Here is a 144179-nt window from a genome sequence, read left to right on the forward strand (position 1 = left end):
TTAAACCTATTTTGCAAGGATGCTTGGTAAGCCATGTGCATTGTAAACTAAGCCCCAGATGTCAGTAAAGGGGCACAACAAATGTGATTCATGAATGAATAATGAAAATGGATATTGCAAATAATTAAATTATAATAATTTCAGAGGAAAATGGAAGTCATAAAATTTGCAGGTAAATTGGTGGACATAGAAAATAATTTATTGGCAAAGGAAATCCAGACGCAGAAATACCTTTTCTACATGTTCTGTCTTGTCTGTGGTCCTAACTCCAAATCCTCACAATATTGTCTCTCATCACTTCTGTTACATTGATCAACATGCCTCTTTTTGGGTCAGTGCCATTGTGTTTTATTATTATAGCTAATTTAAAACAATTCAAAATCTAAGAATGAGATGCATTTTGATCTAGAAGGTATCTCAATAATTCACCATGGTAATATTTTTCCTGTATATGAAAACTAAACTGAACAGGAAAAACAAAACGATTCAAATTGTTTTTAGCACTAGTGTAGCAATTATCAAATATGTAGACAGAGATAACTGACTCACACATTAAAGCTATATAACATCCTGGACCATTACTAAAATGCAAATTAAATCTGGTTTGAGTTTTCATGTAAACATACTCAAAATATTCAAGGTTAATATCTAATATGATCCATAAGTACTGGTTGGGTATACCCTACAAGGGATGCTCACACACCATTAGTGGTATAATCACAACAACATTCATTGTGAGGGATTCTCAGAAAGGTGAATTACAAAAAAAAAAAATCCAGCTATACAATTATTGATAACACACCCAAAGAACTTTACTTCTTAGTACAGACATACGTGAATATCAATATTCCCTCTGGTTGTATTCCTCACACCTGGAATTTGGAAACATAGATTGCTTAATGTAAAGAATGGATACTGAAACTGTGTCAGATTTACATATTATGATAATATATAGATATTATAACCCTGAAAGTTTTCAAAAAATTCATGGATCATGAAATACCAATCCTATGTGAGGTAACACATATAGGATTTTAGATTTTAAACTTTCAGTATTGGTTTTATTTGCAACAAAAATCACAAGTATGAAGTTGCCAGGAAGTATGCTTGTTATGATTGGAGCTTGACATCCATGCAAATATGCGTACAATTGAAGGATCAAATTTGGTTGGCAAGAAAATATAAAGGTGGGAATATGGCAAGTGCAACTAGCAATAAATTTCTTTAGAAAAGTCATATAGAAACCTACCACTGTAAAAGCTTGCATATATATAGATATTAAGAAGGAATCAGCATTATATTTAGGCGACAAGGTACACTAGACATCTTTTTTTCCAATTTTTATTACATATTGTCTTCATTTACATTTCAAATGCTATCCCAAAAGTCCCTTATCCCCACCCCCGCCCCGCTCTCCTACCCACTCATTCCCACTTCTTAGCCCTGGTGTTCCCTTGTACTGAGGCATATAGTTTGCAAGACCAAGGGGCCTCTCTTCGAAATGATGGCCGACTAGGCCATCTTCTGTTACATATGCAGGTAGAAACAAGAGCTCTGGGGGTACTCATTAGTTCATATTGTTTTTCCACCTATAGGATTGCAGATCCCTTTAGCTCCTTGGGTACTTTCTCTAGCTCCTCCATTGGGTGCCCTGTGTTCCATCCAAGAGCTGACTGTGAGCATCCACTTTTGTGTTTTCCAGGCACCGGAATAGCCTCACAAGAGACAGCAATATCAGAGTCCTTTCAGCAAAATCTTGCTGGCATATGCAATGGTGTCTGCGACTGGAGGCTGATTATGGGATGGATTCCTAGGTGTAGCAGTTCTCTAGATGGTCCATCCTTTCATCTCAGCTCCAAACTTTCTCTCTATAACTCCTTCCATGGGTGTTTTGTTCCCAATTCTAAGAAGGGGCAAAGTGTCCACACTTTGGTATTCATTCTTCTTGAGTTTCATGTGTTTTGCAAATTGTATCTTGGGTTTTCTGAATTTCTGGGCTAATATCCACTTATCTGTGAGTACATATCATGTGAGTTCTTTTGTGATTGGGTTACCTCACTCAGGATGATACCCTCCATTTCCATCCATTTGCCTAGGAATTTCATAAATTCATTCTTTCTAATAGCTGAGTAGTACTCCATTGTGTAAATGCACCACATTTTCTGCACCCATTCCTCCATTGAGGGACATCTGGGTTCTTTCCAGTTTCTGGCTATTATAAATAAGGCTGCTAATGAAGATAGTAGAGCATGTGTCCTTATTACCAGATCTCAGAAGATGGAAATATCTCCCATGCTCATAGATTGGCAGGATCAATATAGTAAAAATGGCTATCTTGTCAAAAGCAATCTACAGATTTAATGCAATGCCCATCAAAATTCCAACTCAATTCTTCAACGAATTAGAAAGGGAAATTTGCAAATTCATCTGGAATAACGAAAAAACCTAGGATAGCAAAAACTATTCTCAACAATATAAAAACCTCTGGTGGAATCACCATGCCTGACCTAAAACTGTACTACAGAGCATTTGTGATTAAAAAAAAAAAAAAGCTGCATGGTACTGGGATAGCAATAGACATGTAGACCAATGGAATAGAATAGAAGACCCAGAAATGAATCCACACACCTATGGTCACTTGATTTTTGGCAAGGGAGCTAAAACCATCCAGTGGAAAAAAGACAGAATTTTCAACAAATGGTGCTAACACAACTGGCAGTTATCATGTAGAAGAATGCGAATAGATCCATTCATATATACTTGTACTAAGGTCAAGTCTAAATGGATCAAGGAACTCCACCTAAAACCAGAGACACTGAAATTTATAAAAGAGAAAGTGGGGAAAAGCCTCGAAGATATGGGCACAGGGGAAATATTCCTGAATAGAACAGCAATGGCTTGTATTGTGAGATTGAGAATCGACAAATAGGACCTCATAAAATTGCAAAGCTTCTGTAAAGCAAAAGACACTGTCAATAAGACAAAAGGCCACCAACAGATTGGGAAAGGATTTTTACCACTCCTAAATCAGATAGGGGACTAATATCCTATATATATATATATATACGATAGATATATCTTAAGAAGGTGCACTCCAGAAAATCAAATAATCCAATTTTAAAATGGGGCTCAGAGCTAAAGAAAGAATTCTCACCTGAGGAATAACGAATTGCTGAGAAGCACCTGAAAAATTGTACAACATCCTCAATCATCAGGGAAATGCAAATCGAAACAACCCTGAGATTCTACCTCACACCAGTCAGAATGGCTAAGATCAAAAATTCAGGTGAAAGAAGATGCTGGGGAGGATGTAAAGAAAGAGCAACACTCCTCCTCCATTGTTGGTGGGATTGCAAGCTTGTACAACCACTCTGGAAATCAGTCTGGCAGTTCATCAGAAAATAAGGACACATGCACTAGACGTCTTATAAGACAAAATAAATTCTTTCATAAAAATAATGAATAATTCTTAATGTTGACCATGGCCTAAGTCCCTTACATCAGCTTTATCCCTCATAATTTGTTTTTATTGTAGTGGCAAGTACTGCACATGCTACCAGAGGATAAAATTAGTTATTAGTGGAACCTTAACAGGAACCATAGTAACTAGAAGAGTGTCCTGACACTATAACAGTGATACACTGTTATAGAAGTGGCACAAATACTAGGAGAGTAGTAATCAACATTATTTTACTATTATATTTGAAGCCCAGACTCTGAGTTGGAACAAGTATCTGATATTATCCAAAAGAGTAAGAAGCTAATCCAAAACAAATAGAGAGGCCATGTTCCTAAAGGGCAAAACTGCTGCTAAATAAATATAGAAGCAAATGAACTTAATAAATAAATGATAAATGACATGGGGAAAACTCCCAGGCAGTGTTTAAAAAGAACCAAATTAATACCTAAATCAGGAGTTCCACGAGCTTCTGCTTCTTCATGTTGCACACAATGACTCAATAGCTTTTTTCTTTCTTAATTAAAGTATCCTGTCTCTGTGTTACCTTACTCCATTTTTCCTTTATCCCATGATTGTGTCACTCATACTAAAGATTTTTCAAATTCCAGTAAATTTCTTCACTTTCTGGTGATGGACTCTGTATAAATTTAGCAGTGCATGGCTCTTTAATTTTCTTAATTTATTTCTGAACTAATTTCTTCAAACTTTCACTGATAGTCAAAATTAATCCAGAACTACCATGGTGTAGCTATTACATTGTTCCTAAAATAAGAGCATCTACTGGGCTGTTAGATTATTTTTCCAGAACCACTGTTTCTGCATACACCTGGGCCATTAGGGTTATGATGTGCTGTCCCCCTACGCCTCAGTTTTTGATTGTTTTAGAATCATTATGTCAAGGAACATCTACTTTCACAGAATTCACCAGAGCAGAAGAAGAATGAAATGGGAAAGTAAGATTTAATGGAATGATTATGCACACCAAGTACAACTGAAAAGCAGTCACATAGATGAAATCTATAGAACTGTTGGCCAGAACTCAAGCCATGATAAACGGGAAAAACATTTTTACAAACAAGCTGCCTAACACATTCTGAGATTTCACCATCCAAGCCTGATGAGGGTAGGTTCTTATTTTTGATGTCAAGCTCCCTGGAGAGCTGTGTCTCCTGCTTTACAGGGTCACAAATGCCATTCTAGCTCAAAGGAACTGGATCCTCTCTCCTTTAGAGGTAACTGCAATTATGTTAATATTTACAGTCATGAAGGTACACACATACTCACACAATTACAAATAACCTTCAATTCTTTACATAAAATTCATAAATATGTTGTAGGCATCTGTTTATTGAAAAATAAGTCATGCCTAAAATTTCTACTTAGCATTTGCATGAACAAAATTTCATGAAATGAAGCCTGTGAATTTAAATGAAAGCAAAAACGTGTTTATTAGAGTGTTGGGGGAAAAGAATGGTAAGGAAAAGGCAGGAAAAAATATGTATTACATAATAATCGCAAACTATAAAAATTACTTTTTAAATGAAAACAATTTTCAATACATGGAAGGTTTTAAAATTTGTGGTGTGAGCCATATCAACCCTTCTCACTCAGCAGCTACAGCATTTCACTCAGTATCTCAGCCATGTTCTTAATTACTATATGTATTATAGAATTATACTCATATCTGTTTCAGCCAAAATGATGTTATTCTTATTTTATTACATCAAAAAATATTTTCAGGCAATACTTACAAAATATCAATTCCTAAAGAGTTCATAAGCAATTTAGAAGACATGATATAAATAATTCCTTTAATTTTGCTTTGTGAAGTCCATGGGCTTTATGTACCAGTTGATAAGGTTGCTGGTGTATACAGGCTTTATTCCTGACCACAGGATGTTAGATAATAAACAGTTGCTTCTTCCCAACCAAATCCTGATTACCTTCTTTACAGCAGTACTTGCTTCTCTGTATCTACCCTTGTAGAAGAAGGAATTCAACGTGATTTTTATTGTTAGTGAATTATTTTATGTATTTATATTTCAAATTTTGATCCTACCCCAAGTCCCCTACTCCCCAAGTTTTTCAACCCAAACTGTCTCCCATTTTTCTCTCAGAAGGTCTTCCCCACATACCCTACTTTCACATCCACAACATGCAAACACCACAAGCAGACATCACCCTTCCATGGAGTCTCAAGTCACAGTATATTTAGGCACATCTGGTCCCACTTAGCTCAGTCAAGGCAGTCCTCTGACACGTTAAATACTAATTGCCATGAACCAGTAGATGTATGCATTTGGTTGGTGGCTTCTTCTCTGGGTGTTCCCAGGATTTCAGGTGATTTGACACTGTAGGCCTTCCTATCAGATCATGGTGTCATCCCCTTCAGCTTCTTCAATCCTTCCCCAACCTCTTCCATAAGGGTCCCCCATCTCAGTTCAGTGGTTGGTAGAAAGTGTCTGCATATGCCTCAATCAGCTGAAGGTAGACCCTCTCAGAGGACAGCTCTGCTAACCTCCTATCTGCAAGTACAAGATAACATCAGTAATAGTATCAGGGACACTATTTGATGCCTGCCCATGAGACTGACCCAAGTTCCACTGGTTACTGGATGGCTTTCCTTCACTCTTGCCTCCTACTACACCTGATCTTGACCACTTTTCCATTCCCACTTCCCTATTAAACAAATAGAAATAAATTCCTACGTCTAGCACTGAAGAGTTTTTTGAGCATTTAATTGTTCATGCTGCAATTGCAAACAACCTGATGAAGTGCCTCCATTATATACTTAAGTAATCATAAAAACACCTTAAACTGTAGTTCAAAGGATCATGGTATCCAAAAGATATCCCTGAACACATGCGCGTGCGCGCACACACACACACACACTTACAGATAAAATATAATAAACAATTAATTCTAGATTCTTGTCATAAAACAAATAAAAAATGTATGATTGATAAAGTGCAGGAAAATAAGACAAATAGCTACTACAGTTTCTACTTAGCACATTGCCTTTTAGAACAGGTACATAATAGGTATTCACTTCTCACATGGCATTAATGCATTCATAATGATAATGGAGTTGACTCTTAAATTCAACAGGCATGTTCTTTTTTTCCAGTTATTTTTCTAATTTATTGGCTAAATGGATCAGAATATATTTTTAATTTTTTAATTACATATTTCCTTCATTTACATTTCAAATGCTATCCCAAAAGTCCCCTATACCTTCCCCCCATGCTGCTCCCCTACCCACTCACTCCTAATTCATGGCCCTGGCATTCCCCATGTACTGGGGCATATAAAGTTTGCTAGCCCATGGGCCTCACTTCCCAATGATGGCCGACTAGGCCATCTTCTGCTACATATGCAGCTAGTGATATGAGCTCTGGGGGTACTGCTTAGTTCATATTTTTGTTCCACCTATAGGTTTGCAGACCTCTTCAGCTCCTTGGGTACTTTCTCTAGTTCCTCCATTGGGGGCCCTGAGTTCCATCCTATAGATGACTGTGAGCAACCACTTCTGTATTTGCCAGGAACTGGTATAGCCTCACAGAAGATAGCTATACCAGGGTCCTTTCAGCAAAATCTGAAAGGCATATGCAATAGTGTCTGTGTTTGTTGACTGATTATGGGATGGACCCCCGGGTGGGGCAGTCTTTGGATGGTCCATCCCTTCATCTTAGCTCCAACCTTTGTCTCTGCAACTCCTTCCATGGGTATTTTATTACCTATTCTAGGGAGAAATGAAGTATCCATGTGTTGGTCTTCCTTCCTGATTTTCTTGTGTTTTGCAAATTGTATCTTGGGCATTCTAGGTTTCTGGGCTAATATCCATTTATCACTGAGTACATATCAAGAGACTTCTTTTGTGATTGGGTTACCTCACTCAGGATGATATCCTCCAGATACATCCATTTGCCCAAGAATTTCATAAATTCATTGTTTTTAATAGCTGAGTAGTACTCCATTGTGTAAATGTACCACATTTTCTGTATCCCTTCTTCTGTTGAGGGACACCTAGGTTCTTTTCAGCTTCTGGATATTATAAGTAGGGCTGCTATGAACATAGTGGAGCATGTGTCCCTATTACCAGTTGGAACAACTTCTGGGTATATGCCCAGGAGAGGTATTGCTGAATCTTATGGTAGTACCATGTTCAGTTTTCTGAGGAAACACCAGACTGATTTTGAGAGTGGTTGTACAAGCTTGCAATCCCACTAGCAATGAAGAAGTGTTCCTCATTCTCCACATCCTTGCCCATATCTGCTGTCACCTGAATTTTTGATCCTAGCCATTCTGACTGGTGTGAGGTGGAATCTCAGGGTAGTTTTTGATTTGCATTTCCCTGATGATTAAGGGGAATGATGTTGACCGTTTTTTCAAGTGCTTCTCAGCCCTTCTGTATTCGTCAGTTGAGAATTCTTTGTTTACCACTGTACCCCATTTTAATGGGGTTATTTGAATTTCTAGAGTTCAGCTTCTTGAGCTCTTTGTATATATTGGATAGTAGTCCCTATCAGATTTAGGATTCATAAAAATTCTTTCCCAATCTGTTGGTGGCCATTTTGTCTTATTGACAGTATCTTTTGTTTTGCAATTTTTGAGGTCCCATTTTTCAATACTTGATCTTACAGCACAGGACATTGCTGTTCTGTTTAGGAACAGGTATGTTCTTATGGCACAGTCAGAATGAAAGTAAATGTGAAGAGAAAACATTGCAGTCAGTTATGTGCCCATATAAACAAAATTTCCATTACTATGTTCCCTGTGTTCACACCTTGTATTTCAGGTGCAGAAGTCACAATAATGTACCATACTTTGTTGAAGAAAATCATTGCTTATACTCCCTTTAGTCTTTATGTTATCCGGCATTATTTATTTATTTATTTATTTATTTATTTATTTATTTATTTATTTGATATTTTCTTTATATACATTTCAAACGCTGTCCCTATATACTCCCTCTGCCCTGCTCCCCTACCCACCCACTCCTGCTTCTTGGCCCTGGAATTCCCCTGTATTGAGGCATATAAAGTTTGCAATACCAAGGGGACATCTTCCTAGTAATGGCCGACTAGGCCATCTTCTGCAACATATGCAGCTAGAGATATGAGCTCTGGGGGTACTGGATAGTTCATATTGTTCCACCTATTAGGTTGCAGACCCCTGCAGCTCCTTGGGTCCTTTCTCTGGCTTCTCCATTGGGGGACCTGTGATCCAGCTTATAGATGTCTGTGAGCATACACTTCTCTATTTGCCAGGTACTGGCATAGCCTCATATGAGACAGCTATAACAGGGTCCCATCAGCAAAATCTTTATGGCATTGTGCAAAAGTGTGTGGATTTGGTGGCTGATTATGGGATGGATCCCCGGGTGGGGTAGTCTCTGGATAGTCCATCATTTTGTCTTAGCTCCAAACTTTGTCTCTGTAACTCCTTTCATGGGTATTTTGTTGCCTATTCTAAGTAGGAATAAAGTATCCACACTTTGGTCTTCCCTCTTCTTGATTTTCTTGTGTTTCCCAAATTGTATCTTCGGTGTTCTGTGTTTCTGGGCTAATATCCACTTATCAGTGAGTGCATATCTAATTACTTCTTTGGTGATTGGGTTAGCTCACTAAGGATGATATCCTCCAGATACATCCATTTGTCCAAGAATTTCATAAATCCATTGTTTTTAATTGCTGAGCAGTACTCCATTGTGTAAATGTACCACGTTTTCTGTATCCATTCTTCTGTTTTGGGACATCTGGGTTCTTTCCAGGTTCTGATATTATAAATAAAGCTGATATGAACATAGTAGAGCATGTGTTCTTATTGCCAGTTGGAACTTATTCTGGATATATGGCCAGGAGTGTTTTGCTTGAGCTAGCAGTAGAATTATGTCTAATTTTCTGAGGAACCTTCAGACTGTCTTCCAGCGTGGTTGTACAAGCTTGCAATCCCAACAACAATGGAGGAGTGTTCCTCTTTCTCCACATCCTCGCCAGCATCTGCTGTCACCTGAATTTTTGATCTTAGCCATTCTGACTGGTGTGAGGTGGAATCTCAGGGTTGTTTTGATTTGCATTTCTCTTATGATTAAGGATGTTGAACATTTTTTTCAGGTGCTTCTAAGCCATTCGGAATTCCTCAGTTGAGAATTCCTTGTTTAGCTCTGAACCCCATTTTAATGGGTTTATTTGAATTTTTGGAGTCCAGCTTCTTGAGCTCTTTGTATATATTGTATATTAGTCCCCTATCAGATTTAGGATTGGTAAAATCCTTTTCCAATCTATTGGTGGCCTTTCTGTCTTATTGATAGTGTCTTTTGCCTTACAGAAACTTTGCAAATTTATGAGGTGCCATTTGCCAATTCTTGATCCCACAATGCAAGCAACTGCTGGTCTCTTTAGGAATTTTTCCCCTGTGCCCATATCTTTAAGGCTTTTCGCTACTTTAATTTTTTAATTGAATTAAATTAAATTTAATAAAATTGAATTTAATTTTTTAATTTTCCCTACTAAGGATGATATCCTCCATTTGACTGAGGCCATTTGACTAAGAATTTCATAAATCCATTGTTTTTAATTGCTGAGTAGTACTCCATTGTGTAAATTAATTTAACTGTCTCTGGTTTTATGTGGAGGTCTTTGATCCACTTAGACTTGAGCTTTGTACAAGGGGATAAGAATGGATAAATTCACATTCTTCTACGTGAAAACCACCAGTTGTACCAGCACCATTTGTTGAAAATGCTGTCTTTTTTCCACTGGATGGTTTTAGCTCCCTTGTCAAAGATAAAGTGACCATAGCAGTGTGGATTCATTTCTGGGACTTCAATTCTATTCCGTTCATCTACCTGTCTGTCACTGTACCAGTTCCTTGCTGTTTTTATCACAATTGCTCTGTAGTACAGCTTGAGGTCAGGCATGGTGATTCCACCAGAGGTTCTTATACTGTTGACAATAGTTTTTGCTATCCTTGGTTTTTTTATTATTCCAGATGAATTTGCAAATTTCCCTTTCCTTGAAGAATTGAGTTGGAATTTTGATGGGCATTGCATTGAATCTGTAGATTGCTTTCGGCATGATAGCCATTTTTACTATATTAATCCTGCCCATCCATGAGCATGGGAGATCTTTCCATCTTCTGAGATCTTCTTCCATTTCTTTCTTCAGAGACTTGAAGTTCTTATCATACAGATCTTTCACTTCCTTAGTTAGAGTCACACCAAGGTATTTCATATTATTTGTGACTATTATGAAGAGTGTTGTTTCCCTAATTTCTTTCTCAGTCAGTTTATCCATTGATTTATTTGAGTTAATTTTATATCCAGCTACTGCACTGAAGCAGTTTATCAGGTTTAAGAGTGCTCTGATGGAATTTTTTTGGGTCACTTATATATACTATCATATCATCTGCAAATAGTGATATTTTGAGTTCTTCCTTTCCAATTTGTATCCCCATGATCTCCTTTGCTGTCGAATTGCTCTGGCTAGAACTTCAAGTACGATATTGAATAGGTAGGAAGAAAGTGGGCATCCTTGTCTAGTCCCTGATTTTAGTGGGATTGCTTCGAGTTTCTCTCCATTTAGTTTGATGTTGACTACTGGTTGCCTGTATATGGCTTTTATTGTGTTTAGGTATGGAACTTTAATTCCTGATATTTCCATGACTTTTATCATGAAGGGGTGTTGGATTTTGTCAAATGCTTTCTCAGCATCTAAGGAGATGATGATATGGTTTTCTGTCTTTGAGTTTGTTTATATAGTGGAGTATGTTGATGGATTTCAGTATATTAAACCATCACAGCATCCCTGGGATGAAGCCTACTTGGTCATGAGGGATCATAGTATTGATGTGTTCTTGGATTCGGTTTGTGAGGATTTTATTATTTTTGCATCAATATTCATAAGGGAAATTGGTCTAAAGTTTCTTTCTTTGTTGGATCTTTGTGTGGTTTAGGTATCAGAGTAATTATGGCTTCGTAGAATGAATTGGGTAGAGTACTTTCTGTTTCTATTTTGTGGAATAGTTTGAAAAGATTTGGAATTAGGTCTTCTTTGAAGGATTGATAGAACTCTGCACTAAACCGATCTGGTCCTGGGCTTTCCTTTTTTTGGGGGGAGGGGTTTGGGAGACTATTGATGACTGCTGCTATTTCTTTGGGGGAAATGGGACTGTTTAGATAATTAATCTGATCCTAATTTAACTCTGGCACCTGGTATCTGTCTAGGAAGTTGTCCATTTCATCCAGGTTTTCTGGTTTTGTTGAGTATAGCCTTTTGTAGTAGGATCTGATGATGTTTTGAATTTCCTCAGGTTCTGTTGTTATGTCTCCTTTTTCATTTTTTATTTTGTTAATTAGGATACTGTCCCTGTGCCCTCCAGTTAGTCTGTCTAAGGGTGTATCTATCTTGTTGATTTTCTCAAAGAACCAGCTCCTCATTTGGTTGATTCTTTGAATAGTTGTTTTTGTTTCCATTTGGTTGATTTCATCCCTGAGTTTGATTATTTCCTGCTGTCTTCTCCTCTTGGTTGGATTTTATTCCTTTAGTTCTAAAGCTCCTAAGTGTGCTGTCAGTCTTCTAGTGTATGCTCTCTCTAGTTTCTTTTTGGAGGCACTCAGGTCTATGAGGTTTCCTCTTAGGACTACCTTCATTGTGTCCCATAAGTTTGGGTCTGCTGTGGCTTCATTTGCATTAAACTCTAAAAAGTCTTTAATTTCTTTCTTTATTTCATCCTTGGCCAAGGAATCATTGAGTTGTTCAGTTTCCACGTGAATGTTCACTTTCTATTATTTATATTTTTATTGAAGATCAGTCCGTGGTGATCAGATAGGATGCATGGGATAATTTCAATATTTTTGTATCTGTTGAGGCCTGTTTTGTGACCAATTATATGGTCAATTTTGGAGGAGGTACCATGTAGCACTGAATAGAAGGTATATCCTTTTGTTTTAGTATGAAATATTCTGTAGATATCAATTAAATCCATTTGTTTCATAACTTCTGTTTGTGTCCATGGGTCTCTGTTTAGTTTCTGTTTCTAGGATCTGTCCATTGGTGAGAGTGGTGTGTTGAAGTCTCCCACTATTATTGTGTGAGTTGCAATGTGTGCTTTGAGCTTTACTAAAGTGTCTTTAATGAATGTGGCTGCCCTTGCATTTGGAGCATATATATTCAGAATTGAGAGTTTATCTTGGTAGATTTTACCTTTGATGAGTATGAAGTGTCCCTTCTTGTCTTTTTAAATAACTGTGTTGGAAGTCAATTTTATTCGATATAAGAATGTCTACTCCAGCTTTTTTTCTTCGGACCATTTACTTGAAAATTGTTTTCCAGCCTTTCACTCTGAGGTAGTGTCTCTCTTTTTCCCTGAGGTGGTTTTCCTGTAAGCAACAAAATGTTGGGTCCTGTTTGTGTAGCCAGTCTATTACTTAATGTCTTTTAATTGGGGAATTGAGTCCATTGATATTAAGAGAAATTAAAGAAAAGTAATTGTTGCTTCCTCTTATTTTTGTTGTTAAAGTTGGGATTCTGTTCTTCAGGCTGTCTTCTTTTCGGTTTGTTGAAGGATTGCTGTGAGGAGCCGCCCTTGCAATCGCCATTACAAGATGGTGCTGACATCCAGTGTTCTAACTGGTAAACAAGTAGTCTGCACATGTGCTGGTGTGTTTTTCCATTCCTTGTGCCCTGCCTGTCCCGTGGCGTCATCTGAGCTGATGGTGAGCAGCCAATCAGGGCGATGCATGTCTCCAACCGCTCTTCATGGTCTATTTAAGGACCAGGTTTCCTGTGCTCTGAGTCTCCTCCCCAGAAGCTGATCATCTGTCTCTCGAGATGCATTGAAGATTTACTGCAGAAGGATCTGAGTGTCCTGTGTGTGTTCTTGCTGGTGAGACTCTAATAACAGGACATCTGGTGCTGAAACCCAGGAATGCCTTAACATTGCCGGCATTTAGGAGACCCCCCAGAGACAGGGCGGATTCAGAACTCAGGGGAAGGTAAGTTCGGAGAGGTATGTCTGACCATGAGCCTGTTGTCCCTTTTGACTTTGGTCTCAATCTAGAAGCTCCATGGGACGGGTGGGTAGAAGCTTTGGTTTTTGTAACCCTTGTGCTTTTCTTCTTTCTCCTGGTGTCTTATTGTGTTCATCATGGTTGGTGTTAACTTTGAGGTGCGGTCAGTCTGACGTAGATAAGCGGCAGCACCGTCAAGCTCTGTCAGTCTCTCGTACATAAGGGAGCAGAGCGTGGCATTTTGCTTCCACTTCTGCTTCAGCGTGCCTTAAGTCGGAAGGCGTAGATCAGCCGCAGGCACAATGGGATCATTGCAGTCAGTTGTAAATGCACTGCAAGTTGTTCTTAAGCAGCGAGACCTCAAGATTGCCACACATACTCTACAAAATTTTGTCAAAGAGATTGATCGTGTTGCCCCATGGTATGCTTGTTCGGGTTCCCTGACCATAGCCTCATGGAATAAACTGGGAAGAGACCTAGATAAAAATTTGAGGAAGGAGACTTGCGCCTAGGTACTAAGGCAATTTGGAAGTTAATACAGAATTGCTTAGAAGATGAGACCTGCCGACCTGTGGTGGTTGAGGGACAAGAGACTTTAGAAGAGGTTCAGGACAGCATGTCAGAAACCGAACGAAGCGAGAGATTACGAGCTCGTAAAAAGAAAGTCATGTCTAAGAAAAAAGGCCCTCCCCGGAAGTTAGAAAAGGGGGGAGTTAAAAAGGGGAAGGTGAAAATGCACCCCCTACAGGTAAACTTAATAAAATTTACCCCACCCAAGATTTAGAAGCCCTAGAGCTTGATAGCTCAGATCCTGATGATTTAGACCCTAGTGAAGAGGCAGAATTAGAAGAAGAAGCAGCAAAATATGAAGAGGAAAGGTATGGCCTTGATCAAGGGGTTCAGCAAAAAAATAATAAAAGGGGTGGCATACAGCCGTCACCCAAGCCCTCAGCGCCTCCACCATATGAATCAAGATATGGTGCTAATTCCTTTCTGCCTCAGGAGGAATTAAAAAAGTTTCAGATGGCTTTTCCAGTCTTCGATGCTGGAGACGGGACAGGACGCATACATGCCCCTGTAGAATACCAACAAATTAAGGAACTTGCCGAATCTGTCCGTAATTATGGAGTGTCTTAGTCAGGGTTTCTATTCCTGCACAAACTTCATGACCAAGAAGCAAGTTGGGGAGGAAAGGGTTTATTCGGCTTACACTTCCATACTGCTGTTTATCACCAAAGGAAGTCAGGACTGGAACTCAAGCAGGTCAGAAAGCAGGAGCTGATGCAGAGGTCATGGAGGGATGTTCTTTACTGGCTTGCCTCCCCTGGCTTGTTCAGCCTGCTCTCTAATAAAACTAAGACTACCAGCCCAGAGATGGTCCCACCCACAAGGGGCCTTTCCCCCTTGATCACCAATTGAGAAAATGCCTTACAGTTGGATCTCATGGAGGCATTTCCCCAACTGAAGCTCCTTTCTCTGTGATAACTCCAGCTGTATCAAGTTGACACAAAACTAGCCAGTAAAATTGACCCCTTGTCAATTTGACACACAAACACATCACTAGTAAGCCTCAACCCTTACATTCTTATTCATCCCCAAGGTCTAAATAACTTTAAATGTCCCACAGTCTTTACATATTCTTAAATTTTCAATCTCTTTTAAAATCCAAAGTCTTTTTACAATTAAAAGTCTCTTAACTGTGGGCTCCACTAAAAGAGTTTCTTCCTTCAAGAGGAAAAATATCAGGGTACAGTCACAATCAAAAGCAAAACTCAATCTCCAACCATCCAATGTCTGGGATCCAACTCACTATATTCTGGGCTCCTCCAAGGGCTTGGGTCACTTCTCCAGCCATGCCCTTTGTAGCACACATGTCGTCCTCTAGGCTCCAGATGCCTGTACTCCACTGCTGCTGCTCTTGGTGGTCATCTCATGGTACTGGCATCTCCAAAACACTGCATGACTCCTTCAGTCCTGGGATGTCAATTGCAACTCAGGCTGCACCTTCACCAATGGCCTCTCACAGTGCTAAGTCTCAGCTGCACTTTATGACCCCTTCATGCCTTCAAAACCAGTACCACCTTGGGTGACCCTTACACATTACCAAGTCCCACTGCAGCAGGAGTACAACCTTGGCTATCTCTGGAACACAGCCTCTTTGTGCTTTCAGAAAACACTTCCCAGAAGATGTCACCTCAACGATGCTGGTCTCTTCTTAATCACCACTAATTTCTTAGCTCCAGCTAACCAGCATCAATAGTTCCAGTAATGCAAAGTTTTTGCTTTAGTAGTTCTGGTATCTTGTTTATAACAGCTGATTCTTCAGCCCCAGCTAACCAGAACTACAGAATCTTCAAACTCCAAAATATCAATGGCCCTGAAAAGAGTCTTTAATTTTCCTTCTGAAATTTCACAAGCCAGACCTCCATCTTCTGCACTGTTCTCAACATTATCTTCTAAGCTCCTACACAACAACTGACAGAGCTCTTAACAACGAATGGATCTTCAAGCCCAAAGTTCCAAAGTCCTTCCACAGTCCTCCCCAAAACATGGTCAGGTTGTCACAGGAATACCCCACTCTGCTGGTAACAATCTGTCGTAGTCAGGGTTTCTATTCCTGCACAAACTTCATGACCAAGAAGCAAGTTGGGGAGGAAAGGGTTTATTCTGCTTACACTTCCATACTGCTGTTTATCACCAAAGGAAGTCAGGACTTGAACTCAAGCAGGTCAGAAAGCAGGAGCTGATGCAGAGGTCATGGAGGGATGTTCTTTACTGGCTTGCCTCACCTGGCTTGCTCAGCCTACTCTCTTATAGAACCCAAGACTACCAGCCCAGGGATGGTCCTACCCACAAGGGGCCTTTCCCCCTTGATCACCAATTGAGAAAATGCCTTACGGTTGGATCTCATGGAGGCATTTCCCCAACTGAAGCTCCTTTCTCTGTGATAACTCCAGCTGTATCAAGTTGACACAAAACTAGCCAGTACATGGAGTCAATGCCAACTTCACCTTAGTACAGGTCGAGAGATTTGCCAATACAGCAATGACTCCAGCAGACTGGCAAATGAAAGTTAAGGCCACTCTACCTAATATGGGACAATATATGGAGTGGAAAGCCGCGTGGTATGATGCTGTCCAGAATCAGGCAAGAATTAATGCTGTGGCAGAAGATGATAATCAGAGGCTATGGACTTTTGAATTGCTAACAGGCCAAGGACAGTTTGCTGCCAATCAGACTAACTATCATTGGGGAGCATATGCTCAGATATCAGCGGCTGCCATTAAGGCTTGGAAAGCTCTTACAAGAAAGGAAAAGCTGGAGGCCACCTTACAAAGATTATCCAGGGCCCCCAGGAGCCGTTCTTAGATTTTGTAGCGAGAATGACTGAGGCCACAGGGAGGGTTTTTGGAGACCCTGAACAGGCCATGCCGTTAATTGAACAGCTTGTATATGAGCAGGCCACACAGGAATGCAGGACTGCAATCTCGCCAAGAAAAAACAAGGGATTGCAAGATTGGCTTAGGGTATGTAGAGAACTGGGAGGCCCACTTACCAATGCAGGGCTGGCAGCAGCCATATTACAATCACAAAAGCGCCCTTCTACCAGCAAACAAAGAGCTTGCTTTAACTGTGGAAAAATAGGCTACCTAAAGAAAGACTGCCCCCTCCCAGAGCGGGCCCGAGTGGCTACTTTTTGATCTCGTTGTGGAAAGGGTTATCACAAAGCTAGTGAGTGCCGCTCTGTTCACGATGTAAAGGGGAGGCTTTTGCCCCCAATCAATGAATCTGACAACCGCCTACCAAAAAACGGGGTTGTGGGCCCCAGATCCCAGGGCCCTCACAAATATGGGAATCGATTTGTCAAAACCCAGAGCAACTTAGAGGAAATGAACCCCGAGGAGTCGCAGGAGTGGACCTGTGTGCCACCACCTACTTCCTACTCATGCCCCAAATGAATGTCCAGCCTATCCCAGTTGAGGCCCCGGAACACTTACCTTCAGGAACGCCCTGATAATAGGGCGGGGATCGCTGACTATGCAAGGACTTATAGTTTATCCTGGAATAGTAGATCATCACCATTTACAAGAAATCCAGGTCCTTTGTTCCTGCCCTCAAGGAATTTTCTCCATTACATCGGGAGATAGAATTGCACAAATGATCCTGTTGCCCACAGGGAGAGAGGAAAGAACACAAACACATGGACGCAATCGTATGGGCTCTTCTGGCCAAGACGCAGCATACCTAATTATGCCACTAAACAATAGACCCACGCTGCATTTAACAATCAATGGTAAGGGTTTTCAGGGAATTATGGATACAGCGGCCGATAAGAGCATCATCTCCTCACATTGGTGGCCCCGGGCCTGGCCAGTAGATAAATCTTCCCACTCACTACAGGGCCTAGGGTATCAATCATGTTCTACAATCAGTTCTACACAATTGGAGTGGCAGACTACAGAGGGGCAGAGGGGACTATTTACCCCTTATGTCCTTCCATTGCCAGTCAATCTTTGGGGGAGAGATGTTCTTTCAGAAATGGGCCTGACCTTAACAAATGAGTATTCTAAACAAGCTGTTAAAATCATGAGTAAAATGGGTTACAAGAAAGGAAAGAGATTAGGGAAAGGAGAGCAGGGTAGACTTGAACCTATCCCTCAAGAAGGTAATAATGGGAGACAAGGCCTGGGTTTTTTCTAGGGGTCGTTGGGGGCTCTATGTCCATACCATGGCTTACAGAGGAAGTTGTATTGGTTCCTCAATGGCCTCTCTCCTCTGAAAAATTAGAAGCAGCCACAAAACTGGTCTCTGAACAGCTACACTTGGGTCATTTAGAGCCCTCTATCTCACCCTGAAATATACCTATTTTCGTAATTAAGAAAAAATCTGGCAAATGACACTTATTACACGATCTTAGAGCAATTAATGCACAAATGCGCCTGTTTGGGTCAGTTCAGCAAGGGCTTCCATTGCTTTCTGCCCTACCCAAAAATTGGGAAATTATAATTATAGATATTAATGATTGTTTTTTCTCTATACCTTTATGCCCTCAAGATAGGCAAGGATTTGCATTTACCATCCCAGCCATTAATCATTTAGAGCCTGATCAAAAATACCAATGGAAGGTCTTACCTCAGGGGATGGCAAACAGCCCACCATGTGTCAACTGTATGTGCAATTGGCACTTAAGTCACTTAGAAATCATTTTCCATCATTACTTGTGATACTTTACATGGATGACATTTTGATTTGCCATAAAAATTTACAGTTATTGCAAGATGCATACCCTATATTAATAAAAACATTAGGGCAATGGGGATTGCAGGTGGCCACCGAAAAGGTGCAAGTTGCTCGAATAGGAGCATTCCTAGGGTCGCTCATTTATCCTGACAAAATTGTTCCTCAAAAATTAGAGATCCACAGAGATCATTTACATACCTTGAATGACTTTCAAAAATTATTGGGAGATATAAATTGGCTGAGACCATTTTTAAAGATTTCCTCAGCTGAGTTAAAACCTTTATTTGATATTCTGGAAGGGGATTCTCATATCTCCTCCCCTAGGACTCTTACTTCTGCTGCTAATCAGGCCTTGCAAAAGGTAGAGAATGCCTTGCAAAAGGCTCAATTACAGCACATTGATGAGTCACAGCCTTTTGATTTGTGTGTCTTTAAGACAGCCCAGTTGTGTGGCAAAATGGACCCTTGTTATGGGTTCATCCAAATGCATCTCCTGCTAAAATAATAGATTGGTATCCTAATGCAATTGCGCAGCTTGTGCTTCGAGGGATAAAAGCAGCTATTACCCATTTTGGACGAGACCCTAATTTCTTAATTGTGCCTTATACTGCTGCACAAGTTCAAACCTTGGCAGCTACATCTAATGATTGGGCAGTATTAGTCACCTCCTTTTCAGGGCAGATTGATAATCATTATCCAAAACATCCAATCTTACAGTTTGCCCTGAATCGGGCTATAGTGTTCCCACAAGTAACAACTAAGGACCCACTTAAAGATGGGATTATAGTATATACTGATGGATCAAAAACTGGTATAGGTGCTTATGTGGTTGATAACAAGGTGGTATCAAAACAATATAATCAAACCTCACCTCAAATTGTAGAATGTCTAGTGGTACTGGAGGTTCTTAAAACCTTTCCAGGGCTGCTTAACATTGTATCAGATTCTGCCTATGTAGTTAATGTAGTTAACCTTCTTGAGACAGCTGGAATAATAAAACCTTCCAGCAGGGTTGTCAATATTTTCCAACAAATACAATCTGTATTATTAAATAGAAGATTCCCTGTTTATATTACTCATGTCAGAGCACATTTGGGTCTTTGGGAAATGATTTGGCGGATAAAACCACTAAGGTTGTGGCTGTTGCTCTGTCCTCCCAGACAGAAGCTGCAAAAGAATTTCATAAGTGCTTTCATGTGACGGCTGAGACTTTACGTCGCCGCTTCTCATTAACTAGAAAAGAGGCTAGAGAAATTGTTACTCAATGCCAAAATTGCTGTGAATTCTTACCTGCCCCACATGTGGGGATAAACCCACATGGCATAAGACCATTACAGGTCTGGCAAATGGATGTTACTCATATCTCTTCCTTCGGAAGACTTCAGTATTTACATGTTTCTATTGATACCTGCTCTGGTATCATATTTGCTACACCACTTACAGGAGAGGAGGCCTCACATGTAATTCAACATTGCCTCGAGGCATGGAGTGCTTGGGGACAACCTAAACTCCTTAAGACAGACAATGGACCAGCCTATACTTCTCAAAAATTTCAACAGCTTTGCCATCAGATGAATGTGACTCATCTGACCGGTCTTCCATACAACCCTCAAGGACAGGGAATTGTAGAACGTGCCCATCACACTCTCAAGTCCTATTTAATTAAACAAAAGGGGGGAGTCGAGAAGGCTCTACCCTCAGTACCAAGAGTAGCTATTTCCATGGCACTCTTCAATCTTAATTTTTAAAATCTTGATTCCCAAGGCCATACTGTGGCTGAACGTCACTGTTCAGAACCTGATAGGCACAAGGAAATGGCAAAGTGGAAAGATGTCTTGACAGGAAAATGGAGAGGCCCGGATCCTATTTTAATAAGACCCAGGGGAGCTATATGTGTTTTTCCACAGGAGGAGGATAATCCCTTTTGGATTCCGGAGTGCCTCACTTGAAGGATCCAGCTCTAGGACAATGAGTCACAAGAACAAGATCCCAAGACACCGATGGATCATACTCCTCATGCTGGGGATTCTGGTTCCTAGTATATCGGGAGAGTTAAGATGGGGAATTATGTCAATTTTCCCCCTTCCTATGCCAGTTATGCATAACGCACAAATATTTCCACGCTTTTTACTACAGATAAAGAGCTGGGACTTCCCTATTTGCTATGCCCCGGTCAAGTCAACTGGACAAGCCGAGAGGCTTAAAAGTCACTCATGAGGCAAAAGAGTTTCAAAGAAGCTCTCCTCCTGGAGTCTAGCGTTCCCTACCCATACAGTAATTTTTCATTCCCGTGTTCCATTCCCGCATTAGTCTAGTGTATGGATCCACGTGCTCTCTTTCAGTATTTTCCTATTATAAGTGATTTTTTAAAATTGAATTCTGACATGGCTTAAGCTTTCCACCAGTGTTCCAACAGTCCTAGAAATGTCCTTGAGCAAGATCATGGGCTTAGAATTCAGCAATATTGTAAAAGCTAAGTCACTCCCTTACACAGGAATTTACCATCACTAAGGAAGAAGGAAGTTTCAGACCAAAGGAGAAACCAGAATAGATACTATAGCAGAGTCACACCCATACACACGTACTTACAATGGCCTAAGGGGAAGGTGGACTATACAAGAGACTAAAATAGGAACTATGGCAAGGGCACAAAGCCCTTGACCCTGGCTTCTAAGATTAATGAATCTTATGTGGAGCTCCTTTTGATCCCAGCTGTTATCAATGAATTCTATCCCAGGTGGTTCCCGTTAGACCTTTTGTGTTTGCATTCCTCTGTTTTATGTAAGATTCCGGTTAACTCAATTGTACCTTGCGAATATGTCACCCAACTTCCTTATTGTCCTCTGCATAAAAACTCTGATGCTCAAGTTGCAAAATTACACTCAGATTCCACACAAACTCTCCTGTGTGTGTCTGTTTGTCGCTCATCGACACTTTGCCCACCCACGTCGAGAGACCCCGTTCCACGCAGACACAGGGACCCAGAGGGTCTGTGGCACCTATTTACCCTTAGATTAACAGATTCAGGCTTTACAAGAAAATAGAACCTTCTTCCTACAGGGAAGCCTGTGCTTTGTGCTGATTTCTTCATTACAAGATAAGAGTCAATGCATATCCTTGTATCCAGTCAGCAGCCTGGTTAAAGAAGGCCTCTTGGGACAAAATGACTGAGATAAAGTCTGATGCCATAGTTATAAGAGGATGGTGGCCCACCTGAAAATCTGGAATTAAGCTGCCTCCACAACCAAGAATGGCACCCTTTTGCAAGGAAGGGTCCATGGAAGATTTAATGCTGCCTTGGACAGGCTGCCAAGCTAAAAAATATACTTGGGCAGTAGAGAAATAGTTTTCCTTTTCCCCATATATTAGTGTAGAGTTTAATGATACTTTTGCTGGATATGATTTTACTACTATGGACCCCTTCCGAGCTAATACTAACCCTTTTTATCAGTGGTTGCTTTGTGGGGTTAATGGAAGCTGTACTGATCTCTCCCCCATGGCAATGATTGGAGGAGGATCTAGTGAGAAAGGAGAAATGACCTTTGAATGGAAAGGTACCTTACGGACCAGCCGGTATGAAAAACAGAGCTCAAATAATTTTAAATGGATTACCTCCAATGTTAAATATAAAAAACATAAAGAGGTAAATTATACCGCCACCCCAGTGTGTGTATGGCCCCCATTTTTGTGGGTGGTAAGTAACAAAAGCTTAATTCAGAATTAGTTATAGATAGATTGCTCACAAGAAAAATGTTTTTATGCCCTATGCTGGGATGCTAATAAATATCCTTTTGCTTTGGTTACCCGCATGCCTAGATTTGTCCCTGTTCCTGTAGGTGCCCCTAATAGCTTGAGTTTGTTTCGAGAGAAAAGAGATTTTGGTATTTCTGCTATCATAGTTGGATTGGTGGCCACAGCAGTGGTTGCAGCCTCTGTCATGGCCTCGGCACTCGCTCTATCTACTACTGTTCAAACAACACAAACTATTAACGAGCTTTCTATGACGGTCACAACGGCCTTAGATAAACAAGCCACATCCAACTCGCAGATAAAGGGAGGATTGATGCTGATAAATCAGCGCATCAACCTAGTCCAAGAGCAGGTGGATATTCTTTGGCAGTTGGCTCAATTGGGTTGTGAATACAAGATGCCTGGCCTTTGTGTTACTTCTGTTCAGTTTGAAAATTTTACAAGAGCAGCAAATTTGTCAAAAACTTTGTCCTGTTATATGTTATAGAATTAGACCATGGAATTTGAACAAATGCTTCGAGAGTTGAGAGTTGCTATCCTACAAGTGAATTCTACGCATCTCGACCTTTTGCTGACGAAGGGCTTCTCCACCTGGATTTCCTCTGCATTTTCCTACTTTAAGGAGTGGGTGGGGGTAGGCTTGTTTGCTGTGATCCTATGTGGCAGAGCATTGCTTTTGCTCTGGATGGTCTGTAAATTTAAAGCCCAAACAAAAAAGGACAAGATGGTGATAACCCAAGCACTTGCAGCATTAGAACATGGTGCCTCCCCTGATATATGGCTATCTATGCTTAAACAATAGGTCACTGGCTGCTCAGCTCTTGCACCCCACAAAGCTAGTCTCATTGCATGGGATAGAGTGAGTGTGCTTCAGCAGCTCGGGAGAGTTGCACGGCTAAGCACTGCAGTAGAAAGGCTCTGCGGCATAAGAAAAGCCTATTCTAGGGAGACATGTCCTCTTATATGAAGGTTGAGTGTCCAAGTGTCCTTCCCCCAGGAAAAACGACATGGGACCAGACCAAGACCCCTCCGGGTGACGAGCCTGGGAAGAGGTTTTGTGTAAGGCCCCTAATTTTGCACACTGGGGATTTGACCTCTATCTCCACTCTCCAGAAATATGGGTGGCCTATTGCTCTTAAATAAAAGAAAAGGGGGAGATGTGAGGAGCCTCCCTTGCAATCGCCATTACAAGATGGCGCTGACATCCAGTGTTCTAACTGGTAAACAAGTAGTCTGCGCATGTGCTGGGGTATTTTTCCAATCCTTGTGCCCTGCCTGTCCCATGGTGTCATCTGGGCTGATGGTGAGCAGCAAATCAGGGCAATGCACGTCTCCAACCGCACTTCATGGTCTATTTAAGGACCGGGTTTCCTGTGCTCTGGGTCTCCTCCCCAGAAGCTGATCATCTGTCTCTCAAGATGCATTAAAGCTTTACTGCAGAAGGATTCAAGTGTCCTGTGTGTGTTCTTGCTGGCTAGACTCCAATAACGGGACAGATTGCTTTCTTGCTTTTTCTAGGGTGTAGTTTATAAACTTGTGTTGAGGTTTCCCCTTTATATCCTTTGAAGGGCTGGATTTTTACAAAGATATTGTGTGAATTTGGTTTTATCATGGAATACTTTGGTTTCTCCATCTATGGCAATTGAGAGTTTTGTTGGGTATAGTAGCCTGGCCTGGCATTTGTGTTCTCTTAGGGTATGCATAACATCTGTCCAAGATCTTCTAGCTTTCATAGTCTCTGGTGAGAAGTCTGGTGTAATTCTAATAGGCCTTCCTTTATATATTACTTGACCTCTTTCCCTTGCTGCTTTTAATATTCTATATTTAGTGCATTTGTTGTTCCGATTATTATGTGTTGGAGGAATTTCTTTTCTGGTCCAGTCTATTTGGAGTTCTGTAGGATTCTTGTATGTTCATGGGCATCTCTATCTTTAGATTTGGGAAGTTTTCTTCTCTAATTTTATTGAAAATATTTGCTGGCCCTTTAACTTGAGAATATTCATTCTCACCTACTCCTATTATCCATAGGTTTTGTCTTCTCATTGTGTCCTGGATTTCCTGGATGTTTTGAGTTAGGATCTTTTTGCATTTTACATTTTCTTTGATTGTTCTGCCCATGTTCTCTATGGAATATTCTGCAGCTAAGATTCTCTCTTCCATCTGATGTATTCTGTTGCTGATGCTTGCATCTGTGTTTCCAGATTTCTTTCCTAGGGATTCTAACTCCAGTGTTGTCTCACTTTGGGTTTTCTTTATTGTGTCTACTTCCCTTTCTAGATCTAGTATTGTTTTGTTCATTTCCATTACCTGTTTGGATGTGTTTTTCTGTTTTTCTTTAAGGACTTCTACCTGTTTGGTTGTATTTTCCTGTTTTTCTTTAAGGACTTGTAACTCTTTAGCAGTGTTTTCTTGTATTTCTTTAAGTGAGTTATTAAAGTCTTTCTTGATGTCTTCTACCATCATCATGAGATATGCTTTTAAATCCAGGTCTAGATTTTTGGGTGTGCTGAGGTGGGAGTGCTAGGTTCTGATGATGGTGAATGGCCTAGGTTTCTGTTAGTAAGATTCTTATGTTTACCTTTCGACATCTGGTAATCCATGGAGTTAGTTGTTATAGTTGTCTCTGGTTAGAGCTTGTTCCTCTCATGATTCTGATAGCCTCTATCAGCAGACCTGGGAGACTAGCCCTCTCCTGAGTTTCAGTGGTTAGAGCAGGCAAGCTCTCCTCTTGCAGGGAAGGTGCACAGATATCTGGCAGAAGATGAAGGCCTAAAACAGGACTTGTCCCAGAATCTGTGTAGCTTCTGTAGTCCACACTCTCACCTGAGCAGACTAGTCTCGGTGGGATCTGGGAACCAAGATGGCTCCACCAGGTGCTCTGGCAAGGCCCTTCCAGGCAGGGTGGACACCTCTCCTCTGGCAGGGAAGGTGCCCGTATGTCTGGAGCCCAAAAAGCTGTCTGCCTCAGAAGCTCTGTGGCTTCCTCCTGTCCCAGAAGCTGTTAGCTTCTGTAGTCCACACTTTCACCTCCACAGACTAGTCTCAGAGGGATCTGGGAACCAAGATGGCTCCCCCAGATGCTTTGGCAAAGGAGTCCCGGGCAGGGAAGACACCTCTTCTCTGGCAGGGAAGGTTCCCGGATGACTGGAGCCCAAAACGGGTCTGCCTCAGAAGTTCTGTGGCTTCTGCCTGTCCCAGAAGCTGTTAACTTCTGTAGTCCACACTCTCAACTGTGCAGACTAGTCTTGGCAGGATCTGGGAACCAAGATGGTTCTAATAAAGTTTTTCTTCATGTCCTCTATCAGCATCAAGAGATATGAATTTAAATCTGAGTCTTGCATTTCGGGTGTGTTGGAGTATCCAGGACTGCTGAGGTGGGAGTGCTAGGTTCTGATGATGATGAGTTGTCTTGGTTTCTGTTAGGAAGATTCTTATGTTTACCTTTTGCCATCTGGTAATCTCTGGAGTTAGTTGTTATAGTTGTCTCTGGTTGGACTTGTTCTTCCTGTGATTCTGTTAACCTCTGTGGGCAGACATGGGAGTGTAGCTCTCTCCTGAGTTTCTGTGATCAGAGTACTCTCTGCAGGAAAGCTTCCTCTTGCAGGGAAGGTGCACAGGTATCTGCCGTTCGGACCTGCCTCCTGGCTGAAGATGAAGGCCCAAACCTGGGCCTGTGCCAGAAGCTGTGTCACTTCTGCCTGTCCCAGAAGCTGTGTAGCTTCTGTAGTCCTCACTCTCACCTGCACAGACTAGTCATTGAGGGAACCTGGATCCAAGATGTGTCCCCCAGGTGCTCTGCAGCAGAGCCCTCCCGGGCAGGGCAGACACCTATCCTCTGGCAAAAAAGGTGCCCAGATGTCTGGAGCTGGAAACAGGGCTTGTCCCAGAAGCTGTATAGCTTCTGTAGTCCACACTATCACCTGTGCAGACTAGTCACTGAGGGATCTGGGAACCCAAGATGGCTCCCCCAGGTGCTCCACAGCAGAGCCCTCCTGGGTGGGGTTATTGAGCTTTCATGGCAATCAAATTAACAAGAAAATGTAGACATGTCTAAACTACAGCACAATGTATTTCACGGTACTAAAATTGTTTTATTGCTAGAAAATAATACTTTCTCTTGTTTTATCTGTAGAGTAATTCCATGAAATGCACATAGAGATCCTCCGCACATATGTCATTTGGAGAAATTGGAGGTTGGGGACAGAATTTCTCTAATATGCTCATGTCAAAAATGGGGAGAAGTGATAAGGAGGACAATGAAGATATATCAATTCAGCGATCCAACATGGATAAAAATAGAGAAAACTAGCCAAGAAGATCAAACTTAAGATCAAATTAGTATGATTTCTACAGTGAAATTAAGTTATGCATTTGAAGTGATAAGTTCACCTTCACATCAGGCTAGATAAAAATGAGACCCAAAAGGTCAGGAGCAGTGAACTGACCAATTATTTCTTTATAGACATGCATGTATCAAAGACAGAATGGTCTCAGAATCCTGAGACACATAGGAAAGTAAAAGTATTAATTTTTATGGACTCTGGTGTCCCTTTAATTAAACCATCAATTCGTGGTAATGTGTTTTTGCTTCTCTGTTCCTGTATTTCCAATGATGATTATCTTTGATGACATATCTGGACATTATCTTGAAGGACTCTCTCAAAAAAATCTGTCTTTTTACACCCCTGTGGCCAAAACCAGAGAAGCAGAAAGCAGCCCTGGGGTTTTTCAGTCTTGGACTAAATAATTGTGATTCTGATTAGAAAAGAAAATATGTCCTATTAAGCAGTAATCTGTTTATCACTGAGTGTGGTGACTCAGGTGGAAAGCCTGAAGGATCAAGTGCCATAGAACTCTCAAGAGGTGGATGAAAGGATCCCTGCAAATGTCTCTAGATGATTAGAGTGACATATTCAGTCAGAATGTCAACAACAATGCAAATATACAAGCACAGTAACTCAAAATATATATGTTACACACCATGGGTTTTACCACCACATGACTTAGATCTTAATGGAAATATCACTTAATATGCTGCTCTCTTGGCTTCTTATCGTTTGGTTTTTACAGATGCCAACTTTCACCTGGATCATTGCAACTGATCTCTGCCCAACTGACACAAAATGCCTAATACACTCTGATGGAACTGTTGTCATTGGTGCATTTTTTCCTATTTTACATAATTCACTTGTACGTTCAACAACAGATTGGAAATACTTTCCTATGGACTCAGATAATTATTTTGGGTAAGTGCTTTGTATTAACGAATATTACATATTCTTGTCTCCTGATTTTAATATGTATTCTAACATTTTCCCAAGTATTTCTCATCATGAGGCTCGACATATTCCATACCAAGTTCTCTAATTTTTTTCCTTAGTGCCTTTTTCTGTCCTCTCAAGTGAGAAGAAAAATGTGTCATTGAATAGTTTTATGTTTAATATTTGATTGCTGCAGTTCGTTCTCCTTTCCCCATGCTGCCTGTCATTCCTCAGACTCAGAGCATATACCATGCCAGTTCCGTATTAGAAAGGGTATTGGCAGTAGTCTGACACACAGTTCAGAGAATTGGGGAATGCCAGTAGTGATTGTGTTGGAGCAGATAATGTCTTTGAAGTCTTTGACTTTAGAAGCCCTGCAAAGCTTCTAGAGTGATCTGTGTTGCTTGTGTCAGCTAATTCTGATTTCAGTTCAATAATGACAGAATAAGAAATTTACATATTTACACTGTTATTTTGTATCATTAACATTTTGTATAGTATTGAAACCTAATATTTTCACATCATTTGATTTCAGATTAAAACATATTTAAACCATATGTTTCCTTTATACATCACTTGACCTTGAGGATTTATTCATAAAATAAAATTCATTGAGATTATGTGCACTGATAACTCTTCCGTAGTTTTTAGTCTGCAGGAACAGCAGATCTAGATAGACAGTTTATTTCAATTTCCTTGGTGAACTCAGAGATAACCATGTGCAATACTTTTTCAAAGAAATATAGGGTATTTTGTATCATGCTGAAATTCCTATCACTGTAGTATACACATAAATTAAAGAACTGAAATGGAAAACCAAAGCATGTATTCAACCCTGAACTCAACATGGGGGAATAAACATGGGCAATGTGTGTCCAGCTTGTGGTTAGTTGCATTGAAAATTGCTGAAAGACTAAGTAGATTCTTAGGAATGATACATTGCTACTCTTTGCTAAAAATTTGGTATGGTGATAATGTGTTAGTTAGGTCAAGACAGTGCAGAAGAGATATAATTCAGAAATGAAACATTTTTAGGTAAAGAAAACATCTTTGTATATTTTGTCATAAGATTTAATAGTGACCAGAGTAATTGAAAAGTTCACAGCTCAGGGAAATATTTCATATGCATATTTCAAGGATACATTTTTTTTTTTGGTTTTGCTAGAAATAACACTGTATTTGATTTCTCTTTTCTTTTCTTGTGCAGTATCTCAATGCCAGGCACCACTTTGCACTATGCCCCATGTCTCTTCAGACAGTATAGAGATAGCAATCTGACTGCAAAAACACATGTGAAATAAACAGATGTAAGTGCCAAGCTCATCAAAAACAAACAGTCTCAAACAGCTTGTCAGATTATTTAACATGATATAAAATAAGGAAATAGAATTTTCAGATTTTTTTATTTACCAAGTATGATAAATACAGTTATTTGCCTTATTTAACTTATTTTAACAATATTTAGTTTTATACAATTAGGGTATATGTACAGAGATACATTAATATCTACTAATCTTCGTTCAAACCAGGGACTAAACCTATATAATACAGTGAAGGAGTTCATAGCCGTTTGACATGACTATTTCTGACAGTGGTCAGTGCATTTTCTGCACACTATGAGTCATTGTGCACAAGCACAAGCATAATGATTCCAATGAACAGAAATGATGATGTGCTTTAGCGTGGCTAGAAATATATACATCAACATTGCTGTTTCAATTTACCTGTGTGTAATTGAATTTATTTTCTGATTTTTTTATAAATTCATTTTGCAATAATTTAATGCAAGAAGTGGTTATTGTTCTTATTTTATGTGTTTTTTAATTATTTGGAAGCATAATCAACAGTAAGACAAGCATTGGAACTTCAAGCTAAAGTGTTTTACACATAAAACAAAGTCTAAATATTTGATTTATTTTATATAGTGGTATTTTAAAACTGTAACTTTTTTCAGTGAAATATTGCTTGTTATGTTACCAGTTTCATGAATATTGGGTAAATATTAAACCACCAAAATATCCTAATTACAAAAGTATATTGGTTTTGGTTTAAGATCATGTAAATTCACAAAATAACATTCCAATAGGACAGTGGAAGTGAATATACATGCTAATAAACAAAAAAGCAAGTTCTTTATATAAATATGACATTAATATTTGATACATTGTGAACATCCTTGTACCCTCCCTTTAGTCCTCCTTCTTACTTGCTTTGACAAAATCTATACTTCACAACTCATGTCCACATATAAGTGGGAACATGAAATGTTCATCTTTCTGGGCCAGGGAAACCATACTAGGGACAAGTTTTTCTAGTTCCAAATTCTGTTCTGTCATTTTTTAATCATTTTATTTGATTACATTTTCAGACGATCTCCCCCTTCTTGGTTACTGCTCTACCAACACCCCATTCCATCCCCAATCATCCCCTCAACTTTGAGTCTATGAGGGTGCTCATCTAGCCATTCACCCATGCCCACCTCACACCTCTAGCATCACCCTATGCTGCAACATGAAGCCTCCCTCCCTTCTCACTGATATAAGATAAGATGATCTTCTGCTTCATATGTATATGTATATTTGACTCCCTCCGTGTACACCCTTTGGTTGGTGGTTTAGCCCTTAGAAGAGCGTGGCTGACCAGTTAGTTGATATTGTTCTTATTATTGGATGGCAATCCCCCTTTGCTTACTTCAGTCCATTCCTTATCTCTTCCACTGAGGACCCATGACTAAGTCCGACAGTTGGGTATAAGCATCTGTATCTGTATTGGTCAGGTGCTGGTAGAACCTCCCAGGAAACAGCCATATCTGGCTCCTGTCACCAAGTACTTCTTGGCATCAGTAATACTGTGGAAAGTTGGTGGCTGCAGATGAGACGGATCCCTAGGTGAGGTTGTCTCTGAATGGCCTATCCTTCAGTCTTATTTTCAATTTTTCCCCTGCCTTTCCTTTGCACAGGAACATTTTTAGGTTTAAATTTTGAAATGGATAAGTGGCACCATCTCTCAATGGGGTGTTGTGCATCTCTCCGGGAGGTTTGTCTCTACAAACACTTTGTATCTCCCTTTGTTGAGTATTTTGGCTAAAGTAATCATTATTAGCTCCTGAGAACCTCTCAGTACCCTAGAATCTGGGACTTTCTAGTGACTACCTCAATTCTGCATCCCTGTTGGCTATATGTTTCTATGCAATTTCCTGATCCTCTGTACTTCTGTGTTGTACCTGTTCCTGCCCCCTTTTCTCTCTCCCACCTCTCTCCCTCGGTGGTCCCTCTCTCAGTCTACCTCATGTGATTATTGTGTTCCCACTTCTATGCAGGATTGAAGCACCTGCACTCTCCTCTTCCTACTTCTTAAGTTGCATATAGTTTGTGGGGTATATGATGGGTATTCTGAGTTTTCAGGCTAAAATCCAATTACCAGTGTATACATATTATAGATATTCTTTTCTTCCTGGATTACTTCACACAGGATATCCATTTGCCTGAGAATTCCATGAAGTCTTTGTTTCTAATAACTGGATAGTAATCTGTTTGTGTAAATGTACCAAAATTTCTGTATCCATTCTTTGGTTGGGGTACATCTGGGTTGTATCAAGCTTCTGAATATAATAAATAAGATGCTATAATCATAGTGAAGCAGATATTACTGCAAACGCCTGTGCTGAACACAACTGGAATATCTAGAAAAAAAAGGGGGATGATTTTCTACACAGATACCAACTACCAAAGTTAAATTAGCATCAGATAAACCATTTAAACAGTACCATAATTATAAAGAAAAAGAAGCAGCCATTAAATGTCTCCCAGAAACACACACACACACACACACACACAACCACCACCAACAACAACAAAGACAGGACCAATTTGGTTTATTGCAGAATTCTATCAGACCTTCAAAGAACACCTAATCCAATACTTCTAAAACAATTTCATAAAATAGAAATTGAAGGAATATTGCCCAATGTGTGCTATGAAGCCACAATACACTGATACCTAAATCACAACAAGACCCAATACAGTAAGAAAATTTCAAACCAATTTATGATGTTAATATCAATGTAAAAATACTCAACAAAATCTCACAATTTGAATCAAAGAAGACATCAATACCATCATCCCCCATGACTGAGTGGGCTTCATCCCAGTGATGCAGGGATGGTTCAATATAAGGAAATCCGTCAACTTAATTATGTAAACAAACTCAAAGGGGAAAAATCACAAGACCACCCCATTATATGCTACAAAAGCCTTTGTCAAAATACAACACCCCTTCATGTTAAAAGTATTGGAGGGATCAGGAATTCAATGTCTAGGTATAAATATAATAAGGGCAATATACAGAAAACCAGTAGCCAATATCAAAGTAAATGGAGAGAACCTTGAAACAATCCCACTAAATCAGGGACAAGACAAGTCTGCCCAGTCTCCCCATGTCTATTCAATATACTACTCAGAGTTCTAGCCAGGACAACTAGGCAACAAAAGATAATCAAAGGGATACGAATTGGAAAGAAGGAAGTCATGGTATCACTATTTACACATGATATGATAGTACACATAAGCATCCCCAAAAATCCACAAGATGGCCCTTGTAGCAAATAAACATTTTCAACAAAGAAGCTGGATATAATATTAAGTCACATCAGTAGCCTCCCTCTACTCAAAGGATAAATGGGCTGAAAAAGAAATGATGGAGAAGACACCCTTCACAACAGTCACAAATAATATAAACTGTCTTGACGTGACTCTGACCAAGCAAGTGAAAGATCTGTATGACACGAAATTCAAATCTCTGAAGAAAGAAATCAAAGAAGACCACAGAAGATGGAAAGATCTCCCATGCTCATGGATTGGTAGGATTAATAAGTAAAAATGGGCATCTTACCCAAGGAAATTTACAAATTCAACACCCATCTAAATTCCAATTCAATTTTTCACACACATAGAAAGAGTAATTTTCAAATTCATCTGGATTAAAATAGACAAAAAATAAACAACAACAAAAGAGCACAACAAAAATTCATTCTCAGCAATAGAAGAACATCTGGGTGGAATCATCATCCTGGACTTAAAGCTGTACAACGGAGGAATAGGGATAAAAAGTGCATGTTATTGATACAGACAGGCAGGTAGATCAAAGGAAAAAAAAGTGAAGACCCAGAATTGAGCCCATGCACCTATGGTCATTTGATCTTTGACGAAGAAGCCAAAATCATTCAGCAGGGAAAAAAAAAAGAATTTTCAAAAAATGGTGGTTGTTCAACTGGTGGCTGGCATGTAGAAGAATGCAAGTTGATCCATCCTTATCAACTTGTACAAAGCTCAAATCCAAGTGGATCAAGGGCCTCCACAAAACACCAGGTATGTTAAATCACATACAAGAGAAATTAAGAAAGTACCTTGAACACACTGACACAGAGAAAAATTTCATGAACAGTACACCAAAGGCTAATGCTTCAAGATCAAAAATTGACAAATTGAACCTTACCAAATGGAAAAGGTTCTGTAAGGCAAAGGATAATATCAATAGGACAAACGGCAACCCACAGATTGTGAAAAGACCTTTCTCAACCCTACATCATATAGAAGACTGATATTCAAAATATTTAATAAAAAATTGTTTAAAAAAGAATACAACAAGTTAGACTCCAGATAACCAAATAACACTATTTAAAATGGGGTTCAGAGATAAACAAAGGCTACTCAATTGAGGAATATCAAATGGATGTTCAACATCCTTAGTCATCAGGGAAATGCAAATCAAACAAATTTGAGATCTACCTCACACCAATCAGAATGGCTAAGATCAACTACTCAGGGTAGAGCAGATGCTGGCTAGGATTTGGAGAAAGAGGAACACTCCTCCATTGCTGAGGGACTGCCAGCTGGTAAAACCACTTTGGAAATCAGTCTGATGGTTCCTTGGAAAAATGGAAATAATTCTACCTGACAACCCATCTATAACACTACTGGGCCTATACACAAATGTTGTTCATTTATGTCATTTTTAAAGATCTGGGTAAAAAAAAATTAAAAAAATAAAAAGTTGAGTAATACAGCTCAGTGTAAATTTTTCACATTTTAATTCATTTATATTGAGGAGTATATAGATTGCTTCTGGGTTCTGGCTGTTATGCATTAAGTTGCAAAGAACATAGGTGAGCTAATGTCATTGTGGTAAGATTGTCAATACTTTTGATATATGTTCAGGAGTGTTATGACTGCTTGTTGAGGCCTTTATAATCAAAGTGACTATAAAAGTTTGCCATGAATGGAGGAAGGTACCCTTTTCTTCAGGTCCTCAACAACATCAACTGTCACTTGTTTTTGATCTTAGCGATGCAGACATGAGTGATATGAAGTCACAGAATTGCTTTGCTTTGCATTTCTCTGTTGATAGTTGAAAATTTCTTTAAAAGTTTCTCAGACATCTGATATTCTCCTGTTGAGAATTCTATGTTTAGATCTGTACAGCATTTTAACTAAAATACTTGGTTTGTTAATGTCTAGTTTCTCTAGTGTTTGGTAAGTTTTAACACACATTTTTTGATATAATTAGTGGCTTTAGTTAAAAGTGTTATATTCCTAAATTTTTCTTCAACCTGTTAATTGTTGCAATATAAGATGTTTAGTGACACATACATACATGTGTGTGTGTGTGTGTGTGTGTGTGTGTGTGTGTGTGTGTGTGTGTATTAGTTTTTTTTTAATCCTGCAACTTTGGAGCATGAGTTTCATGATAGAATTTTTGGTTACGTGTCTATATCATCATGACATCTGCAATTAGTGATATTTTGATTGCTTCCTTTTCAATTTGTAATCCCTTAAAATCCTCTACTGTATTACTGTTTTATCTCCAACTGTACATTAATTGTTGAATTAATCTAGATATAGTGTACAGCTTTATCTTGTTCCTGATTTTTGAGGAATTGCTTTCTTGGATACAAGCTTAGTGTAAACTGCCTTTATTATATGTATATCCTTTGTATCTCTGATCTGTACAAGAGTTTTATCATGAAAAGGTGCTCAATTTTGTCAAATGACCTTTGAGCATCTAATGTCATGATCCTGTACCTTGATTTAGATTTTTCATTATGTGGATTGCCTTGAGAGATTTTTGTATATTGAACAATGGCTGTATCTCATAGACTATACGTGGTTGATCATAGTGCATCCACTATTTTTAGTGTTCCTACAATTCCTTTTCAGGTACATATTGAGTATTTATGCATCTATGGTCAGGAGGGAAATTTGTCTATAATTGATATTTTTATTCTTTGTGGTTTTAGTCATTAAAGTGTCACTGGCATTTTAAATGAATTGTGTAATGTTTCTTCTGGATATGTTTCAAGGAGGATTAGCATTAGTTCTTCCTAAAGAGTCTGGTTGAATCCTGCTCTAAACCACCTGGCCTTCAGTTTTTGTGTTTGTTTTAGTGGGGTGATTTTAATGACTTCTTCAATTTCCTTCAAGTCTATAGGACAATTTATGTTGCTTATCTAATTTTGATTTAACTCGGATAAGTAGTATTTATGAGGGAAATTGTCCCTTTCTTTTACCACTGGGTGGAATATGAATCTTTAAAGTAAAAACATGATTATATGGATCTCTTTGGTAAATGTTGTTTGCCTCTTTTTGTTTCTGACATTGGTGATTTGGGTATTTTCTTTGTGTCTTTTAGGCAGTGTGAATAAATGTTTTCCTATCATATGGTTTTTCTTAGAGAATCAACTCTTGTTTAATGTATTCTTTGTTTTGTTCTTTTTGTTTCTGTTTTAATAAATTAAGCAATGAGTTTGAGTATTTCCTGCCATTCAGTCCTTGTGCATTTGTTTGCGTCTTTTCCCTAGAGCATACAAATGTGCTGTTAAGTTAAATGGAGGAGATCTCTGCAGTATTTTTGATGCAAATAGTGTTTAAAGCTTCCTCTTAGCAAAATTTTATTGAGTACTATAAATTTGAGTGTGATGTACATTCATTTTCACTCATTTGTACAAAGTATTTAATTTCTTACTTTATTTATGCATTGATTTGTTACTCATTCATTAGAGAGTTGTTCATTTTCCATAAGTTTGTAAGCTGTATGTTGTTCCTGGCATTGTTGATATCCTACTATATTTAGTATTTGTCTGATCATATATACTGATTTATTTCAATTTTTTTATGTATTTAGACATGCTTTGAGAAAAAGTCTGTAGTAATTTTCTAAGAGTGTTCTATCAAGTGCACAGAAGAAATTATTTTCCTTTGTGTTTGTGTGAAATACATTTAGTTTTCTGTTATATACATTCGGTTCATATTGCCTGAAACCTCTATGATTTCTATGGTTAGTTTTTGTCAGGAATGAACAGACCATTGGTGAGAGTGGGATATTGAAGTATCAGTCTACAAGTGTGTGAGGGATGGTGCGTAATTTAACCTTTACTAATGTTGCTTTTCAAGTCTTGGTACCCTTGAATTTAAGGTATAGTTTTTAAGAAATGAAATATAATATTGGTAGATTTTCTTTGATAAGAATGAAGTCCACTTCCCCATCTTTTTATGTTAGTTTTGACTCTATTTTGTTAGACATTAACATGTCTACTTAGCTACCTTCTTGGATAATTGTTTGAAAATTGCTTCTAGGCCTTTACTCTGAGATATTGTCTATCCTTGATGTTGAGGAGTGTTTGTGTTATGCAGCAAAGTAGACATCTTGTTTTTTTTTTCAGCATTTGGGTTGGTGGTTATTTGACAAGGAATTGAGTACAATAATAATGAGAGATATCAATAATTAATGATTGTTAACTCTTGTAATTTTGTTGTAGGTATTGATGGTGGTGGTGGTGATGGGTGCGTTTTTGCTTTCCTCCTTTTATTATGCTGGTATGAGATTACTTAATGCCTGAAGTTTCAGGAGTACATCTGACTTCTTTGGGTTAGAGATTTTCTACTTGTACATTTTTGTTCTTTGTGTTTCTCATGGAGTATCTTGTTTCTTCTTCCATGGTGATTAGAAGTTTTGCTGGGTATAATACTCTTCATGGATATCTGTGGTCTCTTAGAATATACTTAAACCAGGCCAGGCCCATTTGAGTTTTAAAGTCTCTGTTGAGAACTCTCATACAATTGTGTTAGGCATGACTTTATATATATTACTTGACATTTTTTCCTTGCAGTTTTAATCTTTTTGTAGTTTTTGTTTCCTTTGCTTTTTTTATTTAGTGTTTTGATTGGTATATAGCAGGAAGGTTTCCTTTCCTTGTCTTTTTCTATTCTGTAAGCTACTTGAATGTTTGTAAGCATCACTTTCTTTAGGTTAGAAAATTTTTATTTTAAGAATTTGATAAAATATATCCTGAAGTTTTGACTTGGGCATTTTAAACTCCTATTATTTCTGTCGGTTTAATATTTGGTCTTTTTATATTGTCCCAGATTTCCTGGGTGTTTTTTGTCTGGATTTTTTTTTTATATTTAACATCTTCTTTGAAGGATTTTATTTTATCTATGTTGTCTTCTACGAATAAGATTCTTTCTTCTGTCTCTTGTATTCTGTTTGCCAATGGTAGTATCTGTAATTCCTGTTCACTTAGATTATCCATTACAAGAATTCCCTCATTTTATACACTCTTTGTTGCTTTTATGTTGATTTTCTGGATTAAATAGACTCATTCATTTCCTTATGTATTTCTATCTCCTTTAATTTCTTGACATATTTTTTTACTGGGTTTATAAATTCCCTTCCATTTTAGTTTTTTTCTTTTTCAAATTCTTTAAGGGACTTAATCATTTTCTCTTTATGAACCTCTGTCATCTTCACAAAGTTGTTGTAAAGGTCATTTGCTGTGACTCGTTTGTCTTGGGATATTTAGGGTTTATAAATACATATAAATACATATAAATACATATAAATACATATAAAGAGATTGAAGGGAACTAGTGCTGTCATGGTGCTTGGACTATTACTCACTGTGTCTATACTGATACCTAGACATCTGGATTTGTACCAATTATACATATAGGTACGAACTTCTGGGTTTGTCTTCCTTGGACTTTCTATTTCTTTTTATTTTTCTTCCTTGGTTTCTCGATCATCTTTGGTCTTCTGGACAGAGTGTCATGTGCCTAACTTAAATCACTGCTATTGTCTCTGTTCTAGTTGGCTGTTGTACTTCTGATGGCCTCAATGACTTCTGATTCATGCAAGCAGGACAGTTGGTATCTTATCTGGTTTAAAGTAAGATGGCCAACCACCCGAATTGATAGAAGGTTTCTGTCAGAAATGTGGACCATGACATGGTGACAACTAAAGCAACGGTGATGGGGGATTTACTGTCTTTGGATGGGCAGGGTGGAAAAGCTATCTTACCTGGGGTTCAGGAAACTAGTCTGACATCTAGTTGGGTAGAAGTTTTCTTCCAGAAGTATGGGCTTCAATATGGAGATAAAGAGAGAAGGGAAGATTGGGGTTAAATTGTTTTCCTCCTTTCCTTTTAGAAAAAGACAAATTTAAATCTAATATACATAAAATATAAAGAAAATATATATATATTCTGATTAATTTACAACAATGCATATAAGCCTTATCTTTCTGTAAAAAGTAATGTAATTGACCGCAAATTTTCAAGGAATGTGTTGTCATGAAGAAAACACTAAAAAACAGAAAGTATATGTTTACCTTACCCTTTTTTTAATCTTAATTGATCTATCCATTTGGATACCTATACTGATCTATATTTCAAATAATCTAGTAAATTATAAAATATTCACGTTTTTGTCTGAAAAATCATATTCTTCATATGCTCCATTACCTGTTTTCACTCAATATTAAAATTTCACAAAGAACGAAGTATGCATTTTCTTAAAAAGTTAAGCAAATTACAAATAAACTTAAAGTTTTGATATTTTTACTTATTTAGATGATGATGAATGATAATCCAGCAGAATATAAGGTTTGCAATGATGAAAATATGACATTTAACAATTATTTTCTTTTTAAAGAAATCTTTCCTTTCTTTTATAATTGTATATATGTATGACATATGACTTTTTCCTAAGCAGGAATTTATATATAATTTCAAGGTCTGACTGGTTTATTTTCCCTATCCATATAGTGCTCTGTATTTGAGATTTGCATTCTTCACTTTTATTTCTGACAAATCATAAATAATAATTTCATAATCTACAATGTCCTTTAAATTTTTGATCCGTAGATATTGTAATTCTCTCAATTTTTTCTTTTTTACTTAACCAATTTATTATTATTTTTATATGCAAAATGGTGACTCCATTCCCGCCCCCACCTTGCAGATATTTTCACCACATGTGCCCTCCTCTTTGCCTATGAGAGAGTGTCCCCCTGGTATCTTCCCTCCATGGGGCAACAAGACATTGTAGGATTAGGTACATCTTCTACCATGAGGGTAGACTGGGCAGTCCTCTGCTACTCATGTGCTGTATGAACAGAGCAACTCATATATGCTCTTCTGTTTGTGGGTATGACTCTGGAAGTTATGAGGGTTCCAGGTTAGTTGAAATTATTGGTCTTCCTAATAGATGGCCTTCTCATCCATTCCTTCAGTCCTTCCCATAACACTTCACTAAGGTTTCACAAATTTATTCAAGTCCTTAGTTATGAGTATCTGCATCTGTCTGATTCAATTCCTGGATCAGAGTCTCTGAAAAAATGGTCATACTGGGCTTTTTTCTTCAAGCACAACATAGCATCACTATTAGGGCCAGGGATTGTTGCCTATCAATGGGATGGACATTAAGTTGGGCAAGTCATTGGTTGTCCTTTACTTCAGTCTCTGTTCCAATATTATCCTGAAAATTATTTTGAGTCACAACTCTACAGTCTAGGTTGTTACCTTCCAGAGTCTCATGGTCCCCTATCTAGAAACAAGAAGTTATGAGTATTTTAGACTGCTGTATTTAAATTACAGTTACATGGATTCTGTTAAACCAGAAACAGTTGCTATGTCCACATCATTTCCTTGGATATTGCCAGAGAAATGGACATATTACTTCTTTTGTAGGTCCACCTGTCATAAACATATTTAGCTCTTGGTATTGGTTTTAATGATCTATAGTACTATCAGCTCTACAGGAGATTCACTCTCCTCTACACTATTACCAGTACATGCCAACTGATCCATTGAAATTTATCATTCTATCTCTGGAAAAATGATTGCTCTTTGTGTTTAAGTAATGCAATTGGCCTGTGAATAATGAAATTGAGCAATTATTCTCAACATATTTTGACCAGTGGAGTTTTCCTTTTATTACAGAACTGTCTTTTTGTTTCTGTCATACTCACAAAAAGTCGATTGAAAAAACTCAACTGAGAAAGAGCCTACTCTGGATGGTACCAATTCTTGGTATATGGTCTGGGACTATGCAACCTGTACAAACCATGGAAAGCAAGCTAGAATGCATAATTATGTGTGCTATCTGCATCACTTCCTGCCTCCATGTTATTCCTTTGAGTACTTGATTATATGTTCCTCAGACATTAAGGGAAACCTATCAAAGGTCTTCTCAGGGAACCAGCTCAGAATGATAGACCATGACACTGGTCGGGTGGGGTTCCTTAATGCCCCTGTCCCACTGGTCCTAGTTACTTCCCATTTTGGGGCAGATGTTGTGTTCAATGCACCTCTGATCCAATGATCCTGGGAGTGTTAGAGCACCTTGGAGTGGATTTTCCACTGCGTGTTGTGGGACTGGCTAAGGAGTTGGCACCCAAGGTCTGTGCTAGGCACTGCCCCAGACTGGATGCAAACTTAATAATTTCTAAGAATATTTGAGACTTTACAGTGGATTTATTCTACACTTTCATTTCCATTGTGGTATGATCTTTGTATATCCAGGGATGCTGAGATCCCAAAATACAGCACATACTGGTTTGGAATTACAGATATGCCTGCTTCTTCTTTATGATAATATTGTAGCAATGTAGTGGGACGCTTATATATGCGGGTGGTATAAACAATGACATAGACACATTTTTAATATTTTAAAGCTTAGGTATTTTCTTCATTTACATTTCAAGTCTCCCATACCCTCCCGCCTCACTCTCCTAACACCCACTCCCACTTCTTGGCCCTGGTGTTCCCCTGGGCTGAGGCATATAAAGTTTGCACGACCAATAGACCTCTCTTTCCACTAATTGCCACCTAGGCCATCTTCTGTACATATGCAGCTAGAAACAAGAGCTCCGGGAGGTACTGGTTAGTACATATTGTTGTTCCACCTATAGGTTTGCAGATCCCTTTAGCTCCTTGGGTACTTTCTCTAGCTCCTCCGTTGGGGGCCATGTGATCCATCCAATAGCTAATTGTGAGCATCAACTTCTGTGTTTGCTAGGTCCTAGCATAGTCTCACAAGAGACACCTATATCAGGGTCCTTTCAGCAAAATCTTGCTAGTGTATGCAATGGTGTCTGCGTTTGGAGGCTGATTATGGGATGGATCCCCGGATATGGAAGTATCTAGATGGTCCATCCTTTAATCTCACCTCCAAACATTCTCTCTGTAACTCCTTCCATGGGTGTTTTGCTCCCAATTCTAAGAAGGGGCAAAGTGTCCACACTTTGGTCTTTGTTCTTCTTGAGTTTCATGTGTTTCACAAATTGTATCTTATATCTTGGGTATTCTAAGTATCTGGGCTAATATCCACTTATAAGTGAGTACATATCATGTGAGTTCTTTTGTGATTGGGTTACCTCACTCAGGATGATGCCCTCCAGGTCCATCCATTTGCCTAGGAATTTCATATATTCATTCTTTTTAATAGCTGAGTAGTACTCCACTGTGTACCCCATTTTCTGTATCCATTCCTCTGTTGAGGGGCATCTGGGTTCTTTCCAGCTTCTGGCTATTATAAATAAGGCTGCTATGAACATAGTAGAGCATGTGTCCTTCTTGCCGGTTGGAACCTCTTCTGGATATATGCCCAGGAGAGGTATTGCAGGATCCTCCAGCCATACTATGTCCAATTTTCTGAGGAACCACCAAACTGATTTCCAGAGTGGTTGTACAAGCTTGCAATCCCACCAACAATGGAGGAGTGTTCCTCTTCCTCCATATCCTCGTCAGCATCTGCTGTCACCTGAAATTTTTATCTTAACCATTCTGACTGGTGTGAGATGGAATCTCAGGGTTCTTTTGATTTGCATTTCCCTCATTATTAAGGATGGTGAACATTTTTTCAAGTGCTCTTCAGCCATTCGGTATTCCTCAGGTGAGAATTCTTTGTTTAGCTCTGAGCCCCATTTTTTAATGGGATTATTTGATTTTCTGGAGTCGACCTTCTTGAGTTCTTTATATGTATTGAATATTAGTAACCTATCTGATTTAGGATTGGTAAAGATCCTTTCCCAATCTGTTGGTGGCCTTTTTGTAATATTGACAGTTTCCTTTGCCTTACAGAAGCTTTACAATTTTATGAGGTCCCACTTGTCAATTCTCGATCTTACAGCATAAGCCATTGCTGTTCTATTGGGGAATTTTCCCCTGTGCCCTATCTTCCAGGCTTTTCCCTACTTTCTCCTCTATAAGTTTCACTGTCTCTGGTTTTATGTGGAGTTCCTTGATCCACGTAGATTTGACCTTAGTACAAGGAGATAGGAATGGGTCAATTCGCATTCTTCTACATGTTAACCACCAGTTGTGCTAGCACCGCTTGTTGAAAATGCTGTCTTTTGTCCACTGGAAATAAATAATAATCTCATTCTGGGATTCTGGGATCCTGAGGTCCTTGGTGTCAGAGCTCCTGATAGTGGAGCTTCTTCTGCATGTTGTGGGACTGGCTGTGGAGATGAGAACCAAGGTCTGCTCAGGGCACCAGCTCAGACTGATAAGAGCCCTTGAAACGGATTGGGTGCGGTTCCTTAGTGGCCAGGTTCTGCTTTTCCCAGTTACTTCCCATGTTAGGACAGATGTTATGTTCTATGCACCTCTGATCAAATGATCCTGGGTGTGTTAGAGCACCTGAGAGTGGACCTTCCACTGTGTGTGGAGACTGGTTAAAGAGTTGACACCCAAGGTCTGCACTAGGCACTGCCCCAGAGTGGATGAAACTTAACAATTTCTAAGGATATTTGAGACTTTACAGTGGATTTATTCTACTCTTTCGTTTTCTTTGTGGTAGGATCATTTTATATTCAGTGCTGTCGAGATCCCAAAATATAGTACAAACTGCTTTGGAATTTACAGATATGCCTGCTTCTGCTTCTTTATGATAATATTGTAGAAATGTAGTGGGACGCTTGTATGTGCTGGTGGTATAAACAACGACATAGACACTTTTTCATATTTTAAAGCTTAGAAGTTTTAGATGAGCAGATTACCAGAGAGATTTCAACCTCACTAATTCCAAACGTGGCACTATGTCCTGGATAGAGACAGCTCTACTACTCTCCTCATCTTCACATCCAAACAATAATGTTGGTGTCCTGCTAGAAAATCTCTCCCCTTTGCTTTCTGCTTGAAGAATCCCCATCTCTCCTGGAAGTTTTGCTATCCCACTTTCTGCTTAGCTATTAGTGGTCAGATATATATTACATCCAAGAGACAAATGAGGAAGGATGTATGTTCACAAAATATTAGACGAGTGATGGGCTATAGAAATAGCAATTCCATGAACTGACAACTAAGATAGAACTTTGCTCTCAACAAGTTTGGCAGTCAACAAATAATATAGTGAAAAAATGTCACACAAAGTACCCCTACACAGAGACTTGCCATCATTCCTATACTCCTCAGTGTTTTATTAAGAACTCTTTTTTGGGATAATACACCATGCCAGAAAGCATAATAAGCGTGAGTGGTTCTTATAACCCAACAGCTATGTACCCACCTGAGATGGTAGGCATCTCCCTATACCCTACTTGATTCCTTAAGTGACACATGTGCCATATTTCCACACTGAGAAGGTCGTATGCACCTATTTTCCAAGATGTACAAACAATAAACAGCTTATACAAAATCAAAATCTTGCCACGGGTAGATTAAAATCACTGAGTAAGTTCTTTCACAATAATCTACCACAGGAATCTGGTGTCTTTGTGAAGAATCAGTGATTCTGCATAATCTTCAATGCTGGAAGAGAAGAATGGATAACTTTGAAGAAATATACTTGAATTTATGGTTGATTTATGTTATATTTCCACATCTGCAAACCAGAGAAAGCAAGGTCTCTTGGGTCTATAATTAACAAGGTCCCCCTTTCAGGATCATATTGGCTGTAATTGTCATAGCATACCATTTTAATAGAAAAAATTCATTCGCTGACATAAAAGTGCATGTTCTAAGCAAACACAACCATTCAAAGTATAGAACTAGTGCACTAAAGTTGTATTTATAATTATTATGAGTTCCCCATGTGAATGCTGTGATACTTCTCTGCAGGATGAGTGAACAAAACTACCAACTTGTTTTGGCCATGTTATTCGCCATCAATGAGATCAACTTGAACTCCCATATTTTACCAAACACCTCTCTTGGACTTGAGATTTATAATCTGCCAGCTATTGGAAGAAACATTTTTAGGACTGTATTCTCTTGGCTCACGGGTTTGAGTAGATTGATCCCTAATTATACATGTAGAAAAGAAAGCAAATCAGCTGCTACACTTACGGGAGTATCATGGAAAACATCTGAAACAATTTGGACCATATTGGATCTTTACAAATTTCCTCAGGTGAGTGCAAGTGATGTGAGTGATGGGTAGTCAGGTTGCTTTTCTCTGAATTGAGCTGTTTGCAAAATAAAAGGTAAAGATTTTGATTAATTAAGTTAAATTATCATCTACAAGGACAAAGACACATTGTTTTCGTTTTTATTTTTGTTTTTACTTTTAAATATTGTGCACTGGTTGGTTTTGTATCAACTTGACCCAGGCTGGAGTTATCACAGAAAAAGTAGCTTCAGTTTAGAAATTGCCTCCATGAGATCCTGCTGCAATGCATTTTCTCAATTAGTGATCAAGAGGGGAGGGCCCATTGTGGGTGGTGCCATCCCTGGGCTGGTAGTCTTGGGTTCAGCTTCCAAATGCTGACACCATTGCATACACTAGCAAGATTTTGCTGAAAGGACCCAGATATAGCCGTCTCTTGTGAGACTATGCCTGGGCCTAGCAAACACAGAAGTGGATGCTCACAGTCAGCTATTAGATGGATCACAGGGCCTCCAATGGAGGAGCTAGAGAAAGTACCCAAGGAGCTAAAAGGATCTGCAACCCTATAAATGGAACAACATTATGAACTAACCGGAACCCCGGAGTTCTTGACTCTAGTGGCATATGTATCAAAAGATGGCCTAGTCGGCCATCACTGGAAAGAGAGGCCCATTGGACTTGCAAACTGTATATGCCCCAGTACAGGGGAATGCCAGGGCCAAAAAGTGGGAGTGGATGGGTAGGGGAGTGGGGGTGGGAGGATATGGGGGACTTTTAAGATAGCATTGGGAATGTAAATGAGGAAAATACCTAATAAAATATATTAAGAAAAAAAAAAAAAAGAAAGCAACCTGAGAAAGCCAGGGGAATCAAGCCAGTAAAGTCCCTCCATGGCCTTTGCATCAGATCCTGATTCCTGACCTGCTTGAGTTCCAGTACTGACTTCCTTTGGTGATCAACAGCAATGTGGAAAGTTTAATGATTTCATTTTGTCTTTTATGACTAAGACATTTTGAATGGCAATTCTTGTTCTCCATTTTAACATTTTGTATTTCTTTCAGCTTACTTTTGGGCCTTTTGATCCTGTTCAGATTGGTAGAAACCAGTTTCAATCTCTCTACCAGGTGGCCCCCAAAGACACAGCTCTGTTGTCTGGTATTGCCTCTTTGATGCTTCATTTCAACTGGAACTGGGTGGGACTCCTCATCCCAGATGACCACAGAGGTGCTCAGTTTCTATCAGACTTTAGAAAGGAACTAGACAAAACTAAAATCTGCATAGCTTTTGTGCAAACAGTATTATATCTGGGGGAAACCCTACTTCGTTTGATATCACAAAATCATATGCACTTTCTAGAATCATCGACAGCAGATGTGATTATAATTTATGGACCTATTTCTATTCTATTAACTTTAATAGAAAGTACACATAGAAAGTCCAACATGAAAAAAGTTTGGGTTATGAATACAAAATGGTTTTGCCCAAATTTGGAACTATATAATATGTTAGAATTATCCCATGGGGCTCTCATTTTTTCACATCATTATGAGGAGATTGCTGGTTTCAAAAAGTTTATGCAAGAAGCCACCCCCCATAAGTATCCAGAAGATATTTTTCTTAATTTATTGTGGTACTGGTATTTCAAATGCTCATTTTTGCATTCTGAATGTAAAATATTTGGAAACTGCCTGCAGAATGCCTCTTTGGAATTGTTGCCAGGGAGTAGTTTTACAATGACCATGACTGAAGAGAGTTACAATGTGTATAATGCTGTGTATGCAGTGGCCCACAGTCTGCATGAGGAGACACTCAGTCAAATACAATTTCAACCACAGGCAAATATTGATAGGACTCTGTTATTTCCCTGGCAGGTAATGTGAATTCCTTGTATTTTAAACTCCCCAATATGACATCAGATGCTTTAAAAGCTCTCAAACTAGTTATGCTAAGATTACTTTTTCCATTCAATAATCTACAAGTGGTAGCATATATTTCAGTGCCTAGATATCACTGTACTTATATGTCCATAAACATGATGAGTGCACCTGTGGAAGATTGCATTTCACAGAATAATTCTTATTTTGGGAGAGGAAAATATGGATATTTCTCTTTGCAATTTCTCAGAAGTAAAACCCCCGTTTTTAATGATGTACCTAGCCCTTAAGAGGTTTGATGTCTCAAGGTGGGTAATATGCAGAGAAGGCTCCACCATCTCAGAGAAGAAGGTAATGGGCAACAGGGATATGGGTTGTCTGAGGGATAGCCTGGAATGAAGAGCTGTAATCAGGATGGAATTGAATAACTAAACTTAAAATAATATGGATAATAGAAAAATAATTATCTATGTCCACCTTATCGAGGGGATTTAGGAAGTAAAATGATAATTGTCAGACGAAAGGTGATTAGAGGGTAAAGAAAATGAAAATATTGATTAGAGAATACATTACTATAGATAAACAAGGTTAATTTGTTTTTCTTCATTCTGACCCATAGTTAATAGTAGTGGGTATTCACAGTTGTCAACTTTACTGCATCTGGAATTATCTAAAACCCAAAAAGCCTGCCTGTAGGGTCTACTAGAGGTGCCCTGGTACAGTTGGCTTGAGATGTATGTGTCATGAGGTTTTGTCATCTTCAGATCCCAGAGAATTTGTGTGCTTTTTTATTCTTACGAACCATAAACACTATCTATGGTAATTAAACATACAGGTCAACTGTGCCCCTCTGGATTCCATAGAAGTTATCAAAATATGTAGACCTAGGCTAAAAATTCATGTTAGACAACCTGTCTAACTTGCAAACTGCTATTATATTCTACATTGTTAAGTTTATTAAAGTCTGATTTTATTTTAACTAAACAGTCTGGATACAAAACAAAACAATGAAAATCAAGTATTCATGTTGACTTTACACAAAATGTGTCCAATATTCCTGGATGCCATTAGAATTTTTATGTGCTGTCAATCACTCCTGATTATCCACCAAACTCAAATTGCCTCATCTTAAATATTGAGGCTATGAAAATTTCAGAAAATATAAGGACATAGCTAGTTTTCAGAGAAGTTGAGAATTGTTTACTATATAGTCCTTGATCATTTTCAGTATTATGTCAGAACATAAAACAATTAAAAAATAATGGAGCAAAGTAGACTCCATTCCCATTATTGTACAGATTCTTAGAATTATACCTTTTCCATTAGATTATCTGATAGAAATGATGAACTTAAAATCTTTTTTTTATTAAAAAAAAAGTTGAAACTTGTTTTCTGCCTAATCCATGATTTTTTGGCACTGCTTGACAAATTATATTCTATACAAAATGAAATTTACAAAAAATAATATTTATATTCTCCTAAGCTTTCCTTTGTTCAACCCTATATGTAATTAATTAAAACAGCATTAACATGATATATTACATACACAATACATTTACAGTCAGGACATAACTTCTTATTTGTAATTCAATTATGACTATATAACTGCAATATTATGACAGGATTTCATATATGTTTTAGCTTCACCCTTTTCTGAAGAAGATTCAAGTGAGAAATTCTGTTGGGGACTACGTGGTTCTGGACTGGAAAAGGAAGGCAGATCCAGAGTATGATATTACCAACATTTGGAATTTCCCAACAGGTCTTTCACTATTAGTTAAAGTGGGTACATTTGTTCCCAGTGCTCCCAAAGGGGAACAATTGTCAATGACTGAATATATGATTAATTGGCCCATAGGATTTACAGAGGTGGGTGTGTTTCTAACAAAAGTAAACATTATATCTTTCTGGATCTAATGACTGTTGCTTGGTATTATTGACCGCATCAATACACTAAAAACTATCAATCTTAAGATTTTTACTGATAATGTATTCTGGTGGATGTGTTTTAAATATTTTCCAATTTTCTATTCATCTTATCATTTTAAAAAAGGATACCAATTAGTCCTTTCTGAGGACATTATAATAAATGAGATATCAGGATATTTATATTGACTTCCTGAGTCATCAGTAAATTTATTTTCAAAATAACATAAATTGCAATAACCTGGCAAGAGGAATCTAAGTAGGAATAATATTTCCAACCCCCTTTCATCAAGCAAAACCTGTCAAGTAGTGTACTTTAAAAGGGTTTACACATGAGGGATCATTATGAGAGTGGATTTCTTTCCCTAATTTATGAAAAAAAAACAGAAAAAGATATTAGTGAAACAACACTCTTTAGAATAGCCAACAAGTCTTTCACTATTAGTGAAATTGGGTACATCTGCTCACAGTGCTGAGGAACAATAGTCTATATCTGAATATAGGACTAATTGGCCCAGAGGTGGGTAGGTCTCTCTTGTAAGTAAATATTATGTTTCTGAAACTAATGACCCTTGACTGCTATTATGGACCACATCAATCCCCAAGCAAATCAAAGGATATGAATGAAAATAACCTCAAGTCCCTGAATAAAGAAACTGAAGATTTCAGAAGATAGAAAGATCTTCCTTTCTAATAAATAAGTTGGATTAACCTAGTGACAATAAACTATATTTTTGATTGTTATCAAATTTCCACATACTTAACAAAGCAATATACAAATACAATGCAATTCCTATCAAAAGTTCCACACAATCATCTACAGACTTTGAAAGGGCAATTATCAAATTCATATGGAAGAACAACAAGCCAGGATGCAAAAATGAACCTTACCAATAAAATAATCTCTGGAGGAATTACCATCCTTGGTCTCAAGTTGAACTACAGAGCAATGGTATAAAAACTGCATGATACTGGTATAGAAACAAGGTAGTTAATCAGTGGAATGAAATCCATTCCCAGAAGTACACTTATAGACACTTGACTTTTGAAAAAATGTTTAAAAAAACATACAATGAAAAAAGAAAGCATCTTCAACAAATGATTCTGGTCCAACTGGATATCTGCTTTGCAGAACAATGCAAATAGATCCATATTCATCACTCGTCAAAACACCCAAGTCGAAGTGGGTCAAAGACCTCACCATGATACCAGATACACTGAATATAATTGAAGATAAATTGGTGAATAGCCTTGAACCCATTGATGCAGAAGACAATATCCTGGGTGGATCATGGAACAATTAATATGTGGGACCTCGTGAGCCTGGAAAGCTTCCATTAAGGCTAGAACAGTATCAAAAGGACAAACATGGGAGCTGGTAATCAGAAAAAGGTCTTCACTAACCCTACATCCAACAGTGGACTAATATTCCAAATAATAAGGTACTCTAGAAGTTAGATTCTAAAACTTAAAAAGTGAATAAACCAATTAATAATGTGATAAAAATCTACACAGAGAATTTTCAAAGGAGGAGTCTCAAATGTATTAGAAGTGATTAAAGATATGTTCAACAATCTTAGTGATCAGGGAAATGTAAATAAAAATGACCCTGAGAATCAGTCTCACACAAACAAAATTGCCAAGATAAAAACTGGAGAGATAGCTTCTGATAATGAGGACATAGAGACATGGGAACACTAGTCCATTGCTGTTGAGATTGCAAACTTGTGCAAGGACATAGAAAAGCAATCTGGTAGTTGCTCAGAAACCTGGAAATAGTACTACATGAAGATACAGATGTACTGCTCCACCATATTAGGACATGTGCTCCACTATGTTTATAGTGGCCTGATTCATTATAGCCAGAACTAAAAACAACCAGATGTCCCTCAACCAAAAAAAGGATAAAGAAAATGTGATTCATTCACTCAATGTTATAATACGCAGCTATAAAATATGCAGCTATAAAAAGACATTAAAATTTCCAAGAACTTGGATGGAACTAGGAAATGTCATCCTCAATGAGGTAATCCAGACAAAGTAGAGAGACCAAATCGAAATATTCATAAGAGCTAGATGGAGGGAGGTAACTTTCTGTGATAGATAACATGGTAGAGAATAGTGTTATCAGTATCTGGTCTTAGAAGAGTCAGAAAAGATGTTTGGATAGTCAGAGGAATGAAAGGTGACCTTTACCTGCCAGGAGTTCAGGAGTTGGGGAAATGTGAAGGAAGGGTCAGAGACATGGCATTAGGAAGACCAACAGTACTTAGGGGATGTGATGATAACTAAGACCAATAGCACTGCAGTTATGAAACGTGAAGAGGACACCTCCAATAGCCAAGCATTTCCAGTAGAGGAGGGATCAGAACAACAACATAGCCACCAAATTTTTGACCCAAAAATAGTCCTAGCTACAAGAAATAGGGAGATGTTGCAGAGACTGAGAGAATCGCCAACCAATAACTGACCCAACTTTAGAAGCACTGCAGGGGCAAGTATCAATCCCTGGCACAAATAATACCTTTTATGCTTGCAAAAAAAGAACCTAGCATAACTGTCCTTCCAGAGGAAGGAACTAACTGAAACAAATGAAGAGACTCACAGCCTAACACTGGAAAGAGTTACAGGACAATTATGGAAATATTGGAGCCCAGAAATGTTTAAGAACTACACAGGAAGACCAAGAGTGATATATACACGACACTTGGGGAGTCTCACAAATTCAGTCACAAATCAAAGAGTGTACGTGGGTTGGACTTAACCTCACCCACCCCCAATATGTGTAGGATATGTGCAGCTCAATATCCATGTGAGTTCCCCAAAAGCTGTAGTGGTGGCGGTTCTTAAGCTGATAACTCTCTGGAGAATTCATTCCACAAATGAGCTGCCTTCTTTGGCCAGAGTGGAAGAGGATGAGTCTAATCCTGGTGACACTTTGTTTGCTAGGATGGCAGGATATACAGTGGTTACACACCCTTCCAGCAGAAAAGGGAAGGGGGAACACTTTGGGGGTAACCCAGGAGGGGCAGCATTTGACACATGAATGGAATAAAATATTAATTAATGGAAAATTAACTAACAACACAAATGGCCTATAAAACATTTGGGTGGTGGCAGGTGGTCCTAATTTGTTTAAGAATCTAAGGTGAGAAAGACACTACTAGCATGACAGTAAACAGAAATAGTGTGTGTTCTCCATTTCCACTTTCTCAAATTTTCTGCTTCAACTCCAGTACTTATTTCAACTGATGATAAACCTTTCTGTCCACAATTTGCCATGGTCATGCTGTTTTATCACAATAAGACACTTATCTTAGACAGTCACATTCGGCTTTCAGGTGGCCTTTGATTTCAAGCCTTTCACAAATAAAGAACAAAGTGAGTATTTCCCTTTTATACTTAACTATATTGTTGGAAATATGTAGGCAACAAAATTAATATGAGGATAAAAAATTTATTTGTGACATCACAGTTTGAGGGTGAAGTTCCCGAAGGCAGAGGATTATGACAGTGCTGATTTTAGAACACTGGTAAGATTTCATTAAATCATGAAAAGGAACGTGAAGGTCATTGCTAACCAAAGGTCATTTCCACTTTCATTCAATGGCCAATGAAGTAAAATAGCAAAAACCAACATATTTAGATATTAATTTTAATTAATATATTTTCTGTATTATAAAATACATACTTTACTTGTGCACTAATTAAGAGCTAAGTGTTTTGTATCTTGTATTTAATATTTTTCAGATTCCTCACTCTGTATGCAGTGAGAGCTGCAATCCTGGATTCAGGAAAGTTGTCCTGGAGAGCAAGCCTACCTGTTGCTTTGACTGCACTCCTTGCCCAGACAATGAGATTTCCAATGAAACAGGTGAAGGACAAGTTTCTCAGAGAATTTTCCATTCTTTCTACAGTGCTCTAACAAAACTAAGTAAAGGAAAAAAATTAGACAAGGGAACCACATGGCCATTACTTTACTTCAGTTTAACAACTGAATCTTTTACCTGTATGTTCTATTAAAATAACACATAGGAATGATTCACCTTTTTAAGTCATTGTAAGCATTGCGGTATCAAGAATTCACTTCTTCACATCAGAGACAAATGTGCAAATTCACCATAGAATTTAATCAATAATATTCTGAGTATTAAGTCTTTGGAATCTTGGCCAGGTAGTGGTGGCGCACGCCTTTATTCCCAGCACTTGGGAGACAGAGGCAGGCATATTTCTGATTTCGAGGCCAGCCTGGTCTACAGAGTGAGTTCCAGGACATCCAGAGTGATACAGAGAAACCCTGTCTCAAAAAAAAAACGAAAAACAAAAAACAAAAAAATAATTAACCAAAACAAAACAAAAAACAAAAAAGTAATCTTGAAAGCATACTTTACTGACACTTCCATTACATTTAAATGTGAATAATTTAGCTTTGCTATAGTAGTTCCATAATTGTCTTATTTCATACAGTGGACCAGAAAGCTTTTTCATTGTCCCAGTTGCAATTTCTGTGTTCGATCTGTTTTATGGCATTAGAAAGTTTCTAAATTAATTTAATTACAACATTTTATTGCCAGGTTTCCTTCAACCCAGTTAATACATCTGAAACAATAGGTTAGACAAAGAAATTAAGTTATCGTGAAGAGGGTGAAAGACAGACAGTCAGAGATGTAAGGGATGCAATTAAAACACTGAATACATATTTTGTATAGAATTTTATAAATTTATTCATATTTTTTAAAAAATGTAATTATTTTATATATTTAATATTTCCATATCTACTTAAGAAGTTGAAACTATAGTTATGTACCATTTGAAAATATTATTGTAACTGGGGATGTCCTCAAAATTTATAATATGTTGTGTTACTCATTAACTCATTAACACCCAAATATCAATAGTGTATGTATGTTCTCATTAGAACTACTGAAAACAAATATAAATGGTAGAAAGGTCATGTGACATCCTTTAAAATGAGAACTTGACACATGACCACGTTTTGATGCACTGGTAGATGGGTGCAGGTAATGTTGCTGGAGTGAATATGCCAAGATCTACTGAAAGCTGCATACACCTGAAGTGAAGAATAATTAGTTCCAGAAAATTTGGGGGAAATTTTAAACTATGTCAAAATAAGAACAACAAGCATGAGCCAGTCACAAGGTATCTGCAATCAGCAAGTGTAGAATAAGCATTGTGCCACTCCAGGTTGAATAGTAACATAAGTAGAAGGGACTTGCGGTTAAAAACATTGAACTGCTAAAGAAATCTATTTTTTGGTTCTTTCAGGATTTTTCGTGAAATAAATTCTATTTCCTATATGTACATTGTATTAAACATATCTCATTTCTGACAGGGGCATGATAATTTTGTTTTTATTATTTATTCTACATCCCAATCCATGCCTCACCTCCTGTTCTCATCCTCAGAAAGTCCCTCTCCTATCCACTTTCTCATTCTCCAATCAGAGGCAGGAGCCCTCACCATTGGCTGACTTCTAACCTGGCATATTATTTGTCTCCATCACAAGTCAAGTCCTCTTCTACTGAGGCCAGAAAAGGCAGCCAAGTTAGAAAAACATCTGACAGAAAATCAAGAACTATATAGATAGCTATATTTTCATTTCTTTGCTGCTAATCTGCTCCATATGTAGGGAGTGGCAGGTTTTGTCTGAGAGTGTCTGCATCTGTTTCAGTCATCAGGAGAGACTATCATTAATAATTTCAGGGATTGGTATTTTCCAATGGGATGAAACTGAAGTGGGACCATTGTCTCTATTGGTTCTATTGGGAATATTGGTTCTCCCTACCCTCAGTCTCTACCTCAACCTTTATTTCTGCATCTCTTGTAGAAAGGATGAATTTAGAGTGAAAATTTGTGTGTGTGAGTTGGTTTCCCTATTTCTTCAAATGGGGATTCCTGGCTACAGGAAGTACACTTTTCAGGTTCCAAAGAACCACTATTATGACTCTGAGCTAAGGTCACCCCCTTTGATTGCTGGGGGTCCCATATCCCAGATCTTTAACATATTCTCATAATACTTGCCATCCTATACCTCACACTTAGGATTTCTAGTCTCTCTCCTGACATTCTATCCTTCTCCTGTGTTTCTCTGAACACTTACCGGGAACACTCCAAGTCACCTCCTTGTCCATTCTGCCACCCAGATTCCTCATTCCATCTGCTTCCTATAACTATTATATTCTACCTTCTAAGTGAGAATCAAGTATCCTCACTTGGGTGCTACTTTTAGTTCAGCTTTGGGTCTTTAGTGTGTGTTGTGTGTATCCTGTACTCATGGTTAATATCCACATATAGGTGTAAACATACCATGATAATCCTTTGGGGTTACCAATCTCTGGATGAGAGTCTCAAGTTCCATCAATTTCCCTACAAAATTCATGATGTCCTTGTTTTTAATGGCTGAATAGTACTCCATTCTGTAGGCATACCAATTATGCATTATCTATCCATTCTTCAGTTAAGGGATATCTAGGTTGTTTCCAGTTTCTGGTTATTAGGAAGAAAACTGATATGAACATAGTTGAGCCAGTGTCACTGTGGAATAATGTGCCAACTTTGGATTTATGACCAGAAATAATAGAGCTGGGTCTTGAGGCAGAAATGTTGTCACTTTTCTGATAATCCAGCAAATTGATTTCCAGAGTGTTCTTGCCTAACAGAAGGTTTTTAGTTTCATTAGTTACCATTTATGAATTCTTTATCTTAGAGCCTGATCCTGCTCTTCTGTACAGGAAGTTTTCTCTAGTACCAATGCATTGCAGGCTATTCCTCAGTTTCCTTCTACTAGATTTATTTTATTTGTCTTTATGTTAAGATCTTTAGTCCACTTCACTGGAAGTTTTCTATAGGAAGACAGATATAAAAATATTTTCATTCCTCTACTTGCAGACATCTCATTAAATCAGCACTAATTGTTTAAGATGCTTTCTTTTTCCCATTCTATGGTTTTGTGTCTGTAGGTATGTGGCAATATTTGAAGACTGATGCCATGGATCAACCTGTTTATCCCTAGACTATTGCCATGCAAATTTTGTTACTATTACTTGATAATATACCTTGAGTTATGGGATATGTATACCTCCAAGAGTTTAATTATAGTTTAGGCTTGTTATAGCAATGTTGGGTTATTTGCTTGTTTGTATCTTTTTCTGTTTTTTTTTTTTTCATATGAAGTTAAGAATTGCTATCTCAAGGTATGTAATGAATGGTATTGGAATTTTTGTGGGATTCACACTAAATATGTAGATTGATTTTGGTAAGATAGCCATGTATATTATGTTAACCTTACCATTTCAAGAGCATTGGATATCTTTCCATATTCTGATATCTTCCTTAATTTTTTACTACAATGATTTCAACGTCTTGTTATATAGGTGTTTAAATTGCATGGTTAGAGTTACATGAAGACATATGTATTATTTTTAAATATTGTAAAGTGTTTTATTTCCTTTATTTATTTCTCAGTTAATTTATCATTCATATAAAGGAGGACTATGTTTTTTTTTTTATTTTTAGTTTATTTTGATCTAGCCACTTTGCTGAAGGTGTTCTCTGGTAGAATTTTTAGGGTTATTTGTATTTATTATATCATCTGTGAATAGCAATCCTTTGACTTCTTTCGTTCCAATTTGCATCGACTTGATTTCTTTTAGTTCTCTGATAGCTCAAGCCAGAGCTTCAACCTGTATTGAATAGATTAACAAGAATGAGTAGCCTTGCCTTGTCCCTGATTTTAGTGGAATTGCCTAAGTTTCTTTTCATGTAATCTGATGTTGGCTGTTGGTTTGCTGTATGTTGGTTTTATAGCATTGAGATATATGCCTTGTATCACTGATTGCTCCAAGACTTTTAAAAAGAATTGGTGTCAAATTTTGTTAAAGTTATTTTTCTGCATCTAATGGGATGACCATGAGATTTTTTTCATTTTATTTTTATAGTGAATTACACAAATGGATTTTCATGTATTGAACCATGCATGTATCCCTAATATGAGGCTTATTAATTTATTACTTAAGATTCTTTTGATGTGTACTGGTATTCAGTTTGTGAGGTACTTATTCATTTATCTATCTATCTAACTATCTATCTACCTATTTATTTATTTATTTATTTATTTATATATTTAATATGTGTGTGTGTTCATTTCTTCATCAGTATTCATAAGGGAAATAGAACTAAAATTCTCTTCTTTGTTGAGTATTTGTGTAATTTGGGTATCAGTATGATGGAAGACACATAGAACAAATTCCACAATGTTCCTCTGCTTCTATGGGGTGGAGTAATTTGTGGAATATTCCTATTAGCTCTTCTTTGAAAGTCTGGTAGAATTCTACAATAAAACCAACTGACTCTGGGCATCTTTGGTCAAGAGATATTTCATGACTGCATCTCTTTTCTCAGGGTTTTAGGGCTATTTATATAGGTTTCCTGATCTTAAATTAACCTTTGTAAGTGTGATACTAGTTTAGAAAACCATCCTCTTTATTAAGTTTTTCCAGTTTTGTAGACTACGGACTGTGAAGAAAGACCTAGTGCTTTATTTGTACTTTTTTTCTCTCTGTTTTCTCTCTCTTTTCTTTTTAGATTTTATTTATTTTGATAACATCTCCACATACTTTAGTTAGTTTGGCAAGGTTGTATCTATCTTGTTGATTTTCTCTAAGAGCTAATTCTTGGCTACATTGCTCCATTTTTTTCCTAAAAGTTTGATTTCAGAGTATTGAAATCAGATTATTTTATGCCCTCAACATCTCTTAACTGTGTTTTCTTCTTTTTTTCTAGACCTTTTAAATGTACAATTTAATTGTTCATATGAAAATTTTCAAATGAATTTCTTTATGGACATACTCAATGTAATGGACTTTCCTCTTAGAACAATTTTTCGGTTTCCCAAGAATTTGCATATGCTGTGCCTATATTTTTTTTTAATTTTAAAAATTTATTTCTTTCTTTCTTCCCTGAACCAGACATCATTGAGTAGAGGCTTGTTCAATTTCTTTGAGTTTGTCTACTTTCTGGTGTTTCTGTTGTTGAAGACCAGCTTTCCTACATAGTTGCCTCATAGAGGAAATGGTGTTATTTCAATTTTCTTGTATCTGTGAAGGACTCTAAATTTTGGAGGAAGAACTGAGTGATGAGAAAATGGTATAGTCTTTTGTGTTTGTGTGGAATATTATCTACATGACTTTTAGGTCCATTTGATTCATACTCTCTGCCAGTTTTCTTATTTCTCTATTTACTTTTTGACTAAATACCATGTTAGTTGGTGAGACTGGGGTATAGCATCAACCACTTTTAATATGTGGAGTTTGATGTGTGTTTCCAACTTTAGGAATGATTCTTTTACAAACATGGGTGCCCTTGAATTAGGAGCACACATGTTGAGAATTGAGATATCATTTTACTGGATTTTTTTAATGAGTATATAGTATCCTTTCCCATTTGCTTTGTTTAAATATAGTTGAAACTCTATTTTAATACATATAAGAATAGTTATTATAACTTGCTTCTAGGGTCCGGTGGCCCAGAAAAACTATTATAGCATTTAATCTGAGGTAATAGCTATCTGCATTGCTGACCTGTGTTTCTTTTTTGCAGCAAAAGGTTGATTCCTGTGTTTGCATTTGTTCTGTTTGCCTGTTTCTTTTTTATTGGAAAGTTGAGTCCATTGCTGGTGAGAGACATTAACAGCCAGTTATTGTTTACCCCTGTTATTTTGATGCTTGTAGTATTAGTGTGTATGTGTTATTGTGTATATTTAACTTTATTTTTCTGGTATGGAAGTATTTATTTCCTGCGTTTTCTTGAAAGTAGTTATCCAATTTCTGTTGGAGTTCTCCTTCAATTAGTTTTTTGTTTGTTTGTTTGTTTGTTTGTTTGTTTGTAGGAATGGATTTGTGGATAGAAGAGTGTTTAAATTCATGGTTTTCTTGAAATATTGTTGTTTTCTCCATCTATATTTATTGAGAATTTTTCTGGGTGTAGTACCTTAGATTGCCATGTTAGTTTATGTAGGTTTTAATGTATTTGTCAAGGGCGTTCAGTTTTTAAAGTCTCTATCAAAAAGGCAAAATTCTAGCAGTTTCTGCATTCGTATATTACTTGGTCTTTTTCCTTTGCTGCTTTTAATATTCTTTTTTGTTGTTGTTGTTCTCTAAATTCCATATTTTGGTTATTTTGTTGAGACAAGACTTTCTTTTCTGTTCCAATATACTTTGTGTTCTGCAAGCATATTAGATATTTATAGGAATTTCTCTCTTTAATGTGTGAATATGTTCTACTATGATTTTGTTGAAATATTGCTCATCCTTGGAGCTGAGACTCTTTAACTTCTATTCCTATCATTCCTTGGTTTGGTGTTTTCATTGTAACCCAAATTTTCTGGATATTTTATTTCAGGGATATCTTAGAATAAATATTTTCAGCTACTGATATATTAATTTCTTTTATTGTTTGCCTGAGATTCTCTCCTCCATCCTTTCCATGTTGGTGATTCATGCATCTGTTGTTCTGATTCTCTTCCCTAGTATTCCATCTCCAGTTATGCCTCACTTTGTATTTTTTATTGCTCCTATTTCCACTATCATGTCTTGAACACATTTATTTATTCCCCTGGTTAATTGTAGATTCTTTAAGGGATTTATTTGTTTCCTCTTTAAAGGCCTATATTTATTTTCCCATATTTCTTTAAGCAATATATTACCCTTAGTTGAATCTAACATCTTTGTAAGATTGAATTTCAGGGCATTGTGGTTTGGTTGTGTTAGGTTATGCAGGACTTGAAGTTGTAGGATAGGGGTGTTCTATGGTCCTTGACTTATGTTGTTTCCTATCATTCTTTCGTTTTGTGTTTTAATTGTACCTTTTTGGTTCTGTATCAATGGGACTGATGAAGGTAGGCAGACAGGTGGTAGGAGAATGGAAGTGTGGTCTGGAAAGCAGGATAATTATATTTTCTCACCTATTAATTCCCATTATTTCACTATAAACATATTATACATAAGTTATTCCTCTGGAACATATAGAGATAAAACATAAAAACTACCTACCTGACTGTTCATTTGATTATAGTTCCTCTATGCAGATTGAAGACATAGTCATTTCATTTATGAATTTAATGTAATTGTAGAAGGAACACATCAAATGTCACCTCAAAATTCTTCTACTATTGTAGACGAAGGATTAGACATTTCAGTGATATGTACATTTGGTTTGATAGAGTAGAATGAAGAATTTATCTACATATATCACTAACTCAGATTGTATTGATTTAAAAATACAGTGTTGAATATTCAAAAGTTAAAAACATTACTTAGAAAATATAAGGAAATATACAAAAACTATATTTCAACACAAAACATAAGTTTTAAACAAAGTAAAATGTTTTGTGTTACAAATCAGGCACCATTAATGAATGGATATTGTTTATATGAAACGTATTATAAGCTAACATAACATAGTAGCAAAAATGATCTAAAATCAGACAAGCATACATTTATATGAATGTGATATTAGCAGAAATAAAGACATTGAGAAAATGTTAACTATTGTGACAGGAGAGTTTTAAAAAGCATGAGAAAGAACACAAATAGAGAGTAGAGGGGAAAAGGATTTAAATGTATATTCTTTCGATATGATTTAGGAAAAAAATAAATAAAATCATTCTTGAAATGAAACATTTAAAAAATGTGGAAAGTGATACATGTCAGGAAATAAGTCATATGTTTTTCTTCCACTAAGTTTGATTCACAGAGGTTTAGTTTTTAAAATCTGTTCTGGAGGAACAAAGAAGGCATAAATTTTATTATTATGTAGGTATTTGATTGAAAAACTTTCACTAAGTTTATCAAAAAGTCTCTCAATATATAAAGGAGTTTACATCCCCCATACTAACCTGAATATCATCAAAGAACACAGAAAATGATTAGAGAGTTAAGTCCCAATAACTTTTCTCTAACATCCACATATTAACAATAACATCTCTGAGATTTGCTTGTTAACAAAAAATGAGAGGGGTGAAAAGGACAAGAAATATTTTGAACAATTATTCAGTGGTATCCAAACAAGATCACATGAAAAGAAAATATTTCATACATTTAAGACTACCATGATTTTATACAATGCATTCAATGACCACTATTTCTTGAAAATTGAATTCACAAAATCAATTGGAAATTAAGAAATATTTTGTTTGTGAATTGGTGTAAATTATTTTCTGCAGTATAATTTTGTGTTCTCAAAATCTAAATGTAAGTTTTAACTATATTACAAAATATAAATAAAAGGTTAAGAAAAGAAAAAATATCCTACATATCCAACCATTTGCCAAAGAATTTCATAAATTCGTTGTTTTTAATTACTGAGTAGTATTCCATTGTTTAAATGTACCACATTTTCTGTATCCATTCTTCTGTTGAGGGACGTCTGGGTTCTTTCCAGCTTCTAGTTTTATAAGGAAGGCTGCTATGAACATAGTGGAGCATGTGCCCTTATTACAAGCTGGAACATCTTCTGGGTATATGCCCAGGAGAGGTATTGCAGGACCTTCCGGTAGTACTATGTCCAATTTTCTGAGGAACATCAGACTGATTTCCAGAGTGGTTGTACCAGATTGCAATCCCACCAATGGAGGACTGTTCTTCTTTCTCCACATCCTTGCCAACATCTGCTGTCATATGAATTTTTTATCTTAGCCATTCTGACTGGTGTGAGGGGGAATCTCAGGGTTATTTTAATTTACATTTTCCCAATGATTAAGGATGTTGAACATTTTTTCAGGTGCTTCTCAGCCATTCGGTATTCCTTGGTTGAGAATAATTTGTTTAGTTCTGCAACCCATTTTTTAATAGGGCTATTTGATTTTTTGGAGTTCATCTTCTTGAGTTCTTTACATGTATTAGATATTAGTCCCCTATCTGATTTAGGAATGATAAAGATCATTTCCCAATATTTTGTTGGCCTTTTTGTCTTATTGACAGTGTCTTTTCCCTTACAAAAGCTTTGCAGTGTTATAAGGCCCATTTGTTGATTCTCAATCTTACACCACAAGCCATTGCTGTTGTGTTCAGGAATTTTTCCCCTGTGCCCATATCTTTGAGATATTTCCCCACTTTCTTCTCTATAAGTTTCAGGCTCTCTAGTTTTATGTAGAGATCCTTAATCCACGTAGACTTGAGCTTTGTACAAAGAGGTAAGAATGGATAATTTCCCTTTCTTCTACATGATAACGGCCAGTTGTGCCAGCACCATTTGTGTGAATTCTGTTTTTTTTTCCACTTGTTTTAGATCCCTTGTCAAAGATGAAGTGACCATAGGTTTGTAGGTTCATTTCTGGGTCTTCAATTCTATTCTATGGACCAACCTGTCTTTCACTGTACCAGTATCATGCAGTTTTTATCACAATTGCTCTGAAGTACAGCTTGAGGTCAGGCATGGTGATTCCACCAAAGGTTCTTTTATTGCTGAGAAGAGTTTTTGCTATTCTCGGTTTTTGTTTGTTGTTGTTGTTGTTATGAATTTGTAAATTTCCTTTTCTAAGTCAGTGAAGAATTGAGTTGGAATTTTGATGGGGATTGCATTGAGTCTGTAGATTGCTTTTGGCAAGATAGCCATTTTTACTATATTGATCTGGAAAATCCATGAGCATAGGAGATCTTTCTATCTTCTTTTGTTTTTTTAATGGAGAATTCTCCCAGTCTTTTTTTTTTTAATTTTTTATTGGGTATTTTCTTTCTTTATATTTCCAGTGCTATCTCAAAAGTCCCCCATACACTCCCCTCCCCACTCCTTTACCCACCCACTCCCAATTCTGCGCCCTGGCTTTCCCCTGTACTGAGACATATAAAGTTTGCAAGACCAATGGCTCTCTATTTCCACTGATGGCCAACTAGGTCATCTTCTGATACATATGCAGCTAGAGACAAGAGCTCCAGGGGGTACTAGTTAGTTCATATTGTTTTTCCACCTATAGGGTTGAAGATCCCTTTAGCTCCTTGGGTACTTTCTCTAGCTCCTCCATTGGGGGCCCTGTGATCCATCCAATACCTGACTGTGAGCATCCACTTCTGTGTTTGCTAGGCCCCTGCATAGTCTCACAAGAGACAGCTATATCAGGGTCCTTTCAGCAAAATCTTGCTAGTGTATGCAATGGTGTCTGTGTTTGGAGGCTGATGGGATGAATCCCCGGATGTGGCAGTGTCTAGATGGTCTGTCCTTTTGTCTTAGCTCCAAACTTTGTCTCTGTAACTCCTTCCATGGGTGTTTTGTACCCAATTCTAAGAAGGGGCAAAGTGTCCATATTTTGTTGTTTGTTCTTCTTGAGTTTCATGAGTTTCACAAATTGTATCTTGTATCTTGGGTATTCTAAGTATCTGGGTTAATATTCACTTATCAGTGAGTACATATCATTTGAGTTCTTTTGTGATTGGGTTACCTAACTCAGGATGATCCCCTCCAGGTCCATCCATTTGCCTAAGAATTTCATAAATTCATTTTTTAATAGCTGAGTAGTACTCCATTGTGTAAATGTATCAGATTTTCTGTATCCATTCCTCTGTTGAGGGGCATCTGGGTTCTTTCCAGCTTCTGGCTATTATAAATAAGGCTGCTATGAACATAGTGGAGCATGTCTCCTTCCTACCAGTTGGAACATCTTCTGAATATATGGCCAGGAGAGGTATTGTGGGATGCTCCAGTAGTACTATGTCCAATTTTCTGAGGGACCACCAGACTGATTTCCACAGTGTTTGTACAAGCTTGCAATCCCACCAACAATGGAAGAGTGTTCCTCTTTCTCCACATCCTTGCCAGCATCTGCTCTCACCTGAATATTTGACCTTAGCCATTCTGACTGGTGTTAGGTGTAATCTCAGGATTGTTTTGATTTGCATTTCCCTGATGATTAAGGATGCTGAACTTTTTTTCAGGTGCTTCTCAGCCATTCGGTATTCCTCAGGTGAGAATTCTTTGGTTAGCTCTGAGCCCCATTTTTAATGGGGTTATTTGAATTTTTGAAGTCCACCTTCTTGAGTTCTTTATATTGGATATTAGTGCCCTATCTGATTTAGTATAGGTAAGGATCCTTTCCCAATCTGTTGGTGGCCTTTTTTTCTTATTGACGGTATTTTTTGCCTTACAGAAGCTTTGCAATTTTATGAGGTCCCATTTGTGGATTCTCGATCTTACAGCCCAAGCCATTGCTGTTCTATTCAGGAATTTTTTCCCCTGTGCCCATATCTTCAAGGCTTTTCCCCACTTTCTGCTCTATAAGTTTCACTGTCTCTGGTTTTATGTGGATTTCCTTGATCCACTTAGATTTGACCTCAGTACAATGAGATAGGAATGGATCAATTCGCATTCTTCTACATGTTAACCTCCAGTTGTGCCAGCACCATTCCTTGAAAATGCTGTCTTTTTTCCACTGGATGGTTTTAGCTCCCTTGTCAAAGATCAAGTGACCATAGGTGTGTGGGTTCATTTCTGGGTCTTCAATTCTATTCCATTGGTCTATTTCTCTGTCGCTATACCAGTACCATGCAGTTTTTATCACAATTGCACTGTAGTACACCTTGAGGTCAGGCCTGGTGATTCCACCAAAGGTTTTTTTATTGTTGAGAAGAGTTTTTGCTATTCTCAGGTGTTTTGGGGTTTTTTGTTGTTGTTGTTGTTGTTGTTGTTGTTATTTCAGATAAATTTGTAATTGCCCTTTCTAACTCAGTGAAGAATTGAGTTGGAATTTTGAATGGGATTGCATTGAGTCTGTAGATTGCTTTTGGCATGATAGCCATTTTTACTATATTGATCCTGGCAATCCATGAGCATGGGAGATCTTTCTATCTTCTGAGATCTTCTTCAATTTCTTTCTTCAGAGACTTGAAGTTCATATCATACAGATCTTTCACTTCCTTAGTTAGAGTCACACCAAGGTATTTTTGTTATTTGTGACTATTGTGAAGGGTGTTCTTTCCCTGATTTCTTTCTCATCCTCTTTATACTTTGTGTAGAGAAATCCCACTGAGGTAACCCAATCACAAAAGAACACACATGCTATGCACTCATTGATAAGCAGATATTAGACCAGAAACTTATATTACCCAAGATACAATTTGCAAAACACATGAAACTCAAGAAGGAAGAAGACCAAAGTGTAGATACTTCATTCCTTCTTATAATGGGAAACAAAATACCCATGGAAGAAGTTGCAGAGACAAATATGGGAGCTCAGACAGAAGGAAAGACCATCCAGAGAATGCCCCACCCGGGAATCCATCCCATAATCAGCCACCAAACCCAGACACTATTGCCTTTGCCACAAAGATTTTGCTGACAGGACACTGATATAACTATCTTTTGTGAGGCTATGCCAGTGCCTCACAAAAGAAAACCAGTCTGACAAATACAGAAATGTGTGCTCATAGTCATCTATTGGATGGAACACAGGGCCCTTAATGAAGGAATTAGAGAATGTACCCAAGGAGCTGAAGGTGTCTGCAACCCTGTAGGAGGAACAACAATATGAACCAACCAGTAACCCCCAGAGTTCAGTCTCTAGTTGGATATGTAACAGAGGATGGCCTAGTTTGCCAACAATGTGAGGAGAGGCCCTTGGTCTTGCTAATATCATATGCCCCAGAACAGGGGTATGCCAGGGACAGAAATTGGGATTCGGTGGTTTAGAGAGCAGGGCAGGGGGAGGATATAGGGGACTTAGCGAATAGCATTTGAAAGGTAAATGAAGAAAATATCTAATAAAAATAGAAGATAAAAAATAAGGACAGTTCAACATACAGTAAAATAAATGGACTCTAGTAATATGGTTTCCTGCATATTTTCATTGTCTGTTTGGCACAATCAATATTTATGGAATAAAAGAAAAACAGTATTAAAAATATTTTCAAGGGCTGGATTGTAGGCAAGCCTCTTGCACACATTCTGTTTAGTGATTGCTGTGGGCTGGACAGCCTCACTGCACTGTTGTGATTTTTGAGGTGGTTACCATGGGCTACTTAACAAATCAGGTTGAGTAATATGGTAGAGGCAGGGCAGGCTAAACCACATCCCTATGTATTCATAGTAAGTTCTTACCTCCTTATCATATCTTCAGTTCCGTCATTGTTTGCTCAGTGATATATTCGTAATGGGTAATGTGAAAAACACCCATATCTCCAGAACGGGGATTTACTCATGGGTATTTTGGAAAGGAGTATAAACCTTAACTTGTAGGGTTATTCACTTTAGAATACATGATTCTCATTACCAAAAGTGACAATGGAACATGGTTGTCATGACAATACAATGAGGTTGAAATATAAAACATATTAGGGTAAAGGGAAAACTTGACCATGGATTTATAACCAACTTCATTTCTACCAGGTTTGGATCACTGTGTGCACTGTCCAGAAACTCATTATGCGAATGAAGAGAAGAGACACTGCCTGAAGAAAAGAGTAACTTTTTTGTCCTATAATGATCCCCTGGGAAAGGGAATCACACTTCTTTCCATTGGATTCTCAACACTCACAGCTCTTGTTATTTGGGTATTTGTAGACCACAGAGGCACTCCAATTATAAAGGCCAATAATAGATCTCTCAGTTACGTACTGCTCATCACTCTCACCCTCTGTTTCCTCTGTCCATTGCTCTTCATTGGCCTTCCAAATACAGCAACATGTATAATGCAACAGTACATGTTTGGACTTCTGTTCACCATGGCCCTATCCACTGTGTTAGCCAAAACCATCACTGTAGTTATGGCCTTCAAGATTACTGCTCCAGGAAGAAAGATAAGATGGTTGCTGACATCACAGGTCCCTAAATTTGCCATTCCAGTTTGCACCCTGATACAAGTACTTCTGTCTAGTATATGGCTGGGAACATCTCCTCCATTTATTGACAAGGATTATCACTCTGAACATGGACACATCATCATTCTTTGCAACAAAGGCTCATATATTTACTTCTACTGCACTCTGGCCTACCTGGGAGTCATGGCCTTTGGGAGTTACCTCTTGGCTTTCTTATCCAGGAGATTGCCCGACAGATTTAATGAATCTAAGTCCCTAGCTTTCAGCATGCTTGTGTTCTGCAGTGTATGGGTCATGTTCCTCCCTGTCTACCACAGCACCTCTGGGAAGGTCATGGTGGCTATGGAAATGTTCTCTATCTTGGCTTCCAGTGCAAGCATTCTTATCATAGTCTTTGCTCCTAAGTGCTACATCGTTTTGTTTAGGCCAGAGTTGAACACACTTACTCACAACAGGGATAAAAGACACCACAGGAGCAAAACTTTACTTAAAACATAGTTCACATGATTCATCAACTAAATTGAATTTTTCAAGATCTTAACCAGTTTGACTGTCAAATGTAAAGTTATGGCATGTTGTTCTTATGATAGCTTTGTGGATATAAATTCTCACCAAATATTCTATCTGTAGCTTGATTCCCTAGAATGCCATGATGAAATAAGTAAAAGTTTCACACAGTATGACTGCCATGTTAAAATTCATACCACAATATTCCTCATAACATTTTATATTTTCAAATCTTTTTATTTTTTAATCTTTTTTTCAGTACAGATTTTATCCCCCTCATAGTCCATTCTCTGTCTTTTCCACATTCCACACCTCTTACCCTGTCTCCATGGGGATGTCTCCATTCCAGAATCCTCCACCCCAACAAACCCACACACTCCCTGGATCCTCCTGTTCTTTGAGGGTTAGGTGTATCTTCAGAGTCCAGCACCAAGAGTCTTCTGCTGTATATGTATTGACTGTCTCATATTAGCTAGTGTATGCTGCCTGCTTTGTAGCCCAGTGTCTGTGATTTCTGCAGTCCAGCTTAGTTGAGATTACTGGTTCTCCAACAGGGACACCCTCCTCCTCAATTTCTTCCAGCTTTTCTCTAATTCAACCACAGAGGTCAGGAGCTTGTTTTACTATGTTAATTCTGAAAATGCATGACCCTGGGTATCTCTCCATTCTCTGAGATCTTCTTTGATTTCTATCTTAAGAGACCTCAAGTTATCTTCCTACAGATTTTCACTTGTTTGGTTACAGTTACCCCAAGATCTTTTATAGTATTTGTGGCTATTGTGATGGGAGTTGTTTCCCTAATTTCCTTCTCAGCTTGTTTATTATTTCTATAAAGGAAGGCTACTGACTTATTTCTGTTAATTTTATATCCAGCGACTTTGCAGAAGTTATTTATCAGCTGAAGATGTTGTCTGGTAGAACTTTTAGGAATACTTATGTACACTATCATATTATCTTCAAATAGTGATTCTTTTGCTTTTTCTTTGCCAATTTCTATCCCATTGTTTTCTTTTGGTTGTCTTATTGTTCTAGGTAGAACTTTGAATAATATATTGAATAGGTATGGGGAGAGTGGTCATCCTGGTCTTGTCTCTGATTTTAGTGGGATTGCTTCAACTATCTCACCACTTAATTTGATATTTGCTGTTGGTTGACAGCAAATTTCTTTTATTAACTTTAAGTATGGGCCTTGAATTCCTGATCTCTTCAATACATTTAACATTAATGGGTATTGTATTTTATTAAATACATTTTCATGTGATTTTTTTACTTTAAGTTTGTTTATATAGTGGGTCACATAAATGGATTTTCATATATTAAACCAACCTTGAACAATATGATGAAGCCTTCTTGATACTGTTTAATAATGGTTTTGAGGTGTCCGTGTATTCAGTTTTCCTAGAATTTTATTGAGAATTTTTCCATTGATATTAAAAAGAAAAATTGATATGAAGCTATTTAGTTTGACGTGTTTTGTTGTTGTTGTTGTTGTTGCTGCTGCTGTTGTTGTGTTCTTCTTTGGTTTAGTTATCAGAATAATTTTGTCTTCATAGAATGAATTGTGTAGTGTTTCTTCTGTTTCTGATTTATGGAATAAATTGAAGAATTAAGTTTCTTTGAACGTCTGGTAGAATTCTGCACTAAAGTCCTGGGTTGTTTGGTTGTTTGTTTAATCTTGCGATGGGTGGGAGGTGGGGGGTTTTAATGACATCTATTTCATTAGGGAATATATGTTTGTTTAGATAGTTTACCTGCTCTTGATTTAACTTTCATTTGTGTTATCTGTCTACCAAATCACCCATTTAATCTAGATTTTCCACTTTTGTTGAGTATATGCTTTTGTAATGGTACCTGATGATTTTTTTTAATTCCCTCAATTTCTGTACTCATGTATTTCTTTTCATTTCTGATTTGCTAATTTGGATAATATCCCTGAGTCTTTTAGATTGGATAGGTGTTTACCTGTCATGTTGATTTTCTCAAAGAACTAGCTTCTGGTTTTGTTGAATCATTGTATAGTTCACTTTGTTTTTATTTTGTTGATTTCTGCTCTGATTTGTTCTGTTTCCATTTAAGAGAGCTTTCTGTTGTTTTGTTGTTTTTGAAATCTAGCCTTAATCTGTGATGTTCTGATAGGATGCATGGGATTATTTCAATCATCTTGTCTTTGTTGAGGTTTGTTATGTAACCCCTTATATGGTCAATTTTGGAAAAGGTAGCATGAGATGCTGAGACGATAGTATGTTCTTTTGTTTCAGGGTAAAATGTTTTGTAGATATCTGTTAAATCCATTTGTTCATAACCTCTACTATTTTCACTGTGTCTCTATTTATTTTCCGTTTCAATAACCAGTCAATTGGTGACAGTAGGGTGTTGATTTCTCCCACTGTTATTGTCTGGTGTTCAATGTGTGTTTGGAAATTAAATAAATTTTATTTTATGGGTATTTATGCCATTCAATTTAGGGCATAGCTGTTCAGAATTGAGACTTTCTCTTGGCAGATTTTTTTTTTCTATGATGAATGTCAAGTGTCTGCCCCCATATTGCTTGATAATTTTGATAATCAATACTCGTCTTCTGTGGACATTGAACTTCAGTGTGTACCTTTCATTTATAAGTTGTCAAAGAAGATCTCATCAAAGAATTTCCCCAGATAAGCTTTGTACATATGTGGCTTGTTACACTTGACAACAAAAGACACCCATTTTACAGGTAGATGTCAAATTTTCTATTGGATGGATAATTTCTACGGTAAAGAAAGCTTCACTTGCCATAAAACTGCAAAGAGGATTGACCTATTGTGAGAAGAATTTCTTTGAATAGATCTAAAAGTTTATATTAAGGTGTACAGCATATGTGCAATGAATTGATCCTCAAGTTTCTAATAAAAAGAAATACAATGTCCAAGAATTAATGTATACTCTTCAGTTGCCTTAGGTAGAGTTTCATGTGTATCACTTCACCATATCATACAGGCTACAACAATCAATGCCCTGTTTATAGAAATGAGTGGCTGAGACTGCATTAGTTAGGGAAGCAGAAACAGGCCTGAGTAGGGCCACAGGCCTCACCCGGCCGGATCAGCGCCAGGGTAGCGGGAGCGCAGGGTTGCCTGACACCCGCCAGCTACCCACGACCCCCGCCGCAGGATTTTGGGACTGCTGGTGAGTGGAACACAGCTTCTGCTCCAATCCAATTGCGCGGGACCTGAGACTGCATTAGTTAGGGAAGCAGAAACCGGCCTGAGTAGGGCCACAGGCCTCACCCGGCCGGATCAGCGCCAGGGTAGCGGGAGCGCAGGGTTGCCTGACACCCGCCAGCTACCCACGACCCCCGCCGCAGGATTTTGGGACTGCTGGTGAGTGGAACACAGCTTCTGCTCCAGTCCAATCACGCGGGACCTGAGACTGCTCTGGTTGGGGAGAGAGAAATCCGGCCTACATAGGGCCACAACCCTCTTCCGGTCAGAAAAGCACCTGGGCAGCTGGGGCGCAGGGTCTGCTGACACTCGCCAGCTACCCACAACACCCGCCACAGGATCTTAAGACTTCTGGTGAGTGGAGCACAGCTTCTGCTCCAATCCAATTGCGCGGGACCTGAGACTGCATTAGTTAGGGAAGCAGAAACCGGCCTGAGTAGGACCACAGGCCTCATCCGGCTGGATCAGCGCCAGGGTAGCGGGAGCACAGGGTTGCCTGACACCCGCCAGCTACCCACGACCCCCGCCGCAGGATTTTGGGACTGCTGGTGAGTGGAACACAGCTTCTGCTCCAATCCAATTGAGCGGGACCTGAGACTGCATTAGTTAGGGAAGCAGTAACCGGCCTGAGTAGGGCTACAGGCCTCACCCGGCCGGATCAGCGCCAGGGTAGCGGGAGCGCAGGGTTGCCTGACACCCGCCAGCTACCCACGACCCCCGCCGCAGGATTTTGGGACTGCTGGTGAGTGGAACACAGCTTCTGCTCCAATCCAATTGCGCGGGACCTGAGACTGCATTAGTTAGGGAAGCAGAAACAGGCCTGAGTAGGGCCACAGGCCTCACCCGGCCGGATCAGCGCCAGGGTAGCGGGAGCGCAGGGTTGCCTGACACCCGCCAGCTACCCACGACCCCCGCCGCAGGATTTTGGGACTGCTGGTGAGTGGAACACAGCTTCTGCTCCAATCCAATTGCGCGGGACCTGAGACTGCATTAGTTAGGGAAGCAGAAACCGGCCTGAGTAGGGCCACAGGCCTCACCCGGCCGGATCAGCGCCAGGGTAGCGGGAGCGCAGGGTTGCCTGACACCCGCCAGCTACCCACGACCCCCGCCGCAGGATTTTGGGACTGCTGGTGAGTGGAACACAGCTTCTGCTCCAGTCCAATCACGCGGGACCTGAGACTGCTCTGGTTGGGGAGAGAGAAATCCGGCCTACATAGGGCCACAACCCTCTTCCGGTCAGAAAAGCACCTGTGCAGCTGGGGCGCAGGGTCAGCTGACACTCACCAGCTACCCACAACACCCACCACAGGATCTTAAGACTTCTGGAGAGTGGAACACAGCTTCTGCTCCAATCCAATTGCACGCGGGACCAGAGACTGCATTAGTTAGGGAAGCAGAAAAACGGCCTGAGTAGGACCACAGGCCTCTTCCGGCTGGACCAGCACCGGGGTACCGTCAGCTACCCACGACCCCCGCCGCAGGATTTAGAGACTGCTGGTGAGTGGAACACAGCTTCTGCTCCAATCTTTAAATAGTGACAACGATAACAACTAACCCCAGAGATTACCAGATGGCGAAAGGTAAACGTAATAATCTTACTAACAGGAACCAAGACCACTCACCATCATCAGAACCCAGCACCCCCACTTCGCCCAGTCCAGGGCACCCCAACACACCGGAAAAGCTAGACACGGATTTAAAAGCATATCTCCTGATGATGATAGAGGACTTCAAGAAGGACTTTAATAACACACTTAAAGAAATGCAGGAGAACACTGATAAAAAGGCAGAAGACAATAAAGAGGAAGCACAAAAATCCCTTAAAGAATTGCAGGAGAACACTGCTAAAGAGTTACAAATCCTTAAAGAAAAACATGATAACATAATCAAACAGGTAGAAGTCCTTACAGAAAAACAGGAAAACACATCCAAACAGATGATGGAAATGAACAAAACCATACTAGACCTAAAAAGGGAAGTAGACACAATAAAGAAAACCCAAAATGAGGCAACACTGGAGATAGAAACCCTAGGAAAGAAATCTGGAACCATAGATACGAGCATCAGCAACAGAATACAAGAGATGGAAGAGAGAATCTCAGGTGCAGAAGATTCCATAGAGAACATCGGCACAACAATCAAGGAAAATGTAAAATGCAAAAAGATCCTAACTCAAAACATCCAAGAAATACAGGACATAATGAGAAGACCAAACCTACGGATAATAGGAGTGGATGAGAATGAAGATTTTCAACTCAAAGGACCAGCAAACATCTTCAACAAAATTATAGAAGAAAACTTCCCAAATCTAAAGAAAGAGATGCCCATGAACATACAAGAAGCCTACAGAACTCCAAATAGACTGGACCAGAAAAGAAATACCTCCCGACACATAATAATCAGAGCAACAAATGCTCTAAATAAAGATAGAATACTAAAAGCAGTAAGAGAAAAAGGCCAAGTAACATATAAAGGCAAGCCTATCAGAATTACACCAGACTTTTCACCAGAGACTATGAAAGCCAGAAGATCCTGGACGGATGTTATACAGACACTAAAAGAACACAAATTCCAGCCCAGGCTACTATACCCAGCCAAACTCTCAATTAACATAGATGGAGAAACCAAAGTATTCCACGACAAAACCAAATTCACACATTATCTCTCCACGAATCCAGCCCTTCAAAGGATAATAACAGAAAAAAACCAATACAAGGACAGGAACCACGCCCTAGAAACAACAAGAAGGTAATCCAACAACAAACCTAAAAGAAGACAGCCACAAGAACAAAATGCCAACTTTAACATCAAAAATAACAGGAAACAACAATTACTTTTCCTTAATATCTCTTAATATCAATGGACTCAACTCCCCGATAAAAAGACATAGACTAACAAACTGGCTACACAAACAAGACCCAACATTTTGCTGCTTACAGGAAACTCATCTCAGAGAAAAGGATAGACACTACCTCAGAATGAAAGGCTGGAAAACAATTTTCCAAGCAAATGGCATGAAGAAACAAGCTGGAGTAGCCATTCTAATATCTGATAAGATTGACTTCCAACCCAAAGTCATTAAAAAAGACAGGGAGGGACACTTCATACTCATCAAAGGTAAAATCCTCCAAGAGGAACTATCAATCCTGAATATCTATGCTCCAAATACAAAGGCAGCCACATTCATTAAAGAAACTTTAGTAAAGCTCAAAGCACACATTGCACCTCATACAATAATAGTGGGAGACTTCAACACACCACTTTCACCAATGGACAGATCATGGAAACAGAAACTAAACAGGGACACAGTGAAACTAACAGAAATTATGAATCAAATGGATCTGGCAGATATCTACAGAACATTCTATCCTAAAACAAAAGGATATACCTTCTTCTCAGCACCTCATGGTACCTTGACCAAAATTGACCACATAATTGGTCACAAAACAGGCCTCAACAGATATAAAAATATTGAAATTGTCCCATGCATCCTATCAGATCACCATGGACTAAGGCTGATCTTCAATAACAAAATAAATAATAGAAAGCCAACCTTCACGTGGAAACTGAACAACACTCTTCTCAATGATACCTTGGTCAAGGAAGGAATAAAGAAAGAAATTAAGGACTTTTTAGAGTTCAATGAAAATGAAGCCACAACATACCCAAACTTATGGGACGCAATGAAAGCATTTTTAAGAGGAAAACTCATAGCTCTGAGTGCCTCCAAAAGGAAACTAGAGAGAGCACACATTAGCAGCTTGACAACACACCTAAAAGCACTAGAACAAAAGGAAGCAAATTCACCCAAGAGGAGTAGACGGCAGGAAATAATCAAACTCAGGGGTGAAATCAACCAAGTGGAAACAAGAAAAACTATTCAAAGAATCAACCAATCAAGGAGCTGGTTCTTTGAGAAAATCAACAAGATAGATAAACCCTTAGCCAGACTCACTAGAGGGCACAGGGAAAGCATCCTAATTAACAAAATCAGAAATGAAAAAGGAGACATAACAACAGATCCTGAAGACATCCAAAACACCATCAGATCCTTCTACCAAAGGCTATACTCAACAAAACTGGAGAACCTGGATGAAATGGACAAGTTCCTAGACAGATACCAGGTACCAAAGCTGAATCAAGATCAGGTTAATGATCTAAACAGCCCTATATCCCCCAAAGAAATAGAAGCAGTCATTAATAGTCTCCCAACTAAAAAAAGCCCAGGACCAGATGGGTTTAGTGCAGAGTTCTATCAGACCTTCAAAGAAGATCTAATCCCAGTTCTTCACAAACTATTCCACAAAATAGAAACAGAGGGTACTCTACCCAACTCATTCTATGAAGCCACAATTACTCTGATACCTAAACCACAAAAAGACCCAACAAAGATAGAAAACTTCAGACCAATATCCCTTATGAATATTGATGCAAAAATCCTCAATAAAGTTCTTGCTAACCGAATCCAAGAACACATCAAAACAATCATCCATCCTGACCAAGTAGGTTTCATCCCAGGGATGCAGGGATGGTTCAATATACGGAAATCCATCAACGTAATCCAGTATATAAACAAACTCAAAGACAAAAACCACATGGTCATCTCGTTAGATGCGGAAAAAGCATTTGACAAGATCCAACACCCATTCATGATAAAAGTCTTGGAAAGATCAGGAATTCAAGGCCCATACCTAAACATGATAAAAGCAATCTACAGCAAACCAGTAGCCAACATCAAAGTAAATGGTCAGAAGCTTGAAGCAATCCCTCTAAAATCAGGGACTAGACAAGGCTGTCCACTTTCTCCATACCTATTCAACATTGTACTTGAAGTCCTAGCCAGAGCAATTCGACAACAAAAGGAGATCAAAGGGATACAAATTGGAAAAGATGAAGTCAAAATATCACTTTTTGCAGATGATATGATAGTATATATAAGTGACCCTAAAAATTCCACCAGAGAACTCCTAAGCCTGATAAACAGCTTCGGTGAAGTAGCTGGATATAAAATTAACTCAAACAAATCAATGGCCTTTCTCTACACAAAGAATAAACAGGCTGAGAAAGAAATTAGGGAAACAACACCCTTCTCAATAGTCACAAATAATATAAAATATCTTGGCGTGACTCTAACTAAGGAAGTGAAAGATCTGTATAATAAAAACTTCAAGTCTCTGAAGAAAGAAATTCTAGAAGATCTCAGAAGATGGAAAGATCTCCCATGCTCATGGATTGGCAGGATCAACATTGTAAAAATGGCTATCTTGCCAAAAGCAATCTACAGATTCAATGCAATCCCCATCAAAATTCCAAATCAATTCTTCAACGAATTAGAAAGTGCAATCTGCAAATTCATCTGGAATAACAAAAAACCTAGGATAGCAAAAACTCTCCTCAAGGATAAAAGAACCTCTGGTGGAATCACCATGCCGGACCTAAAGCTCTACTACAGAGCAATTGTGATAAAAACTGCATGGTACTGGTATAGTGACAGACAAATAGACCAATGGAATAGAATTGAAGACCCAGAAATGAATCCACACACCTATGGTCACTTGATCTTCGACAAGGGAGCTAAAAACATCCAGTGGAAGAAAGACAGCATTTTCAACAAATGGTGCTGGCACAACTGGTTGTTAACATGTAGAAGAATGCGAATCGATCCATTCCTATCTCCTTGTACTAAGGTCAAGTCTAAGTGGATCAAGGAACTTCACATAAAACCAGAGACACTGAAACTTATAGAGGAGAAAGTGGGGAAAAGCCTTGAAGATATGGGCACAGGGGAAAAATTCCTGAATCGAACAGTAATGGCTTGTGCTGTAAGATCGAGAATTGACAAGTGGGACCTCATGAAACTACAAAGCTTCTGCAAGGCTAAAGACACCATCAATAAGACAAAAAAACCACCAACAGATTGGGAAAGGATCTTCACCTATCCTAAATCAGATAAGGGACTAATATCCAATATATATAAAGAACTCAAGAAGGTGGACTCCAGAAAGTCAAATAACCCCATTAAAAAATGGGGCTCAGAACTGAACAAAGAATTCTCACCTGAGGAATACCGAATGGCAGAGAAGCACCTGAAAAAATGTTCAACATCCTTAATCATCAGGGAAATGCAAATCAAAACAACCCTGAGATTCCACCTCACACCAGTCAGAATGGCTAAGATCAAAAATTCAGGTGACAGCAGATGCTGGCGAGGATGTGGAGAAAGTGGAACACTCCTCCATTGTTGGTGGGATTGCAAGCTTGTACAACCACTCTGGAAATCAGTCTGGCGGTTCCTCAGAAAATTGGACATAGTACTACCGGAGGATCCAGCAATACCTCTCCTGGGCATATATCCAGAAGATGTCCCAACCGGTAAAAAGGACACATGCTCCACTATGTTCATAGCAGCCCTATTTATAATAGCCAGAAGCTGGAAAGAACCCAGATGTCCCTCAACAGAGGAATGGATACAGAAATTATGGTACATTTACACAATGGAGTACTACTCAGCTATTAAAAAGAATGAATTTATGAAATTCCTAGCCAAATGGATGGACCTGGAGGGCATCATCTTGAGTGAGGTAACACAATCACAAAAGATCTCACACAATATGTATTCATTGATAAGTGGATATTAGCCCAAAACTTAGGATACCCAAGATATAAGATACAATTTGATAAACGCATGAAACTCAAGAAGAGTGAAGACCAAAGTGTGGACATTGTGCACCTTCTTAGAATTGGGAACAAAACACCCAGGGAAGGAGTTACAGAGACAAAGTTCGTAGCTGTGATGAAAGGATGGACCATTTAGAGACTGCTGTATCCAGGGATCCGTCCCATAATCAGCTTCTAAACGCTGACACCATCGCATACACTAGTAAGATCTTGCTGAAAGGACCCAAATATAGCTGTCTCTTGTGAGACGATGCCGGGGCCTAGCAAACACAGGAGTGGATGTTCACAGTCAGCTATTGGATGTATCACAGGGCTCCCAATGGAGAAGCTAGAGAAAGTACCCAAGGAGCTAAAGGGATCTGCAACCCTATTGTTGGAACAACATGATGTACTAACCAGAACCCTGGAGCTCTTGTCTCTAGCTGCATATGTATGGAAAGATGGCCTAGTCGGCCATCAATGGAAAGAGAGGCCCATTGGACTTGCAAACTTTATATGCCCCAATATAGGGGAATGCCAGGGCCAAAAGAATGGGAATGAGTGGGTAGGGAAGTGGGGGGCGCTATGGGGGACTTTTGGGATAGTATTGGAAATGTAATTGAGGAAAATATGTAATAAAAAAAAAAAAGAAATGAGTGACATTTACTTATATTCCAATATCATATTGTTATTGGTCAGTTAAAAGCTATTCTTCAGGCGGGGAGGGGTGTAGCAAGCCTATAGTTCCAGAACTTGGGAGGCAGAGGCAGGTGGATTTCTGAGTTTGAGTCCAGCCTGGTCTACAAATTACATTCCAGTACAGCAAAGGTACACAGAGAAAACTTTTCTTGAAAAAAAAAAAAAGCTATTCTTTAACATGATACTCCACTAGAGATTATTATTTATAGAACTGGCATTGAATAACTGAGAAAACTATCCCATTGTCACCAAATGGACCATAGTTAATCAGAACACTATATGTTGGCCAGTCAGTAGTGGCATAAGCCTTTAATACCAGCACTTGGGAAGCAGAGGCAAGAGGATTTCTGAGTTCGAGGCCATCCTGGTCTACAGAGTGAGTACCAGGACAGCCAGAGATAGACAGAGAAACCCTGTATCAAAAATCCAAAAAACAAAACAAAAAAAAAGAATACTATATGTGCACTAGACAAAATAGTGTCTAAATCAATACACATATGTGATCTAGGGTAATCTCTTTGTTAAACTGTGGATTGTAATTGTTCTCTCATGTGCTTAAGCTCTCACTTTTAGGAGTTCTGGCAAAAAGGACTTCACTTATCAAATAAAGACAATAGTGGATCACTGAGGTGAAGACATTTCTAAGAGTTACTTATTCCAGAAGGAACACAGTGAAGATTGTTACATTACCAATCCTTGCCTAATCAAGTATCATACATTTGCATATAATAGGATTTTTGCTTTAGTGGGCAAAAATTCTAACTCAATGACAGGCCATGCAATGACTAACCACATTCTACCACTAGGAGGGTTCCATAAATCCATGATAAGTGATAGAAATGGTTAGAATTCCAGTTTGTGTATTGTATGAACTGCAGATCAATGAGTAAAGACTCTTGCAATCAAGTGTACATACATTATGCTAATCTCAAAAACCACAATGTAAAAAGAATGAACCAAATCCTAACACATTTACCATTATCTGTATATGTGCCTTGTCCTTCCCTCCTTAACTTAACACTCAGTACACAGGCCAAAGGATGATTTTGTATCTATTTGTTGCTGTCTGGTTCTCATGAACAAAGGTGAGTTGTAGCCACCAAAAATTCCTAGATGCCATGAAAGCAAGAGGATCCATTGACACAACAGGGATAGCATTAGCTGAAATACCTATTAAAGGGGAGAAAGCACCTTTAGAGTCCATATCCAGAGGTTAGGCATGACCTCCAGTTAAGGGAGGGCACCACCCACCCATCTCAAAAAATTTAACCCAGAGTTGCTCCTCTCTAAAGGTAATGCATGCACAAAGAGAAGAGGAGAGGCTGAAGGAAAGTCCATCAAAGTACAGACCACCTATAGATCCATCCCATATGCAGCCACCAAACTCAGACACTATTGCTGATGCCAAGAAGCACTTGCTGACAGAATCCTGTCCCCTGAGAGGCTCTTCAAGAGACTGATCAATACAGATACAGATGCACACAGCCAAATATCAGACTGAGGATGGGGAGTCCAAAGGAGAAGTTAGGGCAAGGACTCTAGGAGCTGAATGGATTTGCATCCCCAAAGAAAGAACAACAATCCCAAACAACCAGACCTGCCAAAACTCTCAGGGATTAAACCACCAACCAAAGAATATACATAGAGTCACCCATGGCAGCAGGTGCATATGTAGCAGAGAATGTCTTTACCTAGCACTATTGGGGGGGGAGGGCCTTGGTCCTGTGAAAGCTCTATGCCACAACATAGCTGAATACTAGATAGGTGAATCAGCAGTGGGTAGATAGGTGGGGAGCTCCCTCATAGAGGCAGGGGGAGAGGGGTGAAGTTTGGCATTGGTGGAAGGGAAACTGGGAAAGAGGAATATATTTGAAGTATAAATAAATAAATCATAAAATATTTTAAAATGTTTATATATCTGAGAATAGGTAGATATTTGTTGTTATCTGGGTCTTATGAACAAAGTTCAAGATCATATTTCCTTTTTTTTTCTGGGCAATGAGAGGTGAAGGAACAGCAGGAGTCAATGCAGCAGAGAGAAGGTTCACTGAGTGGGTAAGGACACTCAACACTGACACATAAAACATTCAACTTGAAAATGTTTTAGACTAGACAACAGAACTTAATATGGTTGGCTCTACTGGCCTTCAATTATCAAATATTTGTATATGTCAGTGTCATTATGCTGATTTCTTGCTCTACATGATGAGTTTTACAACTAACTTTTTCTTCCAACAATGTTTACCTGATAGTTGGTACAAAATGTTGTCTAGTGAGAACACGAACATCCCTGACACCCATTCTATTACTAAAACTGTGCTGATTCCTGGCTCCTGAAACTCTGTGACTCATACCTTATCTAATTTTCAATTATTTTTATTGGATATTTTATTTATTTACATTTCAAATATTATCCCCTTTTCCAGTTCCCTCTCCAGAAGCCTCCTTTTGCATCGCCCTCCCCTGCTTCTATGAGGGTGATCCCCCCACTCATCCCCCCACTCTCACCTGACTAGCCTGGCGTTCCTCTACAATGCGGCATTGAGCCTTCAGAGGACCAAGGACCTCTCTTATCACTGATGCAAGATAAGGCCATCCTCTGCTACATATGAAGCTGGTACCTTGGGTCCCTCAATGATTACTAGGTGGTTGGTGGTTTAGAAGCTGGGATCGATGGCATGTCTGGCAGTTTGGTATTATTGTTCCTCCTTTGGGATTGGAAACCCCTTCAGTTCCTTCAGTCCTTTCCTTAACTACTCTTTGGGGTCCCCGTATGCAGTCCAATGTTTGGATACGTGCATCCAAATTTGAATTTGTCTGGCTCTGGAAGAGCTCTCAGGAGACAGCTATAACAGGTTCCTGTCACCAAGCATTTCTTGGTGTCAGCAATAAGGTCTGGGTTTGGTGTTTGTATATGAGATAGATTCCCAAGTGGGTATTCTCCGGATGGCCTTCTCTCCAGTATCTGCTCCACAATTTGTGCATGTATTTGCTTTAGACAGGAGAAAATCTGGGATAAAAATTTTGAGATGAGTGTGTGGCCCTAACCCTCAACTGAGGGTCTTGCTTAACGTGTAGATATGGTCTCCACAGGTTCTCCCTCCCCTCTGTTCAGTATTAAAGATAAAGTCATCTCCACTGGGTCCTTGGAGACTCTTGTTTCCTAGCATCTGGGTATTTTTGGTGGCTAACCCCAGTTCTTCACCTCCCCCCACCCACCCATAGCTACACACCTCTGTTCATTTTCCTGGTGCTCTGTATATCATCCCATACCTCATCCTGCCTCCCTTTTCCCTTCCCCCTCCTTTATTAGAGTTACCCAACCTCTAATTCCTCTGAGTCTTTTGTTCCCCTTTCTAAGAAGGACAGAAGGCTCCACACTTGGTCTTGCTTTTTCTTGAGCTTTATATGGTCTTTGAGATAGACTGTGGATATTCTGAGCTTTTTGCCTACTCTCAATTTATTAATTAGTGCATTCCATGTGTGTCCTTTTGTGACTTGGGTTCCTCACTCAGAAAGATATTTTCTAGTTCCATCCATTTCTCTGTGAATTTCATGAAGTCATATTTTTAATAGCTGAGTAATACTACATTGTGTAATTGTACCATGTATTCTGTATCAGTTATCTGTTGAGGGACATCTTGGTCCTTTCCAACTTCTGACTATTATAAATACAGCTGCTATGAACATAGAGGAGCATGTGACCTTATATGTTGGAACACCTTTTGAGTACGTACCCAGCAGATTTGTATATGAATCCTCACATAGTACTAAGTCCAAATTTCTTAGGAACTGCCAAACTCATTTCCATAGAGGTTTTACAAGTTTGCAATCCCACCACTAATAGAGGAGTGTTCCTTTTTCTCCATATTCTCACCAGCATCTCCTATCACCCGAGTTCTTGATCTTAGCAATTCTGACTGGTGTAAGGTAGAATCTCTGGGTTGTTTTGATTTGAATTTCCCTGATGACTAACTATATTGGATATTTCATTAGATGCTTCTTGCCCATTTGAGATTCCTCAGTTGAGAATTCTTTGTTTAGCACTGTACCCATTTTTAAATAGGGTTATTTGATTATCTGGAGTCTAACTTCTTGAGTTCTTTGTATATTTTGGATATTAGTCCTCTAGCAAATGTATTATTGGTAAAGATTTTTCTTATTCTGTTAGTTGCCATTTTGTCTTATTGACAGTATCCTTCACCTTGCAGGAGATTTCAATTTTATGGGGTCCCATTTGTCAATTGTTGATCTTAGAGCATAAGCCATTGGTGTTCTGTTCAAGAGATTTTCCCCTGTACCCATGTGTTGAGGTTTTCCCCAATTTCTCTTCTATTAGTTTTAGTGCATCTGGTTTTATTTGGAGGTCCTTGATTTATTTGGATTATAACTTGGTAGAAGGAGATAAAAATGGGTGGAATTTCATTCTTCTACATGTTGACTGCCAACTGAACCAGCACCATGTGTTGAAAATACTGTCTGTTTTCCACTAGATGGTTTTAGCTTGTCTGTCAAACATTAAGTGACTATAGGTGTCTGTATTCATTTCTGTATCTTCAATTCTATTCCATTCATCCACCTAACTGTCTCTGTACCAGTACTATGCAGATTTTATCACTATTGCTCAGTAGTAAAGCTTGAGGTTAGGGATGGTAATTCCAACATAAGATCTTTTATTGAGAATAGTACTTGCTGTCCTCTTTTTCTTTTTTTTTTTTTCTTTTTTTTTTCAGTTACTGCTCTTTTTTAAAATTTTTCTAATTTTTTTAGGTATTTTCTTCATTTACATTTCAAATGCTATCCCAAAAGTTCCCTATACCCTCTCCCAACCCTGCTCCCCTACCTAACAACTCCCAGTTCTTGGCCCTAGTATTCCCCTGTACTGGGGCATATAAAGTTTGCAAGACCAAGGGGCCTCTCTTTCCAATGATGGCCGACTCGGCCATCTTCTGCTACACATGCGGCTAGAGACACGAGCTCTGGGGATACTGGTTAGTTCATATTGTTGTTCCACCTATAGGGTTGCATTCCCTTCAGCTCCTTGAGTACTTTCTCTACCTCCTCTCCTATATTGGGAGCCCTGTCTTCTATCCAATAGATGACAGTGAGCATACACTTCTCTATTTGCCAGGCACTGGCATAGCCTCACACAAGACAGCTATATCAGGGTCATTTCAGTAAAATCTTGTTGTATGCAATAGTGTCTGGGTTTGGTGGTTGATTATGGGATGGATCTCTGGGTGTGGTAGTCTCGGGATGATCCATCCTTTCAACTTAGCTCAAAACTTGTCTCTGTAACTCCTTCAATGGGTACTTTGTTCCATATTCTAAGTATGAATAAAGTATGAATAAGTATGAATAAAGTTGGTCTTCCTTCTTCTTGATTTACTTGTGTTTTGCAAATTGTATGGTGGGCATTCTAAGTTTCTGGGCTAATATCCAATTATCAGTGAGTGCATATCAAGTGAATTCTTTTGTGATTGGGTTACATCATTTAGGATGATATCCTCCAGATACAACCATTTGCCAAAGATGGGGGGGGGGGATTGGTTTTTGATTTTTGGTTTTTCTTTCTTTGTTTTTTTTTTTTTTTTTTTTTTTGGTTTTTGGTTTTTGGTTTTTGGTTTTCGGTTTTTCATTTTTGTTTTTTGGTTTTTGGTGTTTTTGGTTTTTCGTTTTTGGTTTTTCGTTTTTTGTTTTTTGTTTTTCGTTTTTGGTTGTTTTTCCAGACAGGGTTTCTCTGTTGAGCCCTGGCTGTCCTGGAACGCACTATGTAGACCAGGCTGGCCTTGAACTCGCCTGGTTCTGCCTCTCAAGTGCTGGGATTAAAGACGTGTGCCACCTCACCCGGCTGAAGTTGATTGTTTTTAATAGCAGAGTAGTACTCCATTGTGTAAATGTACCACATTTTCTGTATCTATTCCTCTGTTGAGAGACATCTGGGTTCGTTCCAGCTTCTGGATATTATAAATAAAGCTGCTATGAACAGAGTGGGGCATATGTCCTTGTTACCAGTGGGAACATTTTCTGGGTATATGCCTAGGAGAGGTACTGCTAGTTCCAGAAGAACCATGTCCAATTTTCTGAGGAACCAACAGACTGACTTCCAGAGTCATTGTACAAGCTTACAATCTCACCAACAATGGAGGAGTGTTCCTCTTTCTCCACATCCTCACCAGCATCGGCTGTCATCTGAATTTTTGACTTTAGCAATTCTGACTGGTGTGAGGTGGAATCTCAAGGTTCTTTTGATTTGGATTTCCCTGATGATAAAGGATGTTGAACATTTTTTTTCAGGTGTTTCTCAGGCATTCCATATTCCTCAGTTTAGAATTCTTTGTTTAGCTCTGCACCCCATTTCTTAATGGGGTTATTTGAATTTCTGGAATCCAGCTTCTTGAGATCTTTGTATATATTTGATATTAGTCACCTATCAGATTTAGGGTTGGTAATAATACTTTCCCTATCTGTGGGTGGCCTTTTTGTCTTATTGACAGTGTCTTTTGCCTTACAGAAGCTTTGTGATTTATTGAGGTCCCATTTGTCAATTCATGATCTTACAGCACAAGCCATTGCTGTTCTGTTTAGGAATTTTTCCCCTGTGCCCATATCTTTGAGACTTTCCCCCACTTTCTCCACTATAAATTTCAGTGTCTCTGGTTTTAGGTGGAGTTCTTTGATCCACTTAGACTTGAGCTTTGTACAGGAAGATAAAAATGGATCAATTCACATTCTTCTACATGATAACTACCAGTTGTGCCATCACCATTTGTTGAAAATGCTGTCTTTTTTCCAGTGGATGGTTTTAGCTCCTTGTCAAAGATCAAGTGACCATAGGTGTGTGGGTTCATTTCTGGGTCTTCAAATCTATTCCATTGATCTACCTCTTTGTGCTGTACCAGAACCATAAAGTTATTTTCACAATTGCTCTGTAGTACAACTTGAGGTCAGGCATGGTTATTCCATCAGAGGTAGTTTTATTGTTGAGAATAGTTTTTGCTATCCTAGGTTTTTTATTATTCCAGATGAAATTGCAAATTGCCCTTTCTAACTCAGTGAAGAATTGAGTTGGAATTTTGATGGAGATTGCATTGAATCTGTAGATTGCTTTCAGGAGGATAGCCATTTTGACCATATTAATCCTGCCAATCCATAAGCATGGAAGATCTTTTGATCTTCTAAGATCTTCTTCAATTTCTTTCTTCAGAGATTTGAAGTTCGTATCATACAGATCTTTCACTTCCTTAGTTAGAATCACACCAAGGTATTTTATATTATTTGTGACTATTGTGAAGGGTGTTATTTCCCTAATTTCTTTCTCAGTCCATTTATCCTATATGTAGAGAAAGGCCATTGATTTGTTTGAGTTAATTTTCTATACAGCTACTACACTGAAGCTGTTATCAGGGTTAGGAGTTCTCTGGGGAATTTTTAGGGTCACTTAAGTATACTATCATCTGAAATTGTGATATTTTGACTTCCTCCTTTCCAATTTGTATCCCCTTGATCTCCTTTTGTGGTCTAATTGCTCTTGCTAGGACTTCAAGTACTATATTGAATAGGTAGGGAGAAAGTGGGCAGCCTTGTCTTGTCCTTGATTTTAGTGGGATTGCTTTTAGTTTCTCTCTATTTATTTTGGGGTTTTTTTTGTAATTCTTTTTTTAAAATTAGGTATTTTCTTCATTTTCATTTCCAATGCTATCCCAAAAGTCCCCCATACCTTCCCTGTCCTGCGCTATTCCCGTCCCGCAGGAATGCACACAAAACACAAGTCAAGACCTTTCGTGGTTACACTTTATTCATAATCGTGAGGTAGAACAAAGAAGGATAGAAACGTGTTGCTATATATACCCACAGGTGTGACGTGTTAATACTACTGGCGGTTCCACCCACAGTCTCAAATGTCCCAGGGGACGGACTAGTGACTTGGCAGGCATTTGCTCCGGCACATGCGCACAATGGAGCTTAGCACCATCTAGTGACGGCACGTATTATCACGGCTTCCTACATCTCCCCCTTTTAGTTATAATAAAACAAGGCTGGTCTAGGCAATGCAGTTATGTCCATCTACTGTGGCTCCTGTTTTAGGTCGTTCCTCCAATGTCACAGCCTTACCTGTCGTTGGAAAACCCTATCGCCACCGGGCCCCGTGCCTTAGGTTGGTCTGTGCATGAAGAAAGTTGCCCGTCTTTGGATACTGCAGTACTGTGTGACAGTGACTAGGGCGAACTCTAAATGACCTAGGGCGAACTCTACAAAAGAGGCCAGCCAAAAAATGAATTAGTGGGGAAATCATGCTCATCCCATCGTGTGCAATGAGGAAACCTCAGCGATGTAAAAGGCTGATCAAAGATCAATGAGTCTCTCTCATTCCAGTGCAATGGATCCACAGATCCTTGGAATGTAATAGCAGAGAACTCAGATGCCAATCAAGTTCTGAGCATGGATAGCCAAATATCAGAAGAGGTGCCTTGCTCTATGGCAGCAAGTGCTTGAGCAATTACCACCTTGTCACGTCTCTGTTGAGATCTGAGTTTGCAAACCAGCCATAGTAAAAACACTAATCCACAACACAGGGCTGCCCCAAATAGGCCTACTCCCACCCATTCCTTAAAATATGAGAATGCAGAAGACATCCAGGAAGTAAGTCCTTTGATTCCATCAACCAATGACGGGTCCACGCGAGTGGAATTAATCGCCATCACTGCTACACATAGCGCCTCAAACTTTTCATCAAATCCTTCAGACCAGTTTCCTGTAAGAAACAAAGACAATTCTTTAGATAGATTAGCTGCACGCATCCAACTTTCATATTGGACACTAGTAATACATAAGGCTCCTGATTTCTTATCACAGCCAAGCTGTGCCATTTGGAGCAGAATTTCCAGCCTTTCCTCCACCAGATCAATGCGCTGGTTCACTATCATTAGCCCACCTTTTAATTGGGCACTGAGCACTGAATGTTGATCAATCGCATCTGCCACAGAGGAGGACAACTGCTCGATAGTTGTGCTTGACTGGACTGATGTTGTCATAGCAATTCCAGCAGCCGTAGCTGCCACCGCACTGGCAGCTATTGCCACCACAACAGCTGCAGTGATGCCAAAGTCTCGCTTTTGCCTGAGCAAAGATACGGTGGAAGGAGTCTCCACAGGGACAGGAATCCATCGTGGAATCTTGGCAAGCATTGCACGGCTGGCCCACTTAAGGTTCCAGCATTGCGCCATCCAGCAGGTTTCATTAGTACAGGATTCAAAGGATCCGTTAGAAAGAATAAACAAGAAAGGGGTGTACACACAAACTGGAGTATATGGATAATTAATTTGTTTTACCAGGGTCTTATTAAGTCCAGTGATTTCAGTAGTAGAATTTTGATAAATGGTTCTATCAGGTAATAGAACTTGATGAAACTGAGCAAATTTTGAAATACCAGTAAAAATCGCTTTTCCAGCAGCTCCTCCTTGGAGGAAAACCAAGGGATTAATATCTGTACAGCTACCATTAATCCCACAAAGTACTCATTTATGAAAAGGATGCATTTTAAAGTCTTGTATGAAAAGTCCCTTTTTCATAGCAAATTTACTAGGAACCCAAATCCACAGAGGCAGCACGAGGGCTAGAGGTAGTTTCCAAGGGATCCATCCGGGAGTCATTTTCACGTGTCAGAATTCTTCATGTCAGTCGTTTTGGCAGCCAGAATGGGTTGTCTTCTTCCTGTGGGAAAACACAAACAGCTCCCCTGGATCTTATCAATATAGGATCCGGGCCTTTCCAGAGACCAGTCAAAACATCTTTCCATTTTACCATCTCTTTTGGCCTGTCAGGCTCTGAACAATGACGTTCAGCTGCAGTGTGGCCTTGAGCATCGAGATTTAAAAAATTAAGAGTGAAGAGTGCCATAGAAACAGCTATTCTTGGTACTGGGGGTAGAGCCTCCTCGACTTCCCCCTTTTGTTTAATTAAGTAGGACTTGAGAGTACGGTGAGCCCGTTCCACAATGCCTTGCCCTTGAGGATTATATGGGAGACCAGTCAGATGAGTCACTTCCATCTAGCGACAGAACTGTTGAAATTTTTGAGAGGTATAAGCTGGTCCATTGTCTGTCTAAAGGAGTTTGGGTTTTCCCCAAGCACTCCATGCCTCGAGGCAATGTTGTATAACATGAGAGGCTTTTTCACCTGTTAAAGGTGTGGCAAACATTACACCAGAGCAGGTGTCAATAGAAACATGTAAATATTGATTTCTCCCAAAGGAGGAAACATGCATGACATCCATTTGCCAGACCTGTAATGGCCTGATGCCACGAGGGTTTATTCCCACATGAGGGACAGGTAAAAATTCACAGCAATTCTGACATTGAGTAACAATTTCTCGAGCTTCTTTTCTAGTTAATGCAAAGCGGTGACGTAAAGTCTCAGCTGTCACATGAAAGCGCTTATGAAATTCTTTTGCTGCTTTTGCCTGGGAAGACAGAGCAACAGCTATAACCTTAGTGGCTTTATCTGCCAAATCATTTCCCAGAGACATAGGGCCAGGGAGGCCTGAGTGTGCCCTGACATGAGTAATATAAACAGGGAATCTTCTATTTAATAAGACAAATTTTATTTGTTGAAAAATATTGGCAACTTTGCTAGAGGATTTTATTACACCAGCTATCTCAAGAATATTAACGGCATTCACTACATAGGAAGAATCTGATACGATGTTAAGCGGTCCTGGGAATGCTTTAAGAACCTCCAGTACCACTAAACATTCCACAATTTGGGGTGAGGTTTCATTATATTGCTTAGTTACTATCTCATTATTTACCACATAAGCACCTATACCAGTTTTTGATCCATCAGTGTATACCACTATCCCATCTGTAAGTGGGTCCTTAGCTGTTACTAGTGGAAACACTATAGCCTGATTCAGGGCAAACTGTAAAATTGGATGTTTTGGATAATGATTGTCAATCTGTCCTGAAAAGGAGGTGACTAAAACTGCCCAATCATTAGATGTGGCTGCCAAGGTTTGAACTTGTGCAGCAGTATAAGGTACAATTAGGATTTTAGGATTTTGTCCAAAGTGGGTAATAGCTGCTTTTAGGCCTTTAAGGGCAAGCTGTGCAACTGCATCAGGATACCAATCTATTATTTTAGCAGGAGATGCATTTGGATGAACCCACAATAAAGGTCCATTTTGCCACAAAACTGCGGTTGGCAACTGGACTATCTTAAAGACACACAAATCAAAAGTTTGTGACTCATCAATGCATTGTAATTGAGCCTTTTGCAAAGCTTTTTCTACTGTCTGCAATGCCTGATTGACAGCAGGATTAAGGGCTCTAGGGAAGGAGATATGAGAATCCCCTTCCAAAATATCAAATAAAGGTTTTAACTCAGCAGAGGAAATCTTTAAAAATGGTCTGAGCCAATTAATATCTCCCAATAATTTTTGGAAATCATTTAAGGTGTGTAAATGATCTCTGCGAATCTCTAATTTTTGAGGAACAATTTTTTCAGGATAAATGAGTGTTCCTAAAAAGGGCCTATATGAGCAACTTGCACCTTTTCAGTAGCCACCTGCAATCCCCATTGCCCTAACGTTTTTATTAATATAGGGTATGCTTTTTGCAATAACTGTAAATTTTTATGGCAAAGGAGTATGTCATCCATATAAATTGCTATGAGTAGAGATGGAAAATGATTTCTAACTGATTTAAGTGCCATTTGCACGTACAGTTGACACATGGTAGGACTATTTGCCATCCCCTGAGGTAGACCTTCCATTGGTATCTATGATCAGGCTCTAAATGATTAATGGCTGGGATGGTAAATGCAAATCTTTGCCTGTCTTGAGGACATAAAGATATAGAAAAAAACAATCTTTAATATCTATAATTATAATTTCCCGATTTTTAGGTAGTGCAGAGAGCAATGGAAGCCCTCGTTGAACTGGCCCAAACAGGCGCATTTGTGCATTAATTGCTCTAAGATCATGTAATAAACGCCATTTGCCAGATTTTTTCTTAATTACGAAAATAGGTGTATTCCAAGGTGAGGTAGAGGGCTCTAAATGACCTAAGCGTAGCTGTTCAGAGACCAGTTTTGTGGCTGCTTCTAATTTTTCAGAGGATAGATGCCATTGAGGAACCCATACAACTTCCACTGTAAGCCATGGTATGGGCATGGAACCCTCAACAGCTGATCCTAGAAAAAACCCAAGCCTTGTCTTCCATTATTACCTTTTTGAGGAATAGGTTCAAGTCTACCCTGCTCTCCTTTCCCTAGTCCCTTTCCCTCTTTATAGCCCATTTTCTTCATCATTTGAACAGCTTGTGGTGAGTATTCATTAGTCAAGGTTATTCCCATTGCCTGTAAGATGTCTCTCCCCCAAAGATTAACTGGGAGTGGTAAGACATAGGGAGTGAATCGTCCCGTTTGACCTTCAGGTGCTTGCCAGCTCAAGGAGCGAGAGCTGATAGTGGGGCAAGACTGATATCCTAACCCTTGTAGTGAATGTGATGACTGAGTAACGGGCCAAGCTTTTGGCCACCAGTGGGAGGAGATGATACTTTTATCTGCTCCTGTATCCAAAATCCCTTTGAACTGTTTCCCTTCTATAACTAACTCGAAGGATGGCCTGGAATCAAGAGGCATTATTAAGTAAGCAGAATCATTGCCAGTAGAGCCAATTTCTCTAGCAGCTTGAAGGACACCAGAGGAGGGGGAGTAGCCATGTAGGCTTGGCAAGATTATTAGCTGAGCTATTCTATCTCCTTGTGATATAGAAAAAACACCTTGAGGACAAGAACAAAGAACTTGAAGTTCCCCTTCATAGTCTTGATTTACGACTCCAGGGTGAACAGTGAGGCCTTGTAAAGTAAGGGATGCCCGGCCCAGTATCAGGCCGACGCTTCCAGATGGCAGAGGCCCTTTGTAGTCAGTGGGAATGGGCTGCACCCCCACTTGCTCTGCATTCCCGTGTGGCTTGTTCATAAATCAACTGTTCCACTAACGGCATTGCCTGTTCAGGATCTCCAAAGATTCTGCCTGCTGCCTCTGTCATCCTAGCTACAAAGTCTGAGAATGACTCCTGAGGATTTTGTATGATTTTTGTCAAGTATCCTCCAGCTTCTCCCTTTCTGGAAAGTGCTTTCCACGCCTTAATGGCTGCAGTGGAGATTTGATTGTATGCTCCCCAATCATAATTCGTCTGATTATTAACATACTGCCCTTGTCTTGTTAACAATTCAAATGTCCAATTTCTCTGATCGCCTTCAGCAGTGGCATTGACTTTTGCCTGCGTCTGAGAAGCGTCATGCCACAGCACCTTCCATTCGATGTACTGCCCCATATTAGGGAGTGTAGCCTTCACTGTTGTCTGCCAGTCTCCTGGAGTCATGGCCAAGGTCATAAGCCTTTCAACTTGAGATATGGTAAAATTGGCACTAACTCCGTAATTACATACAGACTCAGCAAGTTCTTTTATCTGAATATACTCCACAGGTGCATGTACTCGCCCTCCATCAGCAACTTCATAGACAGGGAATGCCTGATAAAGTTTTTTCTTTTCCTCCCTGGAGAGGAAAGAATCAGAAAAATTCTCCACATAAGGTGGAGGAGTATTGAGACCAGAAGGCCTAGAGGTGGCCTGCTCTGTGTCCCCAGTAACTTTTAATTTTTTCTCTGATTTCTTTACTTGCCTTTCTTCTGGATATCTTTCTTTTTTATAGTGAGCTGTCTCATATTCTAACTCTTCTTCCTCAGAGGAGCTAAGCTCTTCTGTTTTTGTCTCATATTCTAACTCTTCTTCCTCAGAGGAGCTAAGCTCTTCTGTTTTTAATCTATCAAGCTTTAAAGCCTCCAGTTCCTTTACTGGATAAAGGCTTTTCTTTTCCTGAACTTTCTCCTCTTCTTTTTCCTCTCCCTGAGAATTTATTCCCAAACCTTTCACTTCCTCAGATCCAAGGTCTTTGGAAGGGCTTAACTTTTCACGTGCACATTTCCTTTTTTGAGCTCTTAACCTATGGTCCCGCTCCAATTCTGGCATACTGTCTTGTAATTCTTCCAAAATCCCTTGTACTGTCCTGACATTTGAAAGACACTTCTCATCTTCCAGGCATGTTTTCACTAGTTTCCATAATGCCATTGTCCCTATCTTTAATTTCCCATTCTGTTGTTCCTTAATTAAGTCTTCCCTTAATTTCTCCCAAGAGGTAGGTGTTAATGATCCTGAACACGCATACCAAGGTGAGATACGTTCAATTTCCTTAATGAATGTTTGTAGTGTTTTTGTAGATACTTTTATGTCACGTTGTTTTAAGACAGACTGCAAAGCTGTAATCACAGAATGTGAAGTTCCCATACTGCTCCTTTATATACAGGAGAGCTTAAGTACAGGACAAGCACCGCGGCTTATGTACATCCGTCAGAGCGTGCTTAGCAGCAGTCAAAATTCAGAACCACCTCTGGTGAGTGTAGGAAAGAACCGGGAGGTATAGGGTTAACACCACCAACACGAGAACAAAAGCTTCCAGTTACAGGGAGGGATTAGAGAGATCAAAGCCAGTATGTCTTTTGGAGCTTACCTTCCACCACTTTCCGGTCTTCCTCCGATGTTGTGGGAGGGGTTCTCCTCTGGCCACCGCGCGTTGGTCAGGCGTCTTTTTCCCGGGATTTCGGCAACAATTTGTCCTGTGCTATTCCCGTCCCGCAGGAACGCACACAAAACACAAGTTAAGACCTTTCGTGGTTACACTTTATTCATAATCGTGAGGTAGAACAAAGAAGGATAGAAACGTGTTGCTATATATACCCACAGGTGTGACGTGTTAATACTACTGGCGGTTCCACCCACAGTCTCAAATGTCCCAGGGGACGGACTAGTGACTTGGCAGGCATTTGCTCCAGCACATGCGCACAATGGAGCTTAGCGCCATCTAGTGACGGCACGTATTATCACGGCTTCCTACACTTCCCCTCTTCCACTCCCCTCCCCCCCCCCACTACCACTTCTTGCCCCTGGCATTCCCCTGTACTGAGGCATATAAAGTTTGTAAGACCGATGGGCCTCTCTTTCCAATGATGGCCAACTAGGCAATCTTCTGCTACATATGCAGCTAGAGACAGGATCTCCAGGGGTATTGGTTAGTTCATATTGTTGTTCTACCTATAGGGTTGCAGATCCCTTAAGCTCCTTGGGTAATTTCTCTAGCTCCTCCATTGGGGGCCCTGTGATCAATCCAATACCTGACTGTGAGCATCCACTTCTGTGTTTGCTAGGCTCCGGCATAATCTCACAAGAGACAGCTGTATCTGGGTCCTTTCAGCAAAATCTTGCTGGTGTATGCAATGGTGTCAGCATTTGGAGGCTGATTATAGGATGGATCCCTGGGTATTGCAGTCTCTAGATGGCCCATCTTTTCGTCTCAGTTAAAAACTTTGTCTCTGTAACTCCTTCCACGGGTGTTTTGTTCCAATTCTAAGAAGGGGCAAAATGTCCACATTTTAGTCTTCGTTTTTATTGAGTTTCATGTGTTTTGCAGATTGTAACTTGTATATTGGGTATTCTACGTTTCTGGGCTAATATCCACTTATCAGTGAGTACATATCATGTGAGTTCTTTTGTGATTAGGTTACCTCACTCAGGATGATGCCCTCTAGGTCCATCAATTTGCTTAGGAATTTCATAAACTCATTCTTTTCAATAGCTGAGTAGTACTCCATTGTGTAAATGTACCACATTTTCTGTATCCATTCGTCTGTTGAGGGACATCTGTGTTCTTTACAGCTTCTGGCTATTACAAATAAGGCTGCTATGAACATAGTTGGGCATGTGTCCTTCTTACCAGTTGGAACATCTTCTGGATGTATGTCCAGGAGAAATAGTGCTGGATCATCTGTTAGTACTATATCCATTTTCTGAGGAACCACCAGACTGATTTCCAGACTCACCAACTATGGAGGAGTGTACCTCTTTCTCCACATCCTCACCACCATCGGCTGTCACCTGAGTTTTTGATCTTAGCCATTCTGACTGGTGTGAGGTAGAATCTCAGGGTTGCTTTGATTTGCATTTCCCTGATGATTAGGGGTGCTGAACATTTTTTGAGTGGCTTCTCAGCCATTGGGTATTCCTCAAGTGAGAACTCGTTGTTTAGCTCTGAGCCCCATTTTTTAAGGGGGTTATTTGATTTTCTGGGATCCAGCTTCTTGAGCTCCTTGTATATATTTGTATATATTGAATATGTTGGACACAGTCAATTAGACAAAATGGACACAAACAGATTGGGAAAGGATCTTTACCTATCCTAAATCAGATAGGGAACTAATATCCAATATATACAAAGAGTTTCTCTCCATTTAGTTTGATGTTGACTACTGGTTTGCTATATATTGCTTTTATTATATTTAGGTATGGGACTTGAATTCCTCATCACTCCATGACTTTTATCATGAAGGGGGTGTTGGATTTTGTCAAATGCTTTCTCAGCATCTAACAAGATGATCATGTAGTTTTTGTCTTTGAGTTTGTTTATATAGTGAATTATGTTGATGGATTTCCATATATTAAGCCATACCTGCATCGCTGGGATGAAGCCTACTTGGCCATGATGGATGATCATTTGGATGTGTTCTTGGATTCGATTTATGAGGATTTTATTGAGTATTTTTGCATCGATATTCATAAGGGAAATTGGTCTGAAGTTCCTTGTCTTTTTTGATAACTTTGGGTTGGAAGTCAATTTTATTCAATATTAGAATGGCAACTTCAGCTTGCTTCTTCAGACCATATACTTGGAAAATTGTTTTCCAGCCTTTCACTCTGAGGTAGTGTTTCTCTTTTTCCCTGAGGTGGGTTTCCTGTAAGCAGCACAATGTTAGGTCCTGTTTGTGTAGCCAATCTCTTAGTCTATGTCTTTTTATTGGGCAATTGAGTCAAATGATGTTAAGAGAGATTAAAGAAAAGTAATTGTTCCTTCCTGTTATTTTTGTTGTTAAATTTGGGATTCTCTTCTTGCAGCTGTCTTCTTTTAGGTTTGTTGAAGGATTGCTTTCTTGTTTTTTCTAGGGTGTAGTTTCCATCCTTGTGTTGGTGTTTTCCCTTTATTATCCTTTGAAGGGCTGGATTCGTGGAAAGATATTGTGTGAATTTGGTTTTACCATGGAATACTTTGGTTTCTCCATCTATGGTAACTGAGAGTTTTGCTGGGTATAGTAGCCTGAGCTGGCATTTATGTTCTCTTAGTGTCTGTATAACATCTGTCCAGGATCTTCTGTCTTTCATAGTCTCTGGTGAAAATCTGGTGTAATTGTAATTTGTCTGCCTTTATATGTTACTTGACCTTTCTCCCTTACTGCTTTTAATATTTGTAACCTCCTTCAGCCTAGGCAGGCTGGTTCAGACCATAGGCCACTGAGGCTGGGCCATCTGCTGTGCTGCTTCTCCCACTCAACTAGTTTCCTTTGATGTGACACTGCCTGCCACCTGCCTTGAGTCCGAACCGGTTCTCCAAGATTTTCTGGAGTTAACTACAACATGTGAATCTGGTGAATTACTGCTAAAAGGCTGTACTGACAACATCAAGAAACTTGGCGTGGCAGGGGATGGGTTTCCCTCTTTATAAGCACAGACTTTTATTAAACATTTGAGCCTTGAGCAGACTAGCTTGTCTTGGTTTCCATTATTTCTCCACCCGCCTAGTTTCCCTCTTCTCTTTCAGCTCCAGTTGCCTGCCAGGCTCAGAGCCAGACATGAGGGCTACAGGCTGGTCCCAACAAATAATCTCTTTATTTAGTGCATTTGTTGTTGTGATTATTATGTGTCAGGAAGAATTTCTTTTCTGGTCTAGTCTATTTGGATTTCTGTAGGCATCTTCTATGTTCGTGGGCATCTCTTTCTTTAGGTATGGAAAGTTTTCTTCTATAATTTTGTTGAAGATGTTTGCTGGCCCTTTAAGTTGAAAATCTTCATTCTCATCTACTCCTATTATCTGTAGGGTTGGTCTTCTCATTGTGTCCTGGATTTCCTGTATGTTTTGAGGTAGGATCTTTTTGAATTTTGCATTTTCTTTGATTGTTGTGCCCATCTTCTCTGTGGAATCTTCTGTACCTGAGATTCTCTCTTCCATCTCTTGTATTCTGTGGCTGATGCTAGCTTCTATGGTTCCTGATTTCTTTCCTAGGGTTTCTATCTCGAGAATTGTCTCACTTTGGGTTTTCTCTATTGTTTCTACCTCCCTTTTTAGGTCTTGGATGGTTTTGTTCAATTCCATCACCTGCTTGGTTGTGTTTTCCTCTAATTCTTTAAGGGATTTTTGTGTTTCTTCTTTAAGGGCTTCTATTTGTTTAGCAGTGTTTTCCTGTAATTCTTTAAGGGCTTCCACCTGTTTCAGAGTGTTCTCCTGCATTTAAGTGAGTTATTAATACCCTTCTTAAAATCCTCTACCACCATCATGAGATATGATTTTAAACCTGAATCTTGCTTTCAGGTATGTTGGGGTATCCAGGGCTTGCTGAGGTGGGTGTGCTGTGTTCTGATGATGGTTAGTAGTCTTGGTTTCTGTTAGTAAGATTCTTAAATTTGCCTTTAGCCATCTGGTAATCTCTGGCATTACTAGTTATAGCTTTCTCTGGCTGGAGCTTATTCCTCCTGTGATTATGTTACCCTCTGTCAGCACTCCTGGGAGTCCAACTCTCTCCTGAGTCTCAGTGGTCAGAGTACTCTCTGCAAGCCACCTCTCCTCTGGCATGGAAAAAGAGCAGGGGTCTGTAGCTCAGATCTGCTTTCTAGCTGAAGATGACGGCCTGAAATGGGGCATATCCCAGATGCTATATTGCTTCTGCAGTCTGCAGGCTCTCCTGCACAGACTGGTCTCTGAGGGACCTGGGATACAAGGTCGTCATTTCAAATTTTAGACTGTCCTGTCCAAGTAGTTTTATATAATCAGCAGAGGCTCCTGTATGGAATTTATTACTTAGACCAGGCTTTTCTTACATGTGTTCTACATGTCTCTAACTCATCGGTCTGCTGCTTTTAGCTCTGATAGTGTATTGTGACTGGCTACTCTTTCATTCTTTTGTTTACAGGGAGAGGTGTTTTGGCCTTCTTCCCAATTCTGGCTGTAGCACCCATACTAAGGCTGCATTTCTAAAAGTCATGAGAAATGGGAATCTATTCCCATAGGGTAAGTCTGGGCTGACCTTAGAAAATCTAAAGGGGTTGATCCCACAGCTCTGGACTTTCAAAATTCTCCATGGGTTTTACAATCTGTTGCTGTATCAGCTGCATCTGGTCCTTGTGTAACCCAGAGCTGGTTCCTCCACCTTAGCTGTGCTACCCTCAGGAGGAGCCTCAATTACTTTGTCCTGCCTTTAAATTTAGTATGAGCTTCTTGAAAAGGCAACTTTTCCTATTTCTAGGAAAATTCCTTCTCCTTGGCTAGGAAAAATTCCCAGCTATTTGTCTTGTGTTGTTCTGGGAAGCTTTGACTTCAGTCTGTTTCCATTATTCCTTTATTATTATTTATTATTATCATCATCATTATTATTATTTTAAAGAGATCAGATACCTTGCCCAGCTAACCTGACTATTTTCTGCTTTTTACTCGGTACTTTTTATGCTGTATGCTTGGGTTTTAATTGCCATTAAATTGGGCTCCATTTTGTTGCAGTTAGGCCCTGGTTCATTTTCCCAGCCACCATATTCACAGAAATAATGCTCAGACTCAAAATATATTTATAATTGCATTGGCTATATGTGGAACTGTGAAAAGCAGCCTGTTTTCCGGTGGAGCAAGGTTTAAACCCCAGAGACGCAGCAGATTAATCTGCAAACGATGGAAGGAAAATTGTGATGCTCTCAGACACTGGGCTCCAGACATGAGGCCCCAGCTCCATAATTCTGTGGCCCTCAGTCACATAGACTGTCTGGATCCCACCCCCACAGTTACATGGCAACAGCAAAGTAGGCCCAACCCACTATAAAAGGAGCTGCTTGCCCACTCCTCGGTCTCTTGTTCTCTTACCTCTTATTCTCTTGCTCCTTCTCTTACTCTTGACTCTCACCCTTGTTCTCTCTCTCCTTCCCCCCTATCTCCTCATGGCCATGGCCAGCCTCTACTTTTCTGCTCTTCTCCCTCTCTCTGCCTTTCTAAATAAATTCCTCAAAATGATGGACTGCCTCTTCTAATCAGGACCCACTGTGCTGGAGCAATGGAACAGATTTCCCTCTCAGTAGCTGTATGTCTTACCTCTCACCTGCAAGACTACCTGCACTCCAGCCACAGCTGCCAACAACCCACGCTACCTTCCAAGCAAATCACCTGAAATAGACAGACTCCTCCCCAGTAGCCTGCCAGAGCTCTCCTTCCTGCCCTTTTTCCTTCGGCCCCCTTGCCAGAGTCCACCTGAGGGTCCCCACATTATTCTCAGCTCTTCTGCTACATACAGTGGCATCTGGAATATCTGAGAGTGAGAACCTGTTGTCCCTGGCCTCAGTGTGGCACATGGACACTAGAATCATCACTTCTAAAATGCCTAGTGGTCTATCATGCCCAAGAGTTGGAGTCTTACTTGGACAGTTGTGCCGGTACCCCAGACTATGCCCTTACCTCACCCCCAGAATGCGATCCTGCTGATTCCCACAGTACAAAGCCTGTGCAGTTCTTCTATGGGATCCACAGTGCAGGCAGACTCCCCATGTCTGCCTTGCCCAGCGGCCCCAGCCCTAAGTGGGTGCAGGAGCCCATATTTTGTACCACATCTATAGCTTTGCTCTACTGTGATTAGATTATCACTAATATAACCCAATTTTTTTAACCCACTTTCTGACACATGCCTGGTAACATGTGCTCATATAGCATGTGTCATTCTCAGTGAATCATCCATCCTTGCTCTGTCCCAGAATCCTTACTCTCTCCTAGATGTTTCACTTCTATTTCCAGCCTCAGCCATAGGCCATACTATTTTTTATTGACACAAGATATACTCTTTATAGTGGTGTTTTTTAGTAAATATTTACACATTTCATTTTAATTTTATTTAATCACGTCAGAATATTCACAAACATTTTCATAATAATCAGGCTTCCAATTTCCTCTTCAACTTAGGCAAGTCCCAGGAGAGACATCCATTTTGGTAAAATAACTGAACTGGCCATATTTAACTACCTATATGCTAATAATTTTGGTTTCTTCCCTTATAATATGAGTTACTATGAGAAATACACCCTTAATTGAAAACGAACAACTTTACACTGGAGCCAATCTACATTCATCCCATAGATTCTCATGGATAGAGACTGATGAGCCCCTTCCACCCACATTCTATACAGTTGATTTGATTGATATTCAGTATGTTTTGTGCTGGCAAACACCTTGAATAGTGTCACACCTCAGAAGTCATGTTTTGTCTACAAGACATTATTTTGGTCATGTAGCCTCTGACTTATGGCTCTCATAGTTGTTTCTTCTGCTCTTTTATGATGATATCTGAGCCTTTACTATGGTGTAATACTGATGTCCCATTTGTAAGTAATCATGCTACTGACTCTTATTCTCTTCACTATGAGGAGTTCTGAGATTTTAGTGTTAAACCCTCTCAATGAACACACAAAGTTCTGATAAAGCATGATAGGTGTTCTAGATAATGCATATAATGATGAATACCTAAGGATGCTTGCCTTACATGATTAATATAAGTAGGTTGAGGTTTGTGACTCCTGTTCAAATAATATTATGAAGCATGGGTTGTTACCTGCTTAAAAAAATTAAATCAAGCCTGAAAGTGATTGGTTAGCAGTGGAATATTTGTGCCAGTGCCACATTCTCAGGCATATTCTGCCCTGCTGATTATTCATATAGTAACCTCACTGAATCTTATTATTTATTTTGATCGTGATGACTTTCAAATGTCATTATACAAATTTAAATCATTTAAATAATATTGTAAAATAAAAAAAGAACTACCAAGGGCACAACATAGTTTAAAAGTATCGAGTACATACAAGCTCTAGAATAGAAGCTTCAGTCCCATTATGTATGATTAGAAGAAGAGGGATTTACAATACTTAAAATGAATTACTAGGTAATGTGATATAAACAGTACAGAATCAGAAAACATCATATAATGATATAAGATATAAAAGGTAAATTTCTTTTTATTTAATATGCACCCAATTTCTTTACTCCTGGTGGTTAGGCTATGTCTAATTCATCACCAAATTCTAAGTAACTTTAAAAGTCCCACAGCCTTTACAAATTATTACATACTAAAATTTCAATATCTACAAAATATGCAATCTCTTTAAAATTCAAACTCTTATAAGATAGGATTACTGAGTTATTTGTATTTGTATTGGTATTTCCCCCAATGACTAAGGACTTTGTATATTTTTTCATTTTTATTGGATATTTAATTCATTTACATTTCAAATGCTATCCTGAAAGCCTCCTGTACCTCTGCCCTCCCTGATCCCCTCACCCACTCCTTCTTCCTGGTCCTGGAATTCCCCTGTATTAGGGAATATGATCTTCGCACGTCCAAGGGCTTCTCCTCCCATTGATGGCCAACTATGCCATACTGTGCTACATTTACAATTAGAGAAACAACTATGGGAGGGGGGACTAGTGAGTTCATATTACTGTTCCTTCTATAGGGTAGGAGAGCCCTTCTGCTCTTTGGGTACTAGATATAGCTCCTTCATTAGCAGCCCTGTGTTCCACCCAATAGATGACTGTGAGCATCCACTTCTGTGTTTGCCAGGCACTAACATAGCCTCATAAGAGATAGCTATTTCAGGGACCTGTCAGCAAAATCTTTGTGGCATATGCAAGAGTGTCTGGGTTTGGTGGTTGCATGGGATGGATCCCTGGGTGGGACTGTCTCTGGATGGTCTTTCTTTCCTCTCAGCTCCATACTTTGTCTCTATAACTCCTTCCATGGGTATATTTTTGCCCATTCTAAGAAGCGAAGTATCCACACTTTGGTCAACCTTCCTCTTGAGTTTCATGTGTTTTGCAAACTGCATTTTGAATATTCTGAGTTTCTGGACTAATATCCACTGATCACTGAGTGCATATCATGTGTCTTCTTTTGTGATTGGGTTACCTCACTCAAGATGACATCCTCCAGATCCATCCATTTGCCTAAGAATTTCATGAAGTCATTGTTTTTAATTGCTGAGTAGTACTCCATTATATATCCATTCCTCAGTTGAGGGACATCTGGGTACATTCCAGAATCTAGCTATTACAAATAAGGCTGATATGAACATAGTGGAGCATGTGTCCTTATTACAAGTTGGAACATCCTCTGGGTATATGCCCAGGAGAGATATTGCAGGAACTTCTGGTAGTACTATGTTCAATTTTCTGAGGAACCACCAGACTGACTTCCACACTGGTTGTACCAGCTTGCAATCCCACCAACAATAGAGAAGTATTTCTCTTTCTCCACATCCTTGCCACATCTACTGTCCCCTGGATTTTTGATCTTAGCCACTCTGACTGGTATGAGGTGCAATCTCAAGGTTGTTTTGATTTGCATTTCCTTGATGATTAAGGATGATGAACATTTTTTTCTAGTGATTCTCAGTCATTCAGTATTCCTCAGTTGAGAATTCTTAGTTTCATTCTGTACCCCATTTCTAATAAAGGTATTTGCTTTACTGGAGTTCACCTTCTTCAGTTCTTTGTATATAGTGGATATTAGTCCCCTATCTGATTTAGTATTGGTAAACATCCATTCCCAACCTGTCGGTGGCATTTTTGTCTTGTTGACAGTGTCTTTTGCCTTACAGATGCTTTACATTTTATGAGGGATCATTTGATGACTCATGATCTTGCAGCATAAGCCATTAGTGTTCTCTTCAGAAAATTTTCCCCTGTGCCCATATCTTTGAGACTTTTCCCCACTTTCTCCTCTATAAGTTTCAGTATCTCTGGTTTTATGTAGAGTTCCTTGATACACTTAAACTTGAACTTTGTACAAGGAGATTAAAAATGGATCAATTCACATTCTTCTACATGATAACCGCCATTTGTACCAGCACCATTTGTTGAAAATGATGTCTTTTTTCCATGGGATGGTTTTAGCTCCCTTGTCAAAGAGCAAATGACCATAGGTGTGTGGGTTCACTTCTGGGTCTTTAATTCTATTCCATTGATCAACCTGTCTGTCACTTGTACCAGTACCATGCAATTTTGATCACAATTGCTGTGTAGTACTGGTTGAGGTCAGGCATGGCGATTACCAGAGGTTCTTTTATTGTTGAGAATAGTTTTTGTGATCCTACTTTTTTTGTTATTCCAGATGAATTTGTAAATTGCTCTTTCTAACTCTGTGAAGAATTGAGTTGTAATTTTGATGGGGATTGCATAGACTCTGTAGGTTCCTTTTGGCAGGATATCCATTTTTACTATATTAATCCTGCCAATCTATGAGCATGGATGATCTTTCCATCTTCTGAGATCTTCTTCAATTTCTTTCTTCAGAGACTTGAAGTTCTTATCATACAGATCTTTCACTTTCTTAGTTAGACTAAATCAAGCTATTTTGTATTATTTGTGACTATTTTGAAGGGTACTGTTTCCCTAATTTCTTTCTCAGCCTGTTCATCCTTGTGTAGACAAAGGCCATTGATTTGTTTTAGTTAATTTTATATCCAGCTATTGCACTGAAGCTGTTTATCAGGTTTAGGAGTTCTCTGGTGGAATTTTTAGGGTCACTTATATATACTATCATATCATCTGCAAATAGTGATATTTTGACTTCCTCCTTTCCAATTCGTATACCCTTAATCTCCTTTTGTTGTCTAATTGCTCTTGCTAGGACATCAAGTACTATATTGAGTAGTTAGTGAGAAAGTGGGCAACCTTGTCTAGATTTGGATTTTAGTGGGATTGCTTCAAGTTTCTCTCCATTTAGTTTGATGTTAGCTACTGGTTTTGTATATTGCTTTTATTGTGTTTACTTATGGGCCATGAATTCCTGATCTTTCCAAAACTGGCAAATGCTTTCTCAGCATCTAAAGAGGTGGTAAGGTGGGTTTTGTCTTTAGTTTGTTAAAATTATGGATTACCTTGACGGGTATCTGTATATTAAACCATTCCCTGAGATGAAGCCTACTTGATCATGATGGATGATCATTTTGATGTGTTCTTGGATTTGGTTTGGGAGAATTTGTCTGAGTTTGTCTGAGTTTTTTTGCATTGATATTCATAAGGAAAGTTGGTCTGAAGTTTTCTTTCTTTGTTGGGTCTTTATGTTGTTTAGGTATCGGTGTAATTGTGGCTTCATAGAATGAATTTGGTAGAGCACTTTCTGTTTCTATTTTGTGAAATATTTTTAGAATTTTAATTAGGTCTTCTTTGAAGGTCTGATAGAACTGTGCACTAAACCAATCTGGTCCTGGGCTTTTTTTGGTTGGGAGACTATTAATAACTGCTATTTCTTTAGGGGATATGGGACTGTTTAGATTGTTAACTTGATCCTGGTTTAACTTTGGTACCTGGTATCTGCCTAGGAAGTTGTCCATTTCATCCAGGTTTTCCAGTTTTGTTGAGTATAGCTTTTAGTACTAGGATCTGATGATGCTTTGTATTTCCTCAGGCTCTCCCTTTCCATTTCTGATTTTGTAAATTAGCATGCTGTCTCTGTGCCCTCTAGCTAGTCTGGCAAAGTCTTGTTGATTTTTCTCAAAAAACAGCTCCTGATTTGGTTGATTTTTTTTATACTTCTTTTTCTTTTTACTTGGTTGATTTCAGCCCTGAGTTTGATTATTTCCTGCTGTCTCCTCCTCTTGGGTGAATTTGCTTCCTTTTGTTCTAGGGCTTCTAGGTGTGCTTTCAAGATGCTTATGTGTTTTCTCTAGTTTCTTTTTGGCAGCTCTCACATCTATGAGTTTTCCTCTTAGGACTGCTTTCATTGTGTCCCATAAGTTTAGGTATGATGTGGCTTCATTTGCATTAAACTCTAAAAAGTCTTTAATTTCTTTATTTCTTCCTTGAACAAGTTGTCACTGAGTAGATTGTTCAGCTGCCATATCAATGTTGGCTTTCAATTATTTGTGTTACTAAATATCTGTCTTAGTCCGTAGTGATCACATAGGATGCATGGGATAATTTCAATATTTTTTATCTGTTCAGGACTGTTCTGTGACCAGTTATATGGTCAATTGTGGAGAAGATTCCATGAGGTGCTGAGAAGAAGGTATACCTGCTGTTTTAGGGTAAAATGTTCTGTAGATATCTGTTAAATCCATTTGTTTCATAACTTCTGCTAGTGTCCATGTGTCTCTGTTTAGTTTCTGTTTCCAGGATCTGTCCATTGGTGAGAGTGGGGTGTTGAAGTCTCCCACTCTTATTTTGTGAGGTGCAATGTGTGCTTTGAACTTTACTAAAAATCTTTAATGAATGTGCCTGCCCTTGCATTTGGAGCATAGATATTCAGAACTGAGAGTTCATCTTGGAAGATTTTACCTTTGATGAATATGAAGTGCTCCTCCTTGTCTTTTTTGATAACTTTGGGTTGGAAATTGATTTTATTCGATATTAGAATGGCTACTCCAGCTTGTTTCTTCAGACCATTTGCTTTGAAGTTTGTTTTCCAGCCTTTCACTCTGAGGTAGTCTCTGTCTTTTTCCCTGAGATGGGTTTCCTGTAAGCAGCAAAATGTTGGGTCCTGTTTGTGTAGCCAGTCTGTTAGTCTATGTATATTTTATTTATTTATTTAATTTTAGTCTATGTATTTTTACTGGGGAATTGAGTCCATTTATATTAAGAGATATTAAAATGTTTAATTTTTGCTTCCTGTTATTTTTGTTGTTAGAGTTCTGATTCTGTTCTTATGAGAAAGAGTCTCAACCTCATTGGCACAAGGTGATATTTCCTGAAGAGAACACCAATGGCTCATTATATAGATCAACAATTGATAAAGGGGACCTTATGAAACTTAATAGCTTCTGTAAGGAAAAATAAGCCATCAGTAAGACAAAACAGCAATGATCAGATTAGGAAAAAACTGCTCATTGACCGTACATCTGATAGTGTGCTGATATCAAGAATGTATAAAGAACTCAAGAAGTTAAACTCCAAAAACCCAAATAACCTACATAAAAATGGGGTTCAGAACTAACTAGAGAATTAAAATCAGTGGAATCTAGAAGAGCAAAGAACCACTTTAAAATGTTCAAAAATTAGTTGTCAGAGAAGTACTAATCAAAACATGATATTCAACCTCCCATCAATCAGATGCTAAGATAAAAGCTTAAGTATCAGTCGATGCTGGAGAGGATGTGGAGAAAGTGGAACACTCCTCCATTGCTAGTGGGATTACAAAATGGTAAAACTACTGTGGAAATCATTCTGGCACACCCAGAATCTCAGGTTCACGGGAGTTTGGGATCACAGGATCATAGAGAAAGCTGGACTCTGAGGAGTCCTGTATCAACCAGGATTATAGGAAGGACAGGCTCCAATCAGATATATTGAGGGCAGCAAGCACTTAAGATAATCAGATGGCAGGAGGCAAGTGTGAGAAGAGAAGCAACAGAAACCAAGGTTACTTGGCATCTCCAGAATCACATTATCCTACCATAGCAAATCCTGGATATACCATCAAACAAGAAAAGCAAGATATAGATCTGTAGTGGCTATTCCTGGATGTCAAGTTGAGTATATTTGGAATGAACTACAATTGGAAGGCTCACCAGCGACCCTTATGTGGAGGCTGGGAGATACAAGTTTCTGATCTGGATCTTGGAAAGGAGATCTTGAAGCATAATGGCTTTGCATTCCAGAAGATTAAGTCAGGGAGATCTCCAAGATCAAGGTCATCTGGGATGGGCTACACTTCTGCTGGAGACCATATAAGAACATTGGAAGAAGGGAGTCTGGCTCTTGCTCCCTCTCCTGTTTGCTGTGTGGGACTGAGTAACTGCTAGATCCTTGATCTTCCATTCACAGCTACGACTGAACCATTGTTGGGAATTGGCCTGCAGACTGTAAGTCATCAATAAATTCCTTTACTATATAGAGACTATCCATATGTTCTGTGACTCTAGAGAACCCTAACTAATACAAGATCTAAAGTCACTTCTCATGATGCTGATGGGGGACTTTAAGAAGGAAATAAGTAAATTGCTTAAAGAAATACAGGAAAACACAGGTAAACAGCAAGAAGCCCTTAAGGATGAAACACAAAAATCTCTTAAAGAGTTCCAGGGAAACACTGCCAAACAGGTGAAAGAATTGAACAATGAAATCCAGGATCTTAAAATGGGAGTAGAAACTATAAAGAAAACCCAAAGTGAGATAACTCTTGAGATAGAAACCCTAGGAAAGGAATCTGGAACCATAGATGCAAGCATCAGCAACAGAATACAAGAGATGGAAGAGAGTGGCTCACAGGGCCCCCAATGGAGGACCTAGAGAAAGTATCCAAGGAGCTAAAGAGATCTGCAACCCTGTAGGTGCAACAACATTATGAACTAACCAGTACCCCGGAGCTCTTGACTCTAGCTGCATATGTATCAAAAGATGGCCTAGTCGGCCATCACTAGAAAGAGAGGCCCATTGGACATGCAAACTTTATATGCCCCAGTACAGGGGAATGCCAGGGCCAAAAAATGGGAATGGGTGGGTAGGGAAGTAGGGGGGAGGGTATGGGGGCCTTTTGGGATAGCACTTGGAAATGTAATTGAGGAAAATATGTAATAAAAAATATTTTTTAAAAAAAGAGAGAGATGGAAGAGAGAATCTCAGGTGCAGAAGATTCCATAGAGATCATCGACACAACAATCAAAGAAAATACAAAATGCAAAAAGATTCTAACACAAAACATCCAAGAAATCCTGTACAGAATGAGAAGACCAAACCTATGGATAATAGGAGTAGATGAGAATGAAGATTTTCAACTTAAATGGCCAGTATATACATTCAACAAAATTATAGATGAAAACATCCCTAACCTAAAGAGAGAGATGCCCATGAATATACAAGAAGCCTACAGAACTCCAAATAGACTGGACCAAAAAGAAATTCCTCCTGACACATAATAATCAGAACAACAAATGCACTAAATAAAGATAGAATATTAAAAGCAGTAAGGGAAAAATGTCAAGTAACATATAAAGGCAGAAGTACCACACTTACACCAGATGAATTTGCAGATTGTTCTTTCTAATTCATTGAAGAATTGAGTTGGAATTTTGATGGGGATTGCAGTGAATCTGTAGATTGCTTTTGGCAAGATAGTCATTTTTATTATATTGATCCTCTTTCTAACCCTGTTTATTCTTTGTGTAGAGAAAGGCCATTGACTTGTGATATTTTGACTTCTTCCTTTCCAATTTGTATCCCCTTGATTTTCTTTTGTCGTCTAATTGCTCAAGGGGATACAAATTGGAAAGGAAGAAGTCAAAATATCACTTTTTGCAGATGATATGATAGTATATATAAGTGGCCCTAAAAATTTCACCAGCAAACTCCTAAACCTGATAAACAGCTTTGGTAAAGTAGCTGGATATAAAATTAACTCAAACAAGTCAATGTCCTTTCTCTACACAAAGAATAAACAGGGTTAGAAAGAAATTAGGGAAACAATACCCTTCTCAATAGTCACAAATAATATAAAATACCTTGCGTGACTCTAATTAAGGAAGTGAAAGATCTGTATGATAAGAACTTCAAGTCTCTGAAGAAAGAAATTAAAGAAGATCTCAGAAGATGAAAAGATCTCCCATGCTCATGGATTGGAAGGATCAATATAGTAAAAATGACTATCTTGCCAAAAGCAATCTACAGATTCAATGCAATCCCCATCAAAATTCCAACTCAATTCTTCAATGAATTAGAAAGAACAATCTGCAAATTCATCTGGGATAACAAAAAACATAGGATAGCAAAAACGCTTCTCAAGGATAAAAGAACCTCTGGTGGAATCACAATGCCTGACCTAAAGCTGTACTACAGAGCAATTGTGATAAAAACTGCATGGGACTGGTATAGTGACAGACAAGTAGACCAATGGAATAGAATTGAAGACCCAGAAATGAACCCAAATGCCTATGGTTACTTGATCTTTGACAAGGGCGCTAAACCCATCCAGTGGGAATTAGACAGCATTTCAACAAATGGTGCTAGCACAACTGGTGGTTCTCATGTAGAAGAATGTGAATTGATCCATTCCTATCTCCTTGTACTAAGGTCAAAACTAAGTGGATCAAGGAAATCCACATAAAACCAGAAACACTGAAACTTATTGAGGAGAAAGTGGAGAAAAGCCTCAAATATATGGGCACAGGGGAAAAATTCCTGAATAGAACAGCAATGGCTTGTGCTGTAAGATTAAAAATTGACAAATGGGACCTCATAAAACTGCAAAGCTTCTGTAAGACAAAAGACACCGTCAGTAAGACAAAAAGGCCACCAACAGATTAGGAAAGGATCTTTACCTATCCTAAATCAGATAGAGGACTAATATCCAATATATATAAAGAACTCAAGAAGGTAGACACCAGAAAATCAAATAACCCCATTAAGAAATGGGGCTCAGAGCTAAACAAAGAATTCTCACCTGAGGAATACCAAATGGCTGAGAAGGACCTGAAAAAATGTTCAGCATCCTTAATCATCAGGGTAATGCAAATCAAAACAACCCTGATATTCAATCTCAGAACAGTCAGAATGGCTAAGATCAAAAGTTCAGGTGACAGCAGATACTGGCTAGGATGTGGAGAAAGAGGAACACTCCTCCATTGTTGGTGATATTGCAAGCTTGTACAACCACTCTGGAAGTCAGTCTGGTGGTTCCTCAGAAAATTGGACATAGTACTACCGGAGGATCCAGCAATACCTCTCGTGGTCATATATCCAGAAGATGTCCCAACCGGTAAGAAGAACACATGCTCCACTATGTTCATAGCAGCCTTATTTATAATAGCCAGAAGCTGGAAAGAACCCAGATGCCCCTCAACATAGGAATGGATACAAAAATGTGGTACATTTACCCAATGGAGTACTACTTAGCTATTAAAAAGAATGAATTTATGAAATTCCTAGGCAAATGGTTAGACCTGGAAGGCATCATCCTGAGACAGGTAACCCAATCACAAAAGAACTCAAATGATATTTTCTCACTTAAGTGGATATTAGCCCAGAAACTTAGAATACCCAAGATATAAGATACAATTTGCAGTCTCTAGATGGTCCATCCTTTTGTCTCAATTCCATACTTTGTCTGTGTAACTCAGCCTCCAAACGCTGACACCATTGCATACACTAGCAAGATTTTGCTGAAAGGACCCTGATATAGCTTTCACTTGTGAGACTATTCCGGGGCCTGGCAAAAACAGAAGTGGATGCTCACAGTCAGCTATTGGATGGATCACAGGGCCCCAATGGAGGAGCTAAAGAAAGTACCCAAGGAGCTAAAGGGATCTGCAACCCTATAGGTGGAACAACAATATGAACTACCCAGTACCCCGGAGCTCTTGACTCTAGATGCATATGTATCAAAAGATGGCCTAGTTGGCCATCACTGGAAAGAGAGGCCCACTGGACATGCAAACTTTATATGCCCCAGTACAGGGGAACGCCAGGGCCAAAAATGGTAGTGGGTGAGTAGGGGAGTGGGGGGGAGGGTATGGGGGTTTTTGGAATAGCATTAGAAATGTAAGTGAGGAAAATATCTTATTAAAAAAAAGATACAATTTGCAAAACGCATGTAACTCAAGAACGAAGACCAAATTGTGGACACTTTGCCCCTTCTTAGAATTAGGAACAAAACACCCATGGAAGGAGTTAAAGAGACAAAGTTTGGAGCTGAGACAAGAAGATGGACCATCTTGAGACTGCCATATCCAGGGATCCATCCCATAATCATCCTCCAAACGCTGACACCATTGCATACACTAGCAAGATTTTGTTGAAAGGACCCTGATATAGCTGTCTCTTGTGAGACTATGCTGGGGCCTAGCAAACACAGAAGTGGATGCTCACAGTCAGCTTTTGGATGGATCACAGGGCCTCCAATGGAGGAGCTAGAGAAAGTACTCAAGGAGCTAAAGGGAACTGCACCCCTATAGGTGGAACAACAATATGAACTATCCAGTACCCCAGAGCTCTTGTCTCTATCTGCAAATGTATCAAAAGATGGCCTTTTCGGCCATCACTGGAAAGAGAAACCCATTGGTCATGTAAACTTTATATGCCCCAGTACAGGAGAACGCCAGGGCCAAAAAGTGGGAGTGGGTGGTTAGGGGAGTGGAGGGCAGGGTATGAGGGACTTTTGGGATAGCATTGGAAATGTAAATTAGGAAAATACCTAATAAAATACTTAAAAAGAAAAAATAAATAAAAATAAAAATAAAAATAAAAAATAAAAAATCAGTGTATCTGGTTTTTTGTTGAGGTCCTTGATCCACTTGGATTGGACTTTGTGCAAGGTGATCAATATGGATCTATTTTCATTCTCCTATAGAGATACTACCAGTTAGACTATCAACATTAATTGGAAATGCTTTCAATTTTCCACCGTATGGTTTTGAATTGTTCGTCAAACATCAAGTTTCCATAAGTGTATGGGTTTACTTCGGGGACTTCAATTTTATTTCATCAATTGACCTATCTCTGTATCAATACCACACAGTTATGATCATTATTGTGTTGTAGAGCAGTTTGACATGAGTGATGTTTAATCTCCCAGAAGTTCTTTTACTCTTGATAATTGTTTTGGTTATACTGTATTTGTTTGATTCTTTGATTATTTGTTCCATGTGAAGTTGAGAATTGCTCTTTCCATGTCTGTGAAAAATTGTGTTGGAATATTGAGGGGGATTTCATGGAATCTGTACAGTACTTTTATTATGATGGCCATTTTTACTATGGTATTCCTCCCAATGTGCATGGGAGGTCTGTCCATTTTTGAGGTCTTCGTTAATTTTGTCTTTAAGGGATTTCAAGTTCATCTCATAAATTTCTTTTTCTCCTGCATGATAAGAATTAAACCAAAATCTTTTATACTATTTGTGGCTATTATGAAGGATGGTTTTTCCTTACTTTCTGTCTCAAACCTTTTATCATTTGTCTGAAAGACGTTTACTGAATGTTTGAGTTTATTTATATTCTGCCACTTTCCTCAAGTTGTTCATCAGCTGTAGTAATTCCCTGGTGGAATGTTGTCGATTACTCATGTATACTACCATATCACCTATAAATAGTGATACTGTTAATTCTTCCTTTCCCATTTATATCAATTTGATATCTTTTTGTTGTCTATTTTCTCTTGCTAGAAATTTGAATACTAGATAGAGATAAACTGGGCTTCAGCTATGTTGTGATACATTGGGCTTGCTGTAGAAGTATACTTGGGCTCTGGTGGTTCTACATTGACCTGTCTTTTGTTGACAATACTTTGGAACCTGGGCTTTAGCCATCTGGTTTTTGTTGTTGTTCTTGTGGTTGTGGTTGTGGTTGTTTTGGTTTTTTTAGTTATTATAGCTTCATATGCTGATTTGTGAATTTACCTTTGCTCAATAGATGGGATATTTTAGGTACTCCCCTTAGTTTCTGTTTCCTCTTTTCTGGCATGAGTGAACCATGAGTGAGCCTTGTTAATATCCTGACTTCTTTAGGGGTTTCCATCTTGACCAATATCTCAATAGCATGTAATCATTCCTAAACTAGGAAACTCATTTAATGATAAGAAATATCTTGTTGGGCCTTTCTCTCCCACTATTTGAAGATTCTATTTAGATTGTGTTCATATGTGTATTTCATTAGGATGCTTTTACTGCAGGAGTTTTCCTTACAACATTTGAAATGTCCCTTAGTATTAGCTCTTCCTTCTTACATTACCTCCCTAACCACAGTTTGCCCCATCTTTCCAATTGCAGTTTTTTCATGGCAGCTGTTGGTATAAAGACCCAGCATGGCAGATCATCTCTGAACTCAGTGACATCTCACAGAGGTGACAGGGATCCATGCATCTATTCCCAAGGCAACTACCATATATTCCCAGATTCAACTTGGCTCATGACCCACCTTTACCTGTGAGCAGCTACATCACAACCCAAATAAAAGACAGACCCTTAGGACCTAACTTATCTCTCTGTTCCCCATTTGTCTTTGTTTCCACATTTGCCCTCTTCCCCCACAATAAATCCAATGTGCAACTGTACTGGTCTGGTGTGGTCTGTCTGGACTATGATTCTAACACAACACTAGCCCTGCCTTCATGTATCCATAATTATCAATTCTACTTCTGTTTCCTACATGTATTCAATCCCTATCCAAATTCCTACCTTGATATGTATATTTGGATTATAGCATGCTTATCAAAGAGTACAAATGTAACATCCATATTTATGTGAGTAAATGCCATATTTTCCTTTCTGGCTGTGAATTATATCTCAGTATCATTTTTTCTAGCTTTATTTTTTACCTGAGAATTTTATATTTTCATGTTTTCTGCTGAGTAATGTTCCACTTAAAACAGTCATTTTCAATATCTTTTTATCTGATGACATTCATATAGTCTGTTTCCATTTTCTTGCTAATATAAAGAGAATTTAAATGAATATTGTTTAGCATGTGTCTCTCTACTAAGACATATTGTCATTTGGATATATGCCCAAGAGTTGTATAGGATATTCTTGAAGTAGATACATTTTCAGATTCCTAGGAAAGTGCCATACTACATTCTGTATTAGCTGTACATATTTGTAATACCTCCAACAATGTATGAGTATTCCCTTTATTCAACACTTTCCTGCTTGATCTACTAATGGGTATGTGCTAATGATTATCTGAATTTCCTAGATTTTTTTTTTTACTATTTCCCTTTTCATTCATAATTTTGTCAATTTGTACACATTAGTTCAAATCATCTATTTGTCCCAAACTTTGTCAAGAAGTTGGTACTTTTAAAGGAAAAACTCTTGAAATCTTCAATCTATGGCTTCTTTCTATCAATTCTCTGGTAGATCTTGTTTTCTTTTGGGGGGTATTTAATTAGGTATTTTCTACATTTACATTTAAAATGCTATCCCAAAAGTCCCCCATAAGCTCCCTCCACACTCCCCTACCCACCCATTTCCACCTCTTGGCCCTGCTGTTCCATCCAACATCCAACTAACTTTCCAAAAAATCCTTCAGTTTCCACATTGTTTATTCTTTCTTCTGTTTTTTTTTTTCAATTTTTTACTAGGTGTTTTCTTCATTTACATTTCAAATGCTATCCCAAAAGTCCCAGAAACTCTTCCCCTCCCCCATTCCCCTACCAACCCACTCCCACTTCTTGGCACTGGTGTTCTCCTGTACTGGGGCATACAAAGTTTGCAAGACCAAGGGGACTCTCTTCCCAATGATGGCGGACTAGGCCATCTTCTGCTCCATATGGAGCTAGAGACATGAGCTCTGGGTGTACTGGTTCGTTCATATTGTTGTTCCACCTATAGGGTTGCAGACCCCTTTAGCTCATTGGGTACTTTCTCTAGCTCCTCTATTGGGGACCTTGTGTTCCATCCAATATCTGACTGTGAGCACCCACTTCTGTGTTTGTCAGGCACCGGCATAGCCTCACAGGAGACAACTATATCAGGGTCCTTTCAGCAAAATATTGGTGGTGTATGCAATGGTGTCTGCGTTTGGAGTCTGATTATGGGATGGATCCCCAGGTGCAGCAGTCTCTAGATGGTCCATCATTTCATCTCCGCTCCAAACTTTGTCTCTGTAACTCCTTCCATGGGTGTTTTCTTCCCAATTCTAAGAAGGGGCAAAGTATCTACACTTTGGTCTTCATTCTTCTTGAGTTTCATGTGTTTTGCAAATTGTATATTGGGTGTTCTAAATTTCTGGGCTAATATCCACTTATCAGTGAGTACATAACATGTAAGTTCTTTTATTATTATTATTATTATTATTATTATTATTATTATTATTATTAGGTATTTCTTTCATTTACATTTCCAATGCTTTCACAAAAGTTCCTCACACCCTCCCACACCCACTCCCCTACCCACCCACTCCCACCTCTTAGCCCTGGCATTCCCCTGTACTGAGGCATATAAGTTCTACACGACCAATGGACCTCTCTTTCCACTGATGGCCGACCAGGCCATCTTCTGATACATATGCAGCTAGAAACACGAGCTCTGTTGGGGGTACTGGTTAGTTCATATTGTTGTTCCACCTATAGGGCTGCAGATCCCCCCAGCTCCTTGGGTACTCCCTCCAGCTCCTCTATTGGGGAACCTGTGATCCATCCAATAGCTGACTGTGAGCATCCACTTCTGTTTGCTAGGCCCCAGCATATACTCACAAGAGACAGCTATATCAGGGTCCTTTCAGCAAAATCTTGCTAGAGTATACAATAGTGTCAGTGTTTGGAGACTGGTTATGGGATGGATCCCCGGGTATGGCAGTCTCTAGATGGTCCATCGATTTGTCTCAGCTCCAGAGTCTGTCTCTGTAGCTCCTTCCATGGGTGTCTTACTCCCAATTACAAGAAGGGGCAAGTATCCACTCCTTGGTCTTCATTCTTCCCAAGCTTCATCTGTTTCGCAAATTGTATCTTATATCTTAGGTATTCTAAGTTTCTGGGCTAATATCCACTTATCAGTAAGTATATATCATTTGAGTTCTTTTGTGATTGAGTTACCTCACTCAGGATGATGCCCTCCAGGTTCACCCATTTGCCTAGGAATTTCATAAATTCATTCTTTTTAATAGCTGAGTAGTACTCCATTGTGTAAATGTACCACATATTCTGTATTCACTCCTCTGTTGAAGGGCATCTGGGATCTTTCCAGCTTCTGGCTGTTATAAATAAGACTGCTATGAACATAATGGAGCATGTGTCCTTATTACAAGTTGGAACATCTTCTGGGTATATGCCCAGGAGAGGTATTGCAGGATCCTCTGGTAGTACTATGTCCAATTTTCTGAGGAACCGCCAGACTGATTTCCAGAGTGGTTTACAAGCTTGTAGTCCCACCAACAATGGAGGAGAATTCCTCTTTCTCCACATCCTCGCCAGCATCTGCTGTCACCTGAATTTTTTATCTTAACCATTCCAACTGGTGTGAGGTGGAATCTCAGGGTTGTTTTGATTTGCATTTCCCTGATGATTAAGGATGTTGAACATTTTTTTCAGGTGCTTCTCAGCCATTCGGTATTGTTTAGATGAGAATTCCTTGTTTAACTCTGAGCCCCATTTTTTAATGGAGTTATTTGATTTTCTGGAGTCCACCTTCTTGAGTTCTTTATATATAACCATTTAACAAAATCCAACACCCATTCATGATAAAAGTCTTGGGAAGATAAGGAATTCAAGGACCAATCCTAAACTTATTCTTACTTCTTTTTCAAGAAGTTGCTTTGCAGAATATACTAGTACATGTTAAATTTTCTGGTTTCTCTTGATTCAAATGCATCTTCCTAGGTCTCTCGAACTTTTAAGATTTGTAACATACAATCACGTTATTGTCATGACAATGCCGTTGGAAGAGATTTACCAATTTTCTCTTAAAACCTCAACTATTCTCTTGTTCTTCTGTATTTTTTCTGATCTTAACTAAAACATGAGTTTCTCCATCATTTTTTACTTAGATGTTTTCTATATTTACTTTCAAATGTTATCCCCTTTTCTAGTTTACCCTCTGAAAATCCCCTATCCTCTCACCCCTGCTCCACAACCCAACCCCTCTTGCTTCCTGGTCAGGCAATCCCCCATATTTTGGCATAGAAACTTCACTGGACAAGGGGCCTCTCCTCCCATTGATGACTGACAAGGCCATACTCACCTACATATGCAGCTAGAACCATGAGTCTCTCTGTGTGTTTTCTTTGATTGGTTGTTTAGTCCCAGGGAGCTCTGGGGTTACTGGTTACTTCATATTGTTGTTCCTCCTAGGGGGATGAAAACCCCTTCAGCTCCTTGGGTACTTTCTCTGGCTCCTTCATAGGGGACTCTGTGCTCTGTCTAATGGATGACTGTGAACATCCACTTCTGTATTAGTCAGACACTGGCAGAGTCTCTCAGGAGACAACTATATCAGGGCCCTGTCAGTAAGCTCTTGTTGACATCTACAATAGTGTCTGTGTTTGGTGATTGTTTATGGGATGGATCCCCAGCTTGTGTAGACTGGATGGTCATACCTTCAGTATCTGCTCCAAATTTTGTCTCTGTAACTCCTTCCATGGGTATTTTGTTCCCCCTTCTAAGAAGGATCAGTGTCCACACTTTGGCCTTCTTTCTTCTTGAGTTTCATATACAGCATGAGTTTCTATTGGCTTATTTCTTCCTGGTATTCTGTAAACCACTTGTACCTGGATTGGCATCTCTTGACTTTACCACTTGGACTTTTTCTTTTAGGATTTTCTATTATTTCACAATGTTATTTTTCTCCTTCTATGTCTCTAATACAAAATTTGTGCTTTGAGTGGGAACCAAAATGTTTCCTATATTTTCTTTATGTATTTATTTCCCTTTTCCATTTCTGAAGGATCCAATTTCTCTACTTTGCCTTCTTCTACCTCTCATTCTTTGTTTTGATAGGCTTCATTCCTTGGTTGAGTGTGTACCCTCAAATTATTACTTGGATAATAAAAGTTTACAATTTCAGCATCATTATCTTTGAGGTGTCAGTTCAAGTTAACTTATACTTTTCTGTCTTTGATTAACTTATACATTTCATTCACTATTTTGATTCTGAGATATGTGATTATCTTGAGTGTATTATAGATATTAGATCCATTTTTGAAATAATATGAATATTCCCATGCATTTTAGGAACAATCAGTATGGGAAATATTTTTAATAAATTTGGGGCATTTTAATATATTATAATTGAACAAGAATTAATTTGCTTTCCAAAAGCCCCTCTCAGCCCACTTCCCTCTAAATCATTCCATGTTACCTGTAAATTCTAATTCATTATCTCCCTTTTTTGTTTAGTTTTATTACAGGCTCATATGAGCTGAGTCTGATTATGCTGGTTTTGTATACATGGTTTAGAGGCTGAATACTGCAAAGCATAAGGCAATAATTAATGAGATTCATTCCAATGTGATGCTATTTCTAATTCTGGCTGTCAGTAGATACCTGTAATTCTTTGTGTTGTTAGTGTAACCACACAAAACTTTGTCTCTTTCACTTTAATGTATATATTTATGCAACCATTTTTTAGAACCATTTCACAGACTTCTACATATTTTACCTTTCACATTACCCATCCCACACTTCTTTGATATTTCCTGAGGAATAGATGCAGATATCAGATGCTACCAGGGAATCTGATTTCATACACAGAACATATAGAGAAATCAAAAATCAAATAATCAAGGAACAAATGACTCACTTGAAAAGATGGGCAAAGGGTTTAAACATGGTGTTCTCAATAGAAGAAATAAAATTTCATAAAATAGTGAAACAGGTTTATAATCCTTAGCAGTTACAGAAAGAAAGTCCAAACAACATGGTGTTTTCAACTTACTTCAGTCAGAATATGTAAGACCAGGAAAGAATATGAAAGAATTTCTGATTTAGTTTTCAGAAAAGGGAGAACCTCATATTGAGTATGTGATTTGCTGAAATCAAGCTTGAGATGAGCATTGAGAAAGATGAAAAAAAAACAAACAAACAAACCAAATCTACAATATGGCGAAGTGATGAAGACCAGCTTCACAAATGCCTTAAATAGACAGAGAGACTACTGCTCTGGTGGCAAGTAGCAAAGCTTTACTGATTTCTTCAGCTTATAAACATGGGTTATGACTTTGCAATTTATGCTCAAAAAATAACATTTTTACTTAGTTGCACCTGGCACATAATATTATCATTTTTGGAGTAATTTTTTGGTAACAAGAACAAACTTCAGAAGAAGAAACTGTATATCAGCAGACCCAATGACATCCTCCTCTCTGGGTAAATATTAACTCTTGACTAGGAACAAGGAAAAACTCTGGCCCACAGAAAGTCATGTTAGGACATCCCTCCCTTTCAAGAGGGATGGCTCCTGAACTTTCCCCCAGTTAACTGGCCTCACCCTTTCAGGCCAGAACCAAAGGGAAGCCATTGTTCTCCTCAGCGAAGTCATGCCCAAAGGTGTAAACCTGATGTGGAAGGATGCTTGGTTTTCCATGTGCATTGTTGACTAAGTCCCAAACATCAGTAAAGGGGCACAACAAATGTGATTCATTGAATGAATGGATAATGAAAATGGATATTGCAAATAATTAAATTATAATAATTTCAGAGGAAAATGGAGGCCATAAAATTTGCAGGGAAATTGGTAGACATAGAAAATAATATATTGGCAAAGGAAATCCAGACATAGAAATACAATTTCTACATGTTCTGTCTTGTCTGTGGGCCTAACTCCAAATCCTCACAATATTGTCTCTCATCACTTCTGTTACATTGATCAACACGACTCTTTTTGGGTCAGTGCCATTGTGTTTTTATTACTATAGCTAATTTAAAAGATTCAAAACCTAAGATTGAGATGCATCTTGATCTAGAAGGCATATTATTATTCAGCATGGTAATATTTTCCTGTATATGAAAACTAAACTGAACACAAAAAACAAAATGATTCAAATTATGTATAGCACTAGTAAAGTAATTATCAAATATGTAGACAGAGATAACTGATCCACACATTAAAGCTATATAACATCTTGGACCATTACTAAAATGCAATTAAATCTGGTTTGAGATTTCATGTAAACATACTCAAAATATACAAGGTTAATATCTAATATGATCCACAAGTACTGGTTTGGGTATACCCTACAAGGGATGCCCACATACCATTAGTGTTATAGTCACAACAACATTCATTGTACCCCGGAGCTCTTGACTCTAGCTGCATATGTATCAAAAAATGGCCTAGTCGGCCATCACTGGAAAGAGAGGCCCATTGGACTTACAAACGTTATATGCCCCAGTACAGGGGAATGCCAGGGCTAAAAGGTGGGAGTGGATGGTTAGGGGAGCAGGGGGAAGGAGGGTGTGGGGGACTTTTGGGATAGCATTAGAAATATAAATGAGAGACATCCGGCACCCTCCCAGCCTGAGGACAGTGACCTGCCCTGCAGGGAGCGCCATCTTGGCTCCGGGACTCCGCCGAACTTAGTCTGTACAGGTCAGAGTGAGGACCACAGAGGCAGACAGCTTCTGGGACAGGCGGGAGCCACAGAGCCACTGAGGCAGCACCCTTTTGGTGCCGCAGACATCCGGCACCCTCCCAGCCGGAGGACAGTGACCTGCCCTGCAGGGAGCGCCATCTTGGCTCCGGGACTCCGCCGAACTTAGTCTGTACAGGTCAGAGTGAGGACCACAGAGGCAGACAGCTTCTGGGACAGGCTGGAGCCACAGAGCCGCTGAGGCAGCACCCTTTTGGGGCCGCAGACTTCCGGCACCCTCCCAGCCGGAGGACAGTGACCTGCCCTGCAGGGAGCGCCATCTTGGCTCCGGGACTCCGCCGAACTTAGTCTGTACAGGTCAGAGTGAGGACCACAGAGGCAGATAGCTTCTGGGACAGGCTGGAGCCACAGAGCCGCTGAGGCAGCACCCTTTTGGGGCCGCAGACTTCCGGCACCCTCCCAGCCGGAGAACAGTGACCTGCCCTGCCGGGAGCGCCATCTTGGCTCCGGGACTCCGCCGAACTTAGTCTGTACAGGTCAGAGTGAGGACCACAGAGGCAGACAGCTTCTGGGACAGGCGGGAGCCACAGAGCCACTGAGGCAGCACCCTTTTGGGGCCGCAGACATCCGGCACCCTCCCAGCCGGAGGACAGTGACCTGCCCTGCAGGGAGCACCATCTTGGCTCCGGGACTCCGCCGAACTTAGTCTGTACAGGTAAGACTGAGGACCACAGAGGCAGACAGCTTCTGGGACAGGCGGGAGCCACAGAGCCGCTGAGGCAGCACCCTTTTGGGGCCACAGACATCCGGCACCCTCCTAGCTGGAAGACAGTGGACTGCCCTGCACAGGAGCCCTCTGCCTCAGGAGCAGGGAGCACATCTTGGATCCAGGACTCCACTGAACTTAGGAACTTACTCTGCACAGCTGAGAGTGTGCACCACAGAAGCCTACAGCTTCTGTGACCTGCCAAAGCAACACAGCATCTGGGAAAGGTCCTGTTTTCCGCCTTCTTCTTCGGCCAGCAGGAGGTCCAAACGCCTGATATCTGTACACCTTCCCTTTAAGAGGAAAGCTTGTCAGCAGGGAGTGCTCTAACCACTGAAACTCAGAGGAGAGAGCCTGTCTCCCAGGTCTGCTGACAGAGGATACTCAGAATCACCAGAAGAACAACCTCTGAACAGAGACAACTATAACAACTCCAGAGATTACCAGATGGCGAGAGGTAAAGGTAAGAATCTTACTAACAGAAAACAAAACCACTCACCATCATCAGGACCCAGCACTCCCACTTCGCCCAGTCCAGGGCACCCCAACACACCTGAAAAACTAGACCTGGATTTAAAAGCATATCTCATGATAATGGTAGAGGACATCAAGAAGGACTTTAAAGAACTACAGGAGAACATGGCTAAAGAGTTACAAGTCCTTAAAGAAAAACAGGAAAACACAACCAAACTGGTAGAAGTCCTTAAAGAGAAACAGGAAAACACATCTAATCAGATGATGGAAATGAACAAAACCATAGTAGACCTAAAAAGGGAAGTAGACACAATAAAGAAAACCCAAAATGAGGCAACACTGGAGATAGAAACCCTAGGAAAGAAATCTGGAACCATAGATGCAAGCATCAGCAACAGAATACAAGAGATGGAAGAGAGAATCTCAGGTGCAGAAGATTCCATACAGAATATCGGCACAACAATCAAGGAAAATGGAAAATGCAAAAAGATCCTAACTCAAAACATCCAGGAAATACAGGACACAATGAGAAGACCAAACCTACGGATAATAGGAGTGGATGAGAATGAAGATTTTCAACTCAAAGGACCAGCAAACATCTTCAACAAAATTATAGAAGAAAACTTCCCAAATCTAAAGAAAGAGATGCCCATGAACATACAAGAAGCCTACAGAACTCCAAATAGGCTGGACCAGAAAAGAAATACCTCCCGACACATAATAATCAGAACAACAAATGCACTAAATAAAGATAGAATACTAAAAGCAGTAAGAGAAAAAGGCCAAGTAACATATAAAGGCAAGCCTATCAGAATTACACCAGATTTTTCACCAGAGACTATGAAAGCCAGAAGATCCTGGACAGATGTTATACAGACACTAAAAGAACACAAATTCCAGCCCAGGCTACTATACCCAGCCAAACTCTCAATTAACATAGATGGAGAAACCAAAATATTCCACGACAAAACCAAATTCACACATTATCTCTCCATGAATCCAGCCCTTCAAAGGATAATAACAGAAAAAAACCAATACAAGGACAGGAACCACGCCCTAGAAACAACAAGAAGGTAATCCCTCAACAAACCGAAAAGAAGACAGCCACAAGAACAGAATGCCAACTTTAACAACAAAAATAACAGGAAACAACAATTACTTTTCCTTAATATCTCTTAATATCAATGGACTCAACTCCCCGATAAAAAGACATAGACTAACAAACTGGCTACACAAACAAGACCCAACATTTTGCTGCTTACAAGAAACTCATCTCAGAGAAAAAGATAGACACTACCTCAGAATGAAAGGCTGGAAAACAATTTTCCAAGCAAATGGTCTGAAGAAACAAGCTGGAGTAGCCATTCTAATATCAGATAAGATTGACTTCCAACCCAAAGTCATCAAAAAAGACAGGGAGGGGCACTTCATACTCATCAAAGGTAAAATCCTCCAAGAGGAACTATCACTCCTGAATATCTATGCTCCAAATACAAAGGCAGCCTCATTCATTAAAGAAACTTTAGTAAATCTCAAAGCACACATGGCACCTCATACAATAATAGTGGGAGACTTCAACACACCACTTTCACCAATGGACAGATCATGGAAACAGAAACTAAACAGGGACACAGTGAAACTAACAGAAGTTATGGATCAAATGGATCTGGCAGATATCTACAGAACATTTTACCCTAAAACAAAAGGATACACCTTCTTCTCAGTACCTCATGGTACCTTCTCCAAAATTGACCATGTAATTGGGCACAAAACAGGACTCAACAGATACAAAAACATTGAAATTGTCCCATGCATTCTATCAGATCACCATGGACTAAGGCTGATCATCAATAACAAAATAAATAATAGAAAGCCAACCTTCACGTGGAAACTGAACAACACTCTTCTCAATGATACCTTGGTCAAGGAAGGAATAAAGAAAGAAATCAAGGACTTTTTAGAGTTCAATGAAAATGAAGCCACAACATACCCAAACTTATGGGACGCAAGGAAAGCATTTCTAAGAGGAAAACTCATAGCTCTGAGTGCCTCCAAAAAGAAACTAGAGAGAGCACACATTAGCAGCTTGACAACACACCTAAAAGCACTAGAACAAAAGGAAGCAAATTCACCCAAGAGGAGTAGACGGCAGGAAATAATCAAACTCAGGGGCGAAATCAATCAAGTGGAAACAAGAAGAACTATTCAAAGAATCAACCAATCAAGGAGCTGGTTCTTTGAGAAAATCAACAAGATAGATAAACCCTTAGCCAGACTAACTAGAGGGCACAGGGAAAGTATTCTAATTAACAAAATCAGAAATGAAAAAGGAGACATAACAACAGATCCTGAAGACATCCAAAACACCATCAGATCCTTCTACCAAAGGCTATACTCAACAAAACTGGAGAACCTGGATGAAATGGAGAAGTTCCTAGACAGATACCAGGTACCAAAGTTGAACCAAGATCAGGTTAATGATCTAAACAGCCCTATATCCCCCAAAGAAATAGAAGCAGTCATTAATAGTCTCCCAACCAAAAAAAGCCCAGGACCAGATGGGTTTAGTGCAGAGTTCTATCAGACCTTCAAAGAAGATCTAATCCCAGTTCTTCACAAACTATTCCACAAAATAGAAACAGAAGGTACTCTACCCAACTCATTCTATGAAGCCACAATTTCTCTGATACCTAAACCACAAAAAGACCCAACAAAGATAGAAAACTTCAGACCAATATCCCTTATGAATATTGATGCAAAAATACTCAATAAAGTTCTTGCTAACCGAATCCAAGAACACATCAAAACAATCATCCATCCTGACCAAGTAGGTTTCATCCCAGGGATGCAGGGATGGTTCAATATACGGAAATCCATCAACGTAATCCAGTATATAAAAAAACTCAAAGACAAAAACCACATGGTCATCTCGTTAGATGCAGAAAAAGCATTTGACAATATCCAACACCCATTCATGATAAAAGTCTTGGAAAGATCAGGAATTCAAGGCCCATACCTAAACATGATAAAAGCAATATACAGCAAACCAGTAGCCAACATCAAAGTAAATGGTGAGAAGCTTGAAGCAATCCCTCTAAAATCAGGGACTAGACAAGGCTGTCCACTTTCTCCATACCTATTCAACATCGTACTTGAAGTCCTAGCCAGAGAAATTCGACAACAAAAGGAGATCAAATGGATACAAATTGGAAAAGATGAAGTCAAAATATCACTTTTTGCAGATGATATGATAGTATATATAAGTGACCCTAAAAATTCCACCAGAGAACTCCTAAGCCTGATAAACAGCTTCGGTGAAGTAGCTGGATATAAAATTAACTCAAACAAATCAATGGCCTTTCTCTACACAAAAAATAAACAGGCTGAGAAAGAAATTAGGAAAACAACACCCTTCTCAATAGTCGCAAATAATATAAAATATCTTGGCGTGACTCTAACTAAGGAAGTGAAAGATCTGTATAATAAGAACTTCAAGTCTCTGAAGAAAGAAATTCTAGAAGATCTCAGAAGATGGAAAGATCTTCCATGCTCATGGATTGGCAGGATCAACATTTTAAAAATGGCTATCTTGCCAAAAGCAATCTACAGATTCAATGCAATCCCCATCAAAATTCCAACTCAATTCTTCAACGAATTAGAAAGTGCAATCTGCAAATTCATCTGGAATAACAAAAAACCTAGGATAGCAAAAACTCTTCTCAAGGATAAAAGAACCTCTGGTGGAATCACCATGCCAGACCTAAAGCTTTACTACAGAGCAATTGTGATAAAAACTGCATGGTACTGGTATAGTGACAGACAAATAGACCAATGGAATAGAATTGAAGACCCAGAAATGAACCCACACACCTACGGTCACTTGATCTTCGACAAGGGAGCTAAAAACATCCAGTGGAAGAAAGACAGCATTTTCAACAAATGGTGCTGGCACAACTGGTTGTTATCATGTAGAAGAATGCGAATCGATCCATTCCTATCTCCTTGTACTAAGGTCAAGTCTAAGTGGATCAAGGAACTTCACATAAAACCAGAGACACTGAAACTTATAGAGGAGAAAGTGGGGAAAAGCCTTGAAGATATGGGCACAGGGGAAAAATTCTTGAATAGAACAGCAATGGCTTGTGCTGTAAGATCGAGAATTGACAAGTGGGACCTCATGAAACTGCAAAGCTTCTGCAAGGCAAAAGACACCATCAATAAGACAAAAAAAACCACCAACAGATTGGGAAAGGATCTTTACCTATCCTAAATCAGATAAGGGTCTAATATCCAATATATATAAGGAACTCAAGAAGGTGGACTCCAGAAAGTCAAATAACCCCATTAAAAAATGGGGCTCAGAATTGAACAAAGAATTCTCACCTGAAGAATAACAAATGGCAGAGAAGCACCTGAAAAAATGTTCAACATCCTTAATCATCAGGGAAATGCAAATCAAAACAACCCTGAGATTCCACCTCACACCAGTCAGAATGGCTAAGATCAAAAATTCAGGTGACAGCAGATGCTGGCGAGGATGTGGAGAAAGAGGAACACTCCTCCATTGTTGGTGGGATTGCAAGCTTGTACAACCACTCTGGAAATCAGTCTGGCGGTTCCTCAGAAAATTGGACATAGTACTACTGGAGGATCCAGCAATACCTCTTCTGGGCATATATCCAGAAGATGTCCCAACCGGTAAGAAGGACACATGCTCCACTATGTTCATAGCAGCCCTATTTATAATAGCCAGAAGCTGGAAAGAACCCAGATGTCCCTCAACAGAGGAATGGATACAGAAATTATGGTACATTTACACAATGGAGTACTACTCAGCTATTAAAAAGAATGAATTTATGAAATTCCTAGCCAAATGGATGGACCTGGAGGGCATCATCTTGAGTGAGGTAACACAATCACAAAGGAACTCACACAATATGTATTCACTGATAAGTGGATATTAGCCCAAAACTTAGGATACCCAAGATATAAGATACAATTTGCTAAACGCATGAAACTCAAGAAGAATGAAGACCAAAGTGTGGACAATATGCCCCGTCTTAGAATTTGGAACAAAACACCCATGGAAGGAGTTACAGAGACAAAGTTTCGAGCTGTGGTGAAAGGATGGACCATCTAGAGACTGCCATATCCAGGGATCCATCCCCATAATCAGCTTCCAAATGCTGACACCATTGCATACACTAGCAAGATTTTGCTGAAAGGACCCAAAGATAGCTGTCTCTTGTGAGACTATGCAGGGGCCTAGCAAACACAGGAGTGGGTGCTCACAGTCAGCTATTGGATGTATCACAGGGCTCCCAATGGAGAAGCTAGAGAAAGTACCCAAGGAGCTAAAGGGATCTGCAACCCTATAGTTGGAACAACATGATGAACTAACCAGTACCCCGGAGCTCTTGTCTCTAGCTGCATATGTATCAAAAGACGGCCTAGTCGGCCATCACTGGAAAGAGAGGCCCATTGGACTTGCAAACTTTATATGCCCCAATATAGGGGAATGCCAGGGCCAAAAGAATGGGAATGGGAGGGTAGGGAAGTGGGGGGCGGTATGGGGGACTTTTGGGATAGCATTGGAAATGTAATTGAGGAAAATATGTAATAAAAAAATATAAAATAAAATAAAATAAAAAAGAAATATAAATGAGGAAAATACCTAATAAAAATATTTAAAAAAAAAAAAAAAGAAAAAGGGTTTCTCAAAAAGATGAATTTCAATTTACAACAAAATCCAGTTTTACAATTATTGGTAACACACCCAAAGAACTTTATTTCTTAGTACAGACATACATGAATATCAATATTCCCTCTGGTTGTATACCTCATACATGGAATTTGGGAACATAGATTGCTTAAAGTGAAGAATGGATACTGGAACTGTGTCATAGTTATATGTTATGATCATAAATAGATATTATAACCCTGAAAGTTTTCAAAAAAATTCATGGATCATGAAATACCAATCCTATGTGAGGTAACTTCTCCACAAAAAGACAAATATTTTACATTTTCACTTGTTACAGGATTTTAGATTTTAAACTTGCAGTATTGGGGGGGGTTTTCGGTCACAAATATCTCAAGTATGAAGTTGCCAGTAAGTATGCTTGTTATGAATGGAACTTGGCATCATTGCAAATATGACTAAAATTGGAGGATCAAATTTGGGTGGCAAGAAAATATATAGGTGGGAATATGGCAAGTGCAACTAGCAATAAATATCTTTAGAAAAGCCATATAGAAACCTACCACTTAAAAAGCAGGCATATATATAAATATTAAAATGGGGTCAGCATTAAATTTAGGCGACAAGGTACACTAGATATCGTATAAGACAAAATAAATTCTCTCATAACAAATGAATGAATATAAAACACAATGTTGACAATGGCCTAAGTCCCTTACATCAGCTTTATCCCTCATAATTAGTTTTTATTGTAGTGACAAGTACTGCACATGCTACCAGAGGATAAAATTAGTTATTAGTGACACCTTAACAGGAACCATAGTAACTAGAAGAGTGTCCTGACACTATAAGAGTGATACACTGTTATAGAAGTGGCACAAGTACTAGGAGAGTAGTAACCAACATTATTTTACAATTAAATTTGAAGCCCAGACTCTGAGTTGGAACAAGTATCTGATATGATCTAAAAGGGTAAGAAGCTAATCCAAAACAAATAGAGAGGCCATGTTCCTAAAGGGCAAAACTGCTGCTAAATAAATATAGCAGCAAATGAACTTAATAAATAAATGATACTCCTTTCGGCCGACGCAGCCATCTTCCTGTAACTCGCCAAAATGAGGAACACAAAGGGAAAATGGAGAGGCACCCGGTACATGTTCTCTAGGCCTTTTAGGAAACATGGCGTTGTTCCTTTGGCCACATACATGTGAATCTACAAGAAGGGTGATATTGTAGACATCAAGGGAATGGGCACTGTTCAAAAAGGAATACCCCATAAGTGCTACCACGGCAAAACCAGAAGAGTCTACAATGTCACCCAGCATGCCGTGGGCATCATTGTCAACAAGCAGGTTAAAGGCAAAATTCTGGCCAAGAGGATCATTGTGCGGATTGAGCACATCAAGCACTCAAAGAGAAGGGACAGCTTCCTGAAGCGGGTGAAGGAGAACAACCAGAAGAAAATGGAAGACAAAGAGAAGGGCACCTGGGTGCAGCTGAAGCACGAGCCTGCTCCAACCAGAGAAGCACACTTTGTGAGGACTAACGGAAAAGAGCCTGAGCTGTTGGAGCCCATTCCATACGAATTCATGGCCTAATGTACACAAAGAAATAAAATACCAGCACCAGGACAAATAAATAAATAAATAAATAAATAAATAAATAAATAAATAAATAAATAAATGATAAATGACATGGGGAAAACTGTCAGGCAGTGGTTAGAAAGAACCAAATTAATACCTAAATCAGGAGTTCCACGAGCTTCTGCTTCTGCATGTTGCACACAATGACTCAATAGCTTTTTTCTTTCTTAATTAAAGTATCCTGTCTCTGTGTTACCTTACTCCATTTTCCCTTTATCCCATGATTGTGTCACTCATACTAAAGATTTTTCAAATTCCAGTAAATTTCTTCACTTTCTGGTGGTGGACTCTGTATAAATTTAGCAGTGCATGGCTGTTTAATTTTCTTAATTTATTTCTGAACTAATTTCTTCAAACTTTCACTGATAGTCAAAATTAATCAAGAACTACCATGGTGTAGCTATTACATTGTTCCTAAAATAAGAGCATCTACTGGGCTGTTAGATTATTTTTCCAGAACCACTGTTTCTGCATACACCTGGGCCATTAGGGTTATGATGTGCTGTCCCCCTATGCCTCAGTTTTTGATTGTTTAAGAATCATTATGTCAAGAAACATCTACTTTCACAGAATTCACCAGAGCAGAAGAATGAAATGGGAAAGTAAGATTTAATGGAATGATTATGCACACCAAGTACAACTGAAAAGCAGTCACATAGATGAAATCTATAGAACTGTTGTCCAGAACTCAAGCCATGATAAACGGGAACAACATTTTTACAAACAAGCTGCCTAACACATTCTGAGATTTCACCATCCAAGCCTGATGAGGGTAGGTTCTTATTTCTGATGTCAAGCTCCCTGGAGAGCTGTGTCTCCTGCTTTACAGGGTCACAAATGCCATTCTAGCTCAAAGGAACAGGATCCTCTCTCCTTTAGAGATAACTGCAATTATGTTAATATTTACAGTCATGAAGGTACACACATACTCACACAATTACAAATAACCTTCAATTCTTAACATAAAATTCATAAATATGTTGTAGGCATCTGTTTATTGAAAAATAAGTCATGCCTAAAGTTTCTACTTAGCATTTGCATGCAACAAAATTTCATGAAATGAAGCCTGTGAATTTAAATGAAAGCAAAAACGTGTTTATTAGAGTGTTGGGAAAAAGAATGGTAAGGAAAAGTCAGGAAAAAATATGTATTACATAATAATCACAAACTATAAAAAGTACTTTTTAAATGAAAACAATTTTCAATACATGGAAGTTTTTAAAATTTGTGGTGTGAGCCATATCAACCCTTCTCACTCAGCAGCTACAGCATTTCACTCAGTATCTCAGCCATGTTCTTAATTACTATATGTATTATAGAATTATACTCATATCTGTATCAGCCAAAATGATGTTATTCTTATTTTATTACATCAAAAAATATTTTCAGGCAATACTTACAAAATATCAATTCCTAAAGAGTTCATAAGCAATTTAGAAGACATTATATAAATAATTCCTTTAATTTTGCTTTGTGAAGTCCATGGGCTTTATGTACCAGTTGATAAGGTTGCTGGTGTATACAGGCTTTATTCCTGACCACAGGATGTTAGATAATAAACAGTTGCTTCTTCCCAACCAAATCCTGATTACCTTCTTTACAGTAGTACTTGCTTCTCTGTATCTATCCTTGCAGAAGAAGGAATTCAACGTGGTTTTTATTGTTAGTGAATTATTTTATGTATTTATATTCCAAATTTTGATCCTAACCCAAGTCCCCTACTCTCCGAGTTTTTCAACCCGAACTGCCTCCCATTTATCTCTCAGAGGGTGCTCCCCACATAAGCTATTCCCACATCCACACCAAGCCAACACCACAACCAGGCATCACCCTTCCATGGAGCCTCAAGTCACAGTAGATTTAAGCACAACTAATCCCACTTAGCCCAGTCAAGGCAGTCCTCTGACACGTTAAGTACTAATTGCCATGAACCATTAGATGTATGCTTTTGGTCGGTGGCTTCTTCTCTGGGTGTTCCCAGGATTCCAGGTGACTTGTCACTGTGGGCCTTCCTATCAGATCATGGTGTCGTCCCCTTCAGCTTCTTCAATCCTTTCCCCAACCTCTTCCATACGAGTTCCCCATCTCAGTTCAGTGGTTGGTGGAAAGTATCTGCATATGCCTCAATCAGCTGAAGGTAGACCCTCTCAGAGGACAGCTCTGCTAACCTTCTATCTGCAAGTACAAGATAACATCAGTAATAGTATCAGGAACACTATTTGATGCCTGCCCATGGGACTGATCCAAGTTCCACTGGTTACTGGATAGCTTTTCCTTCTCTCTTGCCTCCTACTACACTTGATCTTGACCACTTTTCCATTCCCACTTCCCTATTAAATAAATAGAAATAAATTCTTAGGTCTAGCACTGAAGAGTTATTTAAGCATGTAAGTGTTAATGCTGCATTGCAGACAACCTGATGAATTGCCTCCATTATATACTTAAGTATTCACAAAGACACCTTAAACTGTAGCTCAAAGGATCATGATATCCAAAAGATATCCCTGAACTCTTGCACACACACAGACACACACACACACACACACACACACACACACAAACAAACAAACAAACAAATAAATAAATAAATAAATAAATAAAATATGATAAACAATTAATTCTAGATTCTTGTCATGAAACAAATAAAAAAAAGTATGATTGATATAGTGTGGGAAAATAAGACAAATAGCTACTACAGTTTCTACTTAGCACATTGCCTCTTTTTATTAATTTTTAATATTTTTATTACGTATTTTCCTCAATTAAATTTCCAATGCTATCCCAAAAGTCCCCCATACCCCGCACCCACTTCCCTACCCACCCATTCCCATTCTTTTGGCCCTGGCATTCCCCTGTATTGGGGCATATAAAGTTTGCAAGTCCAATGGGCCTCTCTTTCCAGTGATGGCCAACTAGGCCATCTTTCGATACATATGCACCTAGAGACAAGAGTTCCGGGGAACTGGTAAGTTCATCATGTTGTTCCCCCTATAGGGTTGCATATTCCTTTAACTCTTTGGATACATTCTCTAGCTTCTCCATTGGGAGCCCTGTGATCCATCCAATAGCTGACCCCGGCATAGTCTCACAAGAGACAGCTATATCTGGGTCCTTTCAGCAAAATCTTGCTAGTGTATGCAATGGTGTCAACATTTGGAAGCTGATTATGGGATGGATATGGCAGTCTCTAGATGGTCCATCCTTTCATCACAGCTCCAAACTTTGTCTGTGTAACTCCTTCTATGGGTGTTTTGTTCCCAATTCTAAGAAGGGGCATAGTGTCCACACTTTGGTCTTCATTCTTCTTGAGTTTCATGCGTTTAGCAAGTTGTATCTTGTATCTTGGGTATCCTAAGTTTGGGCTAATATCCACTTATCAGTGAATACATATTGTGTGAGTTCCTTTGTGATTGTGTTACCTCACTCTAGATAATGCCCTCCAGGTCCATCCATTTGGCTAGGAATTTCATAATTTCATTCTTTTTAATAGCTGAGTAGTACTCCATTGTGAAAATGTACCATATATTCTGTATCCATTCCTCTGTTGAGGGGCATCTGGCTTCTTTCCAGTTTATGGCTATTATAAATAAGGCTGCGATGAACATAGTGGAGCATGTGTCCTTCTTACTGGTTGGGACATCTTCTGGATATATGACCACGAGAGGTATTGCTGGATCCTCCGGTAGTACTATGTCCAATTTTTTGAGGAACCACCAGACTAATTTCCAGAGTGGTTGTACAAGCTTGCAATCCCACCAACAATGGAGGAGTGTTCCTCTTTCTCCACATCCTAGCCAGTATCTGCTGTCACCTGAATTTTTGATCCTAGCCATTCTGATTGGTGTGAGATGGAATTTCAGGGTTGTTTTGATTTGCATTTCCCTGATGATTAAGGATGTTGAACATTTTTTCAGGTGCTTCTCTGCCATTAGGTATTCCTCAGGTGAGAATTCTTTGTTCAGTTCTGAGCCCCATTTTTAATGGGGTTATTTGACTTTCTGGAGTCCACCTTCTTGAGTTCTTTATATATATTGGATATTAGTCCCTTATCTGATTTAGGATAGGTAAAGATCCTTTCCAAATCTGTTGGTGGTTTTTTTGTCTTATTGATGGTGTCTTTTGCCTTGCAGAAGCTTTGCAGTTTCATGAGGTCCCACTTGTCAATTCTCGATCTTACAGCACAAGCCATTGCTGTTCTATTCAAGAATTATTCCCCTGTGCCCATATCTTCAAACTTTTCCCCACTTTCTCCTCTATAAGTTTCAGTGTCTCTGGTTTTATGTGAAGTTCCTTGATCCACTTAGACTTGACCTTAGTACAAGGAGATAGGAATGGATCATTTCGCATTCTTCTGCATGATAACAACCAGTTGTGCCAGCACCATTTGTTGAAAATGCTGTCTTTCTTCCACTGGATGGTTTTATCTCCCTTGTCGAAGATCAAGTGACCGTAGGTGTGTGGGTTCATTTCTGGTTCTTCAATTCTATTTCATTGGTCTACTTGTCTGTCACTATACCAGTACCACGCAGTTTTTATCACAATTGCTCTGTAGTAAAGCTTTAGGTCCGGCATGGTGATTCCACCAGAGGTTCAATTATCCTTGAGAAGAGTTTTTGCTATCCTAGGTTTTTTGTTATTCCAGATGAATTTGCAGATTGCACTTTCTAATTCATTGAAGAATTGAGTTGGAATTTTGATGGGGATTGCATTGAATCTGTAGATTGCTTTTGGCAAGATAGCCATTTTTACAATGTTGATCCTGCCAATCCATGAGCATGGGAGATCTTTCCATCTTCTGAGATCTTCTATAATTTCTTTCTTCAGAGACTTGACGTTTTTATTATACAGTTCTTTCACTTCCTTAGTTAGAGTCACGCCAAGATATTTTATATTATTTGTGACTATTGAGAAGTGTGTTGTTTCCCTGATTTCTTTCTCAGCCTGTTTATTCTTTGTGTAGAGAAAGGCCATTGATTTCAGTTAATTTTATATCCAGCTACTTCACCGAAGCTGTTTATCAGGTTTAGGCGTTCTCTGGTGGAATTTTTAGGGTCACTTATATATACTATCATATCATCTGCAAAAAGTGATATTTTGACTTCATCTTTTCCAATTTGTATCCCCTTTGATCTCCTTTTGTTGTCAAATTGCTCTGGCTAGGACTTCAAGTACGATGTTGAATAGGTATGGAGAAAGTGGACAGCCTTGTCTAGTCCCTGATTTTAGAGGGATTGCTTCAAGCTTCTCACCATTTACTTTGATGTTGGCTACTGGTTTGCTGTAGATTGTTTTTATCATGTTTAGATATGGGCCTTGAATTCCTGATCTTTCCAAGACTTTTATCATGAATGGGTGTTGGATCTTGTCAAATACTTTTTACGCATCTAACGAGATGACCATGTGGTTTTTGTCTTTGAGTTTTTTTATATACTGGATTACGTTGATGGATTTCTGTATATTGAACCATCCTTGCATCCCTGGGATGAAACCTACTTGGTCAGGATGGATGATTGTTTTGATCTGTTCTTGGATTCGGTTAGCAAGAACTTTATTGAGGATTTTTGCATCGATATTCATAAGGTAAATTGGTCTGAAGTTCTCTATCTTTGTTGGGTCTTTTTGTGGTTTAGGTATCAGAGTAATTGTGGCTTCATAGAATGAGTTGGGTAAAGTACCTTCTGTTTCTATTTTGTGGAATAGTTTGTGAAGAACTGAGATTACATCTTCTTTGAAGGTCTGATAGAACTCTGCACTAAACCCATCTGGTCCTGGGCTTTCTTTGGTTGGAAAACTATTAATGACTGCTTCTATTTCTTTGGGGGATATAGGGCTGTTTAGATCATTAACCTGATCTTGATTCAACTTTGGTACCTGGTATCTGTCTAGGAACTTCTCCATTTCATCCAGGTTCTCCAGTTATGTTGAGTATAGCTTTTTGTAGAAGGATCTGATGGTGTTTTGGATGTCTTCAGGATCTGTTATTATGTCTCCTTTTTCATTTCTGATTTTGTTAATTAGAATGCTTTCCCTGTGCCCTCTAGTGAGTCTGGCTAAGGGTTTATCTATCTTGTTGATTTTCTCAAAGAACCAGCTCCTTGATTGGTTGATTCTTTGAATAGTTCTTCTTGTTTACACTTGGTTGATTTCGACCCTGAGTTTGATTATTTCCTGCCGTCTACTCCTCTTGGGTGAATTTGCTTCCTTTTGTTCTAGTGCTTTTAGGTGTGTTGTCAAGCTGCTAATGTGTGCTCTCTTCTAGTTTCTTTTTGGAGGCACTCAGAGCTATGAGTTTTCCTCTTAGAAATGCTTTCATTGCGTCCCATAAGTTTGGATATGTTGTGGCTTCATTTTCATTGAACTCTAAAAAGTCCTTAATTTCTTTATTTATTCCTTCCTTGACCAAGGTATCATTGAGAAGAGTGTTGTTCAGTTTCCACGTGAATGTTGGCTTTCTGTTATTTATTTTGTTGTTGAAGATCAGCCTTAGTCCATGGTGATCTGATAGGCTACTCCAGCTTGTTTCTTTATACCATTTGCTTGGAAAATTGTTTTCCAGCCTTTCATTCTGAGGTAGTGTCTATCTTTTTCTCTGAGATGAGTTTCCTGTAAGCAGCAAAATGTTGGGTCTTCTTTGTGTAGCCAGTTTGTTAGTCTATGTCTTTTTATCGGGGAGTTGAGTCCATTGATATTAAGAGATATTAAGGAAAAGTAATTGTTGCTTCCTGTTATTTTTGTTGTTAAAGTTGGCATTCTGTTCTTGTGGCTGTCTTCTTTTAGGTTTGTTGAGGGATTACCTTCTTATTGTTTCTAGGGTGTGGTTCCCGTCCTTGTATTGGTTTTTTTCTGTTATTATCCTTTGAAGGGCTGGATTCTTGGAGAGATAATGTGTGAATTTGGTTTTGTCGTGGAATACTTTGGTTTCTCCATCTATGTTAATTGAGAGTTTGGCTAGGTATAGTAGCCTGGGCTGGAATTTGTATTCTTTTAGTGTCTGTATAACATCTGTCCAGGATCTTCTGGCTTTCATAGTCTCTGGTGAAAAATCTGGTGTAATTCTGATAGGCTTGCCTTTATATGTTACTTGGCCTTTTTCTCTTACTGCTTTTAGTATTCTATCTTTATTTAGTGCATTTGTTGTTCTGACTATTATGTGTTGGGAGGAATTTCTTTTCTGGTCCAGTCTATTTGGAGTTCTGTAGGCTTCTTGTATGTTCATGGGCATCTCTTACTTTAGATTTGGGATGTTTTCTTCTATAATTTTGTTGAAGATGTTTGCTGGTCCTTTGAGTTGAAAATCTTCATTCTCATCCACTCCTATTATCCGTAGGTTTGGTCTTCTCATTGTGTCCTGGATTTCCTGGATGTTTTGAGTTAGGATCTTTTTGCATTTTCCATTTTCTTTGATTGTTGTGCCGATATTCTGTATGGAATCTTCTGCACCTGAGATTCTCTCTTCCATCTCTTGTATTCTGTTGCTGATGCTCGCATCTATGGTTCCAGATTTCTTTCCTAGGGTTTCTATCTCCAGTGTTGACTCATTTTGGGTTTTCTTTATTGTGTCTACTTCCCCTTTTAGGTCTAGTATGGTTTTGTTCATTTCCATCATCTGTTTGGATGTGTTTTCCTGTTTTTCTTTAAGGACTTGTAACTCTTTAGCAATGTTCTCCTGTAATTCTTTAAGTGAGTTATTAAAGTCCTTCTTGATGTCCTCTACCATCATCATGAGATATGCTTTTAAATCCAGGTCTAGCTTTTCCGTTGTGTTGGGGTGCCCTGGACTGGGAGAAGTGGGAGTGCTGGGTTCTGATGATGGTGAGTGGTCTTGGTTTCTGTTAGTAAGATTCTTACGTTTACCTTTCACCATCTGGTAATCTCTGGAGTCGTTATAGTTGTCTCTGTTTAGAGATTGTTCTTCTGGTGATTCTGATTACCGTCTATCAGCAGACCTGGGAGACAGGCTCTCTCCTCTTAGTTAGAACACTCCCTGCTGACAAGCTCTCCTCTTACAGGGAAGGTGCACAGATGTCTGGTGTTTGGACCTCCTCCTGGCTGAAGAAGAAGGCCCAAAACAGGACCTTTCCCAGATGCTGTGTTGCTTTGGCAGGTCACAGAAGCTGTCAGCTTCTGTGGTGCACACTCTCACCTCTGCAGACTAAGTTCCTAAGTTCGGCGGAGTCCCGGATCCAAGATGGCGCTCCCTGCTCCTGAGGCAGAGGGCTCCCGTGCAGGGCGGACGGACCACTGTCCTCTGGCTGGGAGGGTGCCGGATGTCTGCGGCCCCAAAAGGGTGCTGCCTCAGTGGCTCTGTGGCTCCTGCCTGTCCCAGAACTGTCTGCCTCTGTGGTGCACACTCTCACCTGTGCAGACTAAGTTCCTAAGTTCAGCGGAGTCCCGGAACCACTTTGCCTCTTTAGAACAGACACATAATAGTTATTCTCTTCTCACATGGCATTAATGCATTCATAATGATAATGGAGTTGACTCTTAAATTCAACAGGCATGTTCTTTTTTTCCAGTTATTTTTCTAATTTATTGGGTAAATGGATCACAATATAAATTTTTTAATTTTTATTAGATATTTTCTTCATTTACATTTCAAATGCTATCCCAAAAGTCCCCTATACCCTCCTCCCACCCGGCTCACCTACCCACTCACTTCCAATTCTTGGCCCTGGCATTTCCCATGCACTGGGGCATATAAAGTTTGCTAGCCCATGGGCCTCACTTCCCAATGATGGCCTACTAAGCCATCTTCTGCTACATATACAGCTAGAGACATGAGCTCTGGAGGTACTGCTTAGTTCATATTTTTGTTCCACCTATAGGGTTGCAGAACTCTTCAGCTCCTTGGGTATTTTCTCTAGCTCATCTATTGGGGGCCCTGTGTTCCATCCTATAGATAACTGTGAGCATCCACTTTTATATTTGCCAGGCACTGGCATAGCCTCACAGGAAACAGCTATATCAGGGTCCTTTCAGCAAAATCTTTCTGGCATATGCAATAGTGTCTGCGTTTGTTGGCTGATTATGGGATGAACCCCGGGATGGGGCAGAAGTCACAATAATGTACCATACTTTGTTGAAGAAAATCATTGCTTATACTCCCTTTAGTCTTTATGTTATCCAGCTTTATTTATTTGTTTGTTTATTTATTTATTATTAGATATTTTCTTTATATACATTTCAAACGTTATCCCGAAATTTCCCTATACACTCCCTCTGCCCTGCTCCCCTACCCACCCACTCCTGCTTCTTGGCCCTGGCATTCCCCTGTACTGGGGCATATAAAGTTTGCAATACCAAGGGTCCTCTCTTCCTAGTGATGGCCGAATAGGCCATCTTCTGCTACATATGCAACTAGAGATATAGGCTCTGGGGGTACTGGATAGTTCATATAGTTCCACCTATAAGGTTGCAGACCCCTTCAGCTCCTTGGGTGCTTTCTCTAGCTTCTCCATTAGGGGCCCTGTGTTCCATCTTATAGATGATTGTGAGCATACACTTCTGTATTTGCCGGGCACTGGCATAGCCACATACAAGACAGCTATGCTCTGGCTTTCTCTCTCTCACTCTCTCTCTGGCTCTCTCTCTCTGGGTCTCTTCTCCACTGGCTCCTGATGGGGTAAGCAATAAAGCTTGTGCTGCAGAAGATTCCAGTTGCCCTGAGTGTGTTCTTACCAGGGGGACAAAAAAGCTCGGGCAATAAATGGTGCCGGAACCCGGGAGCTACTGCATCATGGGGAAGGAGCGGTTAATGAAGTGTTCCCACAAAACAGACTGTTGAGAAGGATCCGGCGTGGATTCAGAACTCTTCAGCTGGGGAACTGTGGTAATGAAGTGTTCCCGCAAAACAGACTGTTGAGAAGGATCCGGTGTGGATTCAGAACTCTTCAGCTGGGGAACTGTGGTAATGAAGTGTTCCCGCAAAACAGACTGTTGAGAAGGATCCGGTGTGGATTCAGAACTCTTCAGCTGGGGAACTGTGGTAATGAAGTGTTCCCGCAAAACAGACTGTTGAGAAGGATCCGGTGTGGATTCAGAACTCTTCAGCTGGGGAACTGTGGTAATGAAGTGTTCCCGCAAAACAGACTGTTGAGAAGGATCCGGTGTGGCTTCAGAACTCTTCAGCTGGGGGAACGGAGCAGAACCAGAACTGCGGCGGGACGCGTTACAGCTTTACAAGCTCGGGAAAGTGCAGGAAGACTATGGGCTCCGTGGTGTCACCTAAACCTTGGTCCTGAAGCAAACAGCGCTGAGCGGATGTCGTCTAACACCATCATACTGTAGTCACGGTCGTCTGACACAGTTTAGTTATTATACCTGCTGGGAGGTGGGGGAGGGGAACAGAGCCGAGGCATAGGCTAGGAAGCAGAGGACTTTCTCATCATCTGTTTGGAATCTTGACTGTGTGGAGAGGAGGAAATAGGTTCTTCTTTTCTTAGGTAGTGTCGTGATTTGCTGTCTATTGCTATGATAAACAACACAACCAAAGCAACCGGGAGATTTATACATCTCGAATCACACTGCATCACTGAGGCAAGTCAAGGCAGAAAGTGACACAGGAGACATGGAGGAATGCTGCTTACTGACTTGCTCCCCACTGGCTTGCTCAGGCTGTTTTCTAAGGTGGAAGGGCCAGCTTGCCCAGGGGTGACCCCTTCCTGATGGGTTAGTCCCTCTCACATCAATGTTTAGTCAAAACATGACCCTGCAGACTTGCCTGCAGAACAAATCCAATGGAAGCTTTTTCTCAGTTAAGGTCCTCTCTTCCCAGATGACCCTGACTTGTGTCAAGTTGACAAAAGTCTAACCAGCACAAGTAGGAAGGATGACTAGAAGAAATCCCAGCGATCTACCCAGCGTCCAATAGGGAAGCAAAGAAACACCATCCATAGCAAGGAATTGATTTTGTGGCCATCCAAATCACTTCAGGAGTTCACTTCTGTAAGAATATAAAAACATAGTACTCATTAATAGCAAGCACATTTCTCACCTTGTGACACCAACCTTACCCTTTTCTTTCTATCTAGATAAATATACTCAAACATTCGAATATTTTGAAAATTGTTTTCTAAACCAGAAAAAAAAAGGTGACACACACCTTCAATACCAGCACTAGGGAGGCAGAGGCAAACAGATCTCTGAGATAGAGGCCAACAGGGCAAGTTCCAGGACAGCCAGAGATATACAGAGAAACTCTGTCTCAAAAAGAAGAAGACAAAAAAGGAGGAGGAGGAGGGAAGAAGAAGAAGAAGAAGAAGAAGAAGAAGAAGAAGAAGAAGAAGAAGAAGAAGAAGAAGAAGAAGAAGAAGAAGAAGAAGAGGAGGAGGAGGAGGAAGAGGAGGAGGAGGAAGAGGAGGAGGAGGAGGAGGAGGAGGAGGAGGAGAAAATTAATTTGTTTTCTTACTGACACCATTAAAAATTAGAAAAAATTAAATAGGGCTAGGATAATAAAGGCAATAGCAATATAGCTGGTCCCATGAGGTGAGGTACGCCTGTAGTGTAAGCTTACTAAGTAGCCTGACATAGATGTATAATTTCCAACTAGGAGTTCAAAGCCAGAGTGGGCAGGAAAGTAAAATGTTATCACAAGAAAAAGAAGAAAAGGCCCGTGAAATGGCTCAGTGTGCAAAAGGCACTTCCAGCGACTCTGAAGACCTGAGTTCAAGTCCTGGAATCGGTAAATAAGGAGAGAACCAACTCCTGCAAGCTATCGGCTGATCTTTACATGTATACCATCACACGTACACACACACACACACATACACACACTCTCTCTCTCTCTCTCTCTCTCTCTCTCTCTCTCTCTCTCTCTCTCTCTCTCTAAATGTTGAGAACAAGAGACAGAATAGCTACTAACATGTATTGTGACTGGCATTTGCTGATAACCTTCAGAAATGTGAGAGGTCATAAAAAAAAACCAAAACAAAACAAAACAAAAACCCTGCACATCTTCTAAAGAGCTCTTGTTTCCACAAAGACACTGTGGGTGTGAGCATTGTCTGCAAGTAACAACAAACTGATTATAATGACTGGTTGTCTAGCACGCAAGTAATAATGAATTGGTTATAATGATGAATGTCTACTACTGTTAGGTGACTTACAGGTAAGGCCGACTTAAGCAACTCCTTTGTATTTCTGACGACTTGGCCCTGTACTGAATCGCTGGCACACCTGCTAAACTCATCCATCAGTTCCAACTGCTGAGTCTTTATTATCGTTTGTGAAATTTTCTGTCTGGAGGACTTTTCTCCACTTGTCAGTCTCCTGTAAGGACCCTCTCAGCGGACTTATCCTGTTAGTCCACCAGACAGATGCAAGCCTCAGTAGTGAACGCAGTCTTTTTTTTTTTTTTTTTTTTTTTGGTTTTTCGAGACAGGGTTTCTCTGTATAGCCATGGCTGTCCTGGAACTCACTTTGTAGACCAGGCTGGCCTTGAACTCAGAAATCCGCCTGCCTCTGCCTCCCGAGTGCTGGGATTGAAGGCCTGCGCCACCACGCCCAGCTGAACGCAGTCTTCTTACAGGTACACCTCCACCAGGAGAGAAGAAAGGAGAGGACTTGTCATCCAAATTAGTGTACTTAATAATCAGAGTATATATCTGAAAGAGGGAAGCAGCAGAATGCACACTGTAGCCATGGATTGCCATCTGTTGGTAAATATTTTCCAGGGCTTGAGAACTCGCTCAGTGGTTAAGAGCACTGACTGCTCTTCCAGAGGTCCTGAATTCAATTCCCAGCAACTGCATGGTGGCTCACAACCGTCTGTAATGGGATCTGATACCCTCTTCTGGTGTTTCTGAAAACAGCTACAATGTACTTATAAAATAAATAAATCTTAAAAAAAAAAAAAAAGATCGGGGGCTGGAGAGATGACTCAACGGTTAAGAGCACTGACTGCCCAGTGCTCTTTGAACCCCAGTTCAAATCCCAGCAACCACATGGTGGCTCACAACCATCCATAATGAGATGTGATGCCCTATTCTGGGGTATCTGAAGAGAGCTACAGTATACTTATACATAATAAATAAATAAATAAATAAATAAATAAATAAATAAATAAATAAATCTTTTTTAAAAAGATTAAAAAAAAGATTTCCACCCACAGATGAGAACGTAGGCACACACATAGGGTATTAGGAACTGTTCATCAGCCAGAAACTGAGCTCCATGTAAGTGCACTCAGCTTGGAAACTCGTCTAAACTAGGCTATTTTGTGTTCAAACTTTAGAAGTTTAAAAATAAAATACTTTTTGCATCCTAAAAAAAAAGAAAAAAGAAAAAAGAAAAAAAAGAAAAAAAAAAGACAGCTATAACAGGGTCCCTTCAGGAAAATCTTTCTGGCATTGTGCAATAGTTTGTGGGTTCGATGGCCGATTATGGGATGGATTCCCAGGTGGGGTAATCTCTCAATAGTCCATCCTTTCCTCTTAGCTCCAAATTTTGTCTCTGAAACTCCTTTCATGGGTATTTTGTTCCCTATTCTAAGGAGGAATGAAGTATCCACCCATTGGTCTTGCCTCTTCTTGATTTTCTTGTGCTTCACAAATCGTATCTTGGGTGTTCTGTGTTTCTGGGCTAATATCCACTTATCAGTGTGTGCACATCTGATGACTTCTTTTGTGATATAGTTACCTCACTAAGGATGATATCCTCCAGATACATCCATTTGTCCAAGAATTTCATAAATCCATTGTTTTTAATTGCCAAATAGTACTCCATTGTATAAATGTACCACATTTTCTGTATTCATTCTTCTGTTGAGGGACATCTGGGTTCTTTCCAGGTTCTGATATTATAAATAAGGCTGCTATGAACATAGTGGAGCATGTGTTCTTATTACCAGTTGGAACTTATTCTAGGTATATGCCCAGGAGTGTTTTGCTTGATCTTGCGATAGTATTATGACTAATTTTCTGAGGAACCTTCAGACTGACTTCCAGAATGGTTGTACAAGCTTGAAATCCCATCAGCAATGGAGGAGTGTACCTCTTTCTACACATCCTCTCCAGCATCTGCTGTCACCTGAATTTTTGATCCTATCATTCTGACTGGTGTGAGGTGGAATCTCAGGGTCGTTTTGATTTGCATTTCCCTGATGATTAAGGATGTTTAAAGTTTTTTTCAGGTGCTTCTCAGCGTTTTTGGTATTCCTCAGTTGAGAATTCCTTGTTTAGCTCTGAACCCCATTTTAATGGGGTTATTTGAATTTTTGGAGTCCAGCTGCTTGAGCTCTTTGTATATATTGGATATTAGTCCCCTATCAGATTTAGGATTGGTAAAAATCCTTTCCCAATCTCTTGGTGGCCTTCCTGTCTCATTGATAGTGTCTTTTCCCTTACAGAAGCTTTCAATTTTCTGAGGTCCCATTTGTCAATTCTTGATCTTACTGCGCAAGCAATTGCTGATCTATTTAGGAGTTTTTCTCCTGTGCTCATATCTTCAAGGCTTTTCCCTACTTTAATTTTTTAATTAAATTAAATTTAATTTAATTTTTTAATTTTCCTTACTAAGGATGATATCTTCCAGATACGGCCATTTGTCTAAGAATTTCATAAATCCACTGTTTTTAATTGCTGAGTAGTACTCCATTGTGTAAATTAATTTCACTGTCTCTGGTCTTCTGTGGAGGTCTTTGATCCACGTAGACTTGAGCTTTGTACAAGGAGATAAGAATGGATTTATTCACATTCTTCTACATGATAACCACCAGTTGTGCCAGCACCATTTGTTGAAAATGCTGTCTTTTTTTCCATTGGATGGGTAGCTCCCTTGTCAAAGATAAAGTGACCATAGCAGTGTGGATTTATTTCTGGGTATTCAATTCTATTCCATTGATCTACCTGTCTGTCACTGTACCAGTACCATGCTGTTTTTATCACAATTGATCTGTAGTACAGCTTAAAGTCAGGCATGGTGATTCCACCAGAGGTTCCTATATTGTTGAGAATAGTTTTTGCTATCCTAGGTTTTTTGTTATTCCAGATGAATTTGCAGATTGCCCTTTCTAATTCATTGAAGAATTGAGTTGGAATATTGATGGGGATTGCTTTGAATCTGTAGATTGCTTTTGGCAAGATAGCTATTTTATTATATCCATGAGCATGGGAGATCTTTCCATCTTCTGAGATCTTCTTCAATTTCTTTCTTCAGAGACTTGAAGTTCTTAACATACAGATTTTTCACTTCCTTAGTTAGAGACACACCAAGGTATTTCATATTATTTGTGACTATTATGAAGGGTGTTGTTTCCCTAATTTCTTTCTCAGTCTGTTTATCCTATGTGTAGAGAAAGGCCATTGATTTATTTGAGTTAATTTTATATCCAGCTACTGCACTGAAGCTGTTTATCAGGTTTAGGAGTTCTCTGGTGGAATTTTTGGGGTCACTCATATATACTATTATGTCATCTGCAAATAGTGATATTTTGATTCTTTCTGTCCAATTTTTATCCCCTTCATCTTTGTTGTCGAATTGCTCCGGCTAGAACTTCAAGTACTATATTGAATAGGTAGGGAGAAAGTGGGCAGCCTTGTATAGTCCCTGATTTTAGTGGGAGTGCTTCGAGTTTCTCTCCATTTAGTTTGATGTTGGCTACGAGGTATCATGTGGTTTTCTGTCTTTGAGTTTGTTTATATAGTGGATTATGTTGATGGATTTCCATTATGAAATCATCACTGCATCACTGGGATGAAGCCTACTTGGTCATGATGGATGATCATTTTGATGTTTTTGGATTCGGTTTGTGAGGACTTTATTGAGTATTTTTGCATCGATATTCATAAGGGAAATTGGTCTGAAGTTCTCTTTCTTTGGTGGATCTTTGTGTGGTTTAGGTATCAGAGTAATTGTGGCTTCATAGGATGAATTGTGTAGGGTACCTTCTGTTTCTATTTTGTGGAACAGTTTGAAAAGATTTGGAATTAGGTCTTCTTTGAAGGATTGATAGAACTCTGCACTAAACCCAACTGGTCCTGGCTTTTTTTTTGGGGGGTGGGGGGGTTGGGAGACTATTGATGACTTCTTCTATTTCTTTAGAATAAATGGGACTGTTTAGATCATTAATCTGATCCTGATTTAACTTTGGTACCTGGTATTTGTCTAGGAAGTTGTCCACTTCATTCAGGTTTTCTAGTTTTGTTGAGTATAGACTTTTGTAGTAGGATCTGATGATGTTTCAGATTTCCTCAAGATCTGATGTTATGTATCCTTTTCATTTTTGATTTTGTTAATTAGGATACTGTCGCTGTGCCCATTTGTTAGTCTGCTAAGGGTTTATATATCTTGTTGATTTTATCAAAGAACCAGTTCCTGGTTTGGTTGATTCTTTGAATATTTCTTTTTGTTTCCACTTGGTTGATTTCAGCCCTGAGTTTGATTATTTCCTGTCGTCTACTCCTCTTGGGTGGATTTTCTTCCTTCAGTTCTAGAGCTTCTTGGTGTGCTGTCAGTCTGCTAGTGTATGCTCTCTCCAGTTTCTTTTTGGAGGCACTCAGAGGTATGAGTTTTCTTCTTAGGGCTGCCTTAATTGTGTCCCATAAGTTTGGGTAGGTTGTGGCTTCATTCTCTTCATTCTCATTAAACTCTAAAAAGTCTTTAATTTCTGTCTTTATTTCATCCTTGACCAAGGAATCATTGAGTAGAGTGTTGTTCAGTTTCCATGTGAATGTTGGCTTTCTATTATTTATGTTGTTATTGAAGATCACCATTAGTCCATGATGATCAGATAGGCTGCATGGGACAATTTCAATACTTTTGTATATGTTGAGGCCTGTTTTGTGACCAATTATATGGTCAATTTTGGAGGAGGTACCATGTGGCACTGAGAAGAATGTATATCCTTTTGTTTTAGGATAAAATATTCTGTAGATATCTGTTAAATCCATTTATTTCATAACTTCTGTTAGTGTTCATGTGTTTCTGTTTAGTTTCTGTTTCCAGGATCTGTCCATTGGTGAAAGTGGGTTGTTGAATTCTCCCCCTATTATTGTGTGAGGTGCAATGTGTGCTTTGAACTTTACAAAAGTTTCTTTAATGAATGTGGCTGCCCTTGCATTTGGAGCATATATATTCAGAATTGAGAGTTCATTTGGTAGATTTTGCCTTTGATGAGTATGAAGTGCCCCTCCTTGTCTTTTTTGATGACTTTGGGTTGGAAGTCAATTTTTTTAGATATAAGAATGGCTACTCCAGCTTTTTTCTTTGGACCATTTGCTTGAAAATTGTTTTCCAGGCTTTCACTCCGAGGTAGTGTCTGTCTTTTCCCTGAGGTGGTTTTCCTGTAAGCAACAAAATGTTGGGTCCTGTTTGTGTAGCCAGTCTACTACTTAATGTCTTTTTATTGGGGAATTGAGTCCATTGATATTAAGAGAAATTAAAGAAAAGTAA

General features: G+C 39.1%; 2 protein-coding genes and 1 pseudogene across 4 annotated transcripts; 2 read left to right on the plus strand and 1 right to left on the minus strand.

Annotated features, from left to right (window-relative positions):
* The first annotated feature begins 27464 nt into the window (after positions 1–27464).
* On the plus strand, positions 27465–69502 carry LOC147002686 (vomeronasal type-2 receptor 116-like). 3 transcript variants are annotated; one of them, XM_085842959.1, is made up of 6 exons: positions 27465–27709; positions 44121–44412; positions 45450–46259; positions 47904–48131; positions 51939–52062; positions 65580–69502. In XM_085842959.1, exons 1-6 carry the CDS (start codon positions 27477–27479, stop codon positions 66506–66508), a joined length of 2616 nt encoding a protein of 871 aa, XP_085699085.1. In that variant the 5' UTR covers positions 27465–27476; the 3' UTR covers positions 66509–69502. The 3 variants fall into 3 exon arrangements, with proteins under 3 accessions (XP_085699085.1, XP_085699086.1, XP_085699087.1); XM_085842960.1 differs by having other exon boundaries at positions 47904–48044; XM_085842961.1 differs by lacking the exon at positions 51939–52062 and having other exon boundaries at positions 47904–48024.
* A 15370-nt stretch (positions 69503–84872) lies between these two features.
* LOC147002687 (uncharacterized) lies at positions 84873–91883 on the minus strand. The gene is made up of 3 exons (XM_085843373.1): positions 91646–91883; positions 86009–86787; positions 84873–85828 (listed from the first exon to the last, which is right to left on the minus strand). The coding sequence occupies exons 2-3, from the start codon at positions 86298–86300 to the stop codon at positions 85503–85505; spliced, it is 618 nt and encodes a 205-aa protein (XP_085699499.1). The 5' UTR covers positions 86301–86787; positions 91646–91883; the 3' UTR covers positions 84873–85502.
* A 34380-nt stretch (positions 91884–126263) lies between these two features.
* Positions 126264–126746, plus strand: LOC110288290 (large ribosomal subunit protein eL21 pseudogene; annotated as a pseudogene).
* The last annotated feature ends 17433 nt before the right edge of the window (positions 126747–144179 follow it).

Source organism: Mus caroli, unplaced genomic scaffold (genome assembly GCF_978045245.1).
Source record: "Mus caroli unplaced genomic scaffold, Mus_caroli_1 scaffold_9, whole genome shotgun sequence".
NCBI lineage: Eukaryota > Metazoa > Chordata > Mammalia > Rodentia > Muridae > Mus > Mus caroli.

Bases quoted from the DNA above. Each gene is read 5' to 3' on its own strand.
- LOC147002687 (XM_085843373.1), bottom strand. From the start codon at position 86,300: ATGGCGCAATGCTGGAACCTTAAGTGGGCCAGCCGTGCAATGCTTGCC. The intron at 85,829-86,008 runs GTGGGCTAATGA...TGTTTCTTACAG, and splicing joins GCTCAGTGCCCAATTAAAAG to GAAACTGGTCTGAAGGATTT.
- LOC147002686 (XM_085842959.1), top strand. From the start codon at position 27,477: ATGGAAATATCACTTAATATGCTGCTCTCTTGGCTTCTTATCGTTTGG. The intron at 44,413-45,449 runs GTGAGTGCAAGT...TATTTCTTTCAG, and splicing joins ATCTTTACAAATTTCCTCAG to CTTACTTTTGGGCCTTTTGA. The intron at 48,132-51,938 runs GTGGGTGTGTTT...AATATTTTTCAG, and splicing joins GGCCCATAGGATTTACAGAG to ATTCCTCACTCTGTATGCAG.